The sequence below is a fragment of the Ruditapes philippinarum genome, unplaced genomic scaffold (genome assembly GCF_026571515.1).
Source record: "Ruditapes philippinarum isolate M1 unplaced genomic scaffold, ASM2657151v2 ctg599_1_1_1_1, whole genome shotgun sequence".
In the NCBI taxonomy this organism is placed as follows: domain Eukaryota; kingdom Metazoa; phylum Mollusca; class Bivalvia; order Venerida; family Veneridae; genus Ruditapes; species Ruditapes philippinarum.
In genome coordinates, this window is record NW_026867310.1 from 118,005 (window position 1) to 240,816 (window position 122,812).

Consider the following 122,812-nt stretch of genomic DNA (forward strand, 5'->3'; position numbering starts at 1 on the left):
CGGAAATTAATTAATTAATTATGGGATGGGGATAGGGGATATGGGATATGGGATGGGGATGGGATGGATAAATAAATAGATGAATGAATGAATGAATGAATGAATATATAAAAAATAAAAAATAATAAAAAAATAAATAGATAAATTATTTAATTAATTAAATCAATTTAATAAATGAAATAAATGAAACAAACAAACAAACAAATAAATATGAATAAATATGAATAAATAAATAAATGGAGATATGGGATTGGGGATATGGGATGGGATGGGGTGGATAAATAAATAGATGAATGAATTAATAAAAAAATAAATAAATTGTTTAATTAATTTAATAAATAAATAAATAAATAAATAGATAAATGAAGGAATGAAGGAAGGAAGGAAAGAAAGAAAGAAAGAAAGAAAGAAAGAAATAAAGAAAGAAAGAAAGGAAGGAACATATGCAAAGAACAAACAAACTAGTAGACTAAAAATGGTGACAAAATAGAATTTAGTTTTTCAGTCATTATTTGGACTGCAATGACCTTCTGTTTCAAAGAAGGGAAGATTGACATATTTTCTACGCATTATAGTAATAAAATGATTTCCTATACCTTCGACTGCTTCTGAAAACATGTTATCCTTGCTCATTCCTTATAATTTATCATATATAATTATGCAAACAATCCTATGCAAAAAATTATTTTGAATTATTTGTTAGCTGTTTTCGTGGTACGTTTGGGTAGCTCACTGAAAACCATAGAAATGACGTCTTTTTACGCTACATTTGGTGACGTAAATGACGTTGTCTGTGACGTAAGGGAGATAATAATATGACGGTCAATTTCTTTATGCAGTGATTTCCCTTTAATGTGCAACTCACTTACATGCAAGTCTGATTTGATTTAAACATATTCTGTTGCAAAAAACAAATATATACATGTACATGCATCTTATGACAGTTACAACCAAAACAAAACATTATTTTTGGCAAAGGGATAATCTCAGCGTTTTTATGGTAAAGAAACTAGGAACAAGGCGACAAAAAATTATTGTGCAAAAGGTACAATCGCTTTATCAATCTCGAGTACTCCAAATGTTATGATTTATGAGGAGTTGGGTATTACCCCACTTTCAACACAAATTAAAAGTAGAGCTCTCAATTACTGGGATAAAATAGTTAATTCTAAACATGATAAGATAATCAGCATTCTATATAGAACAACTCATAATTTATATACTCTGAATAATATTAAATCAGATTGGGTCTGTTTTGTTCGAAATAATTTAAATGATCTTGGATTGTCGCATTTTTGGATAAATCAAAATGTGGAATCTCCTGCTTCATTCAAGAATACTGTCAACTTAAGACTGCGTGATCATTTTATGCAAAATTGGAGGAGTACAATTAATAATTCCAGTAAATGTCTAAATTACAGGATTTATAAACAGGATTTTTGTTTTGAGCCATACCTCAGCAAGTTACCTATGAATTTAGCTTTAATTCTCTTTAAATTTAGAAGTATGAATCACAAACTTCCTATTGAAAAAGGAAGGTTTGATGATATTCCAAGAGAACTTAGAACTTGTAACCTATGTACCAGTAACTCTTTAGGCGATGAATTCCATTATCTTTTTGAATGTTCACATTTAGTTAATACAAGAAAGCTGTATCTTGATAAATATTTCTATGAACGTCCAAGTGCTTTAAAATTTGAAAAATTAATGAACCATAGTAATAAAGATGTCCTTTTGAAACTTGCCATATTTTGCAAACATATTATGTTATTATTTAAATAATGTTAGCTTATTAGATTTATGTCTTTTCTCTTTGTTTTTTTCTCGCAATGATTTTTGATTTTTCTCTCTCATCCTCCATTATCAGTTAACTCCGTCCAATTATTACTGTAATTTTATTACATCATGGAGTTGTATGACCATTTATAATTTGCCATTTTGTAGTATTTTGTTTTTACATATTATTTGCCCTTTTGTATAATTTTGTATGTATGTACTGTTTTATGTTGTCACATGCCCATATGGGCCCTGACTTATTCAAATAAACCTTGAAACCTACGCAGTGATCTCCCCGTATCAGTACAAATCTGCAAAGGGAGGTAATCACTGTGAGGAGCTTGTCGATTTATCTAACTCGCTTGTCTCCCTTGCATTAAATAAATAAAATCAGCTTTATCAGGCACCACACATATATAAATAAAATGAAAGGAACTCTTGTACTAGTTTGAAAATGTTAAACTGATAAACTTTGAATCAAATACATTTTTGGTTTACATTTGACTGAAAACTATTGGGACTATTTCTTAAACATATGAGCCTTAGCATTTTGCGCGCGGTATGAACTCGAGAGGTTCTTGACAGGTTATTGCTTCATTTAAAATTTAAAGAAAAAAAAGCTTAATTGTTAAATTATAATCATGATAATAGAATGCAAAACAAGTGATCGGCATTCTCGGCATGAAAAAAATGAAGAGCTCGGCAGAGCCTCGTCCTCCTTTTTTTCTTAGCCTTACCTGATAAATTTTGTAATTATCAGACACTTGCATGGTATTCTCTGTTTATATAACATGTTTAGAAACGGAATATTTCGGAATTGTATCACAATAGGCGTTCTTAAATTGATTCTGATTCTGATTTTCAGACATATTTCAAATCATTATTCATGTTCAACCTAGACGGACTTTATTTTCCAACGAATAAGTACACAGATTACTACACATTTTAAATCAAAAGTCACGGGGTTAGATTAACTTTATATCAGTATTATTTCTGTCGGATAATGGGCCTTTAAATAAATAAATAAATAAATAAATAAATAGTGAATGAATGAATGAATGATTGAAGGAAGGAAGGAAGGAAGGAAGGAAGGAAAGTTGGAAGGAAGAAAGAAAGAAAGAATTAAGATAAGAAGGAACAGACGAATTAAGGAAGGAAGGTAGGAACTAATTAAGGAAGGAAGGAACGAATTAACGAACGAACGAACATATGTAAAGAAAATATAATAACAAAGTTCTAAACAAACTAGTAAAATGGTGACAAAATAGTATATATACTTTTAAGTAATACTTTGGAATGCAATGACCTTCCGTTGAATGACTTATTTTCTCAGCGTTATAGTAACAAAATAACTTCATATACCTTTGACTGTTTCTGTTAAAATTATTTCCGTGCTCATTCCTTATTATTTATAATTAATTTACAATCCTTTGCAAAAAATATTCAGAAATATTGTTATTCTCTGCTATAAAACTGTTTTCGTGTTACGTTTGTATATCTCACTGAAACCATAGCAATGACGTCTTTTTACGCTACATTTGATGACGTAAATGACGTTGTTTGTGACGTAGGGCAGAGAATTATATGACGGCCAATGTCTTTACGCAGTGATCTCCCTTAATTGTGGAACTCTCCTACATGCAAGTCTGATTTGATCTTAACATATTGTGTTGCAAAAACAAATATATACATGTACATAAACATTATTTTTGGCAAAAGGATAATCTCAGCGTTTTTATGGTAAAGAAACTAGGAACAAGGGTGACAATTGTGCAAAAAATTAAGGTACATTCGCTTTATCAGTCTACTGGAAAATACTTAAAGTTATTCATAATATCTATGACAAAGCTAAGTCTTGTGTTAAAGTGAATAATGCATTGTCAGATACATTTGTAAGCTGTTTAGGTGTCCGTCAGGGAGAAAATCTTTCTCCAATTTTGTTTTCAATTTTCCTTAATGATTTGGTTTCTTATATGTCTACATATTGTGAAGGGTTGCAGTTTTTATCAGACCAGATAAATGAACAGTTAAGTAATGATGAAGTTGATGTATTCTTGAAGTTGTACTTATTACTCTATGCTGATGATACAGTTGTTTTCGCGGAAAGTCAAACTGGCCTTCAAACAGCACTAAACTGCATGCTTGATTATTGTAAATTATGGCATTTGACTGTTAATACCGATAAGACAAAAGTTGTTGTATTTTCTCGTGGTAATTAAGAAATAAGCCTGTATTTTATTTCAATAATGCACCTCTAGAAGCTGTAGATGATTTTAGTTATTTAGGTGTGATATTCAACTTTAATGGTAAATTTAATAAAACAAAAAAGCACTTGACAGATCAAGCGAGGAAGGCTATGTTTAGTATTTTAACTAAAATTAAGAAATTGTGTTTGCCAATTGATATTCAGTTACAGTTGTTTGATAGTATGGTTAAGCCAATATTATTGTATGGGTCGGAGGTGTGGGGATCTGAAAATAATTCTATTATTTCTCAGTTTCAATTGAAATTTTATAAATATATACTTAAACTTAAGATGTCAACTCCTTCGGTTATGGTCTTGGGAGAACTAGGTGCATTTCCTATTGAAAATGATATTACTTGCAGAATGTTAAATTTTTGGAGTAAATTAGTTAATGGTAAAAATGATAAAATATGTGCTTCTTTGTACCGCACTATGTATAATCTTCATGAAAAGGGTATTTTACATTGTCAGTGGATCGAGAAAGTAAAATCTACTTTGAATAATCTTGGTTGTTCTGATTTTGGATAACTCAGAATGTTGCAAATTTTAATAATTTTAAATATGTAATAAAATCACGATTACGTGATCAGTTTTTACAAGTATGGAATAGTGATGTTTTTGATTCTGCTAAGTGTTTAAACTATAGAATATATAAAACTCAATTTAAATTAGAACATTATTTACTATGTTTACCAAGAAATTTAGCAATTGCTCTCTGTAAATTTAGATGTCTCAATTCTAATATTCCTATAGAGAAAGGTCGCTATTTTGGTATTGAAAGAGAAAATAGAACATGCTCACTTTGTAATCAGCAAGAAATAGGTGATGAATTTCATTATATTTTTAAATGTACTTATTTTAATCATGAAAGACACAGGTATATCAGTAACTATTATTCAAGGTTCCTAGTATTTTAAATTTTCAGGCTCTTATGTGTAGCGACAACAGAAATACTTTATTTAATCTAGCCATTTTTGTCAAAGCTATAATGCTGAAATTTCAATAAGTCATCTTCCTTATTTACTTATTTACTTCATGCCATGTTTGTATTATTATTTTTTGTTTTGTTGATTGTTCACTCTTATGCCCTTAAGGGCCATGAGTTTTGTTTATAAATAAAAAAAAAAAAAAAACTACGCAGCGATCTCCCCTTATCAGTACAAAAATCTGCAAAGGGAGGTAATCACTATGAGGAGTTTGTCGCTTTATCTAACTCGCTTGTCTCCCTTGCATTAAATATAAATAAAATGGATTCCTGTTGCTCTGCTTTATAAGGCACCACACATATTGAAATAAAATGAAAGGAAATAGGAAATTTTACCTCTTATACAAGTTTGAAAATGTTAAACTGATAAACGTTGAATCGAATACATTTTTGGATTACATTTGACTGAAAACTATTGGGACTATTTCTTAAACATGTGAGCCTTAGCATATTGCGCGCGGCATGAATTCGAGAGGTTCTTGACAGGTTCTTAACAGGTTTTTGTTTAATTTGAAATTCAAAGAAAGAAATGTTTAATTGTAAAACTTATAATCATGATATAAAAAGAATGCCAAACAAGTGTGTAATATCATAAAATTTATCATGCTTTGCACGAAAAAAATTGAAGGGCTCGGTTGATCCTCGTCCTTCATTTTTTCTTAGCCTTGCCATGGAACTAAATACATGGAGCTTAATTGTATGTATATCTGTGGCCTTGCCTGATAAATTTTGTTATATCAGACACTAGCATAGTTTTCTCTGTTTATTACATGTTAAGAAATGGAATATTTCGAATTTGGTTACAATTGTATCTCAATAGGCGTTCTTAAATTGATTCTGATTCTGATTGTCAGACATATTTCAAATCATTATACATGTGCAACAGAGATAAACTTTATTTTCCAACGAATATTAAATAAGTATACACATTACTACTCATTATACAAAGATTACTACATGTGTCTTTGTTTTAAATCAAAAGTCACGTGGTAAGATCTACTTTCAATCAGTATTATTTCCGAGATGATTTTGAATAATCGGTGATGTGTTCAGATTGACAAGTAATCCTTAGCAATCATTGGCAACACCTCGCCTGTCCGAAAAATGATTGAAAGGGCAGAAAGTTTACATTTGGCTAGACTTTTTAAACTTCCAACCTGTCCGGGTCCAATCGCAACTACTCGGCCCTTTCCGTCAGTCTTCGGATAATAGATAATAGCCGAGGCAGTTCCGAATGGTACGGGTCCCATCAATCGGCTACATTGGGCGACTTCAAGAATTCGCTTGACGGAGATTGCCGAGATGTTACGATTGGGGTCCCATTCATTCATATCTTCTCGGCTCTTTCCGTCAAACATCGGATAAAAGGACAATGAATTTTCAATAATAGCCGGGTTATTCCGATTGGGTCCCATTGTGATATCACAAATACCGCAATTCTGAGACATACATGTATATGATTTTTTGTATTTTTTTTTTGCAGCAGACGACATAATCTTTTCATTGAAGAAAAGAGAAAACAGAAAAAAGATCGACTTTTGTCAGTGGCTTACATTCATGAAATTTGTATAATTATTTTCCGTCTTACAAATTTACATAGATCTGTGTAACCGGGAATAAATCGCTTTGTTTTTTGAAAGAACATGTACCGACTACGGGGACGGTTCAAGACGGGAGATGGGTCTGGCCCAAGTGTCTGTCAGTGACAAAAACTTTAGCAACTAACTTATATATGTTCATAATTATCATTTTCTATTTAAAGCATTGACATATTGAGGCTTGACCGCAGAACTGTTGAAATTTCTTGTTTCAACCCGATATAACCATTTCTTTTGCGACTGTTTTTTTTTCATTCGACTGTATAAAATCAACAAAGGAACAAAGGCATACAAAGGTAAGGTTTGTTGGGATTGTTGTAGTTATGGGGCTGGGTATCGGACGGACGGACATTTGGAGGGTTGAGTGAATGAATGAATGAATGAATTAATAAATAAATAAATAAATAAATAAATAAATAAATAAATAAATAAATAAATAAATAAATAAATAAATAAATAAAAAAAATTAAATGAGTGAGTGAGTGAGTGAATGGGTGAGTGAGTTAGTTAGTGAGAGAGTGAGTGAGTGAGTGAGTGAGTGAGTGAGTGAGTGAGTGAGAGTGAGTGCATAGATTAAATAAATAAATAAATAAATAATAAAAAAAATAAATAATCAGCATAAATAAATAAATAAATGGACAAGTAATTAAAAGTAAAGTATAATAAAATAAAGTAAAATAAAGTGAAAAGTAAAATACAATGTCAGAGCCAGAGCCAGAGCCAGAGCCAGAGCCAGAGCCAGAGCCAGAGCCAGAGCCAGAGCCAGAGCCAGAGCCAGAGCCAGAGCCAGAGCCAGAGCCAGAGCCAGAGCCAAAGCCAAAGTCAAAGTCAAAGTCAAAGACAAAGTCAGAGTCAGAGTCAGAGTCAGTCAATCAATCAATCAATCAATTAATCAATAATAATAATAATAATAATAATAATAATAATAATAATAATAATAATAATAATAACAATAACAATAACAACAATAATAATAATAATAATGAAACAGGAAATAGTTTTTACTCATTCTTCAGATCGCAATATTCTAAAAAAAATAATTAGAAATGTAGTTTAATTTAATTTGAATTAAAACATTTACCTTACCTTTAACAGATCCTGTAGACTTAATTTCAGTGCTCATTTTATTAAAAATATCTATATGTGTTATTGTTTTTAAATCTTATGCTCTCCTCTGCTTATAGCGGTTGTTGTCAATATGCGTTTGTGCAACTTACTGAAAACCATAGAAATGACGTCTTTTGACGCGCTATTTGATGACGTCATTGACGTTGTTTGCATCATAAGGGAGGCAATATTGTAACTACGTACAATCTCCACGCAGTGATCTCCCCTTAATTCTTCGGCGAAGTACATGTAGATACATAAACATATAATGGCAGTTACTATGACATTGTTATATAATATTTGGAAAAGGTGTTAACACAAGTTCCCAAACCCGATTATATTTTACTTACAGCACTTACTCCTTTATCATCGTGTATATCCAGTAACGCCGGAATGTGAAAATAACGCACGATTCGTGCAATAGGTAACGCAGTATTGTGCAATAAATGGCGGATACCTGTTTATGAAAATGAAATACTTAGAAATCAGGGAAGTTTTCTTTTATTCTGTTGTTTTCACGCTTATATGTCTATCTCGTGGGGTCGATCCACCTTAGTCCTATCCGTACTAATTAACCAGTTATAACCGTTTTCAATTCCTTATTCTTGTATTTAAAGTTAATTACAATCAATTAAGTTTTTGTTTGTTTGTTTGTTTGTTTGTTTCATTTTACGCCTTTTTCCAACCGTATTTCTGTCATATAGGCGGATAGTTTCCGGAGAGTTACACCAGTACTAGACTACCTTCCTCTGCGCTAAACTACCAAAGCATCTTCCGGGGATCGAACCCACGCCAGAGAGGTAACTGGATTAGAAGTCATCAACTCTAACCCCTCGACTACGGAGGCGGTTAAATACCAATTAAAACAAAGAAGGAGAAATAATTACCAAAAAAACAAAAACAATAGAAAATAGTACCCGTGCGCTATGTGTATATTAGATCTAGGTGTTTTTTTTTCTAGAAACTTATATATAGCGAAGTGACTTTTTATATGTTAACTTGGTAATTGGTAAAAACTGGTACATTAACATTTTAAACCTGATCGAATGTTACTATAATTATAACCCGGTATATAACTTCATTACCTGATATACAAAGTCAAAAACTGTACATGTATATCTAAGTTATTATAGTAATATGCTTGTAATTGTCGTCGCTATCGTTTCAAACTTGATTTTTTTTCGGCCGAAGGCCGTCTGATTTCACCTTGACTTCCGCTAAAATTAACAGTAAAGAAATGAATATAGGCAGAATTTTCATTGGTCATTTTAACACTCATAGCCTGTTCGATTGATACTTTAGAAGAGCTTCCGTTATAGGTAGAGGTCTGTTCGATTGCGCGACGGCAAAAAGTGTTGGGAAAAGACATAAGTCAGAATAAATATGAAAACACAATTATAATGATATTTTCTAGATGTTTCTAACAGCTTTTCAATAAATATATGAAATTCATTATGACAGATCACCTTTTCTATACTTTTGCGTTCGATTAGGTTTCTCTTCTAAGCTGTTCTAGTCATTATATTCTCTTCTCGAACCGGGTATAAGACGATTGAAACGAACTTTCGACTAATTCACAATTGCACAATTCTCCGTGGAATTAGTGTACAGTATCTACTAAATCTTTGTTTTATCACAAATTCCTATTCAAATCAAATTCTATTTTAATCAAAATCAAATAATGTAAGTTATATTGTTTAAATCTAAGATGACAATTAATGGGAAAAAACATTGCGGGTAAACATGAACTCAAATAAATATATTGAGTTCAACCCTGATAAATGTGAAGTCCGCAGAATAACAAGAAAAAGAAACCCTGTAATATTTCCTTATACCCCCCATAACGTCCAGCTAAACTCAACCCAAGAAGCAAAATACTTAGGAGTCATTATTAGTCAAGACCTTTCATGGACCAAACATATAAACAATATAACATCCAAAGCAAATATACTCCCTCACATTCTTATATTTTTAAAAATATTTTCAAATGTAAAAAATATCATGTTTTATCAATAAAATTCATGTTCAGGAATTTTTGTTTTCTTTTTATAATGCTACATTTTGTGATACAAAGTAGATATGCTTTTAATTGTCCATACCATTTTATTTCTTGTGAAGTTGCTTTGTTTTTCCAAAGTCCATTTTAGATCTAGTATTGACAGGAATATTGGACCCATGTTTTACCCACAGACATAAGACACTCGGGTCATCATGCATTAACCTAGGTTTGTGCAGTATTTTAAGTATTACGTTGCAACAGTTCTTTTAGTGCTTTTATTTCAGACTTGCTTTTAGTTCAGACTTGTTTTACAGGTTCATATATTAGTTCAGACAGTTTTCTTGTCTAGATGTGCTGCGTTCAGGGATGTGTTTACACATTTTGTGTTGCAGGAACTTAAAGATCAGACACGTGTTGCAAGCATGGATTTAGTTCAGACACGAGTTTGGTTTTAAGCACATATTGCAGGCATTGTTTTAGTTTTGTCACACGTGGCAGTTCAGGTACATCCTATAGACATTGTCTTCATTCTGACTTCTTTAGTTCAGACACCTGTTACAGATGGGAACGTGCTACAGGTGTATATCTCAGGTACATGTAACAGACAGTATTTTGGTTCAGGCATGCACGTGCTGAAGTTATTACTTTAGTTCAGGCATATTTAATACACGCATATGTTGGCTTAAGTTTCCGGCATTAATTTAGTTCATGCATGCACGTGAGACATGGAGTGCTTCATGTTCAGACAAATACTTAGGCATTGTTTTAATATAAATATAATTATGATAATGTTACGATACGTGTTGCAAGCAGTATTTTAGTTCAGACACGTGTTGTTTGCATTGTTTTAGTACAGACACTTGTTGCAATAATGGTTTCAGTTCAAACACGTGTTTCGCACGAATAGTTTTAATTTTGGTACATGTTTCAGACAGGGATTTAGTTCAGACAAGAACTGTAGCCAATGCTTGTATTCAGACACGTACGTGCTGTAGTAAATAATTTTGTTCACATGCGCACCTAGTTTAAAAAGGTATGAATGCAGGTGTTAATACTAGAGGTCGTTTTATAGTACAGAAAAGTTGGTAACATTAAATATTTTGGCAAGGGGTTATGCATATTTCATTGAAAAGGGGTGGGGGAGAGAAAGGGATAAGGCATTATTCAATTTACTAGATTTACGAAACTGGTAATTAGTCTAAATTTAGGGTGACTGTTTTCTCTAAAATGTTTAAGTTATATCCAAAACTTGATGCTAATACATGTATATATTTTATGCACATAGTAAAATACAATAGCCGAATTACAGAGTGGTTATCTTCTGGATCCGTGCTTGCAATAGTTTTGTCATACTCTTGGAAGGTTCGAACCTTATATTGGGCCAAATATTCAAAGTTAAGGAAAAAGCGTGATATTGTGAAGCCTGACTGGAACTCGAACCCGCGACCCTTGAGCTATCCTGCCCCTAACTGTCTTCTCTCTTACCAGTGAACAATTTTATACAAAACGCCACTTTTAACTACACCATCGAAGACATTGCTATCGTTTGAAATGCCAATTATTTGGAAAATTTTTTTAATTGTTTTTTTTTTCACCACTTTAAAAAAGGATACACAGAATATGGGGGGTCCGAGGCCCCAGTTGGGTTATTTTTAAAAAACTTGCCTTTCTTGTTTGGGTTTGAAAACCCCACTTTTTTTATGAGGTTTTCAAACTTTGCTTTCGAAAGGGGGTGATTCTACTCAAAATGCCCGTAAATTTCCAGAATAAAGCAAGGGGGAAAACAAACCCGAGGGTTTTTCCCCCACCAGTAAAAACTGTTATTTTCGGGTGTGCTGAAAAGTTTAAACCCCCCAAAATCAGACAAAAATTTTTTCGGGGGTTTTACAAAACTTGGTTAAAAAAGAGAGTTATGTAGAAACAAATTTTTCCCGCCATTGTCTTATTGGGCAACTGAATAATTAAAAATATCGATTGGAAAAAATTTTTTGTATTTTTTTGGTCATTTGGCCTTTCTTAATGGAAAAAAATTAATTAACTTGACTATATATATATAGCTAATCTTACTTAAATCTTACTTTTACGGTCATGTACTAATATATTACAACATATATAAGCATATATATCGGAATAACTATAAAAAGCCTATAATAAACTTTTTAACAAAGTTTATTTGCTAATTATATTTTCCAAATAATTTTAAATTTCCCAACAAAATTATCTGCATTATGTCATTTCCGGTAAGTCTCGATGTCGTCTGCTTTGATTTTGTCATACCTGCAAACACGAAGAAAGAACTTAATTAATTAATGTTAACAGATTAACAATAAATAGCTTATTCGTCCTTAAACTTTTTAAAATTTTATTACTTTCTTATGTTTGCATAGCAAAATACATGTTGAAGGAATAAACTAAATTGTCCTAAAAAAATAAAATTCGAAATATTTGACCGGAAGTACAACGTAAATGGTCGTGAGGGTTGTTCATTAAATTATTAGCTAATGGAAGTTGTATATTATTGCAAAATATGCAATACACTGGAAAAAATATTTAATATAGTCAAAAATTTTTTAAACTTTTTAAAAAAATAAAAGAAAAAATTTTTCCTACCTGGGAAAGTTTTTAAAATATAAAAAACATATCCCAAAAGGACCTGCATCCCCGGACTCGTCAATTTTCTTTCATAACGTTTTTTATTTCGCCCGCGGGTCTTTTTTTTGTCCCGCTTTGATGTGGGGGGTTTTTTTTTTTTTGGGGGGCCTTTTTGAATAAATTTTTTTTTTGGTGTCTAATTTTTTTGGACAAAGGATGCCCGAATATGCCCCAGCCGTTCAACGTCGGCTGCTAATGGTAATTTTTTTATAAGTTTCCGATAGCATTAAACTTTTTAAATCCCCATTTTCAAACTTTTGGGGTTTTAAACAATGTTTAAGGCTCCCTTTTTCTGTTTTTAAAAATTTTACAACAAAAAATTTCCAAAAAAAAGTTTTAAATTTTAAAAAACCCAAAACCGGAAGTAAACCCCTACCCGAAGTGAACCCTAACCCGGGAAAAAGGCATATTTGGGTAAAAATATGCCTGCTGGAGAGCCCTAAAAATTCTGTTTGTTAAGCACATTTAAAAACTGCTCTTAAACAACTGATTTTGTTGAGATTAAAATGGGAAAGTCATGTTAATTTTACATCAACATTTCCCGTTTTAAAAAGGGATAATTTTTCTAAATTTGCAAAACTTTAGTGTGGTGTATATGGATTGTACGTGTTATTGGCCTCTCAAATATGTGTCTGGTACGTGCTTTTCTTTAACGACCATCGACATGTATGTTGAACCTAAAGCACACGGGAAAGGCCTTGCAGTGCCAGACGTGAAGTTGGCATATACAAATAGTTTAAGTTCTTTGGTTCTTAGTAGCCCATAGTAGTTGCCCATAGTAGCAAATGAAATATTGCGGCCACTGTCGTCTGCTGCTTGAAGTAATAACTTGTCGTCTGCAATTGGTGCTGCGTTTGTATGATCGTTACGAGACTGATAAATCGAGGGTAAAGTAGCTGGTAACTGAACAGCTTTGTCAAGCGGTAACGAGTTGTCGGTAGAGGCAACATGCGACTCTTTTGCATCTTTACATAACTCGTGGATGCCTTTTCTATTTCTAGAGTCATCAATACTTTTAACAACTTCTTCTTCGATATTTTCCTTAATTGCATCAGTATAGCTTACCCCATCGATCTTAGCGCTTTCAGATGAACTGGCTTTTACATTTCTTCTTTTAATACTTGCTGGTCGTATACCAAAACTGTAAACTCCCTCGCCTTGCAAATCATCATCTCTTTCCGAGTATTTGATATCAACTTTGGGTTTTTCTACATGCCTAAGGAAAGCGTCTACACTGTTGCAAAAGTTATAGTATGATCGGTTTTGTTTCACTGCATACTTTCTAGCTTTTTTCTCTTCACTGAAACGACTTTTTAGTTTACTTAATAAGTTATCGACCTTACTTGCCATATTTTCTTCATCGGCTCTTTCAGATTTCTCCCAATTTATTTCCATTGCTTCTTCGAACCTTCTCTCCAATTTTCTCTTTTCTATAATGCTAACAAATCGGTCTTGGCGAAAGAAATGACTTCCGTTGTATCTTTAAGAACTTTAATAAGTCCGCCATGACCATCTCCGGCGCCGTCGATATTTGTAAAGGTATCCGTATCATCTGGCAAATCACTTCCAAAACCGTCACTTCTCGCTGTCGAATAAGACAGTTCTGAAATTGAAATGTGGAAATTTTGAATATAAATTAAATTGGATCTTTTTCCCCGAAGAACGCGCTTGACAAGGTGATTTCTATAGTGTTTGCATTTAAACTAAGCAATAGAAAAGTAGGAAGTCGATATATAAATGCCCATTCTTCAGAACGGGTAAACATCAGTTTTATAACATTAAAAAATGGCCTTAAAGCAAGTTAAAATTAGATGCTTATCTCCTCATGAAAGTAGCACCAAATGTGAAACTCTTTTTCATAAAAAGCTTAATGTAAATAAAGTAGAATTTGACGGCCATACAAAATACAAAATCACTGTAACTGTTCTTAATGGCAAGAAAGCAACAGAAGCAAAAGATGGTTAAAGTAGTTTACCACTGAGCAGGCTTTTTTGTAAAATTTAACGGAACGCTCAAGTTAAAAAGCTTTGAAAAATAAAGATAAAAGCATTTTTGTCGGATAATGGGCCTTTAAATAAATAAATAAATTTTGAATGAATGAATGAATGAATGAATGAATGAATGAAAGAAGGAAGGAAAGAATGAATGAAGGAAGGAAGGAAGGAAGGAAGGAAAGAGAGAATTAAGAATAGAAGGAAGAGACGAATTAAGGAAGGGTGATGGGAACAAATTAAGGAAGTAACGAACGAATTAAGGAAGGAACGAACGAACTAACGAGCGAACATATGTAAAGAAAATATAGTAACAAAGTTTTAAACAAACTAGTAAACTAAAAATGGTGACAAAATAGAATATAGTTTTAAGTCATACTTTGGATTGCAATGACCTTCGGTTTCAAAGAATGGAAGATTGACTTATTTTCTCAGCATAATAGTAATAAATAATTGCCTATACCTTTGACTGTTTCTGTTAAAATTATATCCGTGCTCATTCCTTATTATGTATTATTCTGTTAATAATCCTTTGTAAAAATTCATTTGAATTATTTGGTATTCAGTGCTAAAAAGCTGTTTTCGTGGTACGTTTGTGAAGCTCACTGAAAACCATAGAACTGACGTCTTTTTACGCTACATTTGATGACGTAAATGACGTTGTTTGTGACGTAAGGGAGAGAATTATATGACGGCCAATAACTTTACGCAGTGATCTCCCTTTAATGTGGAACTCGCCTACATGCAAGTCTGATTTAATCTTTACATATTCTGTTGCAAAAACAAATATAAACATGTACATGCATCTTATGACAGTTACAACCAAAAAAAAAAAAAACATTATTTCTGGCAAAGGGATAATCTCAGCGTTTCTATGGTAAAGAAATTAGGAACAATGGAATTGTGCAAAAAGGTACATCTCCCCCTTATCAGTACAAATCTGCAAAGGGAGGTAATCACTGTGAGGAGTTTGTCGCTTTATCTAACTCGCTTGTCTCCCTTGCATTAAATAAATAAAATGGATTCCTGTTGCTCATCTTTATAAGGCACCACACATATATAATAATTGAAATAAAATGAAAGGAAATAGGAAATTTTACCTCTTATACTAGTTTGAAAATGTAAAACTGATAAACTTTGAATCGAATACATTTTTGGATTACATTTGACTAAAATATGTGGGACTATTTCTTAAACATGTAAGCCTTAGCACATTGCGCGCGGTATGAACTCGAAAAGTTTTTGACATGTTATTGCTTCATAAAGAAATGCTTATTTGTTAAGATTATAATCATGATATAAATAGAATGCCAAACAAGTGTGTAATATCATAAAATTTATCATTCTCGGCATGAAAAATGAAGAGCACGACAGAGCCTCGTCCTTCTTTTTTTCTTAGCATTACCTGAAATGTTTTTTTTGTAATATCAGACACAAGCATGGTATTCTATGTTTATATAACATGTTTAGAAACGGAATATTTCAGACATATTTTAAATCACTATTCATGTACAACCGAGACATACTTTATTTTTACACAGATTATTACTCATTTTAAATAAAAAGTCACGTGGTTAGATTTACTTTCAATCAGTATTATTTCCGAGATGATTTTGAATAATCGGTGATGTGTTCAGATTGACAGGTACTTGGCAACACCTCGGCTGTCCGAAAAATAATTGAAAGGGCAGGAAATTTACATTTAGTAATGTCATCCTTATTCATAAACTGATTAAAACTTCCAACCTTTACGGGTCTCATTTAGTCGTATCTTCTCGGCTCTTTCCGTCACGGATATAAGGACAATAAATAAGTCGAGTTGTTCCGATTGGGTCCCATTGTGATAATGCTGAGATATAAATGATTTTTAGCAGAAGATATAATTTCATAGAAGAATAGAGAAAACACCAAAAAAAACCCCAAAAAAACAGGGTCGACTTTTGTCAACTAATAATGAAAGTGCCTTACATTCATGAAATTGTTAAATATTTTTCTGTTGTCTTGCAAATTTACATAAATCTGTGATTTATAAAACGCCTTGTTTTTTGAAAGATTATGTATCTAGAGTAGAATATTTCGGCATCAAAATAATGGGAGCTAATTTCTTAAAGAGAGCATATGTTCATTTCGCGGTTGCACTTCCTATTCTAGTTTTATTTTTCATTGTAGTATACATAGAGGATATTGCGCAATACTGTAATTGAGCCGCGTCATGACTAAACCAACATAATGGGTTTGCGACCAGCATGGATCCAGACCAGCTTGCGCATTCGCGCAGTCTGATCAGGATCCATGCTGTTCGCTATCGGTTTCTCTACTTGTTATACGGTTTGTAAGCGAACAGCATGGATTCTGATCAGACTGCGCGGATGCGCAGGCTGGTCTGGATCCATGTTGGTCGCAAACCCATTATGTTGGTCTTGTCATGACGCGGCTCTATTGAACGAGTTGAATAAAATTACATCGTTTGTTATGCAAGCCACTAGCGAGTATAATATTTTATTTGAAACGAGTTCAATGAATTATGTCATGAAGCTACACGAATGTAATTTATTCTGTTTAATGCATATAAAAAATAAGAGCTAATAAAGTTTAGTATAACACAAATTAAGCGCGTCTTTAAAGTTCATTGAGTTAGACAAATGCCCCAGTTGTGCAAAAAAGTTAAAAAATATTTTGACCGTTTACAGGGGCGGTTCAAGCAGGGGTATAATGTCTGACACTTGGGTCTTTCAAATAGAACCAAGTGTCTGTGACTTTAACTGTAGGAACCAACTCATAAACAGTATACATAATTATCATTATCTGTTGTAGTTTCTTTTAACAGGGTCTTTCAAATATTATGCATTGATATTTAGAGGATTGACCGCAAAACTGTTGTAAGTCCTTCTTCTTTTCATACAAGTTACTGCAAATTTTCGCCCCCCCCCCCCTGATATAACCATTGTTTCGACTGTTGTCTCCTCAGCATAGGAACTGTGCGACGTTTCACCGAAACTTGAGTATAAAGTATAAAGGTAAGTTTTGTTGGGATGGTGCTAGTTGTGGGTTGGGTATCGGATTGGACGGACGGACGGACGGATGAAACAATGAAATAAATAAATAAATAAATAAATAAATAAATAAATATGTAAACAAATAAATAAATAAATAAATAAATAAATAAATAAATAAATAAATAAATAAATAAATAAATAAATAAATAAATAAATAAATAAATAAATAAATAAATAAAATAAATAAATAAATAAGATAAACTTCTAGGAATCAAAAGAATAATAATGAGGAAAAATAAAAAATAGTTTTGAGTCATTCTTTAGATCGCAATATTCTAAACAAAGAAGAAAGAAATGTAGTTTAATTTAATTTGAATTAAAACATTTAACATACCTTTAACAGATCCTGTAGACCTAATTTCAGTGCTCATTTTATTAAAATATCTAAATGTGTTATTGTTTTTAAATCTTATGCTCTCCTCTGCTTATAGCGGTTGTTGTCAATATGCGTTTGTGTAACTTACTGAAAACCATAGAAATGACGTATTTTTACGCGATATTGGTGACGTCATTGACGTTGTTATCATAAGGGAGGCAATAATGTGACTACGTGTATTTATTTTTTGACGGAGTTGATCCCCTTTACTTTCCTGCGCTCTTCTATACTCTCTTGCGCATCGGTCGAATGTTTCGTTGTCGCCCAGTTTATTCACTGACTGCGAAGGGAGTGTAGCGCTCTCCTAAAATGCTTGAACTTATTTGATTGTCAAAAAAGTACATAATTATAGATATTGTTATAAAAAAATCTATTTGGAAAAGGTGTTCACACACACGTTTTCGACTCATATGATTATCTTTTACTTACAAAACTTACTCCTTTCTGAAAATGAAATACTTAAAACTCAGGGAATACTGATCATAAATGAAAAAAAGTTTTTTTTTTATTCTGTTGTTTTCACGCTGATTTTTAGATTTGTTTATGTATATCTCGGAGGTCCACCTTAGTCCTATCCTTACTAATTAACCTGTTATAACCATTTTCAAGGCGTCCATGGCCGAGTGGTTAAGGTCGTGGACTTCAAACCACTTGCCCCTCACCGCTGTGGGTTCGAATCCCGACAGGGATTCTTTCATGTCAGGAAGCTATCGAGCTAGCTTACCGAACGTCGGTGGTTCTACTCCGTGCCTGAAAAAATGCACGGAATGGCACCTGAGACTTTCTCCACCAGTAAAGCTGGAACGTCGCGATATGACCTATACTGTGTTGATGTGACGTAAAACCCAAAACAAACAAAATAACCGTTTTCAATCTTTCTTCTTGTATTAAAAGTTAATTATGATCAATTAAGTATTAATCATTATTGGTAATCTATGTATATGTATATTCTACATGCTAAAAACATTGTTAACTGTTTAATGCTCAATAAACTATTATTATATTGTAAATTTTTCTCCGCAAGTGACCGACTCCTACGTGACTACTATAATCCCACGTGACTACTACTCCCACGTGACTCCTACTCCCACGTGACTACTTATCCCACGTGAATGAGAAATAATTAATGTCCGAGATCCATAGGCTAGTCACGGAGATTCAATTCCGTCACGCAAACGACGTCTGGATTACGTATCCGATGGTCTTACTATGGAGTAAAGTGTACAAAAAGGGGAAAATTTAAATACCAATTAAAACAAAGGAGCAGAAATAATTACAAACAAAAAAGAAACAATAGAAAATACATGTAGAACCGGTGCGCTATGTGTATATTATATTTAGGTGTGTTTTTCTAGAAACTTATATATAGCGAAGGGATTTTTTTTATATGTTAACTTTGTATACATTAACATTTAAAACCTGATCGAATGTTACTATATAATTATAACCTGGCATGTACCTGCTATAACCTGACAGGCCATTCAATAATTTATATTATTATATGATCTAAAAATAGCTGCAATCTCATTGGTCCAAACTGTAGTCAACAGAACTTTTTATAAAATCATATTCACTGGGGGTAGTATCATATTAACTGGCTAAATTGGATTTTCCAAGTATAAAAATAGATTGAGACTCATATTCAATGACCATTCACCGTAGACTGTTAATTACGTGTGCTAATTAAAAAATAATTGTTGCGTTTTGTTTCTTTATGGCATATTTCTCGATTAAAATATCATAACTTTACTGTTATACTTAAAGGCTACACCACAATGATGAGTATAAACTTGAATTACTTTCGTATGCGCAGCGTTCACGTAGTCGTTGCACGCCTAACACGTGCGTCTTTTTTCCCGCGCTTCAACGAGGCAAAATTTGTACATGTATATAAGGTTGTACTTTTTCGTGATTTTTTTTTTAATTCTGAGCCTTTTCATATAATAAAACAATTATTGACTAGTGAGCCATTGAATATGATGTGATATTCACCGGCAGAAAGTCATATTGACCTCGGCTATCGCCTCGGTCAATATGTCATCTGCCGGTGAATATCACATCATATTCAATGGCTCACTAGTCAATAATTGTATAAAATATATAGGCCTACAAAGTCAATAACTGTACATGTATATCTAAGAAATTATCAGTGATATGCTTGTAATTGTCGTCGCTATGGTTTCAAACTTGATTTTTTTACCAACACTTAAGCTGAATTTACCAAGTTTAAATACATATGATAACTAAATATAATTTCAACGTTTTGACTGGGTGCCGGATAGGTTACACTTTTTTTCAAAAGTTGTCGCCCTTTTATTTTAACACATGTTGATCTGGGCGCGAGCAAATTTCCGAATTTTCCATAAAATGGTAAACTTTAAGTCCTAATCAGCTCTCATTTTGTATTTATAAATGTGTTAAATAATTTGCTGTATTTACTGGAAGTAAAATTATTTTAATGGACAAAGAACTGTTTTGCTGTAAATTAGTTAATGAGAAATTTCGGACCTCGTACATTTTGGATCTATTGTGATGCAACGATTCGCCCCACTGATGATTCGCCCCATAATGACTCACTCCACTTTACTGAGGATTCGTCCCATTTAAGTGACGATTTGCCTGTCCTTATATTAAACATTTTTAAAAAATTCAATTGGATTAAAAAATATTTATGGTTTGGGTATTTTTGCATTATTTTGTATAATTTTAAGACTTAGAGATGTACTTGATTTAGTGATAAAATTAGGAAATTAGAATTTTAACAGAACTAAAAATTACTAATCTGATTGTATATTTATTTTTTAGATATATAAATATTAAATTAGATTAATGTCATTACAGGGGTTTACTTAAGGTTTTGACTTTCACTTGCCCGAAGGGCAAGTAACTTTGAAAATCTACTTGCCCCCAAGAAAAACAGGTTGCCCGATCTTAAATGTGAAGATTGTTAATAATCAAAGCAAAAATTATGGGTAAAAATAAGATTTATTGCAGATCCTATCAACTTATGCCTCAGATAGTAAAATAGTCCTAAATTCCCTACTGTATATGTTTTTTTGCTTGTCAACACAACTGTCTTTGCTCGGGATCCAATAGAAATCCCTGAGATTAAATTTAGAAAAACTCCTAAATGTCAGGGATTCCTCACATCAAAATAGTAAAATGAAAATGAAGATTAACAATAGTCGTGATCTGTTAAGGCTTATAAAAATTACAGGTAATAATTAGGCCCTATTCCAGGTGACTTTTAAAATATATTAACATTCAGATGCTATCACCTTAAAAATATTTATTCCCTATTACAACTTTAAAAAGGAAACAGTACATTGATTGTTGAAAATTGTGATAGGATTTAAATGTTTATTGTTGATTTCAAACAATGTAAAATATCAAAAATATGTTTGCTTTGTTTGCATTACCAAACTAGCTATGTACCTTTCAAATTTATTTCATTTTTAAAAACAACAAGTTGCTCCAAGTCCATGACAGGATGTGTTATACTCAATTTAAATTGATCTGTCTGATTCCTATCCTCCCTGTGTGTATTGAAATTTATTTGAAGTTTTAACCTATGTCACATCAAAGGGACTCACCGCATGCAGTAATCATACAGTTCAGAGCACTGACTGGTTCAAAGAACTGTCAGACGAAATATACGTCATTTGCTGTATGTTTCACCTAAGGAGGTTTTTTTCTGTTTTGGTCGTAAATTAGGCATGACCTAGATTGACCTCAGATGACTTATAGTTACCAAAAAGGATTTTAAACATTATATGGATTATTTTATTCTGTTTATTAATAGATCTAGAATATTTGTAAACATTGCTGTAGGGGAGAAAGGAAAATAAATTAACAACAGTTCAAGACTATTATGATTTTTCGTCAAGATTTGTGTAAAAAAGATTACTGGTGACGAATTTTAAAAAATTCTATAGGCCTATTGCAAATGAGTTGACGACGCCAGTTAGTTAAAGAATGACCGTACGAATAAAAAAAATAGCGTACAGGATTCAAAGGAGTAGATTTTTACGGCCTGATTTTTCTGTTCTTTCTTGAACCTTGCAGATGTGTCAGTCTTTATTGACATTTAACTCATCTTGAATTTTTGTGATTTTATGCTATTTATTCAGAAAATCAGATGTTTTCTTTGCTGTGGCTTTTTCTTTAATTGCTGTAGACTTTTTTCTTTTAAAAATGGGAAAACTTTCGGCGCCGCCCGCCATTTTGAAAATAAAGCCAAATGAAAAAAGTTTTTTTACGTTATTTGATTGGTTGATAGGAGTCCAACTACAATCAGAAACAGTTAAAAATACACTTGTTTGACTGTAATATGAACGGAAAGAAAAGTATTATCGGCAAAAGATATCAAAGCTAATAGAAGGCATAATGAAAATTCACTTGCCCGCCGGGCAATTTGCTTTCAAATTTCACTTGCCCGCAGCGATTTCTACCTGACGCGGGCAAGCGGGCGTCCGCTTAAATAAACCCCTGCATTAATAAGTGATTATTGTCAGCGATCTTTCTCCTAAAATTGTGAATGGGTCTCATACCATGACAAATGTGAATTTTTTTTTATCCAAATTGTGATTTTTTTTCATAAAAAAAGAAAATTCATCAAAATGACTCTTTTTCAGATATTTCACAAAGAATTTCCCACACTTCGAGGACATTTTTCGTCTGTTTCACCATTACCGGATGTTTACCCCGTATTTATATCAGATTTCAGGGTGTTTTTTTTACTAACAAATTGACACCGATAGTCGGCGTCATCCCCTCGGTAAATAGCCAAGATTTTTCTCCCAAAATTCTATTTTCCCATTAAACTGTTAAGGGATTAAATACTTAAAAGGTAAAAAATATCAAGCTTTTCCATCTCAGGAAATGAAATCAACCAATTGTTGCACAAAATATCCAAAAAAATTGCAGAAATCTTCAAGTACTAGTGTGTGAACATGGGGGCTGCCATTTTTTTTTCTTGGCTATTTTCCGTACTGAACGGTACTATTTCCGGAAATCAAATGCTATCAAAAATTAAATATCATCATTTTCTTGGTTAATTTTTTACTAAAGTAAGAAAGTATAAAATCATTCATCACCACACATATTAAGATGTTGTACTGCAAATAATAATACTTTGCATGATGATAAAGTATTTAAGGAAAAACAGATGTTGTTTAGACTCTCTACTATGTATAGTAGTTTAGTATACAGTATGTATAACAGGGTTTTCTGTTTACATTTTAATTTTCCCTAAATTGACTTTTTGCGAATATTTTTTCCCCCTCCCTATCAGCGTCCAGCGTCTTCCCCTTTTCCTAAAAAAACCCCCTGGATTTGTTTGCAATGTTCAACTTTATCAGAAAATGTTCTAAAAATTTTGACCAGTTCGCTGAAAAATGTGTTACATTATTTATAACGGTACGACTGAAAGACTAATCTAAATTCATTGTGCTTTATAAAAACCTTTGTTCACAAAGTTTAAATTATTAAAAAATACTGCTGCAAAATTCCCATTAATTTTGGTTTTATCTAACATGTCTAATTGAAAATCCCTGGTTTAACATACTTTTATGCCGTTTCGGACATTTACTGGATTAAACTGTAATGAAAAAAATCTGAATCAAATTGGTAGCAAAGCATTTTTCGCAAACTCCTCAGTGATTACCTTCCTTGGCAGAATTTTAATCAGTACTTTCACACACGTCACTTGATGATGAAATTCACATGACGTAACATCAAAATTCAAATGTAAATATCAACCTTTACATTGAAAATCTAACATCATTTTTCTCTTTCTGTTTTATTTTTAACTTTTCGTACCTGTGTTCGTTTTATTTATCAAAAAATCAAAAGTATACAAAATAATGAAAAATAAATTCAAAAGCTAAAAAATATAAAATAAAAAAATATTTTTAAAAATGTACGTGGTGGCAGACTGGTCTCTATACTGATAAGGAGAGATCACTGCATAGGAGATTGCAACCTTTAGTTTGAATATCGGCAGTAAGGTGAAGTAACAATACATCAAAGCAAAGACAAATTGAGATTTTAATCACTTATATTAGAAAAAAATCAGGAAAAAGACAAAATTTTAAGCTGAATTTATGTAGATTGTGAATTTTTACAGAATTGTGAATGGGTCTGTTGCCGACCCATTCTAAAAATTGTGAAAGACCATTGGTGATTCAGATTGTGAATGGGTCCGTTATTCGGTACAGCTAATATTAGGAAGAAAATCGCCGATTGTTTAATTTACACATAATTATTTGTTACGTAAAGCAAATTGTTGACAAATTTCTAGTTATTCTATGTATGCAAATCATGGCCACTCGGGCAAATCGGTATCAGTTATAAAATTAGTACTCCCACCCCCCTTCACATAATTTTATATTGTGGGATGTAAAATATCATTAGCTTATCAGACAGCCTACCTGTTACATTGGAGCGGGAATCAATTGACCGCTTAAATACTGAGAAATAAATTTTGTTTGTGTTTGACACGTTTTCGCATATTTGTCTCCGGACTAATCCTCATGAACTACTGGTGCAATTTCATCCAAACTTAACAGGAATGATCAGTACCAACTACCAAGTCTAGTTGTGCTTTTCGTCAGCATTTGCCAGTTCATTGATTTTTGTCCGAATTATGGCCTTTTAATAATTTTAATTTTTAAAGTTTGTCTGGACTACTCCTCTTATGCCACTTATGCTATTTCAATGAAACTTTACAGGATTGATCTGTTGCTCAAATCCTTGCACATATTGCATACGATATCCGGTTGAATGATTTTTGGCCAAGTTATGGCACTATAATAGCACCGCTAGGCAGAGAATTATATGCCTGAAAGTACTTTTTATGCCCCCGGGCATATAGTAATTGAACAGTCCCTTCGTCTGTCTGTGCGTCCGAGCAAACATTTTGGGTTTAGGTGCTATATAACAGTAAAGAGAACAAAAGAGAACAATAGGTTCATTCCATGATCAAAGGGTTTATGGGCTAGTAGCCCTTAAGAAAACAAAGAAAATAACAAAGAAAATAGCCCCTAAACCCAAAATGTTGGAACGTCCTTCTGTCCGTAGGAGGTTAACCTAGAACGGCAAGTTGCATTTTTCATAAGTTCTACCTGAACCAATGGCTTCATAATTTACACACTTACTAATCCATACAAAGTATATGATCTGGGCAAGTTACATAACTATGGCTTCCATTTGCACCAAGTTATGGCCCTTTTCAGCACTTAAAAAATGAATAATGGTTAACCTAAACCGGCAAGTTGGAAATATCTTATGTTCTATCTGAACTAATGGCTTAATAATTTTTACACTTACTTATCAATACAATGTACATGATATTGCCAAGTTATATAAATGCAGGGCATTTTTTCCTTCTATAACAGGGGCTGATAACAGGCCCCTTCACAATTCAAAAGTGCACTTTTTTTCACAAAGAGGCAGGAAAAAATTCACAATTTCAAAAGAGATTTCATAAAGTTTTGTGACTTTGTCTTCAAATTTCATTGTTTACCTTCTGGTAAAACTTGATTTTTCCCTATTGCAAACATGTAAATAGTTTTAATCAAGTTATATGGTATTTGTGCATGTTTACCAGATTAATGTACCAGCTCAAAGCAGATTTTACAGAAATTATTATCAAGCTTCATCATTTCCTGTTTCAAAATTTCATTAAATGGCAAATTTTATTATGTCATTTTTAGCTCAACTATTCGATAAGAATAAGTAGAGCTATTGCAGTCACCCGAGCGTCGGCGTCAGTGTCGGCGTCAGTGTCGGTGTCGGCGTCTGCGTCGGCGTAACCACTAATGTTAAAGTTTTTGTAATAGTTCAAATATTTTCAAAGTCCATTGACATATGGCTTTGAAACTTTGCACACTTGTTCACCATCATGACCCCAACTTGTAGACAGGAGGAGGTAACTCTATCAAGCATTTTGACAGAATTATGCCCCTTTTTTGACTTAGAATTTATGTTAAAGTTTTTTGTAATACCTCAAATATTCAGGAGGAGGTAACTGTATCAAGCATTTTTTTTACTATCAAGCACTAAGAATAGTCGAGCGTTGCCGTCCTACCGACAGCTCTTGTTTCACAATTTTATGACATATCGCGCTTTTTTCACAAAATGGACAGGCCCAGGCCCCTTCACAATTTTGGCAAAAAATGCCCTGAAATGTGCCATGCATTTCCCAGTAATTTCCCTTTTTATCGCTTTGAAAATAGAGCCTTGTATGGTTAACCTTTTCCGCCAAGTTGGATGTATCAAAAAATTTCACCTAATTACTTAATTTATTTAATGATTTCTTTCATATTTGGTAGGTGGATACCTTTAACGGTCCTCTAATTCTTTGTAGCATTAGGCATCTCTAGGTCAGGGTCAAGGTCACTTGTGTAAAAAAAATAAATGTAAACATTTCTGCTCATACAGCCTTTATTTTTGTGTCGCCTCTAAGGTGACATATAGGGGTTACTTTTGTCGGCGGCGTCTGTGTCGGCGTCGTTGTCGGCGTCGGCGTCCCCTAAAGCTTGTCCGAAGCATAACTCAGTCACTATAAGTCTGATTGACTTCAAACTTGGTATGCATGCTTCTTTCAATAACCCGAAGTGCAGTGCACAAGGACCGGTACTCTGCAGTTCTTATTTTTTGAGTTATTGCCCTTTGTTTATTTTCATACTTTAATTTTGTCCGGGCCATTTCTCTTCAACTAAAAAAGCTATGGACTTGAAACTTCATAGGATAATAGATCTCATTATTAAGAAGTGCAGTGTACAAGAACCAGTACTCTGCACTTCCTAATTTTTGAGTTATTGCCCTTTGTTAATTTTCATACTTTATTTTTGTCCGGGCCATTTCTCCTAATGTATAAAAGCCATGGACTTGAATCTTCATAGGATGATAGGTCTCATTAAGAAGAAGTGCAGTGCACAAGAACTGGTACTCTGCATTTCTTATTTTTTGAGTTATTGCCCTTTGTTTATTTTCATACTTTAATTTTGTCCGGGCCATTTCTCCTTAAGTATAAAAGCTATGGACTTGACACTTCATAGGATGATAGATCTCATTATTAAGAAGTGCGGTGCACAAGAATCGGTACTCTGCATTTCTTAATTTTTGAGTTATGGCCCTTTGTTAATTTTCATACTTAATTTTTGTCCAGGCCATTTCTCCGAAAGTATAAAAGTTATGGACTTGAAACTTCATAGGATGATAGTTCTCATTAAAAAGAAGTGCAGTGCATAAGAACTGATACTCTGCATTTCTTATTTTTGAGTTATTGCCCTTTGTTGATTTTCTTACTTTATTTTTGTCCTGGTCATTTCTCCTCAAGTATGAAAGCTATGGACTTGAAACATCATAGAATGATAGATCTTATTGATAAGAAGTGCAGTGTACAGAAACTGCTGCTCTGCACTTATTGCCCTTTGTTATTTTTCATATTTCATTTTTGTCCTGGCCATTTCCCCTAAACTACATTGTTCACAAGGCGACACATCCGACTCGCGGAGTTCTAGTTAAGTTAATGTCTTTCATGTTTATAATAGTCATACCAAGGGAGGTCCTCTTCCTTTTCCTTTAGGGGTCATTTGGGTCAAGGTCACCAATGTCAAAAATAGATTTTTTACACTTTTACAGGTGTATTAACCTTATTCTATCGACAGATGTCTTGTATATTTTGTAGGAACATAAAATTGAGGTATTTTCATTTGGATGGAGGTAGGGGTCAGTTGGGTCAAGGTCACCAGTGCTAAAAATAGATTTTTACACTTTTGCTCATACAGCCTTTATTTATTGACAGATTTGTATTATAATTGGTAGGAAGATAACTTACATGATATTCTTCCTTTTGATAGAGGTAGGGGTCAGTTGGTCAAGATTAAGGGTGCCAATTACAGATTTCTACACATGATTGGTTTTCTTCATGAACTGCAATAATTTGCTTGCATCTCTTAGTAACAAATTGTTCTTTCTTATCATTTAAAAAAGTGTTAACAATTAATGAAGGCATTTACTTACAGAGTTTAATAGCTAAAGGCTTTTGAGAGAAATAATCAAGATGAAAAGGCTAAGATTGAAAAGAAACTGAAGGATAGAGTAAAACATGCTCAGGTGAGGAGACACATACAAATTAGCTACTTCACTCTCTAAAGTTAAATTATTGAAAACAGTGAGCGCGGGGACATTTGTGTTTATCAAACACAGATTCTTGTTCTTTTAGTAAGGATGAAGCATTTGTAAGACATGGGAATTAAATACAGTATTACCTCCTTCAAAAATCAATCCTCCTTTATAGCTGAAGAACATTCATGTATATATATACAGTTGCTGTTTTCAAAGCACCACCATCAAGTTGTTATCTTGTAAGTAAAAATGCTACAACGGATGGACGAAAAGACGTCAGGGGTATAAAGCTGTGAATCCTATAAAATTTTACAGCTGTAGGTGGATTAATGCTTGAGTTATTGAGTGAAAACTGTTTCCAGTTTAAAGGTGATAGTAACCTTGATCTTTTACCTTGTGACCCCAAAATCAAAAGGGGTCTTTACCCAATATGGACAATCATCCTATGAAGTTTGAATACTGTGGGCCAAATTGAAGTTAAGTTATGCTGCGGAAACCATTTTCAGTTTTAGGGTAATACTGACCTTGACCTTTGACCGTGTGACCCCAAAATCAATAGGGGTCTTCTACCCAATATAGACAATCATCCTATGAAGTTTGAATACTGTGGACCAAATGGAACTTAAGTTATGCTGCAGATCCATTTTCAGTTTTAGGGTAATAGTGACCTTGACCTTTGACTTTGTGACCCAAAAATCAATAGAGGTCTTCTACCCAATATGGACAATCATCCTATGAAGTTTGAATACTGTGGCCCAAATGGAACTTAAGTTATGCTCTGGAAACCATTTTCAGTATTAAGCTAATAGTGACCTTGACCTTTGACCTTGTGACACCAAAATCAATAGGGGTCTTCTACCCAATGTGGACAATCATCCTATGAAGTTTGAATACTGTGGGCCAAATGGAACTTCAGTTATGCTCCGGAGACTATTTTCAGTATTTAGCTAATAGTGACCTTAACCTTTGACCTTGTGACCCCAAAATCAATAGGGGTCTTCTACCCAATATGGGCAATCATCCTATGAAGTTTGAATAATGTGGGCCAAATGGAACTTAAGTTATGCTCCGGAAACCATTTTCAGTTTTACGGTAATAGTGACCTTGACCTTTGACCTTGTGACCCCAAAATCAATAGGATTCTTCTACCCAATATGGACAATCATCCTATGAAGTTCGAAAACTGTGGGCCAAATGGAACTTAAGTTATGCTCCGGAAACCATTTTCAGTTTTAGGGTAATAGTGACCTTGACCTTTGACCTTGTGACCTCAAAAACACTAGGGGTCATCTTCCCAATATGGGCAATCATCCTATGAAGTTTGAATACTGTGGGCCAAATGGAATTTAAGTTATGCTCTGGAAACCAAATTGCTAACAGACGGACGGACAGACAGACGCCAAGGGGTATAACATAATGTGCCCAAAGTTCTTTCGGGCATATAAAAAGATGTTTTTAGCTCACCTGAGCTAGCTCAGGGTAAGCTTTTAGGATCGTTGAATGACCATCGCTTGTAGGCATCGTCCGTCATTTGTTGTCCGTCCACATTTGTTCACTAACACTCTAGTTGTCACATTTTTGCCACAATCATCATCAAACTTTGATAAAAAAACTAGGTCACAGGATCTAAAAATAGAATATAAGAATCTTACACCGGCTGCCGGTACAGACCGGAATATCTAGCTCGAGGGTGACTGTTAACGGCGGTAACGAGGCTCTGCCGAGTTTCCGCTAAACAGTTACCTGAGAGCTAGATATTCCCGTCTGTACCGACAACCGGTGTTTGATTCTTTTTCTTGCATATTGTATATCAATTATTTTCAGAACAGAAATTACGAAAGCTGTTATTCTCATTACGGACTTTTTATGCTCCCCAAAAAATTTCGGGGGAGCATATGGTCGGCTTCTTGTCCGTCTGTCCGTCCGGCCGTCCGTCTGTCCGTCCGGCCGTCCGTCTGTCCGTCCGTTGTCTTGTCCGGAGCATAACTTGAAAACCCTTGGAGATAATTTGTTGAAACTTTATACAATGGTAGAGGGCATTGAGGGGGAGTGCAGTGTCAAAGAACTATAACTCTATTTTGCCCGGTTTTTGAATTATCTCCACTTATAGAAAAATCTTGTCCGGGACATAGCTCTAAAACTATAAGAGATATCAACATGAAACTTTGTAGGTGAAAAGATCTCAATGGGTAGATGTGCAGTGAATAAAAACAATAACGCTTTTTGTCTTAATTTTGGAGTTATTGCCCTTGTTAATTTTAACGCTTTGAAGTTTGTCCGGAACATAACTCTAAAACTATAAGAGATATCAAGATAAAACATTGTAGGTAGATAGATCTCATTGAGAAGAGGTGCAGTGCAAAAGTACCATAACTCTGTTAAGCATCATTTTTTAATTATCTCCCCTTTTAGAAAAATCTTGTCCAGGACATAGCTGTAAAACTATAAGAGATATCAACATGAAACTTTGTAGGTAGATATATCTCAATGGGTAAATGTGCAGTGCACAATAATCATAACTCTGCCTTGCCTAATTCTGGAGTTATTGCCCTTTGTTTATTTTTGTGTCGCCTCTACGGAGTAGTGGCGACATATAGGGATCACTTCTCCGTCGTCTGTCTGTCCGTCTGTCCGTCCGTCCGTCCGTCCGTCTGTCCGTCCGTCCGTCACAAAACTTGTCCGGACTACCCCTCATAAACTACTGGTGCAATTTCATCCAAACTTTACAGGAATGATCAGTATCAAGTCTAGTTGTGCATATTGTCAGCATTTTCCGGTTCAATGAATTTTGTCAGAGTTATGGCCCTTTAATAATTTTTAATTTTAAAGTTTGTCATAACTACTTCTCTTATACCACTAATGCAATTTCAATGAAACTTTACAGGATTGATCTGTAGCTCAAGTCCTTGCGCATATTGCAAGGGTTTTCCGGTTGAATGATTTTTGGCCGAGTTATGGCCCTTTGATAAAAAGGTGTTTTTTTCTGTGTGTTGCCAGATACACAATAGCTTGTCCGGACTACTCCTCATAAACTACTGATGCAATTTCATCCAAACTTTACAGGAATGATCAGTTCCAAGTCTAGTTGTGCATATTGTCAGAATTTTCCGGTTCAATGATTTTTGTCAGAGTTATGGCCCTTTAATTATTTTTATTTTTAAAGTTTGTCCGGACTAGTTCTCTTATACCACTTATGCAATTTCAATGAAACTTTACAGGATTGATCTGTAGCTCAAGTCCTGCGCATATTGCACGGGTTTTCCGGTTGAATGATTTTTGGCTGAGTTATGGCCCTTTGATAAAAAGGTATTTTTTTCTGTGTGTTGCCAGATACGCAAAAGCTTGTCCGGACTACTCCTCATAAGCTACTGGTGCAATTTTATCCAAACTTTACATGATTGATCAGTACCAAGTCTAGTTGTGCACTGTCTGTCTGTCTGTCCGTCTGTCACAAAATTTGTCCCAACATGAAATTGGCCATTATTTGGCGACACATGTGATTACTGATCGCTCTTGTTACTTTTTGAAGTTGTCCCGGACATAACTAAGAAATCATAAGAGGTATCATCAAGAAACTTTGTAGGTTGATAGATCACATTGATTAGAAGTGCAGTGCAAAGAACAGTAACTCTGCCTTGCCTAATTTTGGAATTATTGCACTCTGAACTTTTTCCAGGGACATAACTCTGAAACTACAAGAGGTGTACTTTCCTGTGTCCAAAACCTGTTCGGGGAGCATCACCCGGCTCATACCGGGCTCTTGTTTCTTATAGTAGCGTATGAACGTACAATTCATTCATGATGGTTAAGTGACGTCATCCTTAGAACGCAATTCATTCATAAAAGGCGCGCATCAATTACGTCATTAACAGCACGCGACTTGTCTTACATTGGGGGTGTAAGACAGAGTTTTCTAGCACCGGTGTAAATGGTAGATAATCCTGTCTGATATGCAAGAAAAATCTTGTTAACACTCCAGTGGCTACTGTTTTGATCCAAATATCTTGGAAATTGGTCTGAAAGTTTGTTTTGATGATTTCTAGGTCAAGTTTTTTTGAATATGGGTCACCTGGGGTCAAAAACTAGATCACACCGCCAATCTATGGAAAAACTGTGTAAACACTTTAGTAGCTATTGATGAAAAAGTAGGCCACAGGAGCTAGAAATAGAAAAATCTTGTTAACACTCTAGTAGCTACTGCTTTGATAAAAAATCACTTGAAATTAGTCTGAAAGTTTGTTTTGATATTTTCTAGGTTAACTTAAGTTCGAATATGGGTCACCTGGGGTCAAAAATTAGGTCACACAATTAGGAAAAAAACTTGTTTACACTCTAGTAGTGGTAATATTTTTGACTCATTTGTCATCAAACTCGGTCAGGATGCTTTTCTAGTTATGAGTTATGCTCGTATGAGTTCAAACATGGGTATCTTGGATGAAATACTAGGTCACAGGGACTAAAAATAGAAAAATCTTGTTAACTCTCTAGTGGCTACTGTTGTTATTCAAATATTCTGGAAATTGGTCTGCAAGTTTGTTTTGATGATTTCTAGGTCAAGTTCGAATATGGGTCACCTATAATTTTACATTCAGTGCTTATTTAAGGTAATAAGCATCAATCATGCTCTAAAACCATTCAATCATGCTCTAAAACCATTCTTTGAATGCTTTATCCTCCTGAGAATTAACAAATTATTTATTTCTGAAGCATAGTGTGATTGTCTGATATTAAATAATGCATCTTTAAGGGACTCCTTTGAGGTTTTTCGACTTGATGGGACCAACCCCCCCCCCCCATATTTATATTTGTGTACCATTAATGCTGATATATGTCTAGACTGATAACATTAATGCACATTTTCAGATTATTTCCTCTCCCGGTTTTTCCAGAATTATCATTTTATTGCACAAAATAACCAAAAATGAAAAGTGTTGCCAAAAAATTGATTTCCAATTTAATTCTGTGCATATTTCTTTATTATCCTTTGCAGAGTTTTCCGTTTGAAGTGCCTCACTTTGTTTGCTTTTTTACCTCAGTGGAGTTCCTTTAACAATATGCTTTTTCTTTTTCAGTAACAAGACTTGTCCGCAATGGATAAAACATTAAAACCTGGCCAGAGTGAAAAGGCCTATTGGTTACAACAAAGCTTTAATGGTGATGAATTAGTTGAAGAAAATGTCTTAGAGCCTCAACCAGTAAACCAGTTAGTCATAAATGATGACATGACCGATATTTTTGAACAGAATTTTGAATCAGTAGAAGATAATGAAGCTGCTAATAATATGGTGCAGTTTCTACAAAAGCTTGCCCAGTCTTCCCTTGAGGATAACATTAATGAATTTATTGAGATGGATTTGGATGACATAAATGAAGATATGGTTGATAATATTGATCATGGTAAAAAAGAAGACAAGTTGGTAATTGAGATGAATTTGGATGACATAAATGAAGATATGCCTGATAATATTGATCATAGTAAAAAAGAAGACAAGTTGGTTATTGAGATGGATGTGGATGACATAAATGAAGATATGGTTGATAATACCAATCACAATGAAAAAGTAGACAAGTTGGTTGATAAACCTATTGAACACTTAACTTATGACTTGAGTGAGCATCAGAGTGTATTTATTACAGAAGAACAAAAGGCAGCTGAAAATAAACAATATATTGATGAATATTTAGATTTTGTTGATTTGAAAACTGAACAGAAAATGAATGCAAAATTTAAGACAAAACCAACCATTGAAATGTTACTTTATTTGTATTCCACTTCGTCCACCAATACAGAAAACAAAGCTACAGAAAGTGACCATTCACTAAATAGTGAGAAAAATGACGACCTGCCAGAAGGCTATTCTTATACAAATTTGTTTAAGGAAATTGGGACAAGGTTTATTTGTGGCATTTGTTCAAAATCCTATTCTAACAAAACAAAATTGAAAGTACACTTTTACTCTCATGTCCTGGACAAACATTTGTATTGCTCCATATGTTGTAAACGATTTATCAGTCTAAGATCTTTGCAGACTCATGTTGATTTAGAACACGGGTATTACCGGTGTGATACTTGCTCCAAAAAATTTTCATCAAAAAATAGGCTGATTACTCATATTAAGAATCATTTCCATGAGGCAAACGTTGATTGTAATCAGTGCAAGGAAAAATTCCATGATAAGTGGGACTTGAGGGACCATCTACAAAAAGTACACAATGGCTGTTTTGAGTATGTAAAAAAATCAAAGAAGACAAAAGGATTACCTAAGCGTATAACGAATGAAAGTAATACACAGGACTTGCCTCATGTTACTGTTTCTAAAAGTCATTCACTGAACCTATCTGAAAAAAATGCGGAGAAGTGTCATTCAAAGGACATTCCTGAGCTTACTGTAAATGAAAGTCCTGAGAAAGAGTTGGCTGACTTCCAAGATTCTACTACCAATGAAATTCCTTCAAAAGATTTGCTTGAACTTGCTGTCAACAAAGATTCTTCAGAATACTTGCCTGAGCTTACTGAGAGTCATTTGATGGACTTGCCTGCAACAACTGCTGATGAAAATTGTGCAAATCAAACAACTAATGGTGTAATGAATGAAGATCAAGAGATACAAATTAAAAGGAGAGACTCGCATAAATGCACAGTTTGTAACAAAGAATTTAAAAATGCATGTCACCTTAAGAGACATATGTTTGTTCACAGTGACTATTGTCTGTTTACCTGTTCATTATGCAAACGTGGATTTAAGCGCAGTGATGTATTTCAAAACCATTTGATAACTGTTCATAATGGGAAAAAATCTTTCCAGTGTGATGTGTGTAAGAAATTGTTTGCCAAGAAACAATATTTAGAAAAACATAAACTTAGACATTCCTCAGTGAAAAATTTCTCGTGTAGTATTTGTGTGAAAAGATACAGAAGTCAGGGTGATCTTTCAAAGCATATCAAAAAAGTCCATGTGCCAAAACTGCATGAGGATCCAAACTTTGTTAACTGTGATAAATTGAAGACAACATATGCACAATTTGCTGCCGAAAATAAAAGTGACGCTGTTGAAATATTCAGAGAGTCTTTAAGTAATCCAATAAATAAATCAAAAGGTATGTTTGAAAATGGTAGATCCGTAGATGAAATAGCCATTAGAAACTCTGAGGAAAGTAATAGCATTCAGGACCAGGACGATGAAAAGAGTTTTGCAACAAACAAGATTTCGAAGGAACTTGGAACAAATGGATTATCTGGCAGTAGTTGTTTATGCTTTACATGCGGGAATACTTACAAAACAGAAAGAGGGCTTAAACATCATATAAGTAGCAAACATTCAGGGAAAAGTAAAACAAAGAAAGTAAGCGTTGACCCCGAGACAGCAATCTTTGCATTGTTTCAAGAAACCTTTACAAAAAGGAAAACAGCTGCGAAAGGTGGTAATAGTAAAAATAGTGTTTCATCAGACACAGTTGTTTTGGCAAATACAAAAAGTAAAATACACGATACAATCGTGGACAGTGATAATGATTTGAGGTCAAAAGACTCTGGAAATGTGGATATAAATAGAAAGGTGTATGAAGCTGGTATTGATGACTTTGACAAAAATGAGAATCAAAGAGTGAATAAAGAAGATATTACATGTATAACTAAAACAACCAATGTAGAGACTGTAATTGCTAGTGAGGATGATTTAAAACGCGTTAAGAATGTAGATGAAATATTAGAACAAAGTAACACGGTGCATGTAGTTAACTCACAACAAAGACAAGAAATAGCATCAGCAAACAACAGTAATGTATGTAGAATATGTGGTAGGATGTTTAGTTGCCCGAGTTTTTTGAAGACACACATGATTTTACATTGTGAAAAAATGCCACATGTATGTACAGTGTGTGAAAAAGGCTTTCCGCGTTTAGAATCCCTAAAGATTCACATGATAAATGCTCATACGGGAATTAAATTATTTGAATGTGATATATGTAAGAAATCTTTTGCAAGGAAGTTTTTGTTGAATAGTCATAAAGTCAGACACACAAACATACGAAATTTTCAATGTAATATTTGTTTGAAAAAATCTAAAACAAAACATGATCTACAAAAGCATATGAGGAGACATAATCATTCACAGATCCAAACACCTGGACGTAAATCAGATCTTACAGGTTATGAGGATCTAGGTGTTGGCAACAGTGGTAATAATGCAAATGAAGGTGAATCTCGTAACGGTGACAATTATGTAAATGAACGTTCTGTGACCATTGATGATAAAGAGAATTTAACAGACACAGATGTGAACATTTTGAGCGTGACTGAATCGAATGGCAATAGAAGAAGAAGAATTTACCCAAAGATCAGGACAAAACAAGGGCAGAAGGATTTAAATACCAGTCTTACTTGTGAAATTTGTCAGATAACTTTTTCAAAGTTGTATCATAGAAGAAGACATTCGATCCTGCATAATGACATTTTTCCCTATACTTGTTCAGTATGTGACAAGGGCTGCTCGAGAAATGATCAGTTGAAATTACATATGATAAATGCCCATAGTGGAGAAAAAACATTTGAGTGTGAAGTATGCAATAAGGCATTTGCTACAAAAAATGACTTGAAAAATCATAAAGCAAGGCATGTAAATGTTAGAAATTTTCAATGTGATTTATGTACGAAAACTTTTAAAACAAAACATGATCGTGATAAACATGCTAAAAGAAGTCATGCTAAGGTATCTAAATCTCAGGATAAATCAGATTTAACCCCTGCTATGAGGAATGATGAAGATTCGCTGGAAGTCGGATTAAGTGGATTGGAAGCTTGTGAAAAGATTGCTAACAAAGCACAAGGACATAATGAAGGGAAAATAAATAAGGCAGATGATGATACAATAGGTGTGTCATTTGATAGTGACAGCAATTTGAATAGAGCAACTGATTTAGATTCTGATGAAAGAACTGCACACATGCTAACTGATGTGATGGATAATTGTGTCAAAAGTTCAGAACTTTTAAAAAGTAAAAAAAGTCAAGATAGGACTGGTATTAATGGGGTAAGTGATAAAGAAAATGCTACAGCTGTAGATAATGTTGATTGCGTTCAAACAATAGAAATACATGACGTAGCATCACAGTTAAAGGATAAGCAATGTCAAAGGGTTACTAAAAATAGTTGTAAAATATGTCACAAAACTTTCACTTCTGACGGTAATTTTAAGAGACATATGTACTCACATAGTGACAAGTTACCCTATGCTTGTTCAGTTTGTAAGAAAGGCTTCCCTCGAAAAGATTATTTAAATATACATGTGATAAATGTCCATACAGGCAAGAAATTATTTGAGTGTGATGTATGCAAAAGAACATTTGCAACGAATCATTATATGAAAAAACATAGAATAAGTCATACAAAATTTAGACAGTTTAAGTGTGGCACTTGTGAGAAAACGTACAAAAACAGAAGCGATGTTAGAAAACACATAAAAGCGAAGCATTTGTTGTCAAAATCATCATTTTCGAAATCTGATACATTAAAAACGAATGATATTCACTTTGAAGATGATACTGGTGAAAATGATAATGATGTTGTAGATAATGGTTTAGAAAACCAGATAGAGGAATTAGACGAAGAAAGGGATCGGAATTTGAATAAAGAAAAGAACTCTGACCAGGAAGACAGAAATGCAAATAATGACTTGGCTAAAACAAGTAATGGTATAGACTATAGGAGTTCCAAATATACTGAGGAAGATATGGATCAAGAGAAGGCCTTTGAAATTAAAACTAATTGTAATAATATTACAGTTGAATTAAAGCAAAAAGAAAAAGCACCTAATGTTCTTGGCAAGCAGTTTAGTTGCGAAATATGCAAGAAAGAATTTGCTTCTCGGAAAGGTGAAAAGAGGCACCAACTTCTACACAGTAACACGTTGCCATTCACGTGTTCGTCTTGTGGGAAAGGGTTCCCAAGAAAGGAAGCTTTACACTTGCATACAGTATCTGCACATGGGGGAAAGAAAGATTTTCAGTGTGAGATATGCAAGAAATCATTTGCAACCAAAAACTATCTTATAAACCATCGACTGATTCATTCATTGGAAAGGAAGTTCCCATGCCAATTCTGCAAGAAAAGTTCTAAAACACATACTGACCTCATAAAACATGTCAAAAGGATCCATCTGGAGAAACTAAGCAAAAACTTCACAGTACAAAAACATACCTGTCAATTCTGTGGAACAAATTCTAAAACAAACGGTATTCTTTTAAGACATATTAAAAGAATGCACCCGAAGGAGTTTAAGAAATAGTGTTGGCAGTGATGTTGATGTTGATAATGAAGTTAAAGAAAAATTGGTAATTAATGTTAAAGGGAGACAGTGTTTCCTTTGTAAGCGAACTCTTAAGTTCATATAGATGTAGGGTGAATAAGACGTTGGCATGTTGTATAGTGTTGAATATATGTACTTAGTAACCCATATGAATGTAATTTTTTTGGTTTGAATTATTGTATAATATTCAATGTTTGATGTATAATAATTATTTCGTAGCAGTTATTTTTAGCATGATTTTTTAGCTCACCTGTCGCAAAGTGACATGGTGAGCTTTTGTGATCGCCTTTCGTCCGGCCATCCGCAAACTTTTACTTTAAACGACATCTCCTCATAAACAGCTAAGCCAATTTCATCCAAACTTCACAGGAATGTTCCTTTGGTAGTCAACTTTAAAAATTGTTCAAAGAATTTAATTCCAAGCAGAACTCTGGTTGCCATGGCAACTGAAAGAAAAAACTTAGAATATCTATTTTTAGAAAACCGAAAGAGCTAGAGCTTAAATATTTGACATGAAACATCTTCTAGTGGGTGTCTATCAAGTTTGTTCAAATAAATGCCCTAGGGTCAAAATTGGCCTTGGGGTCATTGATTTTCCTTTTTAGTATATTGTAAAAACTTAAAAATCTTCTTTTAAAGAACCCAAATAGCTAGAGATTAGATATTAAGCATGAAACATCATCCAGTGGGTGTCTACCAAGTTTGTTCAAATAAAAGCCATGGGGTAAAAATTTGCCCCGCCCCAGGGGGTCATTGATTTTCCTTATTTGTACATGTATATAGTAAAAACTTACAAAATCTTCTTTTAAAGAACCCAAATAGCTAGAGCTTCGATATTAAGCATGAAACATTTTCTAGTGGGTGTCTACCAAGTTTGTTCAAATAAAAACCCTGGGGTAAAAATTGACCCCGCCCCAGGGGGTCATTTATTTTCCTTATTTGTATAAAATAAAAACTTAAAAAATCTTCTTTTAAAAAACAAAAAAAGCTAGAGCTTAGATTTGAAGCATGAAACATCTTCTAGTGGGTGTCTACCAAGTTTGTTCAAATAAATGCCCTAGGGTAAAAATTGGCCCCGCCCCAGGGGGTCATTGATTTTCCTTATTTGTATATAGTAAAAACTTACAAAATCTTCTTTTAAAGAACCCAAATAGCTAGAGCTTAGATATAAAGCATGAAACATCTTCTAGTGGGTGTCTACCAGGTTTGTTCAAATAAAAGCCCTGGGGTAAAAATTGGCCCAGCCCGAGGGAGTCATTGATTTCCCTATTTTTTATATAGTAAAAACCTTACAAAATCTTTAAAAAAAAAAATATCTAGAACTTAGATATTAAGCATGAAACACCTTCTTCATGTAACAACGTCTACCAAGTTTGTTCAAATAAGAGCCCTGGGGTTTAAATTGGCTCTGCCCCGGCGGTCATTGATTTTCCTTATATGTGTATAATAAAAACTTAAAAAAACTTTCTTATAAAAAACTCAAAGAGCTAGAGTTTAGATACTAAGCATGCAATATCTTCTTTTGAATATCTACCAAGTTTGTCTAAATAAAAGCCCCTGGTTTAAAATTGGCCTAGGCCCAGGGACCTTAATACATGTGAGCGATTTCAGGGCCATCGTGGCCCTCTTGTTGTTAGAAATGACCATATTGCTTATATTTGGGAAATTTGTGTGTGCTTATCATATCATTAAAAATTGGATATATTTTAGTAAACATTTTAAATATTTATTGGGCCAAACTTTTTGAAGTATTCCTAGGATGTTCCTAAAAGGAAGCCCAAATAAAATTAATAAAATTCTTTAAATGGCTCTGCTCATTGAACATCTGGGTCATGAGGGCTAAAAATAGATGCTTATCCCCCTTTCCCGATGGAAACGGGAGGGGGATATTGTTTTGGTGTTGTCCATCCGTCCGGGCTTCCGTCTGTCCTTCCATCCGGCCCATTTGTCCGACTGTCCGTCCTTCCATCCGGCCCATTTGTCGTTTCCACGTAAGTTCTCTACAACTACTTTCTGGAAATTAATGAAACTTTATGGACACATTCAATACCAAGATGAGATGCGCAAATCGTTGCCTAGTTCCGGTCAGACCATTTAACTAAGAGATATGGCCCTTTATTAGTTATGCAGTATGCATATAGTGCAATAATAGTTTCTGCGCTAATTCTCTGCACCAACTGGCTGAAATTCAACAAAACTTTATGGAAACTGTCTATTCTAAGAGTAGGGCATATCATCGCCTTGTTCCGGTCAGACCATTTAACTTAGAGTAATGGCCCTTGATTTGTAAGCAGTATTTATATAGGTCAATTTTTTTTTCTGTGGCATTCTTTGCAAGTAACGACTGGAATTCAATGAAACTTTATGGGAACCTTCAATATCCAGAGATGTGCGTATCATCGCCTTGTTCTGGTCAGCCCCTTCAAGATAGAGTTATGGCCCTTGATTAGTTATGTAGAATGCATATAGAGCAATTATCGTTTCCACACTATTTCTCGGCGACTATGGGCCAGAATTCAACAAAATCTTATGGGAACCATCAATGCCAAGAGGAGATGTGCTTATCATTGCATTGTTCCACTAAGACTCTACAACACAGAGTTATGACCCTTGATTGGTTATGCAGTATGCATATAGAGTAATAATCGTTTCCTTGCTATTTCTCTGTAACTACTGGCTGGAATTCAAGGAAACTATTGGAACAATCAATACCAAGAGGAGATGCGCAAGTCATTGCCTTGTTCCCGTCAGAGCCTTCAAGACAGAGTTATGGTCCTTGGTTAGTTTGCAGTATGCATATAGAGCAATATTCCTATTTCTTTGAAACTGCTGGATTGATTTCAACAAGACTTTATGGGAATCATCAATACGAAAATGAAACTTGCACGTCATGATAAATTTAGGTAAATAAAGCCTTATAAGTATCCAGTTGTTGTGTTAGTAATAACCAGTACTCGGTGGGGGATATAAATTCAAGAATTTGCTTGTTTAAAATGAAATCTTTAAAAATCTTCTCTGAATGTGCATGGCATAGAGCTCAGATATTTTATCTGTTACATCATCTGATGAAACAACAAAAACTGTTCAAATTGTAGCCCGGTGGTCATTATGTACATTTTGTAAAAGCTAAATGAAAAGCCCTTTTCTGAAGATATAAGGCTTAGATCTTTGAGGGGAGAGCCCCCGATAATGTTGTTATAACTTTTAGCCTAACCCTTTTGTATATTTACATTAATGTATTTATGTATAATTGTGAAAATTTATGTATGTGTATATATACAATAAAATATGTTTAAACTAGAGCTTTGATATTTGGTAAATGATGTTATATCAAGACTGTGGGTCAAAGGAATCTTAAGTTATTGGGCGGACACGCTTTTTGAAATCAAGGCCCCTGTGACCTTGACCTTTGACTTCAAAATCAATAGGGATCATCTACTAACCATGACCAATCTAAATACCAAATATGAAGACTATACTGTACCTATAAATAGAATGATGACCTTAACATTGTGAAAGTCCGAAAATCTATTTATTGAAGTAGTTTCGTTTAACGAAACGTCATTCGTGTCGAGCTATGGTTATAAATAACGGAACTTGAGAAATTTGCAGGAAATGAAATATGAAAAATGAAACATATTCAAACAACTAAAAGCACTTTGGATATAACCAGTATATTTTGGATATAATCGTTAATATTGATAGAATTTAAAGTGCCTGAGGAAAAAATAAATATTCTAATTTCTAGTATGCCTACCATAGTTCATGATGAACAATGTCTTTCGTCCGCCCATTCATAAATGTTATACAATTCTGGTAAAAACCAATTAACCATTGAAACGTTTATAAGAATATCTAGTCATCAGATGTCTACTAGTTCATCTTCACTTACTGCATTTCTTGCATGGACGCCCTTTGATGCTTTGCATCAATGCTTTTCTTGTAGTTCAATTATAATCAACATTATTCATGTTGTTGCTATATAACAGAAGTATTTATATATATTTGAATGCTATGTACTAATTAAGGCGTTCCTTTGATATGACATTATATTGTGTGATGTATTGCTGTAAAAATATGCATATGAGCTAGCTTTAGTAAACCCATATCGACAGAACCTTATCTGAGTTTTCTTATTTATTGGTTTGTTTTATATGGTTTAGGAAAGAAATAATTTATTTTCGGACGAACGAAGTGAGGGAGAAGGTAATCACTCTCTTTGTTCCCTTAATAATATTTTACTTTTACATACATTTCTATAATTTTCGTGGCTAACGAGCATGGATCTGGACTCATGCTGCTTTGCATATGCTGATTAGGCATTAAGAAATCGATTTTTAAGCTCAATTAAGCCGATCAGATTGTCTGTTGGAAATCCGGCTGGAGATTATACAATTGAAATTTCTCTCCGATAAAGGTGTTTCGTGCATCAGTACCCGAGATAACAATTCGGTCAATTTATTATATAGGATTATATTGTTAAAGCGTTTCAGATGGCAAGACTTTTTGTTTGCTCATTGACATGCTGAAGCTTATTTGAGCCGCGTCACGACAAAACCAACATAATTGGTTTGCAACCAGCATGGATCCAGACCAGCCTGCGCATCCGCGCAGTCTGATCAGGATCCATGTTGTTCGCTATCAGTTTCTTTACTTGTTATAGGGTTTGTAAGCGAACATCATTAATCCTGATCAGACTGCGGATGCGCAGGCTGGTCTGGATCCATGCTGGTCGCAAACGCACTATGTTGGTTTTGTCGTGACGCGGCTCCTTTGATTACGGGTTCCGCCTCATTTTATGGTTTCCGTCCATGAATAATGATCGTAAGTCTATTTACCAAATGTTTTATTGTGTGAAGATTAAAGGGTATAAATTTATATCTTGTGAAATATTTTAATAAGATTAATCAACAGTAAAATTATATTGGTTCAATTTTTATATGGTTGATTCCCGAAAAAGTTGTTGCATAGAACGTCTCTATTGTGAAACATTGTTCACGTATCACATGAATAATGTTCGTAAACAGAATAAAAAGTTCCGGATCAAACTATTATTTTGCTATTTAAAGTATTGCTTTATCCGTTTAGCAATAATTTTGTGCATGCACCATTCGCTTTTAAGGCAATAAATTACCATATTTATTTCATACTTCGCATACCTTGGAAGTATACTTTTTTTAAAATTCAAACAATATTTTTTTTTTGCATTAGATATATAGCTTTATTAACTTTAAGTTAGTATATGACGCGGGAACATTCGGAACTCCTGTCCATTATTCATGCATTACGGAAAAGGACGAAAAATGGCGGAATGTACCGAATTTTTAAAGATACATATAGATGTTTTATAGACATTTTCTATTTGCAATACAGATTGCCATCATATAAGACTTGCTTTGTTTTAGAAATTCTACTTTCAATTCTACTTTCAATAAAAAAACGACCCGATTAACTTATAACCAAAAACGTATTTTGATTATAAATAACTGAAATATTACTCGTTAAAGCAGAATGTAAACTTGAATGTTCCAAACCCATTGCCGGCTTTGTTGTACCTAAAGTAAAACTGTGTACACCTTAGTTAGCACCTTGGAAATGCATAACTATTTTATTTTCTTTGTACTCATTCTCCCTCGTTCTCATTCTCTCCATTTTAACTGGTCTTTAAAAGTACTCCACTGATGTAAATCAAAATGCATTTGAAATCTTACAAATATCTAGTGAATAACATTATAACTGGATAACTCTAACAAGGATCACAAAGAAATATAATCAGAATTAAATTGAATTGACTTTTGCGATTCTTAGCCGAATTAAAGTGAAAGCGTTGCAACGCTTTCCATTTTGGGGGTCATTTTTGCACAATAAGAATAATTATTATTGAAAAATGAGATAAGGGAATATCCTGAAAATTTGCACACAAGTTATTGGTCCTGACCTACACAAATCTCGGAAAAATATTTCCAGTCCCGTCATGTCTAAAAACTTCAGTGGAGTGCCTTTGGCTGAAGGGCTTGGTACCACACAGAATATGTTTAACTAATAGAATATTGAAAATATATCATGTATATGTAACGACATTCACGCATGATCACGAAATAGCATCTTTATTTATTAAATCCAAGGAAAGCTTAGCCGAATACTAATTATAATCCGAAATTTTACGTAAAAGACCGTAAAGATGCGAAAGAATGACTATGTTATGGTGGCTGATTTGTGCCATTCGTGTTTTCGCCCCTGACCCCGCCAAGCGAAAAGCGCAGCGAAAACACGCACACACGCTAATTAGCGGGGACACGGAGAGTAAAATAGAGCTTTTTAAGAAAAAGGGGGGGGGGGGGGAGGGGTGCACGAACAACAGCACGCTAATCCGTGTCCTATATAATAAACAATAAATATTCCACCTTACAGCCCCGCCGTATTACAATTAAATCTCGACTTTTGCCCCCCCCCCCCGTGTCTCCTTTAAACTTGTTAGTTATTCTCGACTTTTCGTTTGGCAGGGTGCGGGTGGGGGTGAAAGCACGACATGACACAAATCAGCCACCATACCATGTCGATTCATATCGTATGTACTAAACAATTGAACTTTCATTGCAATGTGCACTTTAAAATGTAATGTGCAAAAAAAAGCGTCGGGTGGTACTATGACAGGAATGCCTCGATAATAACTTCTCTGCCTTTCTTCCGGGCAGATTACCGTGCATAAGCCATTTATTTTTCTTACCAATAAATCTTTAAAGACGATGTTCTGTCACACAAATTCAGTTCTAGACGTGAATTTTAACAATAACTCAAACCTTCCACTATTTAAATCAATTTACCGATATGTGATACACTGAACGCGCACGAGGGGGTTTCTATTAGTAAATTGCGTTCTACAAAAGCACAATTTGCAAAACATTTCAATATTCTAACAAGAAGAAGTAATTAAGAATTTCTTACGGAAATGTGTCAAGAAGTTCTTTTTAGATTTTATTAATTTCGTATTTCAGCCCTCAGGTTCACCGGAAGTCATATAATGGCACTAACATGTAATGCCTGCCTATGGTAACTATCAAATGTACTTTGAACAAAATAAATATTTTGTCCCACTTGTAAAGCTATTTACAGATCAAAAGCATCGGATGAAAATTTGCGGACGGAAAGGGCCGAAAAACTGTAAAGGCGGAAATCGCAACTTCTCGGCCCTTTTCGTCAAACTTCGGATAAGGACTAAAAAATCGTGAGTTAATGCGTGCGACGTATGATCTTGTCGATTTTATTTGTATTTTAAAATATAAAAGGAGAAAGTTTTCATGACCTACATTGTTGCAAGAGCAAACCACTCAGACCTTAATTGATATACATACAGGAAGTGAGTGTCAATTTGTTTTCGTCACCTCTTCAACCAAGGATTTATATTAAATCCGTGCTTCAACATAGAAACTATTCGCAACTTTCCCCGGAATCCGTCAAACTTCGGATAACTGGTTATTTGGCGAGGTTATCCGAATGAATAGATACGTCATCGTTAAAAATAAATGGAATAATATTGTGAATTCATTGTTTTTCTGACGATCGACCTTAAAAGTGGAAAATTTCAAACAATTTTTATATTGGGCCTACAGCTTATTCAAAGAACTATAATATATGGCAAATAATTAATAGTATAAAGAAGTGCAGGGAAAGGAATATTTTAGCGGAACGAGATTATATGATAAAGTAGAAAAAGTTAAAAAAAAATACAACACCAACAACAATTAAAACAATGTATTCTGTTTTTTCTATTTCAATTACCATTGAGATCACTTGATCAAAGGAATTTCTAGGTTATTTGCTCTAGTAGAAGTTCAAACGATTTCTACTGCACAATAATCGAAAAAAAAGCATAGATTACGCGGAAAGGAAAAACATGCTCTTTTATTTATGTTTCAGATAAGGTTATTTTATGGATTTATAACTGATTATAAAGTTTGTATCATGACTGTGTATATTCGAAGCTGATTTTTACTGCAAGAGTGACTTTAAGTTATATTATGAAATAGTTTTTTTTTAATGCGAAACATTCTCGAGAAAAACCGTGCAAAAGAACTGTGCAATGGAGTATTGTGTAAGATTATTGACAGAGATAGCACTGTTGTTATTGACATGTTGTTTTAAGTGTAACACCATACGTTACGTCTACAGAAACGTGTTTTATGTTGACACCGGACAACTAAATGTTATATCTTCAAACCCATTTAACGCAAGGTAATTCTTTGATATATAAATAGCCAATTTGAATTTTACTGTGAACTTTTCTTTAAAGATCCTGTATGTTGAAATAAAGGTTGTTACCATACTTAAGTGAAATTTTTATATATGTGTATAATTATGTTTCTTAAACAATTTTCAAACATCGAAGAATATGTAAATTATTTACGGCAAATATTTGTCCACATTATATGTGGTCATTAAAATATATACATTCATTTTTTTATTGAAAAAATTGACTTAGAGAAAATTTATAGAAATTTATAGAAAACAATTACCTCTCTTTATTAACATGAATGTAAATTCGGTAATATCTTTACAAATAATGCTTTTTTGAACTTTAAATATTGATAAATCTTTATTAGAGCATTATATTTATGATATAAAACCATAAAATAATTGAGTTACAGGATCTTTAAAGGGAATTGGTCTATATAATGGATGGTATGTCATACCATTAATACTTATGTTGATTGTTATGTATTAATCATACTTGAAAAGAAACTGCGAAAGAATTACATATGTATGTAGTTGGTATGTATATGATCCAAAATGACTATATAAGGCGGATATTAAAGGCCCATTATGCCCCAGAAATGCTTTTGCTTTTTCTTTCTGAAAAGCTTTTTATTTTTGATGTCTTTTAGTTTCCAAAATTTTACTCATTTGGTCAATTACAATTACTAGAACCATGTTTCGCTTCTGCTGCTCATGGAATTTAATGCAGTTAAAGTGATTAAGTACACTGACAGACTTTGAAAACGCATCAGTTTTTTGTCCATTTGTGATTTTTGTGAAAACGGGTTACCATGCGTTTTCGACTAAAACTCAACAAAAAATGGCATTGGCAGTAACAATTTTTTAACTGAGTATTATAGACACATGTGCTCTTCAGTATGCAAAATATTTTAAAAATTGAATATGCTCTTCCCTATAAATAAACCCAACTGATGCGTTTCGAAATCCGTCAGTGTATTTTGTATGGAAGTCAAAGTACTACTTGTTCTCATTTTGCCGCATTTTTGACAAAAAAATTCTTATGCAGTTATACTTTTTCAAACATATGCTCTAAATCCAAAATTTAAACAGAATACAATTACTATTTGCCCCTTCTAAAGATAGAAATGTTTATTTGCGTCTGAGGCATACTGTTCCTCTAAAGTGTTATATGTGTATAAATAACTTTTGCTTTTTAAGTTATTTTTTTTTTAAATCAGTCAATACAAAAACATTAAGAGGATTTTTTTTCAAATTGTAATGTCAAAAAAGAGAAAAATGAACAGTATATAATAAACAGAAATTCTAAGTATTTCTCTATAAATACGGGATTTATCTTCATCTTCTGGTATGAAAATTATCATATTTCACTCGTGGTTACCGCAACTCATGAGTTTTTTTTCTCAAAACACTCGATGAAAATACATCCTATACTTATAGGGGAAATAAAACTTGAATGTCCTCTATATATTTCACTCGTTGAACACGAGCTTTTATATATGCGGCTACTCACTTATGAAAGTCTTGTACCTAGTTTTTCATCTAGTGAAATAAACTAGTATTTCAATCTGAGGTGCAAAATAAACAAAATTAATATCCTCCATATCACACCGCGAAGTTAATGATATCTAAATATTTCATCCGCGTAAAAGCGCTTTTGAAAATATTCAAAATTTGCTGTTTCACTACTTAGATATTCCCTAGAAACCAAAACACATTTCCCAGATAAAAAGAAGAATGAGCGTTCTTTTAACGGTAAGTTTATTTCTTTATTTTCAGAAGTCACCTAGAATGCTCAAAATCATGTTTTCACACCAGCAATTGTTTGTCAATTCTCTATGGCGACATTAGTGCAAATGACAAGAAATGCCTGCACGTGAATAACGTGCTCGAAGTTTACAGCGAACATGTATATAATTCCAAAAATGAGAAATTTGAAAACCTGGTCGATATTTGGTTGTTTATCCCTATAAATGAGGTAAGTATGCATGTATGTTGTTTAAAAACAGTACTCATCACTGATGACCTCGTAGAATTATAGTGACCGATCAGTTAGCCTGCAAACATTTAATGGACCGAAGCCGAGGTATGAGTGTCCTTTAATGTCTTGAGGCTGAATGGGAGGCCACTATAATTCTATAAGGTCTGATATACTCGGTGCTATTTCTTATGGTTAAATGTTCAACAAGCGTACGAAGGAAATCCTAATGTTTAATAATAAACTTTCTTTCTAGTAATATGTACTGAAAAGTGTTGGTATGCGTTTTTTGTAAAAATACTTCTCGCGGTTACACACCGCTAAATTTTAGCAGTCGACAATTTCAACGTAAATTCAAACTCCTCACAGTGATTACCTCCCTTGGCAGATTTTACTGATAAGGGGAGATCACTGCGTAGGATATTGGGTTACTATGGCTTTTTGTCAGACTGCTGACGTCATAGTGAATATAGATTTTATCTAATGGCCCCCCTGACACATATTTAAATATATGTACGGTATAATCAATTCTTATACATTTGTATATACAAGTATTGAATCATTTATCTATGTAACATGAAATATGGAATTAAAGGCCCATTATGCCCAAGAAATGCTATCAATTTTATTTCTCAACAATATTCTATTTTTGGTTTTTGATTTACAGTTTACTTGTTTACCGTATGCATGAATGTTTTGCTACCTTTGTTACGTTGGTAATTGGTGGTATACTTATAGGGAATTAGTATTTTGTTTGAAAGTCAAAATACTAGTTTTTTTACATTTTGCTTCCATTGTGAGTTTGTGACACATCACTGCATGTTCAGTCCTACTTTCTTCAGTTGTTAAACATGTAAATGCTCTGAATCTTTTTTTATCAACATTATTAAACACATGTTTGACATTTCTTAAGTATTAAATAAATAAAAAAATATAAGGCATAATGTGCCTTTAAATTGCAATGGTTATAACAGTACCTTGCACAATGGTAATGCAGTTGAACACGGGTATTCGGTAAATATCGGACTGTAATCAGACGTAACGTATAATGTATCGTAATACTACACTTTTGTAACGTTGATTTTCATTGAATCATGATGATGTTTATAATTCATATATACACTGCTGATACAAATTCATTTATTTATCATTTACCCATTCCGGTTTTGCGACTCTGTGAAAAGGACTTGGAACGACCGTGCATATATTTTTACGTGACACCATTTGCGTGATACAAATATAGTGTAAAGAAGCGCTAAATGTTAACGTTGCGCTCTATGCGCATCATTGAAAAAAAAAGAAACTTTTTTTTCTTTAAACTTTCTTTATTTTGGATATCTATATTAAAGTCTCTTATAAACGATCAATTGATTAGACACCCATGTGTAAATTGTAAATTAGATCTGTAAATTTTATATGTAGATCTACATAATATGTGAATGAGATTTTATCTTATCACCTTATCTTATCTTATCTTATCTTATCAATATGATCATTAATAATTCAATTATATACCTGTGCACTTTCAATTAAATTTAATGCTAAGCGGTATTTTTATTCATCACAAATTAAACATTTAACGATAAAGTTTTAACGCATGCAATTACGTAATACGATGCTTTGTTTTTTTAAATGCATTTGTACGAGTTACATCATTTAAATTGAAACTCTAACGAGATTGAATACAATAATTATTCGATCAATAAATTAATCCATTGTTAATTGATGTGAATCAAGCAGGCTTGGTCTAACATCTTCGCTAATGCAACAAGCGCATGGAACATATTCTAGGAGCTGAATATTTTTAATGAATCAATTACTTCCAAAGGATATTGGATTCGTATCTTTTGATGAAAACATCATTGTCTGTACTGATATCCGATATATTTAAATTTCTGAATTGAACCGTTATCAGAACCTTGTTATTAAGTCATTTTATTGACCATCGGCACGAAAATATATAGGCTACTATAATAAAATAATTCGAAATTGCGAACTGACATAGAAAATGAAAGAAATGAACTTTTTAGACTGAAACGAAAACACGGAAAGTATTTTAAGATATATTCTGTCGTGATTTCCAAGAATTTTTCTTCATGATACATTCCAAGTATAAGATATGTTTAAGGTCAATCATTGCGGCTGTCCCGGATATTGGACACGTTTTGAAACTTTTTTTACGAATAATAGATCAATACGACATTGTTAACTCTCCAAACTCATCTGATTTAAAATCGGCTTATGTCTTTTGTGTTTAGTTTTAGAGCTATAGTAATCAATTATCAAATCTTTATAGAAGATAACTTGGAGTTATAATATTATCAAGAAAACAATTTTATATGAGCTAGCACCAAATGTTAATGGGGCGTCCTTGGCCGAGTGGCTAAGGTCGTTGACTTCAAATCACTTGCCCCTCAACGCTGTGGGTTCGAATCCTGACAGGGACTTTGGATTCTTTCATGTGAGGAAGCTATCCAGCTAGCTTACGGAATGTCAGTGGTTCTACTCAGGTGCTCGTTCGTGTCGGAAATAATGCACGGAAGGGCACCTGAGGTCTTCCTCCACCAGTAATGCTGGAACATCGCGATATGACCTATACTGTGTCGATGTGACGTAAAACCTAAAAAACAAAAAACAAACCATATGTTACTATTTCACGAGTAGTACAGTCCCTGGGGACCTTTTGTGTGCAAAAAATGTCCATGGATAAATGTTATACCAATGTAAAGCTAAATGTTTGAAGTTTACAAAAAAAATGGGTAGACATGTCAAATCATGGTACGTTTTGAGAAATCCAAGATGGCCGCCAAATTATTGAAAAATGGCTAATACTCAATTTACATGATAAAATTAGTTCTTTTTTGTATTTATTTTGGTACAGGTGATGTTAAAACTTCACATCCTATTGGAACAATATGAAAAGGGGTCCTTTTCCTTTTTCTTATACATATACTCTTGTTTTCATAGAGAAATTTGGCTAAAAAAGCATGAAAAAATATCAAAAATCGACATGAGGCTGGCATTTTTTCCTATCAGTCGAGGCATAGTGGTGAAAACTAATATTTTTACCATATTTTACAAAGACCTGATCAACAACTCACTAAATGTACCCTTATTTTTATTGTGTAAGAATGTGGATTCTGACATTCCTAAAGTGGGTGGGGTACACGAAAATTGAGTCCCAATTTCTAGTGAACTGATATATAATGATTATTAAGACTAAGAATAACCAACAAGATTACATTTTAAAATTTTCTTAATGTTTTAATTTTTTAAAAGGTACATTTTCATTCCATCAACAACATTAATTGGTTCTGTTGCCATGGCAACAAAGTGGTAAAATGAGAGAAACCCGGAAACGTATGAGGCTTTCAGTTTTATCATTTCAAGCATGTTGTAGAAGTAAATGTCATGATTATGCATTACAGAATTGGATACATTTGAAACATAAAAAAAAATCATTTCAAATTTCACTACATTTACTTTCTATGAAAAAACACAAATTTGAATTAAAACATCGGTAACATTTTGCTGATCCGTTACTGTTACAATAAAAACGCTTAAAGTTTTAGAGGCAAAAGATAATAATGAAATCTACTCAGAGTTATATTGAAAAATAAAATTTATGCTTGATGTTTGGCCCGATTTGAGAAAAAACTTTTCAACATTCTTTATTTATTGGTAATTAAATAATGATAATAAAAAACAAATAAAGCAAAAAAAATCCCACAGATCAAATGTGATAAGAAGGAATAGACAATATGTCAATATGTTGTGATGAAGAACATCTTCAAGATAATGTGCCATAGATGCATCTGGAAAACCTAAATGATTGTATTCTCATCTCAATGCAATACAAGCCCAGCTGAAATATTGTAACAGTTGGAGAAACATGGATAAAATCACCATTCTATATTAAATATTTGAAACTTTCTTCTATTCTAAAAAATATAGAGCAGCATAAGTTATAGATCCTGTATAGATGTCTTGTTACGCAAAACAAATAGGCCATATTCCACAGTTGCCTCAAAATTCTTTATAAATATTTTGTGATCTATAGGTCAGACCACCTGTAAGTATGTCTAAAATGATCATCAACAAACTCCGGACTGTTCACCAAATGGTATCTTGTCTTATTACCAAAAACAACCCCTCCATTTAAACACATTAAAATAGAGAAAAACAGAATCCCTAAAACGTTGTATAGAATCTCCATTGTTTTACCTATTGAAAATCGGATAAAGAGTGGAAAAACTCTAGTATACATTAAGAACAAGCTACAGAAGAATGTTCACAAAACTAAAACTTAAAAGTCTCAAATTAAATATACAATATAAGTAATTCCGATATGTAAATAATATGAGTTTTGTTACCGCAGTCTCACTTCGTTCTTTAGAAATATGTGACTATTTAAGAAGATGGCGGTCTGTTTCATAATATTATTATAAATCACATTGAAAAGAATTTATGAGTATGTTCATATGCAAATAGTTTTATTAGTGTGTTCCAAATTAAGATTAAGTTCAGGACGTATTTGAATTTGGAATCAGGATGAACATATGACTTTGATTTCTTTATTTTACAAACAATTTTACTGTTTTCTTTATTTGAATAAGCCAAATTTCACTTTCTTATACACATTGTAATTCTGATTTGCCCTAAAAGATGACCAGAAGGTGTCAATATTATGAAATAATGCACGGAGGGAAACATATAAAGGTCTTCCTCAGTAAAGCAGGATAGTCGCCACAAAGCCTTTTAAAGTGTTGATGTGACGTAAAAATAGGCTATATTTCATAAAATTTGACAGAAATTTTGTTTTGTTGTTGTTTTTTGCACAAATCGGATTATTGTATATCTTAGTCACAGAAGTTAAAAATACAACTGACAATGCGTAATGATTTCAAATATTCCCAGAAATAAATAAAAAGATCTTGAATTTTTATATGTATGGCTTTTTCAGATGGGACTAAACCAACATTGTTAATCAGTAATCACATTCAGCGTAGCGGAAAGGGGGATTATAGGAATGGAATCCGTCTGTCAGTCCGTCCGTCCATAACACTTTCGTGTCCGCTCCATAACTTTTTAACCCCTGAAAATTTTTTGAAATAACTTGGCACAAGTGATCAACATAATAAGACAATATGCATATCGCAATAATTGGGTTGCTACCCCCAAGGTCAAGGTCACACTTTAAGGTCAACTGTTAAAAGTGTTCATTTAATAATAAAAAGTCTACATTTTGTGTCCGCTCCATATCTTTTTTAACGCTGTAAAGTTTTGAAAAAACTTGGTACAACGGATCACCATTATAACACGACGTGCAGTGCGCAATAATTGGGTTGCTACACAAAAGGTAAATGCCACACTTTCGGGTCAAATGTAAAAAAGTCTACATTTCGTGTCTGCTCCAACATTTTAACCGCTGAAATTTAAAAAAAAATATCTTGGCACAATTGATAACCAGTATAAGAACATGTGCAGAACGCAAACATTGGGTTGCTACACCAAAGGTCAAGGTCAAATGTATAAAAATCTATATTTCGTGTCCCCTCCATAGTTTTTAAAGTTTAAACCTGTGAAATTTTGTTTAAATAGCTTGGCACAATTGATCACCAATATGAGACGATGTGTAGATCGCTATAATCGAATTGCTACCCCAAAGGTCAGGGTCACACTTACAGTTCATAAATAAGAAAGTCTACATTTCGCGTCTGTCTCTTACTTTTAAACCTCTGAAATGTTTTAAGATAAATTGACAGAAATGATCAACATTGTGACACCATTGGCAGAGCACAATAAGCAAGTTACAACCCTGAAGGTTAGGGTCACACTCAACGGTCCAATGTAATAAAAACTTCTTTTTTTCATGCCTGCTCTATAACTTATTGACAATTCAAAGGTTTTAAAAATACTTAGCACAAATGATCCCCACCACGACACAATTTACAGACCTCAACATCCAGGTCGCTGCAACCAAGATCAAGGTTATATGTTCTCCATATCTTTTTGACTTTATGGAAGATTTTAATTAACTTGGCACAAATTATCGCCATCGTGAGACTATGTGCTTATGATATACATGACACAACATCAAGGTCATGGTTGGTTAAAGGTCAAGAAGTACACATTCATGTTTCTTGCGAAGCCCCGGAGTATACTTTCTTTACACAGTGTAAATATAGGAAAAACATGAAAATATTCTTCTCCATAACTGCAGGACCTAGTATATAATACTATTAAATTTGCTTAAATCACGATCTTGTGGTCAAATTCATTTATGCCAGGGGTCACTTCAATTTACATAAAGGAAAAGCTAAAAAAAATTACTTCTCCCAAACTGATGCCTATAGCTAATTATTTCTGTTGTAGCCTTGTATAGACCAGTACAAAATTTATTCAAATGAAAATTTAAACCACCCCTAGGGTCCAACTTATTTCATATGAGACACATAGGAAAACTTTGTTTTAAAATCATATTTTTTTCCAAAAAACCAAATGCCCAGATCTTAGATTTTGGGTTAAAAGCATTGTCAAAAAAACCTTAATTTATTTTTCAAATCTTGACAATCTGGTCAAAGTTGACCTAACCCCAGGAGTCATAATACTTTGTGTTATAAAGAAAATGCGTTGAAAACTTTCTTCTCCATAAATAATATGCTTTGATATTTAAGTGTGAAGCATTCATTCTATGACCATATCAATTTATGTCACGATACAAAACATATAATAGAAATAATACACAAATTCTAAGCTTGGTAAAGTCATGATCCGTTTGATTATTATAAATTACCTTTCCCAAGGGTCAATTGATTTACATAGTCAAATTTATATATGAAATCCTTTATAGAATCATCCCTTTAACGCCATTGTTTAGAGCATGTGAAACAATTTCTAGAAGACTTTTACCATTGTTTCTTCCAAATCATGAAAGGGGCGGGTCTTGGGTTATACGCCCAATTTTCAACACTTCTTTGTTGAATATCTTGAAGGTTGGTTGAACTATCTGACTTTCATGGATAAATAACCAGAAGAGTAATGGACAATTTCTACTAAGCTACTGTACTAACTTTTTTGACAGACAAATGACCGTAAAACTCAATGTCCGAGATCAATTGTTGTCTGTGGAACAATAGACGCCTAGACTTCACATCCGACACTCTCCGTAAAGTGCTAAGTTTGCAGGCATCAAATAATGACCATGAGTCTGGATTAAATTGTTTGTTTGTTTGTTTGTTTCATTTCACGCCTTTTCCCAACAGTATTTCAGTCATATAGGCGAGTAGTTTCCTAACCATCGTTCCTGGAGAGTTACACCAGTACTAGACTACCTTCCTCCGCGCTAAACTACCGAAGCATCTCCCGGGGATCGAACCCACGCCAGAGAGGTAACTGGATTAGAAGTCATCGACTCTAACCCCTCGACCACGGAGGCGGTTTAGAAGAACCGGTTGAACCAGGTGATGCTCCCCGACTAGGTTTTGGACTGACGCCCGGCGACTATATGCTCCCCCATATTTTTTCCGGGAGCATAAAAATGGCCCTGCCTAAGGGTTAGGGTTAGGGTTTTCCTCTTTGTTATAAGGTGACCTAGAATTTAAGACCTCGTGACTTACTTTCTTGTTTTTGAAGCTAAAGAAATTTGTATTACAGACACTAGAACTCCGCTTGTCGGATGTGTCGCCTTGTGAACAATGTAATTAAGAGAAATGGCCAGAATAAAAATGAAATATGAAAAATAACAAAGGGCAATAACTAAAAAAATAATAAGTGCAGAGCAGCAGTTTCTATGCACTGTACTTCTTATCAATAAGATCTATCATTCTATGATGTTTCAAGTCCATAGCTTTCATACTTGAGGAGAAATGACCAGGACAAAAATATAGTAAGAAAATCAACAAAGGGCAATTACTCAAAAAATAAGAAATGCAGAGTATCAGTTCTTATGCACTGCACTTTTTCTTAATGAGATCTATCATCCTATGAAGTTTCAAGTCCATAACTTTTATACTTTCGGAGAAATGGCCTGGACAAAAATTAAGTATGAAAATTAAAAAAGGGCCATAACTCAAAAATTAAGGAATGCAGAGTACCGATTCTTGTGCACTGCACTTCTTCTTAATAAGATCTATCATCCTATGAAGTTTCAAGTCCATAGCTTTTCTACTTAAGGAGAAATGACCCGGACAAAATTAAAGTATGAAAATAAACAAAGGGCAATAACTCAAAAAATAAGAAATGCAGAGTACCTGTTCTTGTGCACTGCACTTCTTCTTAATTAGACCTATCATCCTATGAAAATTCAAGTCCATGGCTTTTATACATTAGGAGAAATGGCCCGGACAAAATTAAAGTATGAAAATTAACAAAGGGCAATAACTCAAAAATTAGGAAGTGCAGAGTACCGGTTTTTGTGCACTGCACTTCTTCTTAATGAGATCTATCATCCTATGAAGTTTCAAGTCCATAGCTTTTTTAGTTAAAGAGAAATGGCCCGGACAAAATTAAAGTATGAAAATTAACAAAGGGCAATAACTCAAAAAATAAGAACTGCAGAGTTCCGATCCTTGTGCACTGCACTTCAGGTTATTGAAAGAAGCATGCATACCAAGTTTGAAGTCAATCAGACTTATAGTGACTGAGTTATGCTCCGGACAAGCTTTAGGGGACGCCGACAACGACGCCGACAACGACACAGACGCCGCCGACGCCGCCGACAAAAGTAACCCCTATATGTCACCTTTTCAAGGCGACACAACAATATGATATGCCAGCTGACCTTAATTTGTTCTAGTGATCTTTTTGTATTTTGATTGTAAAATTCCAGATGCAGAATTATACACTGAGATCAGTTGACCTAGAATTTTATCTTATGCAAGTTAGAATTTCATAATACAAGCTGTAACCAAAAAGTTTGAACTCAACAATAAATTTGATTGTCATTAAAATTTGATATTGTTTGACCTAGAATTTGAACCAGTGACCTATTTATTTCTCGTTTTAGCTGCAAAGTCTTAAATGTTTACCATATGTACAGTTTCAAACATTTGATAATGTTTATATACATTTCTACCTTAAGACTGCCTTTTACTTATTATTATCACCATTAATTATCCTTTCCAAACATAACAAAACATGATAAACAAGATCGACAAGGAAAGGCGGCGTTCAATAAACGCAGCCCCCACCCGACATTCACATTTGACATGACCTTTTTCTATGTATAGCAGTTTGAAAAAAGCAAATGCATGATGCAAATTCTTGAAATAAATTTATTCATCTAATTTCAAAATATCTGTGTTGATAATTTGCTAGAATTAAATGTGACTTCTTTTAATGTTACATTTTTTTTTCAATTTGTTACCATGGCATTGTGCACAGGTTATTTATCTATAAGTTTGTGGCATTCTTAACAACATGCTTAAAATGCTAAAAGTTGAAAGTGTCATACTTTTCAGGTGTGTCTTTCATTTTACTTCTCCGTTGCCATGGCAACAGAACATGTTGAATATTGACAAACAAAATATCAGTCTAAGTTTTCTTAATTATTTATAACTTTAGGTACATGCCAAAGTGCAATACATGTTGACTATTCATAGTTTTAATTATCATAACAAACCAGTTAACAAAATACTGAGACTTAGTTTTCGTTACCCCACCCACTTTAAGAATATCAGAATCCACATTCTTTTACAATAAAGATAAAAAATAAGGGTGATATTAGTATGATCTTGTTCAAGTCTTTGTAGTATATGGTAAAAATATTCATTTACACCGCTATGCCTTAGCTGGTAGGAAAAAATGTCAGCCCCATATCAATTTTTGATGATTTTTTCATGCATTTTTTAGCAAATTTATCTATGAAATTCAGAGAATATGAAAAAATAATGGAAATGCCTCCATTTTCATATTGTTCCAATAGGATGTGAAGTTTTAACATCACCTGTACCAAAATAAATACAAAAAGAACTAATTTTATCATATAAATTGCGTATTAGCCGTTTTTCAATAATTTGGCGGCCATCTTGGCGGCCATCTTGGATTTCTCAAAACGTACCATGATTTGACATGTCTACCCAAAATTTTTGTAAACTTCAAACATTTAGCTTTACATTGGTATAACATTTATCCATGGACCATTTTTGCACACAAAACGTCCTCAGGGACTGTACTAGAGTGTAAAAGGTTAAATTACTGTATTACATACATTTAAAGGCAATATTGAGAAATATTGATAATATGAAATGAGTATTTTGATGTTCCGTATTTTCACCGTAAAATGTTTTTCACTGCAGTGAAAATATTTTTGGTATTCTTCATAAAATAAAATCAAAAGAGAGAAAAGGTATATCATACAAAGAAAATTCAAGTTTTTTCTTTATATTTTCCTTACTGGATTTATTTTCATATTTTGATGTGAAAAATATCATGTTTCACTCGTAGCTTCCAGCACACGTGAATTATTTAGTTCCATACCACTAGATCACAATAAATCCTGTATTTGTAGAAGAAAAAGCCTTGAATATATTCTGTTTATTACCTGCTTTTCAGAGGGCAGTGAAATAATATTTTGATAATTTCACGGTGAAATTATAAAATATAATTTTCACAGTAGCCGGACTATATCTGAATGCGGATCTTTAAAAAGTGAAATACACGCTATCGTGAGATAAATGTGCTTTATTACGAAATGCACCGGGCATCTGTACATATAATTTAAAAATGTAACGTTATCTGTTTTCAACAAGAACTTAGTGACGTCATGATTTGACGAATATATAAATTACTGATTATTCTATCTTTTCAGTCAAGTTGGGTACTTAAAACCACAACACAAGGGGTAACAGCCGCAACTCCAGAGGGAACAGCCACAACTCCAGGAGTAACAACAACTACAACACCTGAGGTAAAAACAACTACAACACCCGAGGTAACAACTACAACACCCGAGGTAACAACTACAACACCCGAGGTAACAACTACAACACCCGATGTTACAACTACAACACCCGAGGTTACAACTACAACACCCGAGGTAACAACAACAACACCCGAGGTAACAACAACAACACCCGAGGTTACAACTACAACACCCGAGGTAACAACTACAACACCCGAGGTAACAACAACAACACCCGAGGTAACAACAACAACACCTGAGGTAACAACTACAACACCCGAGGTAACAACTACAACACCCGAGGTAACAACAACTACAACACCCGAGGTAACAACTACAACACCCGAGGTAACAACTACAACATCTGAGGTAACAACAACTACAACACCCGAGGTAACAACTACAACACCTGAGGTAACAACTACAACACCTGAGGTAACAACTACAACACCCGAGGTAACAACAACTACAAACACCCGAGGTAACAACTACAACACCCGAGGTAACAACAACAACAACATCTGAGGTAAAACAACAACTACAACACCCGAGGTAACTACTACAAACACCCGAGGTAACAACTACAACACCTGAGGTAACAACAACTACAACACCCGAGGTAACAACTACAACACCCGAGGTAACAACAACAACATCACTACAACACCTGAGGTAACAACTACAACACCCGAGGTAACAACAACTACAACACCCGAGGTAACTACTACAACACCCGAGGTAACAACAACAACATCTGAGGTAACAACAACTACAACACCTGAGGTAACAACTACAACACCTGAGGTAACAACAACTACAACACCCGAGGTTACAACAACTACAACACCTGAGGTAACAACAACTACAACACCTGAGGTAACAACAACTACAACACCCGAGGTTACAACAACTACAACACCCGAGGTTACAACAACTACAACACCCGAGGTTACAACAACTACAACACCCGAGGTAACAACCACAACACCTGAGGAAACAACAACCACAACACATGAGGAGGTAACAACAACTACAACACCTGAGGTTACAACAACAGCACCTGCACCTCTTGTTAAGGCTACTACAACAACAGCTGCAGTTGTTACGTTATCAAAAGATGCTGTTACATCATCAGATATTCTAAAAAAGACGGACCTTGATAATCCTCTTCTTATGAAATGATCACAGAATTAAGGTTCTGATTACGTTTTATTTCTGCTGAAAGCGATTGTTCTAAATACATTAATTACTGATATTTACCTAAATTGCTCCTGATTTGTTTCCGTACTTATTTTCAGCGCGTCACATTTTTAGTGGTTACGTCACGTGTATAATGATTACGTCACATGTCTAAATATAGAACGTCAAATTGTGATTTTATTACATAATAACACACACTTTCGGTTCTTTTATGTTCAATGGGGAAAAATGCGGGCCTTGTTAGAATAGAGGATATTGAATGTGTGTATGTTCAATACTGAATTTATTGAACTGTTCGAATAAAATTATATTATGCGATCCTCTTTCGAGCATAATATTAATTTATTGAAGTAGTTCAATAAATTAAGTAGATTCTAATGAACCTACACGAATTTAATTTTTTATTTATCACATACCCAAAATAAGAAATGTTTACAGAAGAAACATGTGACGCGCCCATAGTGTAACGTTTTCATTAGCGCGCTTTAACGCTAGCAATGTGACGTCATATCAAAACATACGCACGGCCGTGCAATATCGTTTTTACGGAGTCGCAAAATCGGCATGGGTGTGTGAAAATATTTATTGTAAATATTTCTACATGTGTGTATATAACGTAATGATTGTAAAAATATTAATACTTAATTGTCGGAAGATTTTCATAGAATAATTGGGTCCATATATTTTCACAATAAAGATAAGCTCGTAAGTGAATTCAACATGTGTGACTTGTTACTTATGTGAAAGTTTATAATTTCGAAAAATATTTACTTTAAATCACATTCACTCGGAACAGTCTCGTCTATTATCTATAATAACCTCGGAAACAATTCGGATTGAAGGTAGTTCTACCACGTGGTTTCAGATGTAAACAGAAACAGAGATAATGTAAAACGAATGTATATATTTGACATCTAATGTCTGTTCCGTACTATTATACTTGAAAATATGTCTGACAACAATTTGTAATTTAAATATGCCCACTGATGTTCAATTTTAAACAATTCCGACCAAATGCCAACAGATTGGTTTTTGGTCTTTCAATCATTATAATAAATATATAAAAATGTTTTGTTTGCTTTTGTACTTATTAATTCACTTATTTTAGGTGGACTTTTACTACATATATTGAAAATAAACTTGTCAAAAACTCCCAGCATTAAATTACTATTTCTTTACATGTTTGGTTTTTTAGCGTAGGTTAGACCGAAATATCGCATCGGTTCTGTGTACTCATACTATTTTAATATAGAATATGATATATTTTAATTTCATAAATAAGTTTTATCCCTATGTTTTGATAATCACTACTGAACAGTTCATCCATTGTCTAAACATGAGTGACAAATGATTTTGTAAAACCATTTTCTATATTGCTTGATAGTGTTTTTATTACAAAATTTAGTATTTTACAGTATAATTTCTTATGGAAGTTTTTAAGACAAGGTCAGTAGAGGTTATCAAACTTTTAGAATGTAAAAAGTCTCTTATAATTTTGTAATTAAATGTCTCAAATAACTTTTTAATAATGACAATTTGCAATTATGTCATCCTATTGCAATTGATTTATATGATTTAAATGTTGAGAATGTGAATATACGTGGAGTTATCCCTCTTAGTATTAGCTATAACAAGTCTCTTGTAATTCTTTCGAGAATGGCTATATACAATTTTAATGTTTTAAATGTTTTATATGTATATATGTGTATAGATGAGACTATAATAAAGAATATATATATACTATTGTGTTCGAGGTCCTTATCCGAAAACTGACGGAAAGGGCCGAGTAGTTGCGATTGAATCACATTTTGAAATGGTATAAAGGGAGATAATTATTGATAAAACATCGCTATCATTCATTATATCTTATAAAGCAATAAAGTAATTAAATAATTAAAAATAATTAGTTTTTTTTGCTACAAGCCATGGTTCATGTTGCGTGACTTTTACTTCTAACAATTATCAAACGTGCAAAAGTTCAAACTTCATTACATTATTTATACAAATTCTACAGAATTTTGACTTGTATTATGTAAAATTTCAAATTTTAAAACTTTCATGTTATACTTATAGGTTAAAATGCATTTTTTATCTTGTTAATCATGAAAGTTCATTTCATTACATCTTTTGTTCTTGTATTTTGTCACACCTGATAGTTTGTAACGAATTACATTTTCTTGTATTTTGTATTTTGTAACACCTACCATTTCGTAACGAATTACATTTTCTTGTATTTTGTAACACTTGCAAGTTTGTACCAAAATATAATTTCTAATATTTTGTAACACGTGCTAGTATGTACCGAATTGCATTTTTCTTGTATTTTGTAACACCTGATGTTTCGATTCCCATTCCAATGAAATGTGATGATAACTTAATTGTCAATATTTAAAATAAAATCTTAAGAATTGTTCATGTTTATTATAATTGTGAAAGATATAATCGTTATATGTTTCAGTTGTATTTTGTAAGACGTGCTAGTTGGAAACGAATTACAATTTTTTTGTATTTTGTAAGATGTGCTAGTTGGTAACGAATTACATTTCTTTGTATTTTGTAAAACGTGCTAGTTGGTACCGAATTACATTTCTTTGTATTTTGTAAGACCTTCTAGTTGGTACCGAATTACATTTTTTTGTATTTTGTAAGACGTGCTAGTTGGTAACGAATGACATTTTCTTGTATTTTGTAAGACCTTCTAGTTGGTACCGAATTACATTTTCTTTATGTATTTTGTAAGATGCTAGTTGGTAACGAATTACATTTTCTAGTATTTATAAGACCTTTTAGTTGGTAACAAATTACATTTTCTTGTATTTTGTAAGACGTTCTAGTTGGTAACGAATTACATTTTTTTTGTATTTTTTAAGACGTGCTAGTTAGTACCGAATTACATTTTCTTGTATTTTGTAAGACCTTCTAGTTGGTAACGAATTACATTTTCTTGTATTTTGTAAGACCTTCTAGTTGGTAACGAATTACATTTTTTTTGTATTTTGTAAGACGTGCTAGTTGGTACCGAATTACATTTTCTTGTATTTTGTAAGACGTGCTAGTTGGTACCGAATTACATTTTCTTGTATTTTGTAAGACGTGCTAGTTGGTACCGAATTACATTTTCTTGTATTTTGTAAGACGTGCTAGTTGGTACCGAATTACATTTTCTTGTATTTTGTAAGACGTGCTAGTTGGTACAGAATTACATTTTCTTGTATTTTGTAAGACGTGCTAGTTGGTACCGCATTTTATTTTCTTGTATTTTGTAAGACGTGCTAGTTGGTACCGAATTACATTTTCTTGTATTATGTAACACCTACCAGTCCGTAACGAATTATATTTCTTGTATTTTGTAACACGTTCTTGTTTGTAATGAATTACATTTTTGATACAAATGATCGTTGTTTTGCTGAAAGAGATAACTTCCTTATGTGTTACATTTATTTTTTTCAGGAAAACATAAATTGCCCACATCAACACCTTTTATTTATTAATTTTTCAATTTTACAGACGCATATTATTAGTTGCGATGACATCTCACATTTACTTGTTTCATAAAAAAATAAGATTTTTTTTCTCGTAAATAAATAAATAAATAAATAAATAAATAAATAAATAAATAAATAAATAAATAAATAAATAAATAAATAAAATTATATAATGAAATAAATCTGATCGAGCAAAAAAAAAAAAAAAAAAAAAAAAAAAAAAAATACGTGACAAAAGTTAAATTTACGGAAGCGTATCAGGGCCTACAATTGGTGAGAATGATGTTTTGCGCTAAGTCAACTTATTTTTATTCGCACTGATAAGATGTTTTTGCATTTCTCAATAAAATTTACTGTCAAAGATGAGAAGCTTTTAGGCATTGCTGAATTTTTCTCGATATGCTTGAAGCTTTTGACAAAAATCCTGCCGAAACTTCTTGATTTCACGACTTTGTTGAAATATTTAGTAAGACGCAAAGACGTTACTCGCATTGACAAATAGCTCACGTAATTCAACAAAGCTTTTTTGCAATGATTAAAACTTCTACATTTTACGTATTAATCATAACGTCTTCATGGAATGTTTTATGTATTACGTATTAATCATAACGTCTTCATGAAATGTTTTTGGTCAAAACGAGAAGAAACAAGTTGACATGGCGTGAAACATTTAGATAAGTGGAGGCCCTGATAAGCTTCCGTAGTTTTTCGTTATACTTAATTTCACGCGGAACATCTCGCCGATTATTCTTGTTCATCTCGGATAAATATAACATTTTCCTCGTGAATTTTTATGTAAACAAAAGACAGAAGGCAGCCACTTGATAATGAGATTTGAACCCTTTATGAAAGTTTAAATTGTTTTGATTTTAAAGTCCAAATTTTTAAAAGCTTTTTCCCCGGGAGTTAAAAACAAACTAATTTTTTACATAAAATAATAAAAATTTTTCAACTTTTGTTATATTGTTACATTGGACTTGAATACAATCTGTAATTTTAAAACAAAGCAAGCCTACCGTCATATAACAAGTCATTTGACGCTTTCTTATCACCAATGACCTATGGATCCAATGACCTATGGGTCATCTTTTAAATCAATTATGAATTTATTACAATAAATAGAAATTAGTTGCATGAGAAACACAAATTCCCTCTTTAGTAATAGTTACTAGAGATCGGAAGCAAATTTGATTTAGTCGTTACATTATCTTTTTTTGTAGAGACATACACCAGTGTACACGAGTGATTTAGGTCGTTGACTTCAAATCACTTGTCCCTGTTGGTTTACTTTGCATTCTTTCAAGTGAGGAAGCTATCCAGCTAGCTTACGGAACGTCGGTAGTTCTACTCAGGTGCCCGTTCGTGCCTGAAATAATGCACGGAAGGGCACCTGAGGTCTTCCTCCACCAGTAAAGCTGGAACGTCGCGAAATGACATATACTGTGTCGATGTGACGTAAAACCCAAACAAACAAAACAAAACACTTGTTGTTGTTCATCATAAACACACATAGAAGCTTTTGTCGTTTTCTCATAAATATATTCATAGTTTTTCGTCCTTTCATCATGAACACATACATTTTTACCATAAACACATACGCTTGTTGTCCTTTTAACTTAAACAAGCATATTTTTTGTTGTGTCGTTTTAATAAGGAAGACATGCAATTGTTGTCGTTTTATCATAAACACATACATCATACTGTCGACTGATCATAAACACCTTCATTTTTGTCGCTTTATAATAAAAACACAAAAAAATTGTTATGTTGTTATATCATGAACACATACACCCGTTTTTGATATTTTTCATTGAACACATGTAATTATTGTCGTTTTATCATAAACACATCTATAGTTTTGTGTCGTTTTATTATGAACACATACAATTTTCATGTCGTTTTATCATAAACACATCTATAGTTTTGTGTCGTTTTGTTATGAACACATACAATTTTCATGTCGCTTTATCATAAACACATACATTTTTCTTGTCGCTTTATCACAATAACAAAAATAGTAGTTATGTTGTTGTATCATGAACACATCCGCTAGTTATTGTCGTTTTATCATGAACACATGCGAATATTGTCATTTTATCACAAATACGACGTACAGTACGTGAAGATCAATAAGTATATGACAAAACTTATTCAGATCTAAAGTTTAAAGATCCTGTTTGTTGTAATTGAGGTTGTTTACCATGGTGGTGGTGGTGGTAGTTTTCACTCCGGATCACGACATTAACCCACATTGAATTCACCAGAGCACAGTTCAACCACCGCATTTGTCCTGGGCCGGCTGTCAAGCAGTTTACCAGTTCTAGTTGCCTTCACTTTCGCAAGGAACTGAAACTTATGTACATGCCAGAGCAGAGGTACAGTGCCAATGACCGTAAAAAGGATTTCATGATCAATCACAACGAAAGTGACTTGCGCCGTCCGGGAATCGAACCCGGGTCGCCCGATTCACAGTATCTTTATACATAATGCTTTTTGGAACTTACAAAATTGATAAATACTAATTTGAGCATCATATTTATGATATAAAACCCTAAAAAAATTTGTGTTACAGGATCTTTAAAAAATACATAAGAATTTTTACATCTGCACTGTTGTAGATAATTGTTCCATAATTATGTTCTGTTTTGACACTGTGGAATATCCGTAAAAATGTAGCATTTGTTCCTGTGTTATATGCATAAAAGAAATGCCAAGGAATAATAGATAGACACAGTATAAAAGGAAATATAAACACATCTTTCACAATGTACATTTCACCGTCTAGTTCGGAAACCGTTATTGCTTCAAAATGAGCGCCCACAAAACGTACGTTTAATCCAGATATCACTGAGATGTACATAGCTCGAGAAGAAATATAAAATAACAATTACTCTGAATAAAGCGTTGCATCACAAATTTCTCTTGTTTAGATATCTACATGCCAACAGAACCCCGACTGCAACTAGGACTAGAAAGGTCATGACCACAGATAAGGCCACTCCTACCTGGACAGCTTTGCTTGCACCGCCTATAAGATATATAATACACTACTGTTACAGAAGAGCTCTTTTAAAGAATAATACTGGTGAAAAGACAATTCCTAAATAATATTAAAAAAAATTCAATTCCCCACCCTCTTAATTGTAAATGGTGTCTTTAAGTCAGCGACACAATGCCTTTCCCTTGGTGAGAGTAAGGGTGCAATATGAAATTTATATTTGCCAAAACATATCTGGGTAAAAATTTTGATAACCAGTTTAAAATATCACATATCTTCTCTGTATGTATTCAAAACATGTTCATCTTACATTTTAAGAGAGACTTTATGGTAATTGTCAGTTTTTTTTTCAAACATCAAATTTGTCAGACAATAATTAATTTTTACAGTTTGATTATCATATTGTACAGAGGACTTTAAATAAGGACATTTAATAAAAACCATTATGTTGGTTTTGTCATGGCGCGGCTCATTTGCCAAGTACAGCTTCCCCAACAGAGTTTATACATCCAAATATTCCAACTAGACATATTCAGGAAAAATTTCAATTCAATTCAAAGATTTCAATAAATTTTTACACCAAAAGTATTTTACCAAAAGATGATCATAGTATATTTTTAATGATTTTGAAACATCTGCATATGTGTTTATATATGAGTGATATGTTTCATCTGAGTAGATAATATATAAACATTTTAATCATTTATTATGAATGTTATCTAAACTTACCATTATTGTCCGATATCTTAACATTAGTATTGTCATCAACTAAAATTTTAATAAAAATCTGTTATATACATATACAGTATAATTTAGTTACATTAAACTCTGGGTGATTTATTTCTTAATTTTGATGCTGTTTTTGACTTTTTTTACCATTTGAACATAGATTCTTTACTTAAGAATATGGGAAAGGGGAAATCATGGATATTAATGAAATCAAAGTCAAAAGGTTTTTGATTTTTTTGATAATATTATATATAATTACACTAAACTCTGGGTAATTTATTTCTTAATTTTGATGCTGTTTTTGATTGTTTACCATTTGAACATAGATTCTTTCAAAGTCAAAAGGTTATACATGTAATTGCAGACTCGGTTTTATTTAGCCTGGTTATAAGAAATAAAAGGACCAACATCTCCCATGTCCCCGTTTAGCAAAAGATTAAACAGAACTCAATATGTTTCTCAATATGTTTCCTTACAATAAATTATTATACGTGACATCTTACCTAAACATTCTGAACCATGGATGGAACCTATTCCTGTCGTTGTTTTACCGGACGGACACGGTTTCATCTTACCTGAACATTCTGAACCATGGATGGAACCTATTCCTGCCGTCGTTTTACCGGACGGACACGGTTTAATCTTACCTGAACATTCTGAACCATGGATGGAACCTATTCCTACCGTTGCTTTACCAGATGGACACGGTTTAATCTTACCTGAACATTCTGAACCATGGATGGAACCTAAATTTCCTGTCGTTGTTTTACCGGACGGACACGGTTTCATCTTACCTGAACATTCTGAACCATGGATGGAACCTATTCCTGTCGTTGTTTTACCGGACGGACACGGTTTCATCTTACCTGAACATTCTGAACCATGGATGGAACCTATTCCTGTCGTTGTTTTACCGGATGGACACGGTTTCATCTTACCTGAACATTCTGAACCATGGATGGAACCTATTCCTACCGTTGCTTTACCAGATGGACACGGTTTAATCTTACCTGAACATTCTGAACCATGGATGGAACCTATTCCTGTCGTTGCTTTACCGGATGGACACGGTTTCATCTTACCTGAACATTCTGAACCATGGATGGAACCTATTCCTGCCGTCGTTTTACCGGACGGACACGGTTTAATCTTACCTGAACATTCTGAACCATGGATGGAACCTATTCCTGTCGTTGCTTTACCGGATGGACACGGTTTCATCTTACCTGAACATTCTGAACCATGGATGGAACCTATTCCTGCCGTTGCTTTACCGGATGGACACCGTTTAATCTTACCTGAACATTCTGAACCATGGATGGAACCTATTCCTGTCGTTGTTTTACCGGATGGACACCGTTTAATCTTACCTGAACATTCTGAACCATGGATGGAACCTATTCCTGTCGTTGCTTTACCGGATGGACACCGTTTAATCTTACCTGAACATTCTGAACCATGGATGGAACCTATTCCTGTCGTTGCTTTACCGGATGGACACCGTTTAATCTTACCTGAACATTCTGAACCATGGATGGAACCTATTCCTGTCGTCGTTTTACCGGATGGACACGGTTTACAGGCTGACTGTCCTGTAGCATCCTGGTATTGACCACGAGGGCACATTGTAACAATTTGACCATCAGAATATGATCCCGCCGGACAAACAGCTTCAAAATTACCAATTAAGTTCAAAATTGTAATAAAACAAAACAAAACTGATAAAATCAATATAATAATATTTAATCACTAGATTTATATAAATTCTCTATGCGAATAAGGTACTTGGTTCCAATTAATTGATAAAATGCAACAAAAAAGCTTACAAATTGTTACAATATTATTATATCGTCTACTGTAGTAACAAAAAAAGTATGCATGAAATTATCACAATTTAAGTAGCTGTCAATGAAAAGAAAAAAAAATCACAAAACATTCCGTCCTAAGTAAAACGTTAGGGAGTTCGAAACTCACTTAAATGTTAAAAAACATCATTGTAAATCTTAACAATTTTGATAAGATTTTCAAAAGAATTTATAAAAGGAAATAATGTGACGTCATAAATGAGAGCGCGTGGCGTTACGCGGTGATATTCTGTAGAAATGACTTAAATCAATGAAAAGAGAATGACATAAACAAAAATGTATTTGTTTTGCATGTAAAAAAGAATAATATATTTCTCTCGTGAATGTCTGGTGTTATATTGCGACTCGTTGGGATGCAACTCATGAAAATTTTGCACCCGGTGTTCAGTATGTAAAATATGTTTCGATCTTATATGCGGAAAAATAAATAAGGCTCAAAAATAAACATACGTTTATAACTCCGTTTATTTAAAAAAAATCACTTATTTCCTGCTTCAGATAAGTATGGGTAAGAGTTTGTATTAAGACGACCGTAGGGACCAAACTCTTTACCAATATAACTGCAAATCGGCTCTTACTCGGCAATAATTAGTGTAGCCACTTTTTTCATGGAGAAACCAGTGCTGATAATGAAAATTGTGATTGACATATTTTAATTAGCCAGGTCAGGTGTTTCTAAAAAGGCTGATAACACTGTAGCAATGTGAGGATACATTCAAATTTATTACATAGATAATACACGTGGAGCTGCTCAGCTCGCAGAGATACATGAGTACACAGTAACTTTTTGATATCCTTTTAACTCTAAGAAAAATGTCAATTATTAATTGCTGACTGTTTATATTTTCTAGAAAAAAAGGAGCAAAACATTATTTTGTTATTTTTGTTTCGCCAGCAGTCATGTACAGACACGGTCCTTTAGATCTTCAAGTGGATGGGGTCAAATTACTTAATCTGGCATAAAGCCAAAACTGGCATGTAAAACAATGAGCTTTCGAGGAAAAACATCAAAAACAATATATAGTGTTAATGCAGTTCATTCCTGTCATATAAAACAAAATAATGGTTTGCTTACTTTTTCTATAAACTGTCAGCATTTTTCTTAAAGGATATCAAAAAGTTAATGTGCAATCGTTTGTCTCTGTGGGATCCACGTGTATTATTTATGTTATAAATTTGAATGTATCGTCACATTGTTACAGTGTTATCAGTCTTTTTAGAAGCACCTGACCTCATCTGCCAAACACAGTTATCTCTATCAGCACTTGTCTCTTCATGAAAAAGCGGCTACAATGATTCATGTCGAGTAAGAGCTAATTTGCAGTTAATTACTTTCTTTTAGATACAATTACTTTCTTGTAGATAAAAACTCGTAAACTTGTATGATTTTAATATTTGCACCATTTTTACTTCAATTCTTATCTCAATAACACTCGTAAATATAGAAATAATTCACTCACCACAAAATACTTCAATGCGAACCATTCCACTAGGACAACGAATATCGGGTTTGTATGTTAGCCTGTCGGAACTAGATGAAAGGGAATGTTTTGTTCCATCAGCTACGGTCACTTGAAAGAAGTCGACGGAACGGTTCATTAACGTTTGTGCGGACCTCTCCAACTCTAACGTCTGGTTAACAAAATCCCTCAACTGCTTTGACGGTGCTAGAAAAATGTTTGTAAAAAGAGCCTGTTTTACACGTATAAAGTCCCCAAAATATTGCTAGTATTTTATAGTTTTAGGGGATAGTCATTTTGAAAAAAATATACTGGCCTCCAGTACTATTATCAGGAACGTTGATTATGATATTAGCACATACATGTACTATTGCAGAAGAAGTTCATTGAGGGTTTTCTTTTCACTTAAACTCATGTCTTAATGTATTGAGACTTCTTTTTCATTCAGAAATGTTAAATTAATGCATCTCTAGAAGGAAATCTAACAACAATAACATAATTTTATTGTGCATACGAAGACCTCTGGCCAATAGTACATAAGCAATACCAATAACGTACACTGTTCTAGATAGAGAAAAGCATTTACATAGTGTAAACAACATAATTCATTTTTACCATGTGTTTCTTTTTTTTCAAAATTGTTTCATATATTAACATTTATGCATGAAAAGTAATACATTACATGGAATGAAACTTATTTTCTATTACAAGTAGATTTAGACGAAACATGTTTTACAAGTGACGTATTGAGATTTTCATATTTCTGACTCAACATTCACAAATACGCAATGGGTCAGGATAAAAATCAAGGTCACGAACCTGAATTATTTTGTAGTAGCCCTACAATATTGAAAGTATTTCCTTTACTGTTGACAGCTGCTTGAAGTCTAACAGTCACCTTCATTGAACTTCCAGTAGATCTCTTCTTTCCAGAGTTAATACAAACCGGTTCTGGTATCGATGTTTCGCACGTGCTTGTCTTTTTACAGCCAAGTGTTGACAATTTGATATCAATAGAGTCTTGAACTATTTGCTTGTTACTATCTGTGCATGGAATAGAGTCGTAATTGCCTTCAAATTTCACACCCATCACTACTGGTGGCTCAAGCTCTGTAGGAATTAAAACAAACATTGCAAATTGTTTAAAAGCAATTCTCAATTATGATAATAATATTAGTTAAATGAACACGAATTAAATGAATAATGCTCTGAACGCTTTGAAAAGTAAATACATGTTCTAACAATTACCAAATTAGATAATTATAGTACTAATGAACTTATTAACATTGTTCACTGGGAACCGTACTGGTAGCCTTTCATGGTCAAAATGTTGGAGGTGAAAGTGATCAAATGACAGTTGCTATTTGTGCTCTCTAAGATCAGGTAAGGGTACTGGTAAGGGATTTTTAGAAACTAATTATAGTTGAAACTGCCGTTGGGCACGTTGTCATTTAAGTATGTTATTACATTTGGGATTTAACTCAATACAGGATTGGAGCAGTACCTTTAGACGCTTGCAAAAATCATGATCACAAAATAGGCAATATCGTTTTTTTCGCCGGTTTATACATTTTTCATGCATTATCATACATAAATCGGTGTGAAAAGATAAATTAAACATTTTAAAGTTCATTCCGTTGGGTGAAAAGGCAAAATTTTAGCATTTTATCATTCAAGCGTCTTGTCCGGTATATACCGGAATACGGTATTTAGTGTGGTGCTCCAATCCTTATTTTAGTCACACTCACATTTGTATCTTTAGATCTACCTGAACATGATGGCAGCCTTCCTGAAGGATTTTTCTCATTTTGATGATTCCATTTATATCCAGTAGCAAGACCACATTCATAATAAGATAAAGGCGCATTTGTGAAATATAAACCTGCTCTGCAGTTAATAAAACAACGTTGACGCTCCGATGTTTTGTTGCATGTAATGATTAGACCATAAGTCCTTCGTAATTTGGAGCATTCTGTCCAAAAAATAGATATAGAATCATTATTTAACAGCATGACCTTTGATATAGAACGAATATCAATCATTGATTTTATTGAATTGAAAATGTGAAATGTATAAATCATGTCGTGAAATAACGTGATGCATCGCATATTCATAAATGAAGTGTAAAATGTACATTTACAAAATATCATTCTTGCAACTTTAACATATATTTACAAATAATTGATAAAAAATAGAGAAAAAATAACAAAACAAATATGCTTCTTCAAAAAGAAAAATCAGTGAATGGCTGTAAATATCGTAAAAAAAGAAAAGTCTCTGGATCCCACCACATCTGTATGTTAGACAGTTCTAATAGTTTGTATGTCCTCCCAATTGGCTATAACAACGCAAACACCTGTGTCTCATAGTTCTCCATTCCCGCTTGCCGGAGTTCCAGCAAATTGCGAGGGGTTTCTAGTCGCTTTCTCACATGCCTGTTCATTCATCCGATGTTTAGATCTTGTGACTTGGGAGGCAGGAGTTACTTGAACTCGAGCCTGCCCTTTTTTATATTCCCAAAGCCTTCATAAGAAACTACGTCATTTCCATGAGACAGCTGTTTGCACGCTGTTTTAACCATGGGAGGACACACAAGGTAGAAGAACTGGTTAACATACATATATATAGTGGGATTTAGAGACTTTTCATTTTGTTACGATATTTACAGCCATTCTGTGATTCTTCATTTTGCAAAAGCATATTTATTTTGTTATTTTCTATATTTTCTTATCGATGAATTGTTAAAATAATTCTAAGTAGTAATTATGATATGTTGAGTTTTGTATGGTCCAAATTTGAACAAATCCGTCAACAAATAACCTAATTACTGAAAATGCAGTAAAATGTAAGTATTGGGTTATTAGTGCCCTGAGTGTATGTCGTATATACAGATATATAACAACAATATATCATACAAAATAATCATTAATTCTGCAAAAATGTATTTTGTGGAGGAATGTGTATCATGTTATGGAATACATGAACAATCTCAAACCGACCTGGACACTTTTCTTCGTTACACGAAGTCTCCTCGCTACTATTTCCCTGACACTGTTTACCATCGGTATCTGGGGAAGGACTATCACATCTTCTTGTTCTTTTTGCTGTACCACGGTCACATAATTTTGAGCAGGTCGTCCAGTTTGTCCACGCTGACCATCCGCCATCAACTTATTGAAATTAAATATATACATTTTATCTCTGTCACATGGCTTTGCGATACCATATATGTACATTTAAATTATTACAAAGCAATGAGAATGTGTAAGTAGAACGTATGCTATACATGGATTCTTTTGTATGAACAATGTAATCTTTCTAATTTCGACTGTTTTGAAACTTTTTATGAAATTATAATGATGTGACTGAACTTTAAATAGGTTTGAAATTGATATCACATAATTTATTATTAATATTTAAATGAAAAGTTGAAGTATGTATTAACAATAATACATGTTTGACCAAAGACTGGATGCTATTATACTGTTGCAGCTTTATTGCAGTCATATTCACAAGATATAGGGAGTGGAGGGGGACTTTATTACTTGATAAAGGTTCATTATATTATCATTTTTAACTTTCAGAAGGGACATCTTTGTTTTATGTTTTAAACAAAATACTATACCTGCTTTAATTTCACACAAATCACCTCGGTAACCATAGGGACATTTACAGGTGTAGTTTCCTGTTCCATTTACACACGTTGCTCCGTTCTTACAGTTATTATCCGTGCAATAATCCGGGAGCAATTGGCATTGTTCTCCACTAAAACCACTAGAGCATATACATTTATAGCCGCCACGTTCATTGATACATTGATGGCTGTTGCATGGAGAGTTTTCACACTCATCGATAGCTAAAACAGAAATAAACTAATAAAGTAAGAATATCGTTTAGACCTTTACGATATCTTTTAATGCAGGCAAATTCTGGTTTGAAGATATTTTTTGTTCTTATTTTTTATCCATATTTACATCACATACTTCTTTACTGTTAATAAAGTGATATTATTTCCATCCAAGTGTAAACAATGAGCGCTCATTTTACATTTTGCCGCAAATTGTTATCTGTTTAATAATTTTCTATGCAAAATGAATCAATAATACATGTGACCAACGGACTTTCTGCAAATATCGTTCGAAATTTATTGGGTTTTCTTTTATAAAAGTCATTTTTAAAAAAAAAAATATATATAATTCAGCTTGACATGATAGCTAAAAATGAGCATAATGTCATAATTAGACATCAATTACATAAAAATTAAAGACTCGGTTTTATTGGGTTTTATCATGAGCGTTAATGAAAATGTGCAATATACCTCAAGCCCCCTAGCCACGGCTTGAGCGGTACTCAATTTTAAACACTTAAAACTGCCGGAATCATGGATCCCGAAGGCCATGAAAAATGTTACAGCACCGACGTGAAATACATGGCCATTTTTTCACAGCTGCCACAGGGCTGTTGACACCTCTTGCTGTGAAGTGTAAAAATCTTGCTTCGGAAGCATTAATCACAACAAAATTACATGAACATTGCAGACTCGGTTTGACGTTCAACATTCAAGTAACCATTTCGCTACAATATATCTTAACCAAAAAATATAGATAAATCAAGTTAAAGTGATCGAGTTTAAAGATAATAATTGCACTATGCAAGTTTATGATATCATTTGTTACCAGTTTACCCTAAATACAGACATTTGGGAAAGAAATACTTTAAATGATGCAATTGTCATTTGTCAAGAAGTTTCACATTAATTTTGAAACGCTCGCAGAACATGGCAAAAGTACAATACATAACATTGTAAATGTAACATACTTGCATGCATGTGATCATGTATACTTCTCTGACATGTTTGTATGAATGCACCATTCATAATGCTCAAATATATGTATATATTATTGTTGTTTCTAATGGCTTTAAATAGAACTAACCATCGCAAACGGAGGGAATCACAACTTTGACATTTTCTGATGCGGCTAGATTATCCATTGAATATATAGTTCCAGTTATGGGAGGTAAGCATGAAGTCGACCAGGAAGAAATATCAGAAGGAGTTGCTTTCCTTGGTATGATCCAAAATGCAGAAATCTTGATTTCTGAAAATGATATAATGTACTAAAATTCGATCATCTGCATATTTGATATTTTTTTATCTCAGTCAGCCCGTTTCAAATTTTAAAATCGAAGGACAGTATTTTTGTCTTAAATATGATTTTGAAAAAAATATATTGAAGTACACAGCATTTTTTCATGTCACACAGTAATTATATTAATTCTTATCCACAATAAAAGAAAAGAACACACACTCATATTTTGCACACATTATGAAATAAAAATTAAATATAAAAAAAGAAGAAAAAAGAATATTTGCTTACCACCATAGAATCTGATCAAATCGTTCCTATCAAGAGTGTGAGATTTCAATACAAGGAAGGAAGAATTTGCATAGGAAACTTTCCCATTCACGTACACTTTGACCTCACTAGACGGTTTATCAACAATCAAAGCAATGCTTGTCCAGATGGATGTCTGTAACGTATTGCCAGTACTGACAATATCACTAGAGAAATATAAAAAAAAACTCAAAGTAAGCCAATGAATTCACACTAAGTAAGAAATGCCTTATATAACAATGCAACAGTTCTGTATTGCTTGATCTCGTGTTTTGTTTTTGTTTGCTTATTGTTTTTTTAATTGTGGGAAACAAGTGACTATAGAAACAACTTATAATTACATGATCATATTTATCTAAATTAATATTTTTCCTAACATTTTACTCATATTGTTGTGTTTGCTTTTCTTTATAACGAGAATGAAGTCACAAATTAGTGTCCCTTTTAAAAATGGGAATGTAGCATAAAAATGAAAAAGCTAATATATATATTCATACGAAAGTAACTGTGCAAAAGTCATTGAAGCTTTTTCCCATTTATAATCACATTTTTTGCTTTCATTTGTCATAAGTTAGACTCAAAGTTTATTCCTGTGATAACATAAATGTGTTCAAAGTTACTTTAACAATACTAACATCTGGTGACCATTGAACATGATTGGACACCCTAATTATCGTTTTGAAACAAAACTTTTATACACTATACAGCTGTGGACTCGAATCCAGCCGAAAAGAAGCTATCTATCAAGCTAGTTTAAGGTTGATGGTTCTACAATAAAATTGCACAGATGAGGCACAAATATGGTTTTATTCCAACATTTAAGATTGAATAATAGCTCGGTCGTTGTTAACACTCTCGTTTTTATTTGCCTGACAGTAAAACTTTCATACACTATTAAGCTGCGTGTTCCAACCAAGCTAAGATAAGAACTTTGGATGTACGAAGACTATCACTTTAGCTTACGGAAGATAATCATTCTCCTGAGGGACCCGCTAGTGCCTGGAATAATGCACATTGTACCATGAAAGCTGAAAAGCTGTCATATTACTTAGTGTTTAAAAGTGTATGTGTGACATAACGCTAAAACAAAAAAAATACTTGTTCAATGCTGACATACATTTTGCTAGATTTATGTTACAAAAGAATCCTATAATGCCTTTCATGGAAATCTCAAAGTACAAGTAAAGGACACGGTTGATTCTAGAACACCCAACGATGAATGCAAGCTTAACACTCACTGCGATTGTCCAATCGAAACTGTAGGTGTTATCCTAAACCCAAAGCTTTGCCTACTGTCAGAATTTTCGAACTCAACAGCAGAATTCGTCTCGTTATTGGTGACATACACCCACATAAACATGGTAATAATGTCGTGTTTTAATTTGTTTTCAATTTCTATTTTGTCATCACTCAACTGTACATCATATGCTGCAAAACAAAATGTTAATTTGTGATTATCTAGATAATCGTGTTCTTTATTATTAACATTACTATTATACTGATTATGAAAATAGAAAAATATTTGAGAACAATTGTTTTCTCATCAAATACATTCTTAAGCTAGGTCTATAATTGTACGAACAACAAATGTTTAATACTATATTCGTGTTCTGAACATAGCTAGCACAAATCTTACCTTGACATTGTGTTACAGATGTAGCTCCATCTGACGGACTTCTTTTATTACTAGCACATCTTGTGCAGCTAACAGACTTCGGGTAAGTTTGAAATGAATTGCACGGGCATTTTGTACAAGGTGCAAGCGTATTTGGTGAAAACTCGCCAGCCACACAGTATCCTGAAATTTCAAGAAAGAATGCAATGTATTGAAATAACTGCATTTAGAAAGATGGATAGCAATATTTTTCTGAATCATGATCCTGGTGTGATATTCCAAGCATAAAAATAATTATTTGAAATTTAATGCACTTGCCTTGTAAAATATGTATTTCTATCAAATTGTATGTTTTGGATTTCTACACAAGACTTTTTTAAAAGTACAATAGCTTACTTTTAGAGCCATAAGAATCTTAAATATGATAATTTACACTATTGGCGCATTATGTGTGCCTTATTTGCTCATTTTACTACATATATTAACAATTATTAATAGATATGTATGTATTGTGACAAAGTACTTGATAACATTTATAAATTAAAATGTGTATGCTTATATATTTGTTATCAGTTTTTGTTTTTTCTAAGTATGAATTAAATATATCCAGAAATATCACAACTATAACAATATCAAAATTCAAACACTTTGCTGTTTTGCAGTAATCCAATTACACATTCCTTACTCTACTTGTCAACTGTATACATTTCCATTTGCATCGTTTACAGTGACATAGACCATGACCCCTGGAATTCAAAACAATCCAAAGTGAGGCCTCTTAATGAGCTTGCTAGAAACCATTTTTGATAATAAAATCTTATTTAAACCCTAGTTATCGACCGGAAACCAAGTGAGATCTTTACATAGGCTTGTTAGACACTAATTTTGATTATTGTTAGCAGGAAATCTCTTATCTATTCTGAGTAATAGTGACCCTGAACTTAACTTATGGGATGCAAAAGCAATTCGGAGCAAGGTGTCCAGTTTGATAATACTATTTCCTACTTTAATTATTGACTGGAAACAATTTCTCTTTTGTCAGTAACATTGACCTTGACCTGACCTTACTATTTTTTGTAGTATAGCATCACTTCATTAACTCTAGTTATTGACCAAAAACAATTTAAAATGTAATGACAGTGACTTTGCCTTGCAGGAGGTTAAAATGCATTCCAGAACGAGGCTTCAATTTAAACGTGATACTCGTATTTTACAAGTCAGAATTACAATATTGCATTTTTATTTTATTTCTTGACATCAGTTAGAAACAACCTGTATGGCGCACAACAGCGTGCTCGGAAGCAAGTCTCATTTTATAACTGTTACATGTTCCAAATTGAAAACCTTAAATTTAAATTACAAATCCCAATTTACGTATATAAAGTCAAATACAATGTGATTTTTTAAAAAAAATAAATGGACAACAAACTATATCTGAAGGGAAAAATTGTGAAATATAATTATTTGTATTAATAAATCCTGTGCACATAAGGAATTATATCTGTTAAAAGTGTATAAGGAAAGACCGTTTATCGATTGGGGTTGTATACATGTTTTGATACTTTAGGAGGAAAAAAAAGGCTATAATATATTTTGTTTTAAGTTTTAAAATTACGACCGTGTAGGTTTGGAAGACATTTCTTTAAATAAAAAAAACAAACAAATATACTTATTTGTATAAAATGACTTATCGTAAAAATCAAGTAAGTAGCAAATATTTGCTTTAAGTGTCCTCACAATAAATTCCTGAAAATTCACCGTTTTCTGTCATTCAAAGTCTATCGTCTTTAACATTAAGCGTTTATAAAATATGGCTTAATTTAAATTTTGATTTTATATTGATCTTTTTTAAGTGTAAGAACATGGGGCTCGGCTATCTTAACAAAGGAATGAATATAATTATACATACTCAGACACTGGGAGATGTCTTCGGCACCAATCTCTGTTGTATTTGTGTTTGTCGGGCATGCTTCACATTTCAAAGAGTTCGTTAAGTTTTGGTATGTTCCTAGGGGACATTTTACACATCTACCGTTCGTCTTTGCAAAACTGCCTTTAGGGCAACCAACTTAAATAGACAAGAATTAATCTAGATTTTAAAAAAAGCAGCTGAACACAAAATTATCATGAAAGCAATTCATTTACTTGCCTTTATGTAAAAGTCATGTTTGCCATAATACAGAAATTATGATGAAAAATTATTTAATTTCCCCTTTAAGACGAAACTTAAATTTTTACCACATGATGCAGACTCTTTCCTTGGAAAAGTACCAGAAGGACAAATCATTGAAGGAACTCCAGGACCATATGAATCTCTCTCTATGTAAAGGTCATCAACGTGAAGGTCGAAATGTCCAGAATCTACTTCTTTTTGTATAACGTCAGACATTTTGTATAGCCGGTCTTCGTTTTCTGCAAATATGTCATCAGCAGATTTTCCTGTCTCCAATTTATAAGGTAAAATAAATTCAAAGCGCAGTCTGTAGGCAAACTTCGGTACCGAACGCCGATACCCCCGGAAGTTAATATCACGTTTGCGTCGAGATGATACTGGACCACAGGTTACGTCCACAAACCTCGCTTGGCATGCTGAGATATCAACGCAGTATTCCCAGAAATTAGAAGTGTTTAGGGCTTGTACAAAATTTTCTTTAATTTGATATAAATTTTCAGTTGAACTATTACAATTTCCGGTATAGTAGTAAAATTCGTTTGGAAGATTCATGTTGTTTACGTCAAGCTTAGCTGGAAAATATAAAGTAACATGTCATAAGTGAGTTTATTGTTCAAATGACGTAATTGATTTCTACAATTGTTTTCGCTATGCTATAAATGAACTTAGTGTCCAGCTTTATTTGATATTCAATGGAAACCCTGTATTTCTTAAAAATTCCGAGTGTTACTTATCATAAAGAACAACATTTGATACTATATCAAACTCCGTTCATAGTTCCCTTCTACTTTACATAATACTCCATAGTACCGTGTTCGTAAAAAGGTCGTGATGTAATAAAGGACAAATAAAGCTTGACACTAAGAATGTTAGTATTCATTCGTAGCTGTTCTACAGAAATTAGAAACATTCTCCTGTCGCTATCGTAATGTTTTTAATTTCTGTAGAACAGCCTGGATGAACACTTACATATACATATTTACTTACTATCACAGTCTGGCACTTCAGCGGAGGGCCTCCATTTACCAGTTGATCGACCACACACAAATAAACCATCACCAATATTTGGAATATCATATCCGGCGCCACATTGCATCTGACACATTTGACCATGAGTCCACTGACTGCATGCCAAGGCGCCATTAACAGGTTCATTTAGTGCGTCTCTGGAACAGTTTGTTTCTAAAGTTTCAAAGATACATTCTTTAAACAGCATGATATGATATTGTACTATGTTCAAGATGAACTTTGAACAATGGAAGAACTATATTGTTATTACATATTTGACATTTTACGTTGCTATAAAATTGTTAATTATTTATCGTTCCATCCAGTGATATTACCATGGACATTATTTGTAGTAAAATTATGTAGTACATGCTTCCGAGTTATTTTGAACATGAAGAGAAAACTGACGAACAACATATAATAAATGATGAAGATTACTGAACTGTTTTGTATTCTGTAAATATTAAAGTATATCTTAATTTAAATACTCCAATATGTTTATGCTGTTAATTGATACTGTCAATAATAATCCAATTATGTTTAAGGTACTCTTACGAAATATTGCAAAAAACCGGAAAGTTGCGATTGTAAAGCATGTTTACCTTTACAAAATGGTTCTAGTCCATCTTCCTGCCATTTCCAGTCTAATTTTGGAGGGCGACTTTTGTAGTCAGCTGAACATTGTATTTTAGTTTCTCCTCCCATAGGATACCCCGACATACATGACATTGAACATTCGGCACCAAGGTTGTAGCTAGGACAATCATATTTCAGATGATCCCCACCAGCCACACGAAGGTTAGGAGGAGAACAACTTAATGCTAAATATAACGACACCAACAACAACTTTCACCAAGTTCAACAAGTTTCAGCGAAAATAAAAGAAATATCATGATAACTAAAACTATACTTTTTCATATAACTTTCAACATTTCTTTAGTTTAATGCAATTATGTCAAGAAGTTGTCGAGTTGATTGTTTTAATTATTTCAGTAAAACTGTTAAACAAAACATGTTTATACACTTACCGTATTTGATTTCATTTATTGATTTCATTTATAAGTAGTATTTTTCAGTTTATTTTTTATAAGAGATCAATCTTGTTATAAGGGTAAAGATTGAACATTTTGAGGGTAAATGGCAAAATATACCTTTCAACACTACCAGTATGGGTCTGAACGACCCTCAATTCACAAGCCCCCATTAAATAACCTCTCCCATTGTTAAAAAATGCCTACCTTTTTCTACCAAATGCAGATGACCTTAAGCAATATTTTGAAATTTGCTTCTTGAAAAAACAGTCACATTATTTACAACATTAGATTTGTAACTATAAGGGTATGTGCAACAAATATGCACGAAAGCTCCCCTCCCTCAGTAAAAGGGGAAAACAACTAACTGTTTACTCCTACAGGTAAAATACTGTTCCCCAACAAAAAAGAGGAGATAATATTTTTATTAATATGATATTTGAAAGCCTTAGACCAACAATACAGAGTTCCAAACCCATAGTCAAATTAGTACATTAACACAAAATTAAATAAAAAACATTAATACGCAGATATATTTTGTGTTATTACTCACTCACAACTTGTATATTAAACACGCAGTTGTCACCCCTGTTTTGCGCCTTGTCTGTTATTGTATATTTGATAGAATGTAAACCAGCAGTCAGTCGAACTTCTGGCTTGTGGCCATGAACTTCCGTAATTGTTACAGGCTCCCTAGAGTTATCGTCACCTCGAGGCTCATTCCAAGTTACCTTTGCAGTGTTATTTGCCGAGTCAATATATACCTGTATGTCGTCTGGACAGTCGCCCGCCAGAAATCTCGGCGGAAGGACATCTAAATTGTGCAAATTGAAACGTTAGAATTGTAGGCATACCATTTCGTTATTTAAAAAAATGACAGGATTTCTTTGTTGTTTTTTCTTCTTCACAAATTAATGGCATAATGAGTTATAGCATGTATGTATGTTGTATATACGTATGTCAAGTCAAACAAAATAAATAGAAACAAAAATTTACCATAACAAACAGGCATTATTCCCCACGTTCCATCGTTGTCACAGCCCACAATGCGCATACCATGAACTTGATATCCATAGTCACAAACAACTTCACATATATTTCCAACTTGTTTACCGTTACGACATTGTACCTCACCGTGTGATATTGTTGGTACTTTGGCACACACTCGTGCTGTTAATGGTAACTAAGTGATTAAAATAATATAACAATACATGACCATGTGATAGTGTTGTAATCGTCGCACACGATTTTGCTTTTTAATGTCAAAAAAGTGATTACCAAATTCCAAGTTGCAAATATACAAGTTATAAAATTCAAGAGTTTTAAACATGTTCTAGAACGGCTTCAACGCAGTTACAATTCAATTTAAGACCATTCCATTCAACTGTTTATTTAGAGTGACATTATGCACTTTTTCGTCACTGTCGAGTGGAGATAAAGAAGTTGTTTAACCTCAAAAGACCGACAATTACAATAGCAATTCTTATATTAAAACACATTTCTTGGTACCGGCAAATGTTTAGGATAAAATATAAATAAAACATAAATATCTTATGTGTAAAAAACTGCCCCAATTTTTTAATGAATTGAATATGACCGATAATTTCTGAAGGATATGTACATGTATATAAATTTATGTGGGTCACTATGATTACTTACTATTCGGGTGACATTTATAATGAAATTAAAAGCAAAGATAAAAATCATTTTTAATTTTACGTTCTCTTCTACATAATGTCACTTGATCGTAACAACATCACAATTTTCTAAGCGTTCTAGTTACAAGAAATTAATCATTTCAAAGAAGAGGAACATGTTGGATGAAGATATCTCTAACTGCATTCTTTTACAGGTGTTCAAACATACAGATATGTAAAATTATAAGCAAAATACATATACATATTCTTGTATTTAAAATTATCAATGCATGTTTTGTTTTTACATCTATAACCGAATATGCCTGATTCAAATAAAAAGACATCTATTTTATTATATTAACTGAATTAAATATATTTTCTATTAGCATACGTTTGCAGTTCGAAGGATATGGCGGCATCCAGGCACCGTTTTTGACACATTTTAGAGAAGGTTTGTTTCCTTCACTTATGGTAAAGCCGGATTTACATCTTATTTTACATATAGTCCCATAGATAATATCACTACCACCACAGTCAATGTAGCCATTTTCAGGCCATCTGGGGAATCCACATCTGTGCACTGTTAGAAAGAAACATGTTCTTAATGAAACCATGCATTTCTTTGGATCAATTAAAACATTAATTGATTCTTGTGCTCACCATGAAAGTATCGCCGCCTTAGATATTGATTTTTCCCTTTCAGACCAATAAAGTAAAGCTTTTGTGCTAAACATCATACATGGTGACGAAGTGACAACGCAAATCTGGTTTTATAATATAGATCAATCAAAAATACTTTAATACATCTTCCCTTTTACTAGTAATTAACGAAGACATTAAATGACTTAATATAAATATTTCGTAAAAAGTATATTTGTTTTTGCAGTGGTTCTTCTAAATATTCGTAAAGACATTTAAAGATTCTTACATTTGACTTGAAAGGAAAGGGATGTAGTTGCAGACAGACCCCCGCTATCTGTACCAACGAAATACACCACGTAATTTCCTTCTGAATATTGTCCGCCGTTTATAAAGTTTGGCGGATAGGCAACTGCTCTGTAATTTAAAACAAAAGTTTAGACACTATATATATTTCTTTGTTTGTAAGACATATTCATAAGTAATCTTCCCTTGAAATTACGTGGCATAACAAAAACAAAAAAAAGATCAAGATGAAGAACAGATTACTCATAACATTTGGTTTTTCGCTTATATACTTTAATTTTCATGTAAAGTTTAAATAACCCCTTGCACAAAGTTTTCATTCAGCAAAACAGAGGATATTGAACAAAGTGTAGGTTCAATACTGCATTATGGAATGGCCTCAATTAAGTAATATTAACTTTATTGTGTTTTAGTTTACGGTTAGGTCATATGGCACCAAAACAGGAAATATGATTAAGTTTATAGTGAAATCTTAACGTTTTGTGCGCTTAAATGATATGTGTGTGTCAGATAAAACAGATGCACTATCAAACAATACCATTTTTGCAGAGCATAAAAGTAGTACTAGTTTTGATTGCTTTATAATTACTTGATATCTCCATCTTCAGGGTCCGTTATCGTTGGCGGATACCATTTGACCCTTGCTGTTGTTTCCCCTTCCTTTGCTAATATTGCTTTCGGTAATACAGCAGGCTTCGTTATTGTCGGTGGCTTGTTGGAAAGAGGTGGATTGTCGTGACCTTTATTTGTAACGGAACGAAAAATAAGATAAATACACATAAATAACAACGTTAAACATACATTATCTATCTTTTAATAAGAATTTTGAAATTGTAGCTTGCATTTAGGGCAAGGAAGACACTATCAAAACTGGCTTAACAAACAACTTTTACAGTGTAACCACCTGTTGGCACCCTTCTTTTCTTCAAACTAATACTCCAATTCTTAAACAGGAATTAAACAAACAAGAATTGAGCAAAATTTAGGTTCAATGTATGAGAGAAAATTGCCAACACGTGACTACCTATAAATAGTGCTTGAAATCCCCTAAACATATAAGTCACAACATTACATACCGAATAAAAATAAGTATCATAAACTATTGAGCCATAACTTATTATTGACTGACCAATTACTTCACTAAATACATATATTATTACATTGTCCTCCAAAATCAAAATCAAAATCGACAAAAGCAATTGTATATGAGAGTGTTGTTAAAAATTAATGTTGAATTCAGCTAAAGCCGGTGTCAAAGGGCATTAAAGGTGATTTGCCCGTTTCATACAAGTTTAGAATATTAGACAGTGTTAAAGCTCTTGCATACCAATTGTGAGAAACTTACAGATGAAATGATACACTAATATCATATTATAATAATATTTTCTTTGGACATGATGCAATACTTACGGCAGACAATAGCACACACGACATCTACAATTACACCTATACCAGCGCCAACAGCTAAACCTATAGGTCCAAAAGCTGAGCCAATCATAGCACCAGACGCTGTAAAACCACCCATACCACTGACAGACGGAGAATTGGCTACCTCAAAAGGCGATACTTGACGCTTTTTCCTCGTTAAATCTTTATTTAGAATGAAATATAAAGTTCTCAATTTTGAAATGTTTTCTTACAGTTAACAAGTAATATATGTTATTTTATAAATCATTGTCCAATTGTTATCGAAAAAAAGTTTAATTATTACTGATTGAAATGATGTTGCATTTTGTTTTGTTTTGGTTTTTAGTTTGATTTTTTCTCTTAAATATCATAAGGGTATAACAATTACATTCATTCGATGAAATGAAGAGCACCCCGTCAATGCAGGCAACACTGAACATGTCTTCATTCCTATGTTCCAGGGTACATGTTGTGTTATGGGCCATCTCATACATTCCATCAATTTTCACTTTTTTATCAGTGTGGTCATGGCAGTTTGACAGACTCATCAAAGGATCGAGGTAACAGCTATCGGGAGAAATTTCTTCTTCTGCATACTGTTTAAAAAATTATTGTAATTAAATGTAATTAAATGTAATTAGCGGCACAATGTTTGTAATGCATGTAATGGGGAACAGCCAAATCCATCATTGTAATACTGGAATAATACTGTATTTATGATGGCTGATTTACGCCATGTCGTTTTTTTCTCTTCTCCGCCTCAGAATTCAAAAACACGAAGAGACGACAAGGTTGGACAAGCGAAAATACGACAGGAGGGCGAAAATACGACACATAAAATCTGTCGTATAATCGCATTCTATCTGTCGTATTTTCGCTTTTTCGCGTTCAAAATACAAAAATGCGAAATCGCAAAGAGACGACAGAGTATAAATTCATCGTCTCTTCGTATTTTCGCATTTTGAGTCGAAGAAGCGAAAATACTACATGGCGTAAATCAGCCACCATATGTATATGATATATTATTTAGAACAAAGTTGACGACAATCTTTATCATACAGGTACACATTTACGATTCTAAGTTATGTACTAGTATATGGCATGTATAAACTGCCCTCTTTCAGTTTCAAAGATTTTCATTTTCAACGTCAAGTAAGTTTTTTTTACCATGAACTTTTTATATAAAAAAGTAGCTCATAGAGTGAAATTGAGAAAACATGCTAGAAAAAATATTGCTTATTCCCAGAATTTTAAAAACTCGCAGAAAGATGAACAATTCAGAATATATGATGGTAATATGAAAACATTTTATCATTATAAATGCAGAAGCGCGTTACAATGTAGCACTCTCACAGTTGCAATAATGTTGACATCTTAACAGTGACGAAGATGGGATAATCGCACACTCTTTTAATTATAAAATGTCGACTACCTGTATGTGGGTTTCATACAAACAGATAAATCATTCCAACTCACACCGCCTTAATTTAACAATTATGGTATTCGTCATCATCTTTTTTTTTTACAAAATAGGCATGTCCGTAATAAGTAAGATACATTTAATAACCATGCGCGAATTATTCGATTTTTCAAACCTCATGATTATAATCTTGTGAAGAAGTCTGCATATTTTGCTGGTAACTCAGTTTTTATGTTTTTTTATCATAAATGTGATGCTCAAAAATAAAGATTTTTCAATATTGTAAGTTCCAAAAAGCATCATTTGTAAAGATATTATGGAATTAACATTTTATGTAAATAAAAGGAGTTAATTAGAAATTTATTAAGTCTAAGCCAAATTTTTCAATAAGAAATGAAAGCATATATTTTAATGATTACTTGTAATGCGAATAAATTTTGCAGTACATATTTAACATATTCTTTAAATGTTTGGAAATTGTTTTAGAAGAATAATTATATACATATATAAAATTTTACTTAAATGTTGTTACACCTTAATTATAGCATAAAGGATCTTTTATAAATAATGACAACATCAAAAGAATTTTTTTCCAACTTTAAGAAAATAGTGTTGAAGAGATATCAAAAAATTAAAATCAGTCAAAAACTTTCTTACCTCGTTTACGTCGTTATCTCCGACCACGACAATTACTGTCAAACAATAAATTAAACATTCAGTAAAGAACATTTCCTCGATAAAATGCAACTGTAATAAATCAAAGCAAAGAAACAGTATAATTTACTAACATAAACATTTAATTGAAGACTTCTCAAAACTGTGTAGTTCACACTGATGAATAGTGTGAGTTGCAGTATCGTATATCAAACATGTGAATTACATAGGAAACGGAATAATGTAATACATAGTGGATATGTATTTGGATTTGTTTTGCATGTAAGAATAAAATATGTTTCACTGAGTGAACACCAGATGCAATATGTTGTGAAAATATAATCATCTGACATATTACAATAAAACACTGGAAAGTATGAAAATAAAAAAAATAATACTGAAAATATTAAAGATTTCATTGCAGCTTTAAGTCAGATATGAGTCGGACAGAAAATGAAGATTAACTAATCGATAATTAGTCTTCATCATCAACAGCCATATGATCAAGCATGTGTGTAAGTTTTTATATCTAACCCTTCCTTTTAGACTGTACATGTAAAACTAAGCCTTCAAAATACATTTAATGGAAATGTTCAAATTGAGAAAATATGAATCCCTTAATAAAGGCCAAAACGGCAAAATTGAAAAAAATGTTGCAGGCTCGGTTTGATTGAGCCTGTTCATGGACGGTACTGCCAAGTGCAAACTACCGTTCACGCTCCCTATCACCGGCTTAAGCAGAATTCAACATTTAAACATAAAATGGTAAAATTTTGAATTTAGAAACATCCTCAGATGTTTAACTTTGCCCTTCTGAACTATTTAACAGAATTGTCCTGTTTTAAGTTTGACACTTTTCATTAGTAGTTAAATTTATTTTAATATCCAGATACAAACATTGAGCACCAGCAGTGTCTATACTAGAATTTCAAAACATAGGAGAGGATTTTCCCCCTCATTACAATAATAGGGAGGATTTTTTCCCTCATTTCAAAAATAGGGGAGACATTCAAAAGAAAGGGCGCATACACTAAGTGTAATTGCATACAGTTTATTGCTGTTTATATCTAGTTTGTTTGCTTTTTGGCATAAACACGTTCTATCAAAGGCGTTTTTTGTTGCTGCAAATTTATGGGAGATATGTTGATAAAGAAGCATCGTTTATCGTGGTCTGTTTACCTGGTATGCAATTCACGTGTTATATATTTTAATCATATCTTGTTTCTTTGCCCTCTTAAATGCATATTTTATGAACAAAAAATGTTTGAAATAAACAGGAATTCTCATATGTCTGCTTAATGGTGAATCATTGTTATGTCTTAAAGCACGTACGAGTGTACGATCACTGGGTAGAAAAAGAAACACATAAAGTAATCGTTCGATCATCGTTCCCCGCAAAAAAAGCTTATCTCCAAAGATAAACTCATGATACAATTTGATAACTATATTACAGGAAAGGAATGCATGTATTTAACAAAGTTGGATATATTTTATTTTCAAATGTTACATTGAAATAAAAAAGAAACTGTTAAAACATAAAAGTAAAATTGTAGTGATATATTTTAATAATTTATTTAGTGATTTAGAACCCACTTTTTCAAATGTAAAGCAAGAAATATGTTCATAGGACACGGATGTCCACATATTTTACTGATTTTTCACACTAGGTTATACAATTACTGCAAATTAGAGTTAGCTGAGGGGAAGCTTGTGAGCAGGACGGGCAAGGGTAAAATATGGCAGCTGTAAAAAGGTGGCCCTTACTTCACTTCAGTGTTGTTATATGTTTCTGGTCCTTCGGGATCATTGATGCCAGCACTATTGAGTGTTGAGAATTGAATACCGCTCAAGCCCAAGGGCGTGAGGGATGTTGCACGTTTTCATTATCCCTCACGTATAGACTCAATCAAAGCGAGTCTGCAATTCTCTTGTAATTTTGTTGTGATTAATGCTTCCGAGGGATCAATTTGTTACCAGATACTTTTTTACGTAGTAAGAGTTCTATTTTACATAATTTGACCTCTTTTTGGACATTTACGTAGATTGTAATGTTTGCAATGTGTTAATTACTTTCTTTGTTCACTTTATAATATTTCACTAATAAATACATTTTCAAAATCAGCATAGCAGTTAGCATGAAACTGGAGGCAAACTGCTTAAAGTCATAGCAGGAATTCTTTTAGTTAAATATAATTTATTGGCAGTCTACACGTGATTTGTTTCCGTCTGTATTTTTACTCGTATTTTCTCTTAGTTCATAAATATAAGTGTTATTTAATATATCTTTTTATTTAATGAACTTTTATGTTGGCAAGTTATGCCAATTATTATTGATCACCAATCTCTACGTGCAATATTTCTTTTTTTTCTGGAAAGCTTTAAATAAACTGTTCATACTTCATAGCAAGAAACTTATGTTTATTGAAACATTAATCAAATGTAAAAAGCTATGCTTGTCCAATAACTGTGATTTTAAAGACGAATGTAAACCGGATGCTGGTTTAGTAACACGTCGTTTGATGACTCATTATTTTGATCAAAAATATAATAAAAGTAACAAGTTTCGCATGACTATGAAAGAAATAAAAGAAAGATAGCTATTAAATTCAGTATTACGGCAAAGTCATACGATATCATTTTATCAGAAGTAAATTTTTGATGATAATATATACTTTGCGCATCTTATAAAATATAACACCTTTTTGCCAAGCAAGACTACACGTATATATTTTTATCAATTTGTTTGGCAAAAACAACATTTGTAGCAGAAGCCCTTTCCACTGCTAACTAATTTTTTTACAATATTGAGTTCATGCAAGACGATTTATTAGCGCTTTCCTGATAATGATTATAGTTAGAGTTAGAGTTTTTGCCCTTTTAATTTTTAACTGCTTTTGAGAAAATAGAACATTTTAAATATGATAAATATACTCACATGATCTTTAATGTACTTACGTGTAACTGATACGTTGAACATGCATTCCGCTTGTCATCCGTTTGAAGGTATGAATATAATGAACTTTCCCTATGGAATTTCAAATTCAATTGTTTGCTATCGAAAAATAAAAAAGAATATAGGATTTCAGTTTCACAATTTCAAGACAACTCTGATGCACAAGGCAATTATAGACACAATTGCTCATGTACCTCTACCGTGTTGCAGGGACGTACAAAACACCCTTTACCATAAACAGAAGAAAAATGATAAAAATGATAATTAAATTGAATAAAATAACAGAAATAAAAAGTAAAGAAACTCATATAAAATATGTCGTTTTTCCAATCACCTTGACAAATATTTACTTTTCGACAACTTTCTATGAATCAATTAATCCTGGAACCATAAATGAAAATGTCAAACTACATTTGATTTGTAATTATTACTTTGCGTTGATTTTAACTTTCCTTTTGTTATGTAATTTTATGTTGTAGGTTTTAAAGTGTTAAATAAGCAAAATAAGCAACGATTTAAATGCAAACATAATAATAATAATAATAATAATAATAATAATAATAATGATAATATTAATATTAATATTAATATTAATAATAATAATAACATCTCCATGTTATATCAGATAAACAATTTTTTAAAAAATTTATTCAAACATCTTTGCCAACATACTTTGTTTGATTGATAAATGATTTGACCATTTTATGAACATAAACTTTAACTACGTTCTAATCATCGTTTAGATAAACATACGGGATGATGTAATGTTAAGATTAGATAATATTAGCTACACAAACAAGATCTGTTCAACTTTTTACTTGATGCTGGTATTTACAGTTATAAATATACTGAGTTATGCAAACCTTTGATGTACCATACGTTAAGGCATATTTCAAGATAACTTATTGACGTACACTTCCCAATTTTATCTGATAATTATAGTGTGCATTTCCGTTGCAAATATAAATATCATATATGTATCACGCGGTTATCTCAAAGATATTGCGTATACGTTTGTATCGCACAATAAGGTAGTCTTTTAACTGTAATGCTTTCCCGGTAAAAAAATATTCTAACATCGGCCAATATCGTAGCAAATCGGTTATTTCCGGAATGTTATTTTTTCCAAAAAAATCTTCTGCATTAGATTATTTACAATCACTCATCCTTTATCGCTATGTACTAAATTCCGGTTATTAACGGTTGAACATTATTGAATACCGAATTTTGTGAGAAAAAATAAACATTCCGGAAATGACCGATTTATTACGATATTGGTCCATTGGCAGAAAAGACTATCTTAATTAGAAAAGGGGAGTTTTTTCTAGAACTGTTACAATATGTCAAAGGTCTGATTGAGTCTGTACATGAGAAATAATGATAAAGTGCAACATCCCTCACGCCCTTAGCACCGGCTTGAGCGGTACTCAATTCTCAACACTTAAAAGTGCTGGAATCAATGATCCTGAAGGACCAGAAAAAAATATAACAACACTGAAGTTAAGTACGGGGCAACTTTTTACAGCTGCCACACAGCACTTGACACCTGCTGTTGTGAAGTATAAAAATCTGGAAACAAATTGATCCCTCGGAAGCATTAAAAACTGCAATTTTAAATCATTTATAACCATGCAGTGGTTCCTTTGCAACATAAAAGTAGGAACAATATTTTTTTGGTTTATTCTAATGCATCGTGACATTGTTAAGTTGCTTTTTTCATATACAAGATAAGAAACTGTTAAGCTGTCACAACGTATATAGATACAAAACGTGTATAAAACCTCGACAAATTCTAGTTAAAGAAGTAATTATTTCAGCATCAGTATATCCAACAAAGTGAGCTCTACTGTATTAGGCATATATTTTTCATCGAATAGTTGAATCATCATGGTCTATAACAATAGGAAACTAATAAACTTAATTTTAAACAAATATAAAAATCGAAAGTCATTTAAAGATATATTAACTCTGTTGTTTAATAAATAAAATACTCTTTATTAAAGTGGTATTTGGTACAAATAAACTCTATAAAAATAAATAAACTCTGTAAAATACTTATAACATGTAAATGCGCAAAGGCTTAAAACCAATGATGATTTTCTTATAACTCATGATATTATAATTATGATGTAATCCAAACTTGCAAAATGTATATTTCCACAACGGTATTGGCGTTTTGATAATGAGGTTTGTTTGAATTTTTTTAATGTAAGGGAGTAAATGCCTTCGAATTATTAACTTTCATATCTTTATAAAAAGTATCATAATAGTATATATATAATGATAAAAAGTACTCGTGTAATTTGTTCTGTAACAAGTGCAATTGCCCAATATTATAACGACGTATCAAGCTTCCAAAGTCTGTTTTAAAACTCTAGCGCATTAGTGATGAGCGCAAAAATTAGGGCATGGTTAATTTCTACGTTTACAGTACTTGGTGTTTTCTGATTTCGTTGAAAATTAAATACATTACAAGTATGCGGTTAACGCATCTGTATGTTTTTCTTTTCTGTGAAGCATATATAAAGGTAAATATAATTTTGTAATTATATTTTCGTTCAAATATATGATCACGTAACCATATGTTTTTAATTACAATTATTGAACTTTGTTTTTGTTCAGTGCTGTGATTTCTCCGAATTATCTGGAAATATACTGGAATGTGAACATAACGGCAAGAAGGTTCAAAATGCTCAAAACGGCACGATCGAAGCAGGCTCTGTTTGCAAAGTTGAGCTACCACTAGGAGTTTATAACGTTCAATGCCAAGATACACACTGGATAATACTGCAAGGTTCATACTTTCTTTAGAATTAATCTTTATTAAATACCTAACGTTCGTAACGCAGATTCGTGTTGGACAATCAATACCAAACGTTTGTTTTTATTGAACAGTTGTTCCATTTATATGTCCTAAGATCACGGCTTTTGATGATTTTCTTCATAATCTTAATCGATGTAAAATGTTCAGTACAGGAGATTTCTGACAGGTTACACGGCCGTGCACGATATTACGTCGAAAGACATGTGATAGAATTTGACACTTAGAAGTAATTGTAATACTTTAATAATTAACTAATCACTTTGATAATTGGCCAGATTTCAAATTTATTACAATAAAAATAGAACGTGCAGATCCTAAAGATAGATCTGAAAAGACGTAATATTTCTTAAGAGCTTATAATGCTCATAAAATGTTATTATTTTCCATGTTTTTTGCTTTAAAAATCTTTGGTGTCCCCTTAGAGTTTCAAACTTTTTCTCACTGGTCATCTAGCTGACCACCTTACCTTTGCTTCTTTTGCTTTTGGGCAGTTAGATTTACCTTCACCGTCTGTCTGACCGTCTGTCTGTCCGCATTAAGCTTGTCCGGCTTTCACAGGTCAAACTTTTGGCGAAATTTCAATGAAATTTCACAGGAGTAATAAGTAACGTCACTAGTTGTGCATATCGTAGGCAAGTTTCGCTTTGCAGCACATAATAACCACCAGAGCTATAAATAGAAAAGCTTGTTCAACTTTCAAAAGAACATCTGCCGGTGAGATTACAATAAATAATTCACATAATTCAGTACAATCCATAGTTGTGCATATCGTATCTCGGACACGTTCCGCTTCGCTGCACAAAAAGGCTGCCAGACCTATAAATAGAAAAAAAGCATGTTCAGTTTTCAAAGGACAATATGCTGGTGGTTATTCAATAAAAAACAACAACAAAAAGTACAATCCCTAGTTGTGCATATGGCTGGTACGTCCGCTTTGCTGCACAAAATGACCGCAAGAGCTGTAAATAGAACAATAATGTCCAGCTTGCACAGGTCAAACTGCTGTCGGGATTTCAACATTACTTTACAGAATCGATAAGTACCATCCATAGTTGTGCATATATGCTTCACTGCACAAAATGGCCGCCATTTAAATCGGAAAATCGGAAAATCTTGTCCGGGTTTAACGGATCAAACTCAGTGATCAGTACCATACCATGTTTGGGAGACATATGTGTATTTGACAAAAACACCCATCTAGATTCTATAATTATAAGCATTGAACATGCTATTTAAACGTCATAAAAACCAAATTCGCTCTTTCGAAAAAGTAAAAGCTCGATTTTAAAGAAATAATATGCCTTTTTAAGAACATTTTGTAGCATGTAATATTTCGTTTTAAAACAGATATTTATCATAAACAGTTACCAGATCATAACATCTTAAAAAATATATTGCTTAATTTGAGACGCTTTGTAACATTTAGAAACTGTGAATTGTTATTTGAATAGCTTGAATACTAAAAAAAGTAGATCTAATAAATATTTTAAGCTTTATTTTTTCTTACAGAGGTCATTGAAAAAAAAGCTCACATAAGGCGAAAGAGGGGATGGTGGCGAAAAGCAGGAAAAGTTGTTGGTAACGTGTTGGAAGGAATTGCAAAGGGAGTCATATGTGTTCTTTCACTCTTTACAGCTTGTGCATTTGGCGACAGACATCCTTCAGGTATGAATCATTTTTTGTTCGTATTTTATCAATACCAATAGTCAATAGTTAACACCAAATATTTGTGAAAAAGTTTAAGCAGAGTTTTGTTGTATGTTTTATCAATTTTCTTATGGTTAATGCTTGCTTTTTTATATAACCAAACTTTATGTCTAATCTTAATAAAATAGCATAACATAATATCAACCGGTGTAAAGAAACATCGTAAAGAACGTAGAAAGCACGAAAGGAATACTAGATCATTCATACATATGTATACAGTTTTCCCCGTTATAGATAGAACGCCCCCTACTATTACATGCGTACCTCCGAAATTATTTGTCACAGCGGAACCGTTTTCTTACTATACCAAAGCTACGTGGGCGGAGCCTGAGGCATTTGATGATACAGATGGGAAAATCACGTAAGTGTCGCAATTATATGTCAATAATGATGTTATATACTGTATATATATGAGAAAACACACTCAGATCCCGAGTCTTCTAAGGTAGAATGCCATATTACCTTAACGCAATCAGTTTCCTATACTTGCAATAGTTTTTATAAGTGCATGCGATGACTTGTCTGGATCCATGCTGGTCGCAAACACACTTTGATGGTTTTATCATGGCGCGGCTTAAATGATCATTATAAGAAAATTTGTTAGAAACTGCCTCTTTTATTCCATAAACCTAATCCAAGGTCACTTAAATCATGTTTATGTCGTATCTTTTGACATGATTAATGTTTTGCAGAATCTGACGTATCTAAACAGGTGCATAGGTCTACACTGGCACATTCTCCAATAGTATTTCAAATATATATATATATACAAAACAACAGAAAATTATCATTTTGAAAAATGTTGAAATAGTTCTAATTGATAAACAATGACCATATGTTATTTTGGATCATGTATCCCACACTTCCCAACAACTTCGATGTATAATTCTTTCGTGGTTTTGTTACTATGTGTAATGCTAAATGCTTTCAAAATAATTATAGACACATTCACGTTCAAAAAGAGAAAATAAGAACCCCTTCAGAAAGTTCAAAACAACAAAATTGAAAACGTTGAAGGCTCGGTTTGATCGAGCCTTTCATTGACGACACTGTCAAGTTCAAACTACCGTCCATGCCCCCTTAGCACCGGCTAAAGTAGAATTCAAATTTAAACATTAAAATGACATAGTTTTGAATTAAGAAACATCCGCAGATGTTTTCAAACGGCGGTTATCATGGAACCTTTAATATGACACTTCCGTGCCATTCTATGAAAACTATGGTCCTCATGTAACAAAAAGCGTGTGTCCTAAACGAGAAAACAATGGGCGGAACTAAACAAATTGAATATAAAAAAAATCAGAGGTTATGAATCATTATTTTATACGTTTCTTTCTAGTCCGAGACGAATAAGTGGGTATCCACCTGGGCATCACTTTCGTGAGGGAGATACAACAGTAACATATAAAGCTACAGACACAAGTGGAAATTCTGCATATTGTGATATCATTGTCATTGTGAAAGGTACTGTTTTTTTATGCCCATGCGCTAGACATTGACGCTGTTTCATTATTATGAGTTTGATTTATTCAGACAAAAATCAAGTTCTAGATATCAGTATATATTAAAATCTGTTTTAATTTTTGTTGTTAAAGTATGTCGCCACTTTAGCTTCATATTGTGTAATGAATCACATTGACTTTATCTATAAACAAAGTAAATTAGCGATCAAAAAATTAAGTATTGAAACTGAATGCCTTTAGATTAGCTATCCTATTAAAAAACACTTAAATAAAGACAAATGAACTTAATTTTAAGAAACGTTAAAAGACAAACACTAAAGATTCAAGTAATATATGCATGTAATGTGTATTTCACGGCTGATTTAGCAATGTTTATTTCAATTTTCGTATCGCGTGACTAACGCAATAAGACTGTTAGACTTACGTAGTATTGGCTGTTTTTGCATATCCTACATATTTTGGTAATGTCCGTGGATTTAAAATGCAACGTGAAAATTACTTTGTTTGTTATTGAAATTAGTATGAATCTGGAGGCATGCTGCTTCCACAATGATAACTTGAGTTTTGAGTCTGAAAAAAAGAGTGACATGTGAATAGATCTGCTAAAATGAGAAGTTGATACCAATCACAACTTAAATATTAGGGACCACACACATTGCTCGCATTAACAACCATCTAAGTCAGCGCTACAGTAGGACATGACCGCCAACAAGTTGTATACAGATAAATTGTTTATTAAACGCAACAACCCATGAATGTATACAGTACAATACTCTTGTATAATATATGAATTAATAAGCCAATACTGGCTGTTCAAACAATCAAATAATGTTATGTTTTTCATTTGTTAATACATACATACATGCAAAACATTGACGATGCTGATATGGTTGGGAGAAAAGTTAGGTCTGAAAAAAGTAATAAAAATAAAACAAACCCATCTGGCTCCTAAATCTGAGAGCCTTAAATACAAAAGTTGATAATTCTTTAGTGTTTTAAATGATACCTATTAAAACATACATAACATTTTCTTTCATTTCTAGGTACTTTATTTGGTTTGTACAATCAAACTGTTTTATGGCCACTCTGTGTGCTGACAATCGAAATCTTGTAAATGCAATTCGAAATTTAACCACATGAATCTTTTAAAAGAAGTCTCTGAAAATAACTTTTAAGAAGCTGCCAACCTTGAGTTTCATTTGTGATCTTGCAAAAAAGTCAAAAGAAGCCTTTGAAAATAACTTTTAAGAAGCTGCCCATCTTGAGATTCATTTGTGATCTTGCAAAAAAAACAAGTCTTTAAAAAATCTTTAAATCTCTGCTAAATAAAATTATTTAATATTCTGTCGATACTTAAACACTGCATAAGCCTTTTTACTGTAGTAAAACACTAGATTAAGCATTATTTAAGATTGGAACTATTACTTTATCAAAAGTCCCATTTGAAGGTCTGTAAATGTTTGCATGTATCTTTTAAGTTTATAGATAGCTTTCAGTGCTTAGCCTGCTGATACATCATATGTTTTTTAAAATGACTTGCCTGTAGAATGGAAAAACAAAAATCCCCACATAAGAAAGACAATTTCTAAGCATGTCCATCAAAAATGTATATTTGTTTGGGTTTTTTGGTTGTGTTGTTTTTGACGACTTTCTTATTTTTTCAATATGTTCATTGTGTTGTATCTTGGTGATACAATGTCAATATGCTTAACCTATATAACCACCATGTTAATGTTTATATCCGGATAATGATATTAACTACTGATAGTAGGATAAATCAAGCTTTTTCTGTAAAGTTTTTTTTTTCTTGTGTAATACACCAATAAACACTTTTCATATGAACTACGTAAATAACAGAGGTATATCGAGTGAAATCATACGAGTTGTTTCCCTTATCTTCGAGTAAAATTGGTATCTCATACGCTAAAACAATACAAATTAAGCCATTTTTAAACCGCTAGTTTGTTGTGATTAAATGTCCGACTTTAGAAATTATTACATCAATGGAAAGCTTTGGATCTTAGGGTTGTCACAGAATATAATTTTACATATCTTTTGACACCAAAGTATTTAAATTAACTGTTAAACCTACCATATGTCACGCCATTTTACAAACGATTTATATAGCGAGATATACAACCGGTTATCTTCACTCGAAAACCTACTGATAAGAATAACGTGTCGTCTGCTAGTTGGGGAAAGTGTTTATCGAGGTATTGTGTAATTGTAGATAAGAAGACAAGAGAAATTTTGCAATAAGTATAAATCGTCCAATTAGAATATTTACAATGTATTAAGACACATGAAGTTTACTAACCAGTTATTCATCGTTTTAGTCGTACGATGTGATTCACCTAAACGTATAAACAATGGTTATTTCCAATGCAACCCTGTTACTGAACATTTGAATGGAGGAACATGTAGGTTTGGTTGTTACGACGGATTTGAGTTAGTTGGTGGACCAGATTATATTCACTGCAAGGACAACGGACAATGGTCGGACTCCCATCCTATATGCAAGCGTAATACAAATTATGTTTATTTGACGTATTTGGAGTATATCGAAATGGTATTGTTGAAAAAAATAATATTATGCGAGCCTCCGTTCAAACAATTCATTATTGAACTTACACTCATTCAATATCTTTATTTTTATGTAAACATTTACTCCATCTACATCTATCTATAAGAAATATAGACTTATCGATTATCGATATCGACTGATCAATAAGATTGTTCCTTTGATGTGAATATATCAGTTATAAAGTTTTTGAATGAAGTGATGCTAACCATGTGATATACATGTATGCTAGTAGTTTCCTCTTTTGAAAACGTAATCACTATTACTTGCTTCTTTTGGGAAAAAACGCCCCCAAGGCTTATTTTACTTTTTGCTAGAGAGTATTTCTAAAATAAATGAATCTATGTACAGGTAAACACTTCTTAACCACCTCTTTTTGTAATTTTGTTACTATTTCATGAATTTTTTAAAGCAAATATAGTTATTCATTGCGCACTTCGGTTACTTAACGCAGAAGTTTACCGCAATACTTGAGTATCGACTAGAATTTTTTCAAGATTTAAGTGTTATATTATTTCGTTTCCGTAAACATAATACGCATCCAAGTATACGGAAAAGTGTTTGTTCTTTGCTTCTTATTTGCTAAATTAGTGTCAAAAATATTTTAAAAGACAAATATCATAAAATATTTTCTCCCTGAGAAATTGGCATTTAACACTATTGATCAATTACATTGAAATAGTTATTTCATTGACATGTTGTTGAATTTACACCTGAATGATGGAGACAGTAGTTTAACTTCCTTATTGTTCATAAAATATATTTTGTGAAGAAACAAATTGTAATGAAATACAAATGGTGCATATCCTTGTAGTCATACAATTACATAAATTTTAGCCTTGAAGTGCCCTGCTTTACAACGATTAGAGGGAGCTGGGGAACCATCATGTACAGATGAATTCAACTTTCGTAGCATTTGTTCATACAATTGTGGCACTGGATTTGATATGCCACCAAAAGTTAGTAAAACATTGGTGTGTGACAGAACCAAGTCCTGGCGATCGTTTGGCACACCAAAATGCATTGGTATTTTTTTCTTTTTGTTTGCAGCTTGTAAAATTGTACGCACAATTTTGAAAATGATGTTTGAAACCTCTAAGGATTGTAAATAGTTAATATTTATTCAATAAAAAACTTCTTTTAAATAATATATTGTTTACGATTTTCTTTTGATATCTAATAAATGCAAAATATTTCATACGATTTTAAAAGTTCTTGATTATAGTTTTTTGTATTGAAATCGATCTCCAATATATCTTGAAATATTTAAAAAAATAGCTGTTTATCTGCCACAAGTAAGTTTTTTCTCTATAGGTAAGCAGTCATATCATTACATTTGTATTTCAAGTGCAATGTAAGGTTGACAGGCCATGTAACTTTACATGACATTTTAGAAAAGCTGCTTCAGTAGTTTAGGAAAACGTCAGTTAAATTTAATGTAAATTTAGTCTCTCTTGCAGGAATAGTCATTTTACGTGCACACCGTCTTTTTGTCCTTCCAAACTATGTTTTACATTTTTATATCTTAAAATGTTTCAGAATCAGAAAATGCATACTTACAATTTGTTACAATTTTTATAATCATTTTTGTCTTAGATGTTGAGCCACCTACATTTAAATCTGGGACGTGTCCAAGTATAGTCGTAGCAGGCACTGATCCAGGTCTGAACTCTACAATAGTTAGTTGGAAACCACCCGAAGTAATGGATAATAGCAACAATGCAGTTATAGAAAGTAGACCCGGTTACTCCCCTGGTGTCCGACTTACTACGGGTATATATTCGGTATGGTATGGAGCACAAGATGCTGCCGGGAACATTGCTTTTAACAACTGCTCATTTAGAATTATTGTTCGGGGTATGTAACGAACTTCACACTTTGCTAAATTATAGAACAGCTTGAAGGTGGTCTCCGTTATGTTTTATTATTTTGTGTTGTGAACAAAAGTACAAATGCTTGCAAGTCGTAGTTTTTCTTCCGGCATAACATGCTTTTCAATTGTGTATTATAACTTTCCTGATTTGGTTATAGAAATGAAATAAAGTAAATGTAGTAAAATTAAAATATTTTGATATTTTTAACGAAACATTGAGACACCAACTTTTTTAAATATGGTATTTATATTTCATGTCAAAGATTGTCTTGACCAATGCTCATTTAATAGTCAACTCCAATGATTATAAGCACGAACCACACCTTTTGATAACTGCAGTGCATTCTTATACATTTTACCGCTAATTTTATAAGAAAATAATTCTCTATGCTCAGGTCAAGTTAATTTTTAATATGAAAAGTACAAGTGTAAGGTTGAGCTTCAGAGTCCACAAATGATTGGATACATATTATTGCAAGCAATGGTAAAAGAAATCATGCTTTTTATGAATGAGTTAACATGCAGAGTTTACAGCATGCATCGAATATTATTAGTGTATTGATTTATTCTTGTGCTCTAAAAGCAATCATAAAGAATAATTTGAAAATTATATAAACGAAAAGTATTATAATATAATAATTATAGTCTAAGAAACGCGCTCTATCTTCTGATTTATAGGTTTTTATCCATAGGAATACATTTAAATAAATTTGAAATTTTCATAATTTATATAAATAATTTAGATTTTTTAAAGGGATGACTATAATGACGTGATTTTGAGAGATTTTGTTGTTAGGTGCATTGTTACATATATATTTGGTAATACTAAGTACCTGTACGTTTTTGTCCTATATGCGATATAGACATATTCTCCTGGTTATACCGTTTGTTATTGCTATTTCAGAAATCAGATGTTCGAAGCTTTACCCCACACCATACCTCCAAATTAATTGTCCAAACGGTTACGGTTCTGGTGCAAGTTGTAACATTTCCTGTGATCCTGGTAAGGTATTGGTCGGCTCAGATCATGTCAGATGTAAAAGAAACCTAACATATTTATACGGTGTCTGGAACTGGAAAGAAAGTGTACAGTCGACTTGTATCAGTAAGATTGTGATAAGTGTTCCTTTGATGTGAAAATATTAATTATAAAGTTTTTAAATGAAGCGATGATAACCATGTCATATATGCTTGTAGTTCCCTCTTTTGGAAACGTAATTGCTATTCCTTGCTTCTTTTAGGAAAAAACGTCAATCCAAGGCTTTTTTACCATTGCCTCGAGAATTAAGATATTTACAGAGATGACATCTGACAAATTTTGACATATATTGTATCATTGATTTGTAAGTTGATGTAAAAGAACGATGTTATTTATTTGCACGAGGAAAGTTACCCTGGGTAGTAATCAGCCAAGTGTTTTGATATCATTTTTCTTATGTTTAAATAGTCATACGATATAATTGTCTTCAATGTAAGCCCCAGAAAACTGTAGCCATTTCTCTTTTGTTTTAATAGTTATACGATGAAGTTATTTTCAATGTAAGTCCCAGAAAACTGTAGCCAATCTATGAGCATCATATAAAAATCAACATCGATACAGCTTCCACTGTCTTTATCCTGTCCTGCTAGACCCAAGATGCACTTGGAGCTAAAATGAATAGTTTGTTTGATGTTTCTTAACCTGTATACAGTTTTGATAAAACCAATGTTGGAAATTTATTCTACAGAGAGAGTTAATATTTAATCGGTTCAAAATGAGGAATCGTCATTATAAATATGAAATATGTGACAAGAATTTAATGACGAGCTTTGTTTTCTAGATGGCAGGACTTGTGCGGATATTCCGCCACCTAAGAACGGCGCTGTAGTTTGTGACAACTGGGAAGGAGGCGAGTTTTGTCAAGTGCAATGTAAGAATGGTACTCAAATGTCTAGCGTTAGTTTAAACAAACTGTACGTTTGTCAAGGTCAGAAAGGTGAATGGTCAAGTGATCCACCAAAGGTGAAGACATGTAGAGGTAAATTGTAACATTATTCACAATACCAATATTTTCAAGACATTTTTACCGTCTGTTCTTTAGATAATTTAAGTCGCAGCTTTAATGGAATAATATGAGATATTCAAAGTGCTGTTTTTTACTTATGTACAATGCGTCAAAAAGCACAATGTTATTTCTGGTGCATAAATGTAGTGTAGTAATTTTAAGTGGCACGCCTACAGTGTTTTGTTTGTTTTACGATGCGTCAACAAAATTTAAGGCATATGGCACCGACACAGGAAAGATGATTTTGATCGGGTGTTACAAACTTAAAGCAAAAGAGGTCAAAACCACCCGACCTACTGGATTTTTGACCTATTATGTGTCGGTGTGACGTAAAACCCAATTAAACAAACAAACAAACAAACAAACCAATTAGAACTAAGAGATGCATAGCCTCCAGTAAAATCAAACGCATTTAGTTGCCTGGTATTTCTGATGTAGAAGAGCATACATATTTTAAAAATATCAAAGCTAAGTGAGACTTTAAGTATTGCATGAATATTCTTAATCTATGAAATGCTATGCAATACATGGTTGTTGTTATTACTGTCACTTTACCATGAATATTGGATATTTTAAGTGTCATAGGCTTACTCATTGTTTGTGTTCATTGGACACAGTCTATTATTTTGATAACTGTCTAAATTCTATCAAAATAAGGATCAATATGTAGGCATGGTGCTAATGTGAGGAAGATGAAATGGTAATAACACATACATTTCTTTTATTGGTAATTTAATGCATTTGATTTAAGCGGTACGAAGTCACCATGTGTCCCAGCATATAGGGATAGAAGTTTACTACTACTTTGACGGGGAATGTACCGATCCAAAAACCAAACAACAAATTTCTAACAATTTTATTGAACGTTTGAAAGCCAGTCTCTATCAAGATGAAGCGTGTCCAAACTCTATGGAATGTAACAAAGGAAATGTACATGTATGTATGATATTCGAGAATACTAGTTAGGTATATAGGTAGCATCATGCTTCATGATTTGAACGTTGAAATTCGTAATCCTTGTCGACAGATTCTTTTTGCTATAATGTTAAAAATAGATATATTCTTGCTCAAAGATAAGTTTAGCAATTGCACCATCCCTTCAATTAATAACAGATATAATTTCCCGAGTAGAAAACAATTTCTGAGAAGTAAAGGTTCATATAAAAAGCGTTAAACTTTGATATTGCTAAAATATATGCAATTAGTATAGAGGTTTTAATTGAAATACATTTATATGCGAATTGGTATTGACTTCTATTAAGATAGGAAAATAAGTATATATATTAATATCTGATTTTTTTCTGTGTAAACAAACAATAAAATTAAATTGATAGATAAAAAAAGAAAAAGTAGGACATAGCAGCAGTAAACAGTCTTATACTTTAAGATAACGTGTGGAGAATCCAGTAGGAAGAGAAGAAACGCAGACTCAAAGAATATTCTTGTTATTACTGCAAAACTACCTGTTACGTTGCTTAGTAACGAAAGTTTGTATACAGCGGAAGACAGGTATATTAATCTTCTAGATGGTGTACAGGATGTTCTTAATAAGAATGTTAAAGCTATATTTGGCAATGCGACCGTCTCGCAAAAAGAGTATGTGACGAAAGGTTTACAGATAGAATGTCCAAAAGGGTCAGTGAAGTCGGAACAAAGCTTGGATTGCAGTAAGATTCTATACTTATTACATAACTCATAACTGTCTACTTCAATAATGGATTTTTCATTTATCTGGTCATCCGATGTCATCATTTAAGATTTAGAAAATTAAGAAAATAAATACTGTTTAAGCCGGTGTATAGCTATTTTGCCTTTTTTTACGAAAATAAGTCAGTCTGAAGTCTGGACTGAAGTCTGTCATGGTACTTTATTTATAGACTGTTGAGAACTTAAATTCATGTTTACAAGTAAGATTATGTGTTTTGTGGTATTTAGTTGTATGGTTGATTTCTTGGTTGACATATTTATTCATTATTGAACAAAGACTCCAATTTTGCAATTTGATTTTTAGAGTGTTAAAAAAACAAAAACCTTTTATATTTGAATACTATTTTCAGTTGATTGTCCTGAGGGAACATTTTATAAAAGAGGCTCAGGCTCTTCGATATGTGAGGTGTGTAGAAAGGGGGCATTTCAAGACAGAGCGGCACAGTTATCCTGCATACGTTGCCCACTTGGAACAACAACACATAGTGTCGGGGCGACATCTGCCCATCATTGTGAAGGTACATTACAATTCAAATGCACTAAGTAAGTGTATCGCTTTCTTTTATCGTCAATGGAGTCAATCTTAATAATTTTAGGAAAAAGAATACTTATGTAGCGAATGCATCTATGATTTTATTTGATACAAAAATATACGCCTGCTTACTCACATTTAATGCTGCATTATATTTTCTTATATAAAAGGGGCGTGTTTACCAGGGACATATTCCAATGATGGACTCATGCCATGCACTCCTTGCGAGCAGGGACAATACCAAGCATCGTATGGGCAGACATTTTGTCGTCCATGCCGTGGCTCAAAGTCTACATTGACATTTGGTATGACATCTGCGTCTGATTGTAAAGGTAATAGTAACGGCGTTAGTGAATTAAAAAAAATATTCATTTAGTTATATAAACATACAATTTTCAATTTCTGGTTATTTTTTTTCTTCTTTTTGTTAAAAACTGCATTTAATTAATTTAAGTTAATTTAAGTTAAGTTAATTAATACTTGTTGTGCGATTATATAAACTGGTAGAATTCTACAAATAGCCTAGTTTCTGATGATTAAACTAATTAAAAAATGCAAATAAAAGTTCACTTGAATATATTAACTATTAAGTAATGTTTTTCATGGATTTTAATAGACTAAAACACTGGCAAAAACAGAAAATTATCACAATAAAAATATTTCTTTCAGAGTTTGACATTGAGTTGATTGATCAAGATAAGTCAGAAATACATATGGCATCACATAACAATGTCAGCATTAAAGATTTCACACTAACATTCTGGTTTCGAAACACCGCAACTAACAACTCTAGTATTGACAAATTTCCAACTATTACATTGTCAAATAACAAAAAAGAAGCCGTCTGGCTATGGGAAGAATTGAGAAATGCAAAACAGAAAAAGAGGTTAGCCATATCGGTATTCGGATTAAAGACATGATTATATGAAAGATGAAACAAACAAGCACAATTAAGCAATAACTTGATTGTTTGATAGATATTGTTTTATAATAAATGTTAAACATTAAATAAAGAACTAATTTAGCATTTCCGAGAACTTCATTTTATAGCACGTATTTGAAACTGTTCATTTTATAGCACGTATTTGAAACTGTTCATTTTATAGCACACTATTTGAAACAGTTCATTATTTTTTTTACTTTATTTGCTTTACGCTAAAATATCTGCAAACACTATGTCATTTAATATAATCAAATTTTGTATATCACTACATTACAAACACTCTGTCATTTAATCAAATTTGTTTATCATTACATTACAAACACTGTGCCATTTAATCAAATTTGTATATCATTACATTACAAACACTATGTCATTTAATCAAATGTGTATATCATTACATTACAAACACTATGTCATTTAATCAAATTTGTATATCATTACATTACAAAGAACATAAACGACAAATACTCTAAAGTTTGATTTATACATCGTTGAAAATTCATTTCTTATTGTGTACAATCTGAATGTAAAAGGAATTGATTTTGTTCCAGATGTTTGCTTTGTTAATTTAAATGTTAACAATCCTAGTTCTGTAAGATATTTCACTAACTATAATTTTATATGCAGTGAAAGTACAGTTTACTTTGGTCTTCCTGACACACGCTGGCACTTTATAACATTGTATAGGAGTGCTAAATGTATGGTATCCGTGTCTGTAGATGGTATGGTTTTACCTGTAGTAGATATAAGTGGAGGATGCACAGATATAACTTTCAACTCGGTGTCTATAACCGCAGGTATAACAGACCAACGGAAATCATTTTACGTTTATCTGAAACTGGAAAACTAAAGCTGTTTTGCATAGTTAGCTTTTAAACCGTGTCCTGTAAAATGCATATTGGTTCCCTTATGATAAATAATTTATTAGAAATCATTTTAATCTCATACACCGATAAAAATGTTTTCAAGTTCAAAGTAATCTTTCTGCTTTTACATGTGTTGCAAAGAAATTGCAAATGAAACAAACATTCGTTTATCTTGTTATATGTTGAATTGATATTTTATGCGCTTTAAAACGTAATATTTTTATTTTAATATCACCATATTGATCCACTATTTCATTTTTGATTATTATAAACATTGTCTGTTTTTATGTATAAATGGCGAAAAATAGTAGATGCGTCAGCAATGATAACTTTTCGTTTCGGAAATAAGTGAGTTAAAAACCCGGTAATAATAATATGAAACAAATCAAACTTTCTAAGTCTACCTATACCATAAGAGAAGATATATTTTCACAAAATTATATTCAGACAACAAAACTAGCGGAAGTTTGTCGCAGCTTAATATATGGCGTGGTAGACATCAAACAGGATATAAGCATAGGTGTTTTTCAAATGATATTGGCGATGTGTTCTCTTGGAAGACCATGGAAGAAGCCGAAATTACAGGGGCATATATGGATATTCCAAGCCAGTGTGATGGTCTGTTTTAGAAATCCACCATATTATGTAAAATACATTAATGTTTGCGTTTTGTTATATTGAATTGCATTTGGATTCTAACGTCGATGGTAAATATCTTTTCAGACTGACATGTTATATGTTAAGGTAGATTATGGAAAGTATCACTTTTAGTCCGAATAAAGATGTTCAGATATAACATTTCAATCTTAGATTATAAAGATGTATTTAATATGCATAATATATAGCATTGCTTAAACCAGAAATCGTATATTAACAGATTTCGACAATTGCGTATCCTCGCCTTGTCTCCATGGATCTTGCACGGACGCTCTTCACGGATTTACATGTGCTTGTGACAAAGGATTCTCTGGGATGCATTGTGAATTAAATATTGATGACTGTGAAGCAGATGTCTGTATGAACAATGCAACATGTATTGATGGCATTTCAAACTACTTCTGCTCTTGCCCATCTAACTTCACCGGGCAGTTTTGTGAGATAGAAATGGGTGAATTACTTTTTTGGAAACCAAACCCTTATACGAAATAAAAATTATTAATCAATCTAAGATGAATTTAGTTGTTCTATTTTTTCCTAAATGCCTAAGAAGCAATATGTGGACAAAATATTGTAACAGGAAAAACCGGCATGCTCTTAAATTCATTATATTATTAAAGAAAATTAAAAACAAGTTCTAATGTGTACATATAAATTCAACAATAATAAAATTACTTTCCATAAAAGTACATGTCGCATGTCAGAATACACAGAAATAGCCATCATCTTTTTTTAACTGGTAAAATAGGTGATGACAATAATTAGATCCGTCATATAATTAAAAAATTTGCTGATATTGACTTGGTTACATTTTTCTTATCATTGATATAATGCAATTAAGAAAACGTTTACTCAACTCATTTCATTTACATGTGTATTTCTTAAACATATCTACATGTTTATTTAAGTGGATGGGGGAAACTGGTCTGAATGTTCTACGACGTGTGGTGACGGAGAGAGAAAACGAAAACGGCTCTGTAACAGTCCTTCCCCAGATAATGGAGGAGAAGATTGCCATGGGGACACGTTTGATTTTATAACTTGTAACAACACTGACTGTCCAGGTAAATGTTAATGGCATGATTTACTAAGTTTATCACTTAATTATTCGGTGTGCACAGTCCTACAAGCTTGCATTTTATCGCCTGTTTTACATTCCTTTGTTCATCTGTATCGTTTTGCTGAGTACAAATTAAAATATTATTTACTATTTGATTTTTAGTCTCTCTCTTCGAAACTAACAATGACATTTTGCATCTTATTTTAGCTGAACTGAAGGAGGAAGACCCCATGTGCCCTTCATGTATTCTGTTTAGAATCAAAAAGTCACCTGAGTAGAATCACCGTTCTTCTTAACTCTTTCCGGGTAGCGTCCTCACATGACAAAATCCAAATGTCCCCGGTAATAAAAAGTTATTAAACAATATTAAACATGTTTTGGAGAGGTATTTTTAAAGATTTATCTCTGATATGAACTTTAATCATATCGAAATATGTCAGGGTAATTGGAATTCTAGTTGAACATTTACAAATTATTGTTTTTTTATATTTAGTATGTCCCGAAATTCCTGCTCCGGTAAATGGATCTCTCGATTGTATAAATGACACAGATACAATCAACTGCACAATGTCATGTGACGACGGTTTTGACTTCGATATAGAACCTCTTCCATTATACTACTGCGGACCGCATACATTCCAGGAATGGAACTATCAATCAGACGAAAACCCCGAGAGGAGAATACCAAGATGTGTCGGTAAAAAATCTTATATTCATTACTGTAACAAAATCAACATATGATCTAATGTTTGTACAAAGATAAGAAAAACATTTCTATCACACTACACTGTTCATTGTAGCGAAATTGACGGGAACAGGAGTTGTTATGCAACTCAGTCAAAGCAAATCAAATTTGCCTTGAAAAAAAATCATTTTCTGTACATACATGCTGTAACAAAATCAACATATGATCTTATGTTCGTACATAGATAAGAAACACATATCTATTTCGATCACACTACACTGTTCATTGTAGCGAAATTGACGGGAACAGGAGTTGTTGTGCAACTCAGTCAAAGGAAATTAATACCTCATTCATTTATCACCTTTTTGGGTAAATGTGTGTTTGTATGATAACAATTTTATGTTGATATTGTTACCTGGAAGAGACAAATATCTAATCAAAAGCTTTTTACCTTTGGCTGAGGTTATTTACAAAATGGAAGACTTGATTAAAAGTAAATCAAGTACAAAGACATTTTATATCGTATATTCTTCAAAGACCGTTTTCGACAGTTTTGGTTAATTCTGTACAAAACGAGTTAAACGTGGTTACTCAAAATGAGCATGGGTCTACAAAGAATTCAAAAATAATGCAGAGTTCCTTTTTTGAGCCTATTCATAATTTCATAAATGGTCAACGCAATCTAAACCATCTGAAACCGTATTATTTTTTTGATATCTGAAAAAGGTTTAGTTAAAAATATATTTACATAAACACAAGTATGACTTGTTGTTCATTTTTAAAACTGCAGAAATAAAAGTACCCAAAGAGATGACTGTCATATATTCGGCACACTATGAAGACCTTTATTGTGCAAATCAGGATCTCGAAGATTTTGCTGTAGAACAGATAGACCTTACTGTCAACACGATGCTTTCAAATGTTGCATGCTTAGTGAAAAACACATGCGCCTTAAATTACATAAAGATAATTGATTGCGAAAGTGAAAGCAATGGTCGAAAGCGACGTGCTGTGGAGACGACAGCTGGATTCAGTTTACAGATACAAACAAATCCAACCGAAGGTATGAAGGAAACAAATGTGTATGTTGCCCTCTCATTAAACTTATATTTCATATTCATTTGTCATACTAATAATTATCTAAAAGGGCAAGGAATTTTAATAATGACAACAAAGAAAGAAGAAAATTGTAACCTCATTTGTTTGTCTTTAGATATAAATGAATTTATACCCGGTAGTCAATCATGATATTCAAGGGTTTAACAATGCATTTGTTCTTTTAGAAAATAAAAATGAAACCATGCAAGACCTTGTGGATGCATTTAAAAACATCCAAAATGCAGCAGATTCTGGTGATCTCACTGTTCAAGTTCTTGGCGATTATTATGAATTAAGAAGCAATTCTACTGAAATACAAGGTGACGTGAAATGTGGACCTGGCGAAACAAAAGTCAAGTTTTATTGTGGTGTGTTGATACGTTTATAGTATAACTGCCTTTCATTGATACGGGGGCATATTGATTTCGTCTGTTTTATGCCTGTCTGCTTGTTTGGTTGTCCCTATTAAGACGGTTAAAATCCTTTGCATGCTGGTAAAATTGTCGCCTGTTAAGAATATGTCGTATATTTCCTTTGTTAATTTAATCTTATTTTCCTTAAAATGAAATAAATAACGGGTGACTGTCAGCATGGTCAGCAGCTTGGTATCTCACAAGACAAGCCCCTATAACTTTGTGTTTGGTCTGAGATTAGCTGTTTGAAAATACTCTACTGTAATCACTGTCAACAGGTTGAACGTTTATATTCTAATATATATTCTATGTATTTGATTGTTGCCCATAGATATGACCCTGACTATACACATCAATTATCATTAACGTCATCATTTGAACATTTTATACCAAATATTATAACAAGAGGATTTTTTTTGTTTGCGTGAAATATGGAATAAATTTTCACGAAACATGATTAAATGTCACATATTTTCAGTACGGCTCGTGAAAATATGTGCCATTTTATCATGTTTCGTGAAAATATATACCATATTTCACAAAAAAACCCGAAAAAATAACCTTTATGTTTAATTTCATTATCTAAGAAAATACAAATGTAGTAACGAATCCCCTTGCTTGCTACCAACTGCAATTGTAAAGCGCGCAGTAATTTATGCGTAAGCACGCGCTATTTGGCGCTACATTGTGATGTCATGTGAACAACTCTTTTAACGTCTGTACAGCGTTAATTACTGAATTAAAGATATTGGCGTTCGGATTATTTTTCTTAGTTAGATCATTTTCTATCATTCTAGATAGTTTTCAAAACAAAATTCAAGAAAAGTTGTTTTGTATTTATCAGGTTTTTTTTAAACAAAACGGCGGAAGAACTCCCTTAAAATAAAAATTCGTTTTGACTCCGCCCACTTTCATATTGATGTTTCGTAATACTTTGCGGTGTGATTTGAAAACCTCATTTACTCACCGGAAATAAAACGAAAAAGTATATCGGATCTTAATTTATTTTTCTTCATTTTCACTTTACATTTATTTGATATACTTATAAATATTTTATACGGGCGTACGCATGCGCACACTTTTGGAGATACGCTGGCTGACTGATATATGAATATCCAATATTTCAATTTGATAACAAAATTCTTTATTTGTGACAGTTGAAATAAATATATTAAAATACACGATTAGATAAGAAAAAACTTGAGTAAGAAAGAGAAGTTAATAGTTAGATAAATTAAATATTAAACTATATGTTCATTAATTATTTAGGATTGAGAAAACAAATGTATACAAGATACTTTTAGATAATAACAATTTAAATATGTAGTGCATAGGACGTCTGCAAAGGTCTTAATAAGCTTGCTTACATGAATACGATATTTAGGGAAATTTAATTAAAAAAAAATAAGTTTAAAAAAGTAATCAGCTATCAGGGCGAAATTTGAAATCTGGTCAGTCTCAGTTGATAATGCATAGTTATTTTGAACGTTTTGTTTCTATTTCAGTGCCATGTGGAAAGGGTTCATATCTGACTACGGATATATGTAAACCATGTCCAGTAGGGACTTACCAGACCCTTGAGGGACAATCTTATTGTGTAAACTGTCCGCCAGGAAAAAGAACTATTGGAATTCAGTCAATAAGTATTAATGAATGCACAGGTACATTTATATTCTAATAAATGTATGTTGGTATAAATTTTGTGTATAATTTATTACATTTTTTGTAATTTGGTTTTGTCTTTATTGCCAAGTTGTGGTATACATGATATATTCTGTTGCCACGCAAGCAAATCTAATTTATGTTGTGTTTTTTTTAATCCGTTCACAAAAAAACCAACAACATTGCAGTGAATTCAGAGTGCACTTAATGCATGCATGAACATTATTACATGTATCACGTGTACATGCACCATTTATATGTCAAACTAGCATATAAGATGGTTTTGGTATTCATTTTTGATAAAACATTAAAACGACTACAACTGTACTCAACCGTTATACTGCTGGCATAATCGACATATCCGACTAATTCAGATCCAGATAAGCCGTATATTAATTGCTTGCTCAGCTGGTCGCTATTCAGCCAAGACGTATTTTGAAATGTTCCCGAAAATCATAAATGGTTTTGTCCAGATTAGAAAAAAAATCAAGTTAATATAAAACGTGTATCGTGGTAAGAGTTTAAAGTTTCCATCAATCACTTATCATGCTATTTAAACATAAAGACAGAAGCGTTTACAGTCAACATATACACGTGTTTTTCCTTCATTAACAAGATTGTTTTCTATTTTCAGTGAATGTTATTGTGCCTCAAGAAGACGGATTTACAGGTAATGTCAGTGTTCATCATGTTACAGATTGGTTTTATGTCTATGCAGTGTATATATGCGATGTTGAAAAGATTTTTCTATATGATCCATTTTAAACGTTGAATAAATAAATTTTCTCAAGCGAAAATTCCATGCTACTCAAACCAAATAGTAGTTAAAGAAAAGTATGACTATAGAATGGCATACAATATTGTTTATATATCGAAGATGAATAGAGTTGAAGATTGCCTGATAGAGTTAGAATATAAGAATTTGTTCTATATTCGTAATGCGTTTTCCAAACACATCCGTCTAACGAAAGGTATTGTGAAGTTACGTAAATGAATACATTGAAATGGTCTTTATGAATATTTTGTACGTTTATTACAGTAACTGGGATCACAGCTGGCTATTTGTGTGGCCTCGTTGTCATAACAGTAGCCATACTTATTTACAGTAGATACAGGTAAGTATTTCAAGCTCGTAAAAATACAGTAATATTGCCATCATCCGTGTGTTATAAAATTTAAAGAATAAAGAGCTTTAAAATGGGGTTAATTAATATGTGGAGATACTTTTGATCACTATTCAGAACGAAGCAAGTGACATATCAAGTGGCCATTTTTCTTTGCATACAAAGCAGAAGAGCAAAGAAATAAATATCTAACCGAAAAAGGCGTTTATAACTCTAATATTAACATTTTTTCACATAGTGATATATTGCCTAAAGGCCAGCGAGAAGTACAACTTCCAGGAGATCATTATGCTTTACATCTGTGAAATAACATCACTTTTGTCGACTTTTATTCCGAGAAATTTATGTCTTGTAAACATGTAAATTAAGCGCTTAACTGCTTCCGACCGTTGTATTCTGTGTGTTTAACCGAGGTGCGACGTAAGGGAAGGAGGGTTCCAAAAGTACATAATTGCTTCTTATCTATATAAATGAGGTCTGATGAGTAAGCGTTTAAATGCACAACTTTTAAATATTTTATGTACTGAACTCTTGTTTAAATGTAGAAGTTTCTTTTAAATATGGTAATAAAAGCAACCTCGGATTCCAGACTTAATAATATGCTAATTATTGCAATGATGCGATTAAATGCACTACTTCTACATTGTTATGTACTGAACTCTTGTTTAAATGTAGAAGTTTCTTTAAAATATGGTAATAAAAGCAACTTCGGATTCAATAAATGCAATGATTAAAAAATAAATTTCATGAATAAATACAAATGACTTTAAAAAAAATGTTATGAATCAATTTAAATGTGTCTAAAATCAAAATAGTCTTATTCATGCAGAAAATATATGAGAGAAAAGATCTTACCTGTAAACTTGAATTTCATGCCACTTTTCATGTGATGGCTTCAGATCTTCAAAGGCAAAAATCTTAGAGGATACAGATATCAACATGGTTTCTCAACCAGGCACAAGTTCTGACCAGGACAACAGTGAGCTTAGTCCAAAAAAAAAAAAAAATAGGAATTTAGAAGCGACTTCTCTCACTTTCCAGTCGGATGTGCCTCAAATGCCCACCGTTGATTCTAAAAAAGAAGGATCACTTTTATAACAAGAAGGATACATCGCTGACGGAGATTGTGTACATTTGTATCTAAGGATGAAGAGTTTATTCACAGTAAACATTGGAATGACGTCATTGCGTCATGTCAATGACGTCATAGCGTCGTGTCAATGACTATGACAACAGTCTTAATCTCGCTTAATGTTTACGTATATTCATAATATACTGATTTAAATAAATAGAATGTCACTTACAAACTACTATTATTCTTGTACTTTGTGGATATAAATTTATGTTAATTGACTAGGGCCTCTGTATAGGTTTGTTTATTAAAAGGTCGGGGCTTTCCAAATAATTAGCGATAAAGTGTTTAATTTGTAATTGGATAATTAATTGATATTTGAGCATATCATATCAGAATCAACTAAACGAAAAGACAATATAATAAGCTTTATATCAGTTTAATATGGTGGCATATTTCTGCCACCAAATAACCTGATAACTAGTTAATGAAGAGGTTAACTAAATACGTAACTAGTTAACCCGATAACTTACTAATTAGTTAAGAGGTTAACTAGTTACGTAACTAGTTAACCTCTTAATTAACTAGTTAGTTATATGATTATATAGTGGCAGAAATATGCCACCATAGTTTTTTCCCTAATTTATCACTTAAATAAATCATTCTAATTAAAATAGTATTATAATAATGCACTTGTGTTGTGTTACAACTTGGCAATGTGACATCAATTGCGTTATACAAATTGAAAGTAAAAGCACGGTAATGGTTGAGATTAACTATTGTTGTCTCAATTAGAGTGCTCATTTTTTAAACCCGATAATACATATGGTATAAAGAACGAGGCTCAGCATTATATTCGTGTATCTTCATTTCTACATTATTGAACTCCTTACAGAAATTAATATTATGTTCGCCATCTACGTCATTTTGATTATTAAAATTTTTTTGAAACCAATTAGTTTTAATCTTTTTTAACGAGCTTCATGTGTCTTATATTATTTTTAATCCGGGTCTCTAAGCTTTTGAAATGTTAAATATGCAACGGGATCGGACCAGTGAGTTCGTGACAGTAGCAACAACCACTGATACAAACAACAACAACAACAGCAACAACAAATATGAAGTATATGTGCTAGCGCGGGCTAGGGCCTATGCCATGCGGGCATTGCGACATTGTGCGAGTATCATAATGCCTAATAACACCCTTGAGGCCTGCAAGCTTTTGAAATGGCAAAAACTGGCGAAACTCCATTCATTTCGTATGTTACATCGGCTGTAAGTAGTCGCTATTCGTATTTCATAAAAAATTATTAATTATTTGCGTTGTCTTTTTTGTTTGTTTTAACAGATGCTTTTATTAAAATCTAATCATTTTAAACATGTGTTTTCATAAAATTATGTTCATAGTCATGTTGGCTACTTTGTCAATAAAGACATATTGTATCGTTAAGTTTATGATATTTTCAATATATTTGTCTTTTCAAACTTCCCTCTTTAAGGTTACTTACTACATCCTTTTTGAGATTCGAACAAAAATGCTGCTTTCGTTATACCGTTGTCTAATGCGTTTGAATCACAGAAACAGAAAAAGAAATATATTTATAAATGTTTTGGATAAAGAACATTTGGCTGCCTTTCTGTTCTTGCATCACCTATTGTATATCAAAATTTGTATATAGTGTTAAGGAAAAACAGATTACAATATTTTAGTGTTGTTCACAATTTATATTTTCAAACCATCCAAACGACCAGAGCCTGAAAAACTCCTTAACATTTTTTGGTAAGGTTTGATAACATTAATTCGATTTCAGAAGCCAAAGAGAATCTAGTTGTAACCTGAAGAACTATGAAAAGGAAAAAATGCTCCATATTCATCATCTTTTATTAGATTGTTATGCCGAAATTATTTTTACTTTGATAGAAAATCGTCAAAAGATTAATATTATACAGGACGTCATTAACGTGACATCAAAACGATTCCCTGTTTGTAACACTGAAGCATTACACCAGTCTGCAAAATTGTTTGACATTACATACGTGGTGAAACTTTCAGTAGCTCTTTCGCCCTAAAATAATGCTATTGTTGTCCTCTTCAAGTTTGCCCTTTAAAGTGTAAGATATTTGTACTGATGATAGAAATAAAGATAATTATGTTGTTCTGATAATGATGAGGATGACATTTACATCTCATTAATTTAAGGAGACAGAGATGGCGTTTCTGAAGGTAGTCTTACTGTAATGTTTTTCCGCCAAAAATTGTCTAACATCGGCCAATATCGTAATAAATTGGTCATTTACGGAACATAATATTTCACAAGCTTCGGTATTCAATAATTTTAAACCTTTCATAACCGGAATTTAGTACAGAATGATAAAGAATGAGTGATTGGAAATAATCTTACGCCCAAGATATCGAAAAAATAACGTCCCGGAAATAACCGATTTACTACGATATTGGCCGATGTTAGAAGTTTTGGCGGGAAAACATTACTGTAACAGTACGACTACATAAAGTATCACGCACAGAATTATTATATTATGAAAAATTTAATCACTGAAATAAATAGCTAGATTTAAACTAGAGGATAAAAAAGCCAACTAGACATTAAGTTGACTTTTAAAATAGTTGTTGCAATAGTTCTAGTTCCTTATTTTTGTAAAAGATTACCTAAGAGTTTGATGTGTTGGTGTATTGTATAAATTAACTGTAGTCGACCGCCTTCAAGACTTTAACACCGTTTTAATAGTTATTGCATCGCTTCGTATAGATGTTTTAAATACTACAAGAAATGTACAATATTATTGGAATTAAATGATATATAAAATGGAACAAAAAAAATACGCAACAAAATCATAAAAAATAAAGATAGAAAATAAAGGTAAATGATATCTACCTGTTAAATGCCTTCATGCTTGATACGGTAGCATATGGTTAGATGATTTTATAGGTGCAGGTTTCTTACTATCTTATCAAACTCAAAAGATGTTATTATTATTATTATGATTAGTATTATTATTATTGATAATAATAATAATAATAATAATAATAATAATAATAATAATGATATGTATAATGATCACCATTCTTCCGGATATTTATCATTCACAACAGCGGGTGTCAAGTAACGTGTGGCAGCTCATACTTCACTACAGAATTGTTATATTTTTCTGGTCCTTGGGAATCATTTATTCCAGCGCTTTTAAGCTTTGAAAATTAAGTACCCCTCAAACCGGTACCAGGGACCACGAGGAATGTTGCACTTTTGCATTGGATGAGTGTAGGTTTAATACTGAATTTATTCAACGAGTTGAATAGAATTATATTATGGGAGCCTTTGGCGAGCAAAATATTATTTTATTCAACGAGTTAAATAAATTCGGTAATGAACCTACACAAATATAATATTCCATTTGTCACATAGTTAAAAGGAAAGACTGTTAAAAGTGCAAAAGAATAATTATTTTTTCACTGACGCGTCTGTAATGTAACGAACGCTTACATTTAACAAGTCTTTACGCTTTGTTTGTATAACGCAAATGACGTCACGTCAAAATATATGTACGACTGTGTAATATCATTTTTAGGGAGTCGCAAATTCGGCACAGGTATGTGATAAAGAACACATTTTTATACATTTGATGTAGTCTTTTCGAAAAATGGAAACGAGGCTAATTTGACAAGAACTTATCCAATACTGATTTACAGTAAACTTATAGCGAACACGGTTATACGAATACGAAAAGTTTATTTGTATAAAGCATAGTACAATGCTTATAACAAGGTTATAGCGAACTTCCGGTTAAAAGGAACAGTTTATTTTGGCCCGAATTTTCCCTTCTTTATTTTAATTAAAAAAAATATACGGTTATAGGGAGCACGTTTCTAGGAATAACCGCTTAAGGAACTCGTTTCATTGTCCCAATTCAGTTAAAATTAACCTCGTTGAATTGTCGTTTTCCTATGCGGCTGTTATTTTACTTTGAATAATTTATATATTAGTATGGTATATTCATAATGTGATAATCACATGACACCTTAGCCAAAAAAAAAAAAAATCTACAAAATATCATTTTTTAATTATTTTTATTTTTAGACTATGCACAAAAATATGCTTATTGGAATGTATTATATCGACCAGCGACACAGTAAAATCAAAATTAGATTGAAGGTTATTATGTTGTGAAGAAAACTATTAAGAATATTAAAAAATCATCAATCAAATGTTCCTGCAGATGTGGTCGAGTCTGGATATTCGGGCACTTCCGGTAAATCTGGTACATCCGGGGAATCTGGAAGGTCTAGTTCTTCGGTCACGGTTGACGGTGACGGTCCATTTGTTGTAGCTGAAATTTCTGACACGCTTACAAAATAATCCAGTTTAGGTTTATCTGTTGATGCTCGTCTTGGAATTGTCGGTGTTGTTTCACTTTTAGGTATAACTTGAACCGTTGATTTTGTGACTGAGAAAGGGACCGAAGTGGAGACAACAGATGAGGAAGTACTTCCGGTTTGGACACGTGCTGTTGGTTTATAGATATTATCTATAATCCACGATTTTGGATTAAAAGTGCTAGCCTGAAAACTTAATCCATCTTCCACAAGTTCACCATTCTGTGTATGAAATGTAGGCCTTTGAATTTTATTGAACGGTGAAGGTTTACGCCTATGATTTGTTCGAGGATGTTTCGGATGGTACACATTTCGGATGCCGTTGTTTGACCTTAAAGCTGGTCTCCTGAACAAATGTATTCCTGTTCGTGAGCCATCCCTATCAATGGTTATCTTCGTACTTTTGATCCCGTGAGATATCTTCAAATCATTGACATTCTTGGATTTAATATGAACATGTTTTTGCATATTCGTGTCTGCAGAATTAGGTTCGTTGAATTTAAGGCTGATTTGTAATTTACGCTTCCGGTCCGGAAAAGTTAATTTATTTAACGATTTTTGTTGGTGAATTCGCGACTCAAAACTTCCTAACCGCCTTTCAGCTAAGCTGTTCTCTTTCGAAGGTTGTATGGATGATTTATAAAATGAATTCCCAGATGACATTTTTGTTCGAGGTGGGGTAAATCTACCGCTGTATGAGTTGTAGCCTTTGTCAGATGAAATGACTCGTTGGTTTCGCCGATATAATACATTGTTTGGGAACATATTTTCTACTGGTCTTCGTTGAAGAACTCGACTGATTTGCAGACGCTGTAACGAAGAATTAAAAAATTTAGAGTCATACAAATTAAAATGATATTAAACAAATTATAGTCCAATTATATTCATCTGTTGCTTTTTGGTACTAAATACAGTTATACTAAATTTGTTTTTGTACGGAAGTCAAAATACTACTTTGTTTACATTTTTGCTGCTTTTATAACGAATTATTTCGCATTTATCGCTACTTTCCTCAGGGTAACTGACATCTAACATTTTCTTAAACTACTATTTAAACATTTTATAAAATGCATGTTTTCCTTTTCTAAGGAAGTAAAGACAAATTATTTTCTGAGGCATAATGGACTTTTAAACTAGATAAAATCCCTTTATTTGTACAGTAATTGACACACATTTACTGATTTAAGCACTTAACAAAAATAATGCAATTATAAAATGTGTATTCATGTAGCTAGTATATTAAAGAAATTTTTGAAAATAAAAACTTTCTTACCTGATTTGATGCTATATATCGAGTTTCAACAGTCGTGGATCCCATGAAAAATATGCATATAAATACTAGCATTATTAAAACCATATTTAAGATATATTAATACTGAATAAGATATTCAAACAGTTTTAAAAGTTATCCGTCCGTATTAAAGTATTTGCAAGGAAATAGAAAATAAACTTCAATTGTTATGAATTGCGAAAGATTGTCGAAAGTTTCCTTGCAAAAGCTTTGAACGAAAATGGCTATAGAGCTGACCGCCTCGACGTTTTATATGTGATCGTTTTTGTTTATCCGCTTATCTAAAACTATACGCAATTTTAAGCAATAACTGCGTGGTAATTAAATGGCTATGAGATAATTATATTTGACAGCTGAAAATTACACGCTAATTGATGTTTTTAACCGCAATTGTCATGTGATAACGTAGAACCAGTGACGTAAGCCTGATTGACAGCTGAAATAAACATCTTTATTGATGTTTTGGACATTTTATATAGCTGCTAATTGATTTATTTTATCGATATTTGATTTTTATACGCTATCAAAAGCAAAGATTTCATTTCATGATGATATAATTAGTGTGCAGTCATTATATATGATATAAATAATGCACGGAATGGCATCTGAGGTCTTCCTCCATCAGTAAAGCTGGAACGTCGCGATATGACCTATACTGTGTCGATGTGACGTAAAACCCAAAACAAACAAACAAATATATGATATAACTACTTTGTACTGAAGAAAATGACATTTTTATAACTGATTCAGTTCCATTTTAAACCCCGTTAATATGAAAACAAAATACTACAAAACAACAACAACAACAACAACAACCACAACAACAAAACCATCAATAATAATAATAATAATAATAATAATAATAATAATAATAATAATAGTAATAATAATAATAATAATAATTATAATAATAATAAATCGTCTGCTGCAAGATTATTTTACATCACATTATTTACATTTTACCTTTTGGTATAAGTAGACAACCATGAGTTTAAACCCCACGAAAATGTTATTTGCAACAAAACTACAAAACTTCATGCCCACGAAAATTATTTAAGTGAATTCACAGAAACATACAAATTCGGTAGTTTGTTTTTGTTTTGTTTAAAAATGCTTAAAGGTTTTGTATGTTTACCTTTAAAGTACACATGACTATCATAGTTTGATTTACAGGCTTTTGGCACATTTGCCATGCCAATAATGATCAAATTATCATAAAAGAATCACCCTTTGATCATCAAGAACAAAATTACTCTCCAGCAACCGTTTAGTATACAAAATATATACAAGGTATATAACTCGCCGTAGGGTATTCCCCCGAGACGGTCAAGATTTTGCTCTCGCATTGTTTTTTGAATAAGACATATTTTCATACTTAATTAACACAATAGATAAGTCTTTCAGTAACCGTTGACATTCTTGTGCCGGACGCCTGTGGTTTGAATCATTGATTTAGACCTTAAGCACCTATTAAATTTTTGCAAACATTATTGGGGTTAAACAATCA

General features: G+C 32.8%; 6 protein-coding genes across 7 annotated transcripts in view; 3 read left to right on the forward strand and 3 right to left on the reverse strand.

The window, feature by feature from the left end:
- The window catches only part of LOC132735657 (uncharacterized), a 10,710-nt gene extending 2,897 nt beyond the window's left edge, over positions 1–7,813 (reverse strand). The window contains exon 1 of the mRNA XM_060722632.1: positions 7,691–7,813. Within this exon, the coding sequence (XP_060578615.1) occupies positions 7,691–7,727 (37 nt within the window). The 5' untranslated portion in view covers positions 7,728–7,813. The remainder of the gene's footprint in view (positions 1–7,690) is intronic.
- Positions 7,814–20,100: 12,287 nt separating this feature from the next.
- On the forward strand, positions 20,101–39,497 carry LOC132735653 (zinc finger protein 423-like). The gene is made up of 2 exons (XM_060722628.1): positions 20,101–20,155; positions 32,992–39,497. Exon 2 carries the CDS (start codon positions 33,010–33,012, stop codon positions 38,200–38,202), a length of 5,193 nt encoding a protein of 1,730 aa, XP_060578611.1. The 5' UTR covers positions 20,101–20,155; positions 32,992–33,009; the 3' UTR covers positions 38,203–39,497.
- A 16,040-nt stretch (positions 39,498–55,537) lies between these two features.
- On the forward strand, positions 55,538–62,946 carry LOC132735660 (mucin-2-like). The gene is made up of 3 exons (XM_060722636.1): positions 55,538–55,663; positions 59,244–59,817; positions 59,956–62,946. The coding sequence occupies exons 1-3, from the start codon at positions 55,538–55,540 to the stop codon at positions 60,516–60,518; spliced, it is 1,263 nt and encodes a 420-aa protein (XP_060578619.1). The 3' UTR covers positions 60,519–62,946.
- Positions 62,947–67,593: 4,647 nt separating this feature from the next.
- Positions 67,594–89,378, reverse strand: LOC132735655 (sushi, von Willebrand factor type A, EGF and pentraxin domain-containing protein 1-like). Of its 2 annotated transcripts, none has more exons than XM_060722630.1 (24): positions 89,257–89,378; positions 88,363–88,452; positions 86,674–86,881; positions 86,289–86,468; positions 85,468–85,618; positions 84,862–84,989; positions 84,325–84,513; positions 83,293–83,466; positions 82,850–83,110; positions 81,868–82,086; positions 81,245–81,439; positions 80,323–80,829; positions 79,994–80,152; positions 78,106–78,267; positions 77,708–77,897; positions 76,452–76,636; positions 76,008–76,172; positions 74,699–74,929; positions 74,073–74,243; positions 72,842–73,045; positions 71,893–72,183; positions 71,074–71,280; positions 69,263–69,418; positions 67,594–67,787 (listed from the first exon to the last, which is right to left on the reverse strand). In XM_060722630.1, the coding sequence occupies exons 2-24, from the start codon at positions 88,432–88,434 to the stop codon at positions 67,735–67,737; spliced, it is 4,458 nt and encodes a 1,485-aa protein (XP_060578613.1). In that variant the 5' UTR covers positions 88,435–88,452; positions 89,257–89,378; the 3' UTR covers positions 67,594–67,734. The 2 variants fall into 2 exon arrangements, with proteins under 2 accessions (XP_060578613.1, XP_060578614.1); XM_060722631.1 differs by having other exon boundaries at positions 67,597–67,787; positions 88,363–88,397; positions 89,257–89,361.
- Positions 89,379–93,670: 4,292 nt separating this feature from the next.
- LOC132735661 (sushi, von Willebrand factor type A, EGF and pentraxin domain-containing protein 1-like) lies at positions 93,671–117,079 on the forward strand. The gene is made up of 26 exons (XM_060722637.1): positions 93,671–93,840; positions 93,935–94,106; positions 95,646–95,801; positions 96,078–96,204; positions 97,183–97,307; positions 99,643–99,828; positions 100,725–100,913; positions 101,484–101,744; positions 102,665–102,865; positions 103,581–103,778; positions 104,557–104,741; positions 105,193–105,472; positions 105,863–106,030; positions 106,215–106,376; positions 106,714–106,930; positions 107,615–107,784; positions 108,301–108,471; positions 108,731–108,961; positions 109,419–109,574; positions 110,064–110,267; positions 111,046–111,318; positions 111,539–111,721; positions 113,272–113,427; positions 114,063–114,098; positions 114,468–114,543; positions 115,452–117,079. Exons 1-26 carry the CDS (start codon positions 93,721–93,723, stop codon positions 115,648–115,650), a joined length of 4,602 nt encoding a protein of 1,533 aa, XP_060578620.1. The 5' UTR covers positions 93,671–93,720; the 3' UTR covers positions 115,651–117,079.
- Positions 117,080–119,713: 2,634 nt separating this feature from the next.
- On the reverse strand, positions 119,714–121,536 carry LOC132735662 (uncharacterized). Its single transcript, XM_060722638.1, has 2 exons — positions 121,288–121,536; positions 119,714–120,824 (listed from the first exon to the last, which is right to left on the reverse strand). Exons 1-2 carry the CDS (start codon positions 121,369–121,371, stop codon positions 119,838–119,840), a joined length of 1,071 nt encoding a protein of 356 aa, XP_060578621.1. The 5' UTR covers positions 121,372–121,536; the 3' UTR covers positions 119,714–119,837.
- Positions 121,537–122,812: the final 1,276 nt, after the last annotated feature.

Coding starts and splice junctions, on each gene's coding strand:
- LOC132735653 (XM_060722628.1), top strand. CDS start 33,010: ATGGATAAAACATTAAAACCTGGCCAGAGTGAAAAGGCCTATTGGTTA.
- LOC132735660 (XM_060722636.1), top strand. CDS start 55,538: ATGTCCGAGATCAATTGTTGTCTGTGGAACAATAGACGCCTAGACTTC. Junction 55,664..59,243: donor CTGGATTAAATTGTTTGTTT/GTTTGTTTGTTT, acceptor CTATCTTTTCAG/TCAAGTTGGGTACTTAAAAC. Junction 59,818..59,955: donor AACAACTACAAACACCCGAG/GTAACAACTACA, acceptor ACAACACCCGAG/GTAACAACTACAACACCCGA.
- LOC132735655 (XM_060722630.1), bottom strand. CDS start 88,434: ATGTTCTTTACTGAATGTTTAATTTATTGTTTGACAGTAATTGTCGTG. Junction 86,882..88,362: donor GAGATAACGACGTAAACGAG/GTAAGAAAGTTT, acceptor TTTTTTAAACAG/TATGCAGAAGAAGAAATTTC. Junction 78,268..79,993: donor AGACATCTCCCAGTGTCTGA/GTATGTATAATT, acceptor TTGAAATTTCAG/GATACTGTGTGGCTGGCGAG.
- LOC132735661 (XM_060722637.1), top strand. CDS start 93,721: ATGGTTAATTTCTACGTTTACAGTACTTGGTGTTTTCTGATTTCGTTG. Junction 94,107..95,645: donor ACACTGGATAATACTGCAAG/GTTCATACTTTC, acceptor TTTTTCTTACAG/AGGTCATTGAAAAAAAAGCT. Junction 111,722..113,271: donor AAAAGTCAAGTTTTATTGTG/GTGTGTTGATAC, acceptor TTTCTATTTCAG/TGCCATGTGGAAAGGGTTCA.
- LOC132735662 (XM_060722638.1), bottom strand. CDS start 121,371: ATGGTTTTAATAATGCTAGTATTTATATGCATATTTTTCATGGGATCC. Junction 120,825..121,287: donor GATATATAGCATCAAATCAG/GTAAGAAAGTTT, acceptor TCTTCGTTACAG/CGTCTGCAAATCAGTCGAGT.